The sequence below is a fragment of the Scophthalmus maximus genome, chromosome 3 (genome assembly GCF_022379125.1).
Source record: "Scophthalmus maximus strain ysfricsl-2021 chromosome 3, ASM2237912v1, whole genome shotgun sequence".
In the NCBI taxonomy this organism is placed as follows: domain Eukaryota; kingdom Metazoa; phylum Chordata; class Actinopteri; order Pleuronectiformes; family Scophthalmidae; genus Scophthalmus; species Scophthalmus maximus.
This window is the reverse complement of record NC_061517.1, coordinates 17114083-17257508: the sequence shown is the minus strand read 5'-3', so window position 1 is coordinate 17257508 and position 143426 is coordinate 17114083. Positions and strand designations below refer to the sequence as shown.

Here is a 143426-nt window from a genome sequence, read left to right as displayed (position 1 = left end):
CTGACAATAAAGGTGAAGTGGGAGGTCCATTCAGTTCCCCTCAAAGGCCTTTCACAACACACAAGGGATCAAGTTTGATGATAAATGATGTCACAAAGGTCAAAGGGTCATGTGTAGAGCCGCAGAGTCGCGTGTCAGAGCAGGGTCAAGGGCAAGATCGCGAGAGTTCAAGTTGAAGTGTGACTTTGTTTGTCGTCCAAGGGTTAGAAAATATAGATAAAAAAATGCATTTTGTGTAGCAGCAAGCCTGTGATCAAATCACACAATGACAGTTATTCATCAGATACAGACATGGACTGTGTATTTGATATGACAGTGGGAGAACATCTTGTTCTGGACTTTTGCGAATTGAGAATCAAGCCTGGGATAGTAACTGATAGCTAGATATCTAGATACATTCAGTATGAATCTCTACAATAATAACCAGATATCCCTGTGGTTTAAACATAAGCAGAATATAATGCAGTCGTTGATTGTCCGTCTCCAGGTGCTGAAATGAACCACACATGGTTCTGTATATACAACACTACACAAAAACGTACAAATTGAGACACGTAACTTTACAAACTTAGAGATTTAGATTCATCGCAGTATAAAAAGATCTCGAGTTTATCACTGATGCGCAAAAACAAAGTTTCCATTGTGACTGCTTTTTAACAGTGTAATACTTTACACCAACAGAAATCTAGCAAAGTCACAAAAACTTCTTTCTTATTTAAATGAAAATTGTAACAAGAGCCACATTGAAACTATGACATACAGTATCTTTACACTTCCTAGAGAAAGTGGGACAGAACGAGCTTGCGCTCTTTTGAAATAATTTAATAGCAGAAATAATTGATGTGTGAAAGGATGTGATGTGTGAGAACAAGGTGAAAGTGAACCCCCCCCCCCCCCCCCCCCGAATGTTAGGTCAGAGCTGGAAAGGGCAGCAGCTTGGGTACTAGTAGTCCTCTGGTCGGCTCAACCAGGCATTCTGTGTATTGTCAGTGACCTTCAAGACACCTCGGACCTACATCAGACTACCGAACAACTGGAGAACCTGCTCCGCTCGCCCTGTTGATGTCTGCGAATTCATGACCTTTCACAGCGCCTTTTCAATAGGTCTGCTCTTCCCTCGGGTCAAGAAACCTGCTTGTGTAGATGAACTGATTCCTTTTAGGGTGCACAGACGAAACATAGCGAGATCATTTTATTAAAGGCGCATTCTCCTTCTCTTTCAACGCCCCATCCACTGAGAGGTCAGGTATCGCGGGTCCTCAGCAGGCCACACTGGTGCGTGTGTGTGAGTGTGTGTGTGTGTAACGGCTTAATCACAGGTCCTTTGATTGTCAGTCTCACTGCGTCCTGCTGCTCATGAATGCTACGAGCTTTTTACGTGTCACTCAGAGCAACATAATGCTGCTTTTCACCCTGCAGCGGTGCATTTCAATAAGAAGCATCAGCACTCTGGCATTGTTATAGTGCTCCCTATGAGCTGCCATAACATCTGTGTGTGTGTGTCTGGAATCTCAACATTATGAGCAGCACAAAAATGTCAGTTCTTTCCTCGGACGGTCGAGCTCAGGGATGATTGACAGTGGCCAATTCGGCGGTGCTCACAGTGCATCCAGTGAAATGAAGGAATCATTGATCCTGATGTAATGTAGTGAAGAGTGTTATTGTTGAGTGGCATAACACACTTCTGTCTTTGGCCCCTAACGATTCTTATTACATCTTGTACCTGCAGTCAGTGATTGTTTTTCTAAAAAATATTTAACCATAGCAATAATTAATCACCAACCGTTACTAGGTTATCCACTGGGGTGTTGAATCAGGAGGAGCAAACTGGACTTGGATGTAGTTTCTCGAAGACGGGCAGTGCGCTTGTGCCCTCGCTCCACAGAGGTTAAACACCTGGGATTCACCACAACTCAGTTTGAACTGAGGGAGCCTCTAATTGGATGAGAGGTGAAACGTCGTCAAGAAACTACAACCATGTCCAGTTGCTCCCTGTTCAAAACCCCGGTGGATATCGATGACCTGTGTGAATGAGAATCTCCACAGACATCTTAACTAGGGTTATTTTCACAGTAGTTCTCTGAGGCTGACCATACTTTATCCATAATGTAGTGGCCATGCTCGGATTTCAGAAAAGGAATACAGAATGAATTCTGTCACTGCCGCTACGAGATCAATCTCCTTCACGGCCACTGTCCTTGAAGTCCTGCAAGGCTGCTATAAATGTCTCTGCTGGTAGCTGTTCTCACTGCACAACAAGAAACGAAATAGCTGGCTGGATCATGAATGGAGAGATTACCTTGTTTTCACTTCCAGTACATTGTTGTTAAAAAACAGAACAGTCATGTCGTTATTTGAAATCAGGAGAGTTCATCCTCTGTACAAAGCCCATTTTAGGGCATATCTTCAGTTTATCAGCCTTATCTCTGTGCTGTCCAACTCTGCCTGAGCTCTTATTAATTTTTTTGATATAAATGTGTTACCACCATGATAATGTTAATGCTACCATGGTAACATGCTGCTATTAATAAGCTGGAGCTGACAATAGCCAGTTACATGCCTATAATTAGCAAATTAGGAGTGAGCGTGTTTGCCATACTCCTATTCAGTCGTTACTCAGGTGTGAAAATTGTGCAGATAACAGTTTCTGATGTACAAACTGTAGTCATTTAATCCTGGGCCATCCACACTCACGGCTGCGTTTTTTTTCTCTTTTTGATGCTTGTACAGTTCAGTGGGTACAGGGGCTTTAAAGCAGGTGGGCGCGCTGGTTCAAATGGGAGGCACATCAATAAGTCACACGGCAACGGTCACATGCATCCAAACGTATCGGAGCACGCTGGGCCAGTGTGGTGTGGCGTGCCTGCGTGTCATGGTAACCGTGTGAATCACGGTTGAAACCCAAATGTGGTGGAAAGACGCTGGGAAAAGAGAGGGCGGGTTTCTTGCTTGAACTTCTGATTTTGTGCTCAGGTGAGCGTGTCTGGAGCTGGAGACGCGAGCGGGCGCGCTCGTGTCTCTCTGCGTGTACTAAACCACCACTTGCAAGAAGATTTGGATGTTTGGTGATACTGAAATTTCAGCACAGCAACACATGTTGGTTAACTTGTGCTTCTTGCTGTTACACACACACACACACACACACACACACACCTGGCCCCTGCATGTGGCAGCTTCAGTTGAGCGACAGTCTTGTCGTGTCTCCCCTTATTGCTATGAACCTGTTTGACCCAGCCACACACACGACCCTACACAAACAGAACGCACAAACAGCAACACACGCACACACACACACACACACCAGATGCAAACATGTACTTGTATCCCCAAAAGGAAGTAAAAAGGGATGAATTAACACACACTCGGTGCCTCTTTCTCATTCGGACACTGAAAACACACACCTCTCTTCTTACCTCCTGAAGTGCAGACATTCACACCCCTCGGTGACTGTGACAACAGGGCTCATCTGTCATCACACACATACATACACACACACACACACACACACACATCAACAGAGGGGGAGAAAATAATGACCAGTGTGTGCGTGCGTGTGTGTGCGAGTGTGCAAACAGCATGCACATTCCTGGAGCCGCTGACCCGGGCTCTGTGGGTAACCATGACGACCACTGCTTCACCATGGAGACGACTGTTACTCCCTCTACTCGCCCCTCCGCTCCCCCTCCCGTCTTGCTCCCCACCCTGCTCTCCTCCCTCAGCGTCTCTCCCCATCACTCTGTTGCTCTCTCGACCCCCCCGCTTTCCTAACCCGTCTCACTCTGTTCTCTCCCTCCCCTTTTTTTATCCTGCACTTTTTATTCACGCATCGCAATAATGTGCACAGACCATTGTGATAATAGTCCGATTAAAGGATACGATTGGTTTTCAGTGTAAGCAACTCCAATGAAAATATTAAAAAATGACAATGAATGTGTCCTACTAACAACTGCTGTCTGTGCGTCTAAGGCCTGATAGAACTTATTGGTTGGAGACACGGAGCTCTGTTCTCCTTAAAACTATTAAAAGCAGAGTTGTTGGGTGATAAGTTGACTGACGGACATGTTCCTTCATTACCATGAAAACTGGCACTGTACTTTAATCTGAGTAAATCGCACCTACATGTATAACCTCCTGCTGCTGCAAATATTCACTAGAGCACCAAAAATGTATTCATCCTCCTTAAAGAAAAACACTAACCAGTCTTCTCACTAACCTGAGTTTAGTCAGAGACATTTTGTTTTATTCTCACTAAGATTTTTATCAAAACAGACCCTGGGATTTAGTGAGAGGATGAAAACAGTATATAGTTAATTTTTTTCAATCAACTCGTCTCATAGCTTTCAGGGAACCTTTGCTCTGTTGTGGAATTGTGTTTTATTCCTTCAAAGGAGGCTTAGATAAAAGTGAAGGTGCCACACATCTAACAAGCTACAAAAGCATTTTGGAAGGTTAGCCCTATCAAGACAGCTTAGTGTGAGTCAGTGGCACAAAGATGTCTGCAAAGTTGAACTTATCACAGAACAAAAATGTCCAAACCAAAATTGCAAATTAGCCTAACCATGATGAGGAACTGAATACTGTGGGGGATACAAACGGCAATACAGGATCTCCCTTTTTGGTGCAGGACACAGGCTACCTGGTTTTTCTATTGGGTTTAACTAAGATACTTAATTTTTTGCAATTTTGTGTGTGCAGGAAACAACAGTGATAATATCCAAATTGCCTCTCGCTGGCCTCCGACACGTGAACAGGAGTGCGTGAGTTTTTGGTAGACGAGAATGTCTGACCTTCACTCAGCGGATTCAGATGAGATGACCCGGAGAGACGGGCCACGCCGCCGAGGGTGGCTCTTAATGAAACACTTATCTGCAGAATTCATCCTTAGCAAATGTTAAATGAAAGGGAAGTAAGAGAGGTCTTTCCTCTGCCGTCCTCCCAAATTGAATTGGTTAGAAGGAAGAGTGATGATCTGCTCCTTTGTGTCTGCAGAGGTGAACACCTCCATTCAACTGCTGTTTGCTGCACTTTCAAAAAGTCAATTTTTCTTAAATTTGGAGAGGCGGGCTCATTTTAAGATTGATGACTATGGATGTTTGAAATCTTATTAAGGATACTGAATTGATTTTGCTGGCCTCCGGGTTGGAAAACTTGCACAATGTATAATACACTGCATAAAAAAAATAATAATACTCCAGATCCTAGAAAAATGACTGCGACCCTTTTGTCACCTACTGAAGAAAGAGAGCAACTGCTCCCTATTGAACATGTTGTCCCCCTCTTAGTTGTGTCACTTTCATTAAGTTGCATTTCAGCAATTACTGTTTCCGCTATCAACATACTGCACATGCGTGTCAGTAAGTGCAAAGTGTCAAAGATGATTTGTTGTGCCAGATTTTAAAATGATAGATGTATTGGAAATCCATTTTGACAGTGTACTGTTTGTTTTTCGCCGACACAACAGGCTGTGTTGCTGTCGGCTGACATTGACACATCCTTCACACCTTTGCTGTGGTGTGATTGGAAAACAACACTGGCTGTGTCAGAAAGTGGACAAGCCTCGCGTCATGCAGGGTCAGTGGTTCAAGGCCAGTGCTCTGACACCATTCCAGTTTGTGTCACACAGCTTGTCACCTAATCTCTCTGACCAAGATTTGCTGGTTTTTTTCGCTTAAAATGGATAAAGCGGTAGACGTTGGATGGATGGAATGTGTGTCAATGGAATTTAGAAAATTGTTTTCTTTAGGAAATCAAGGGCTTGTCTCAAAATGTTTTGGGGCAGTGATGGACAGGTCTCTCAGGCTACATCCATACCACTGTGTTTTCATTTTGAAACTCAAATGATCCCCGTCCGGGCGAGCGTTTGAATTCTAATCCTCGTCCGTGCTAACGCACTACAACGCATATCATGTGTCCATTCACGTACACTAAGCATGTGCGTGCCGGTGTAAACAGAGAGCAGATTGTCTACTCTGCAGTCTGTTGCTTTAGTTGCAGAAAATACAAATAATGAGAGACAGCAATGGTAAAAAAGTGATGGGGGTTTTCTTGTCTTGGACCTAAGACATAGTTGATTACAATGTTTTGCATTCACCATTGAAAGTGTAGTCACAACCACTAAGAACCAATCAGGAAGCGAATATGAGTGACTGTGATATAGTTTACAAATGTATTCCTGCAGTTTTCAAACTACAATGGGGCGAGCAGCGTTCCCAAACTTCTCCGTTTTCGACGCTTGAAATCTCCGGAGAAGTGTGGACAGCAGGTGTAAACGTAGCGGCATTGATGCGTTTTATAATGACAACTTGTGGATGTATCACACTCTGTCTTGGGGGTTGCTGTTTGCCCGTACCACGTCCCCGCTGCTCAGGCTCCTCTCCAATAACCAAAATATGGATTTTCTGTCTCCCAACGTTCCACGTGCACCTAAACTCCATACTGCAAAAAAGACGCCGTCAGAAACGGTATGGATTTTCACACCATCCCTAAAATCTCTCCAAATCTACGGCTGCTCTTTGCTCTTCTCAAGTTTACTTGTATATTTTTCCTTTGTAATCTATTTTACAGGATTAAGTGAGTTTCAGATTTACATCATTTCCACCATCTGTTGTTGCAAGAAATGAAAAGCTTTGCTTGTCTGATCCCTCGTTGCCTTTTCTTGTCTTGTCTTCACAAAATATTCACATCTTCTTCCGAATCCAGCTCAACAGAATTAGAAATGCACTTTAGAGGCCCCTCAGTTAATAATTGTCCAACTGGTGTTGCTGTTGACGGTTTTGTAGAGTAATTACTGTAGTGTTTCAAAATGAAGGCGGTGTTTTACTGATGATGGAGTGCAGCGCATGCTCGAAATCAAAGATGGGAAGTGCATCAACTGAAATCTGTAATCATCCTTTGATGACACCAGTTTGTTTGCTTATTTTTGGTTGAATAATCTTCTTGAGCAAGTGTCACGCTCGCCCTCTTCCTGTTTCAGTCTCCTTTGTCTCCTTCGAAAGCCGAAACACAATGGATGACCACATATACAGTAACAATTTATAGTACAGGTGAAATCTCGGCTTTCAAGGCGGCCCACATCGTCTTCATTCATGTTATTGCAGAGTTGTGGCGTCACGTACCAACAGAGGTGACACCACAGGTGCTTAAATCCTCCACCGCTGTTCCTCCCCCAGTCCTCCTGATATTTCATCACCTCCACGACTCATCGGCATTCCTCTTCCCCCGTCTGTTCATCGGCACCGTTTCGCTCCTCATCACCGCCTTTTTTCATCTCTTGTCAAATGATCTCCGAGACGGGTTTGATCCCCAGACCGACCCCCCTCCTCCCCCTCCCGTCGATCTGTCAGTCCCACTCGGCCCCTGATTGTCTGCCATTCTTCTCTCTCTCTCTCTCTCTCTCTCTCTCTCTCTCTCTCTCTCTCTCTCTCTCTCTCTCATATTTATTCTCATCTGGCTGCCTTTTTTCCCCCACTCCTCTCTTTTGTTCCTGTTCCCCTGTCACCTTACATGCTCCCTTTCTCTTCTTCTTTCCTTTCTTCTCCTTTCTGTCCATCCACACAAATCCCATCTTTTCTCCCCTCCTTTTATTTCCCATTGCTTCCTGTGATATTGCCAGACTCTCTCTCTTCCCTTCTCTGACCCTTCCACTTTTCTATCTCTCATCCTCTTCATCTTCTGCTTTTTTATCCCTGTGACTGTCTCCATTCTTCCACATTGAACTTTTCCGTGTCTTTCTTTCAGCCGCTGAACATCGGTGGCAAAAAAACGACTTATCGCACGACAATCATACGTCAGAGTCTTCAGAAAGCTCCGTTTTTCCTGCTCTAACCACAAGCACACATGGAACATTTAACCACCTTTGAAGAGCATTTTTGATCACGTCATCGCTAGTTTAAATGATTTTAAAAAGTGGCTTTTTTCAACTTTATCTGTGTGTACGGTCTCCTAGTACCATCCCTTTTTTTTTCTCTGTCTCCTCTTTGACCTTCCCACCGTTTTTGTCTTGTTATTCTCTCCCTCACTCTCCCTTTCTCTTTAATGCCTGCACATTTTTCTTTACCTTTTATCTATCATTTCCCTTTGTCTCTCTCTTATTGTCTTCTGCCATTAGCTAACCAGTCTGTCTCTCCCGCTTCTCATCAGTTTTTCTTACAGGCTCTTTGACCCTCCGTCCCCCAATTTTCACTCCACTTGTTCGGCTCCCTTTCTTCTCTCTCGCTGCAGGTTCTCCCTTCGTCACTGCCTCCTTTTTTCACTCTCTATGTCTCTCTGCCACCACTCTCCCCTTGCCCCCCCCCCCCCCCCCAACTCACACAGCTACACACATGCACACACACGCACCTCCTCATTCATATTCCACCTGTCAGTCTCCTTGGAGTTGTCTGGGGGAATCAGCACCACCTTCAAATTCATCGTTTTATTCTCCTTATTCACGCTCGGAGTCAAGGTCCTTTCTCTACTCTTCTCCTCTCTGTGGTGTGTGATTGTGTGAGCAAGTGTAATTATCTGTGTGGATTAACTTCAGATTTTCAGTTGTTTACACTGAAGCAAACATTTGAAAAACTGCTCGCACACAAATGCTGTTTTTTCCACAGCACAGCCAGTATACATAAATTCATAATCTACACACTGATACAAAAACAGTATTATGCGTCAGAAGTTCTCCTGGAGAGATCTCGCTGGAAGCCGAACACATCACAGGCAAGGACAAGGTGAAATATAAGAAGAAGAAAAAAGAAGGCAGGATGAAAGAAAGAGGAAAATCCTGTCTAGTCTCTGTAGAGGACAGTCAAGGATGCTTTGAGCTTTAAAGGGTATCACCAGTGTTTTCTTTTTTTCCCAATAAGAAGCACCGGTAAATACCTCTGTCGGCAGCAAAGAGGCAAAACAAAACTGAGAGTGGAGCGGTAGGTTACTCGGGGAGCGATTTTACCTTGAACAGTTTTGTTTTCGTTTGAGATACAATTTTTATTTTGAGAAGGCTATGGAAATATGCAACAAGAATTTCCGAGGCAACTTATGAGCTTTCAAAGCTTTCAACCACAGTAGTACCCATGATGACAGTCTCTAGTACTGTATAGCCTCTGTCTCGGTTAGGTTGCTGGTGCCAAGTGTGAATGGCCTTGTCGATCTTCCTTTGGCTGATTAATGATATCACATGACCAAAGTTCATTTGCTGAATAAACACTGTGACATATCGCTGAATATGGTAATAAACTATTATATAGACCCCATGAATATTGATGATCTTCCTGAGGTAAAAAATTTTACTCAAAGGCCTTTTGCATATTCAACAAACTCTAAAATTCGCTTGATAAAAATCAACCAATATGATGACAATTGTCATGAAAATGCATTTTACTATGTCTATAATGCTCCAGGATGGAGTCTCCAACTGTGTCTGTCTGTCTGGTGATGAGCAGAGTATAACTTTTCTGTCTATGTTGAAAACAGATGCCTATGTTGCCCAAAATTACACCATGTGAGTGGAACAAAACAGTAAAGTTGTGGGCTGGGCAGTTTCAGGTGAGCGTTTCACAATGTCACATTGTTTTTCACACCATCACTTGACGAAATTCAGTGCAGACGGACGGGGCTCGCGTAGTTACCGTGGCTGACAACTATTGTCTTCTGTTGCAGAAAAGAGTTAGTGTCACATTAGTTTCGATTCACTAACCGTCGTCGCACGTCTTGCTCTTCGCGCAGCTCGTTTTGCATAAAATTGGTGAGCATCGTTGTTTGCTTTGGAGTTTTTTTCACTCTGTTTGCTTTGGTATTTTATCAGTCATAATTTGGGTGTTTGGGTATAGCCAACAAATTCTCTGTGCATGAAAAAAAAGGTCTGGCTGGGAGAGAGCCACGTAGGAATAACCAGTGAAAGTGAGTGAAGATGAACACGTAGACCTTTTCAACTGAAATCACAGTCACTGTGCGGTAAAGTTATGTTGCATACAGTGATGCTGGTTCTTTCCTTCTTCACAGAATTCATTTCTACAGCAACATTTCTCTGAAAGTTGTTCAGGATGATAATGTTTTAAAAGCAGTGATTTCAGACCAGGCTGGGCGTTGTAATTTTTTGGTTTGAATGGACACAATCAGACTGAGCAGGTTGGAGACAGAGAAATTTGCACCACCCACTCATAATTCTCTGGGGCAACTGGACTTGTTTGTAGATTCGTGAAACCTCTTCAACGCCTTTAAATAACTCTAATTTTGAACAGAAAATCCAGGAAAAGAACCACCACAACACCCTCTACACATTGTTTAACTGATGGGGGATACTGGGATGTGCAGACATGCCACTGCAACGCACATGGGAATAATACAGAGCTGAGAGAAGGTGTTGCAGCTCCGTGGACCAAACCACCCCCGATGAGATGATGCTCTGAGGCAGAACGTAAACGGAGGACGGAGCTGAACCGTGACGTGGAGGTTGAGAGTGGGCTGCTGGAGTCAAGTGATAATATTGACTACAGTCAATTTAAGAATTGTTGAGGGATAACAGGAACCTCAAACAAGTTTATGAAGAATATGGAAAGAAGGGTTGATGTGCATGAAAGAGACTGAACCCTGAACGAACCCTCGCTTCACAACAATGTCGTTTAATGAGGGACAGTTTTTTTGGTTTTTTTAGGACTCCCTGAGCAGGACAATGCAGACTGTGGTGAGACGACCGCCAGCTGAGATGGTCACAGAGTGGACAAGGTGTCGGAAGACAGGCCGAGAGCAATCTTTGAACATTTTAAACACAAAGAACCTAAAATAAAGGAGTTTTGAAGGAATTCATGTTTGGAGTGAGTTGAGGATTCCCTCCTGAAATCCTCAACTGGAGGAAAACTCTGTCCTCTAATGAAGGAGCGCAGGCTCATGGATGATCAGTGGTCAATTAAGTCGATGACAACTTGTTTATCAAGTGTATCATGACCCGGAATAACTTAATAGTAGTCAATAGTTAGAGTTAACAGTGGATCAAGCCAGAATGAAACATTGAAGAGGTGATCACAGAGAGCAGGAGACGGACGTTTATCTCGGATGTACAGTAGGAAATAGGACAAAAAAAAAGATTGATAATATTATTATCACATTGTTTAGTCGTTTTAATGTGGCGTGAAATTCACAACCTATAATCGCATTCTTTTTACAAGTGAAGGGCATTTTTATATTTAGCTGGCTGTTGTGTGGACTGTTCCATCATTCCTCCCCCTTCGCTCTGACAGGCTGGTGGGTCTCCTGGTGAGAGGTGACCTTTCTCCTCAAGGAGAGAGAGAGAGGGGGGGAGAGGGAGAGAGCAGCAGAAGGAGCAGCAAATTAAGCGAGAGAGGAAACGTAAATGATTGAATGGCAATTTAGTGAGATAGAAAGGTGATTGTTTGTGTTGTAAAACAGTTGTGCAAACATATTGACTGTGTGTGTGTGTGGGGGGGGGGGTGCATGCACGTTTTTGAACATGTGTGAAGGTGATTGTGTGCTAATGTGTTCACGCATGTGCACTGTGTCACTTGGTACATGAGTGAGAAAGAGAAAAAGGGGGTGTGATTGTACGTGTCTGTGCATACCATATGTCTGACTGTGTGTGTGTGTGTAGTGAAGTGTACTGATGGTAAATAGAGATATTTACAGCATTGTCTTCATGTGGTAACCATGACAATGTCACAGTAGGAGAGGCTGTCTGTGTCATGCATGATGACATCAATGTTTAACTCTCAAAAAACAAACACACACACACACACACACACACACACACGATATACAGCAAACACACACAGTTTTTCACACACAAAAGTTATGCTTTTTGTCTATATAAAAATACACACACAATGCCGAGCTATAGGAAGTTGAGAAGACACACACACACACACACACACTCACACTCTCTCTCTCTCTCTCTCTCTCTCCCTCCCTCTCTCAAGTGGAGCAGGAAGAACACCAGTTCGTACTCTCAGAGGGGAGCATGCTCTCTCAAGTACCCCGAGAACACACTGTGCTAATAATGTATGACTACCTGTAGTTTATTTTTTTATTTTCTTACATTTTGGCAAAACATATTACATTATCTAGAAACCACTTAGAGTGTGTCTGGTTTGTCAGCCTTTAGGTCACCAGCCACCTCTGCCCTGGCCCAGGGGGGGGATCTCATCGTTCCACTGGTTCAACTCCATCTTCTGGGGTAAAACAATGGGTTATTGAGCTTACAGTGGTTACCACGGTGACAGCAAGTGCAAGTTTAAAATAAATGGGTGTTTTATAGTTAAGTCTTGGGGTCTCAACAACCACCAAAAAACAAAAAGGAAACCCAAAAAACAACACTTCTGTTTCACAGTCGGCACTGCACTTCGCTGGGTCCTCTGCAGTACACCTTCCGATTGGAAATCAATCGGATTTGCAGTTGTGGAGAAAATCGAAGGAGAGACAGGAAAACAGACGGAGAGAGATCTCTCAGCCTTTCAGTTGGACTAGTAGATGGGTTTTTTTTTCCCGGTTCAAATGTTTTTTTCGAAGATTTCTAGATTTAATAGGAGGACAAGTTGCCCGGTGCCTTTCAGCAGCCTTGGATGTTATCCTGTTAGGCTGCCAAACACTCGAGCTCAAAAATGTGTGATTTTAACCGTGCAACAGACTGATGTATGTGGTCTTTAGACCAGGGACACAAGTAGGCATGCCTCAACATTTATCATTCAAGAGGTAGACACATACATTTTCTGCACCGACAGTCGCCTCGATGAACCAAGAAAGCTGTGCGGCAGCAGCAGGAGTTGTTTAAAGGAGTGGAGGTGCAGCTCTCACCTCTGAAATGAGCCAGCACACTCTTACTGTAGCTACGTCTGTCTGTTGGATGTAATGTCATGTAGAAAATCACTAACGGAATCAAGGGAACACAAAGCAGTCTTAGGAGAAAATTTTCATGTGAAAATATCTCCTGTGAACACCTCCGACTGACGGTATCTAACTGTAAAAGAATCTGAAGGAGGCCATTTCCTCTGATGATATTGAGGTGATGTTGTGTTTCCCAATACTATCCATCACTTTGGTGTGTTTGACAAAAGACAGCATGTGTGTGTGTGTGTGTGTGTGTGTGTGTGTGTGTGTGTGTGTGTGTGTGTGTGTGTGTGTGTGTGTGTGTGTGTGTGTGTGTGTGTGTGTGTGTGTGTGTGTGTGCGCGTGGTGTGTGCGTGGTGTGTGAGGTGGTGCGGGTGTGTGGGTGTTGGAGGGAAGAAGTGACCGATCAGAGAGAGAGAATGAGCGAGTGAACAAGAGAAAGAGAGACAGAGTGAATCATTCCCTGAACAGACCGCCTCGACAGCGTGATATCAGATGCATTATTCGATGATTGGATCGCTGGCTACAAAAGGTGATAGATCTCCGCCTGAAATTGATTTCTGTCTGGATGTGCCTCACACACACGCACACACGCACACACACAGAAAGCCAGGAGAAACTAATTACTAGCTCACTGAGTGTCTGAGAAACCTGAACCTCAATGAAAACACCTGAAGGACTGGCAGGCTGGCAACTAGAGACAAAATAAATTGGGAAATTAATGTTCTATTATTGGACAGAGTGAGTGTGTGTGTGTGTGTGTGTGTGTGTGTGTGTGTGTGTGTGTGTGATGATTTGATCACCTTTAGGGTCACTTTTTGTCCTTTTCAGGGTACAGTTTTATCGAACAATGGATAAATAATACAGTTACCATCACATGTGGCAAATCAATCAGTTCAGTTTTTTAAAATTACTGTCTGCCAAATTGTAAACAGCAACGAGCAAATTATTCTTCTGTTGCTTCAGGCTTTTCTTTTGTTTGTCTCCAGGATTTTTACACACCTTCAACTTGTCCAGGATCTTATTGATGTTAAAGAGCATTGGTCTTCTAGCCTGTTTAAATGTTCTGACCCGTTGGTAGTGTTCCATAGTGGTTGTATGTATTTGTTTGTACTTTATACTAGAAATAGCACAACAGGGTGCAGCTGAAATAATAGTGAACATTTGTGTTTTAGTTTTTTGTAGAACCATTTTTGCAACACGAGTTTGTGTGAGAATTTTGCATGATTTTTCAAATCAGTCTAAATAAGTGAATTGAAGTCGGGACTAGAGATGGGCATTGATCTTAGTTGAGACAACTTTTGCTCCCCTAGTGGTTCCAGGCGGTACTATTGTTTGGTCACCGTCGTTAAAAGACGCTGCAGTAGCGAGACGCCGGTGAGGACGCAGGTACTTTTCCTCAGAGCTCCTGTGGAAGTCGTCAACACCCCTTTGGAGGTAACGGAGGAGAAGAAAGACGTTTGTACGCTGATGCTCCTACTTTGTTTTCTGGCTCTATAGCGTCAACTAGGAGGGATGCTGATCCTGTACGAGCCAGCTCGCAGCCTTGGATCCTCAGGTGGGTCTTCACTAATTGTTCCAAAGTCTAGGCTCAAATTTAAGGGGTGACCGAGCTTTCTCCGTCAGGGCCCCTCGACTTTGGAACGGCCTGCCCGAGGAGATAAGGCTGGAAGAGTCTGTGCCTTCTTTTAAGTCACTTTTAAAAACCCATATCTAAAGACTTGCTTCTATGTAATGTCATCTTTTTACATCTGTTTTTATAGATATATGTGCCCTGAAAACCGTATTGTTGTAGGAATGCTGATTTGAATTGTCTGTGATTTGAATGCTTTTGTGAAAGCATGTTGTGAAGCTGCTTCTGAGAGGTGCTATATAAATAAAATTATGATTATTATTATTAGTGTTAGCATCATGGCTAACTCAATGCCAGAAGCCTGGCTAATGTCCAAAGGAGAAAACAACTGTAAACATTTGAACAAATAACCTTGAGTGAAACGTGCGGTAGTATTAATAAGTTGGCTGGTTGTGTTATGTACTGATCTGGTAGAAAGACCAACTGCATGTTGTTCTTGAAGCCTCTCACGTGCTGGAGCTCTCCTCATTGGAGTGAATGTCTTTTCTATCACTCTCCTTCTTCGCCTGCTTCTATTCCTCCGTCAACCGGATTCTCGTTCTCTTTTGAGGTTGAGGTTGTTTTTTGTCAGTTCGCCTGTCCCGCCTCTCTCTGGGGATAGACTCCGGGAGAACGCTATTCCCTTCCTTGTTTCGGTCACGCAATGGGTGACGCAGTCAATTTGTGCCGTGAATCAATTTGCAATTTTTCCAAGAAAACCGCCTCCCGGTGGCCAAGAGAACAACATGTTAAAATCAAGGCTCATAGGAGACCAACATAGGCGCGGATGGTGTAGTTTTTCTCTCCCCATTACACTGCGCAATCAGTTTTTACATCGCAATGATGAGTGTGAGCTGAAAAGTTGTCTATTTCCACTTCGAATGACGTCTTGGTTTCAGCCCCTGTCTACTCTGACAAATGAGTTTGATCAAGTAAAAAGTAGCGTGTGATTTCCAGCCACTTTAAGAAAGCTAGTAAACTGACTTCAAGGTTCAACCTCTGCTCCATCTCTGCCTCCACCCATGTATGGGACTAACGTTAGTGGTCACGGTGGTGTTGTTACTGGTACTGGGTGTGTGTGTGTGTGTGTGTGTGTGTGTGTGTGTGTGTGTGTGTGTTGGGGGGGGTTACCTCTCTGTCAGAACTCTTCTGTCACACTCGGTAATGATCAAAGCCCTCCCTGGGACCCCCTACCGTACACACTCACACAACCAGCCAACTGGACAGGAATTGCTCAGCCATGCAGCTCGCGCTCCACACGGTTCATACAAGATCACACACACGCACGCACACATATACATACACACATACATGCACGCCATACTGCTCCCCTCTTCCTTGTCTTTCATCCCTCCGACTCCTTACTCTTTCCCTCTCTCTGTGTATTCCCCCGCTTCAGTTTCCAGTTGAAAGTTTTCTGCTTAATGTATCACCGTTTGTGGTCTCCTTCTCTTCTCCTGAGGGCACTTTTTTTTGTTTGTTATGTTTCTACGTTTTGTTCTGCTGGTTCACAGTTTCTTTCTTTAAATTCATTCTCACTCCGTTCACTTTGTTATTAGATTCGCTGTTTGAGACTTTCAGTTCAGTCTGTTTTTCCTTTTTCTGCTTTGTTCAGTGTTATAGTCTTCTTCTTAGATTATGATAATCAATGCCTTTTCATGACTCATCCAACCTTTCATTCATTATTTTGCTTCACTATTCTTATTCTTCTGTCCTAACATATGTTGTTCATATTTCCATATTGTTTTCTTCCCTTATAATTACTTCCTACAGCATTATAGAATAATGTGTTAATTTCTACCTTTATTCACTCATGATTTAACTTTATCTTCTACGAGTGAAGAATCTAAGCGCATTACAAGCCCATGTACAATTACCCAGCTATTGACATGAACATGCAGTCTGATTATATATTAAACAAGATGTTCATAGTCTATGTAAAAGAATAGAAATAAGCCTCAGGTTCAGGTTAGGAAACTAAAACCACTTGGATAACGTTGCATCGTAAGAAATTAGCCAGTAAGTGGAACAACCAATATCCTGTTATTACATATAATGTGAACATTAAGGGTCTTCACTGGAAATTGGGTGACATTTTAATAGTGAAACACAAAGTAAGGGTGTTAGAGCAGGCTAAAGAGCAAACGATAATATATTATATTATTTTACCACGAATCTATGACTAATATTCACAGATGAACCTGCTGTGACCTTTTGGGTTGCATTTCTTCTTTCTATGTCTATTTTTCTCATGACATAATCAACAATTCTGCTTTGGGACAGTTTTGACACTGTGGCAGATTTGTATAAACCCTCGGCCTATTTTGACCCAACAGTAATGTGATGTAAAACATATTTTGTACTTTCAGTTATTTTCCTAAGTTCCTTGGCTTGACTCTACTCTAAGTCAATTATGCACGGATCAGCTAGTCACCAGTAACTGGTTTTAATATTGCACATAAAAACTCCAAAGTGCCCCGATTATTGTGGTGATTCAGCCCCCTCCCGTCATCGCGAACCACTGATTCATGTTACGTCTCTTTCATTTCAAAGTGGAGCGGGCATCCCATCTCCCTCCATATCCACATCCCCTCCGACAGCCCACTGAGCAGAGAGACAGGAAATGGAGCAGAGAGACGCGACAGCCCAGCACGAGACTGGAACCAAACCCACTGACACACACACATCTGCACGGATACACCACAACCACCAGGAAGCCCTATTTGTTTTCTAACTTGTCACCCCCAGAGATGCTTTTCTGCTTCACTCACAACTAATTTGGTCCCCACACGTCCAACATACTGGGATATAGGATTCAATAAGCTGACAATGCTTTGAATCCAATGCCAGGAAATATTTTGACCTCTAAATCTGTTTGTGTGGTGGACTCCCCCCCCTCGTAGCTGCTCAGCCTTCGCCGTTCGTAATCTCCCTTTTTTTATTCTGAGCTTTTACTTCAGTATTGTGGTGAAAGGGTTGCAGCCAGCTATAGTGACCTTAAATAGCTGTATGTTAGCAGCATTATTAGCAGGCAGCGAATAGCACCTGCCAAGTTAACCAGCTTCTACAAAAGTTAGAATTATAGCTAGACAAGGTGCTCAAACCAGAATGTGCTCAGACTTTGGGCAAATCACATTTCATCCGACAGAAGTGCCGACGGTGAAGTTACAGCGTGGGGCCGGCAGACAGACACCAGGCTCTGACAGGGAAAATTGATCCGTGGAGTGGTGCACTGATTTCCATGCCTCTGAATCTGACAGCGTTATTGGACTGCAGTACTCTTTTAAGTGATATTTTTTTTGACACTTGCTGAATCAAATGACCGTATGTCAATCATAAAATGCACAGACATGTTGACGTCTGTTGAGGAACACAATCTGAACCCAAAATGAATAAAAGGATGGTTGTTGTTCCCTGAATACCTTATTTTATGCGAACCATAGTGGTATCCTGCATTACGGATATGTCATTAATGTACACACTGATCTGCCACATCATTACCACATATATATATATACATATATGTATTGTATGCTGGGCTCTCTATGCAACTACGATTGGCGCATCACTTCACTTTGAGACACTGCCAACCCAACTGAAAGAATCTCATTACTGTTAGTTTCAGCTGAGACTTGTTTGATGTCCGACTGTTTCAGAGGCTTTTCCACGCTGACGATTTGGGAGGGAGGTAATAACAGGATGAGCTTGGATTTTTGACTCAACAACAAAAAAAAAATAGCCTGCTCTAAATGAATGTGAGCTATTTCTGCCTCACTTGTTAACCGAGATAAATTTGAAATGAAAACCATAAACTGCCTGCGTACACTATCATAAGCTGCAGCGCGTTGCCCCACGGCATGCGCAGGTGTTCCCCCCTAAAGCCGGAATCTGACCGCAGAATTGGATCACTAACCTTGGCCACTCACAGATTACTATACTATAGCTGGCCGGGGCTGACTGTGCACTGAATGCGGAACAAAGCAGCGAGACAACGAGGAAAGACAAGAGGATAAAAGAGGAAAAGAGAAAAACCACAGAGGATGATTCGAAAAAAACCCTGCTAGTCATCGGCTCTGTGGGGCTGAAATCCCCTCTCTCAGCTCTCTGGATGGTGAACAAGCAGGGAGCCACAATGGCCTGCAGATTCCCCCGGATTTAGAGCACAAAGGGTGGGCAGTTGTCCACCCAATAACCCTCAAAGCCCCCACCACCCTGACACATGCAACTCTTCTCTCTGCCCCCCACCACCACGCTCCATCTCTCCATCCACACGGCCTCCCATGCGATCTGACCGCCAGTGGCTGCTGCAGCCTATTGAATCTGTAGCCAGTCGACTGAAGCAATGACAAACAACATGTGTGGCTGCCTGTGTGTGCACACAAACACTTCCCCCAACACATTCTGGAAATTTTTGCCAGCTGTCACTGTCCTGCCAAAAAGGAATTTCATCGTCGTGGTAATTGGAGTTTTCCTCCAGGCGGGCACGCATGCACACACACACACACACACACGCGCGCCATTTAAATTACCTCACTTTGCAGAGGAATCAATGGCATAAAACTTGAGAGTTTCTGTTGAGGATGGTGATAGACACAGTCACACACTGACTCCCCATTTACTCTAAATTCTTAAAGTTTAAAACCAATGATTTGGGTTCAGCGTCATTGCTCATTAAAAGTTATGTGTGATCATCGCGCGTGGACCTGGCAGAGGAGAGCCCGTGACCCTTTTCCAGTCCACGCCCTTTGCTTAAGAAACTGTGGTTTCAAGTTTATTGCAGCCAGGTGTTTTAGTGCACTTGAATTTCGCATAATCATTAGGTTGGTCTCAGACAATTAGACAATGAGACGATTAAAGCTCAATTAATGACTAATGTCTAATGTCTCCAGCACTGTTATGTCCCTGCCTGAAGCGACGGTACAGAGACGGCAGCAGGTGGCTGAGTGTAGCACAGCGATGGAGCATCCACTTAGCAAGTTACAACCACAAACGGGGTGCGTGTGTATGTGTGTATGTGTGCGTTTGTGTGTGTATGTGTGCGTGTGTCCGAGTCTGACTCTAATCACCAGGATTGTGCCACTTGTGTCTGCCATGACAGTGATAGTAATTGCAGCAGTGTTTGGCTCCACAGCTAATAGAAGTGAGATGAGATGCCAAGCGGCTGCCGGGACCAATCGCCACTTCAGAAATGGACATCAGAGTGTCTCTAATATGGCTCGATGGTGTGTTTAAAATCAAAACAAAACATGTAATTATGCTTGTGACGGTGTATTTCTCTCATTTGCTATGACCGTTCGCAAGGGATGAAGAGGGGGAGAAGGGCAAAGGCATTGGAGAAAACACAACTTCCCTTCACACCTCGAACACCCTGACATGCCTAACTAACTAGCACTTACTGTGCACTGATGGTGCACTTGTTTACCTGATCTCATGCTCTCTGGGCCCATCTTAAAAATCTTAGGCCCGCTCTAAAGCTTTTGGCGCATGTGTGTTTAGGGTGTGTCCAAATCTACTTCTGCTTGTTTCATGGCAGGGGAAAAAAAAGGTTGCTGCACCAGGGTGCATGGTTCAAAGGGGTTGTGCCTTCCATTCCCTTTGAAAGCCAGGTTTACTCACACCTTTGGAAGATTGCGATTCGCCAGGAGAGAACGTTTCTCTGCAGAGGAAACGGATCTACCAAACCCACCAGTTGGTGGGTGAGTATGTTGTGCACCTGCCATTGAAGGCACATATTCCTCAAAATAACAATAAAATACTGCACCACTGGCCTGAACCAAGTTTTTGCAAGTCAATTACACAATCACTTTCTGCTGCCTCGAAATAGCAATGCGCCAACAATGCCCCTGAAACGCTCCTCATTTTAGGACCAACGTGCCCTTGTGCATTCAGATTATCGCAAGTGCATTTGCTATTTAAACACCCTTAGGCACTGGACGGGGAAAACGACAACTGCATTGGTCTGAAAATTCATCTTCCACTTTGTGCCCCGCAACAGATTTAGCACTTACTGTAGAACTTACCTCAATGTATCCTACTTTACTGAAGCTTTAGCGTTGTCCCGCAGTTTTAAGGCACTTTGGGAAATGTAAATGTAGAAATGTCTAATGCAAATGAGCAATTATTGAGTTCGGAGAAGTGTAAGACTTCATGAATGTGACACAGAAACACTGTTCATCCACTGCATTAGTTTTGACTCAATCCATAATGCTTGAATGAACTTCCTTCATAGGCAGTTTGGTCTTGCCCTGTGGGAGGAGATGAGGGGGCTTGGAGCACAACTGAAAAGAACCAGTTGATTTTTTGTGGACTGGGCATCTAATCAGGATTGTCCATGTGGAGGTATTCTGAGAGGAGACCTTGGGATTGACCTGGAGTGTCCTGCAGGGATCATGTATTCCATCAGGGACTGCGAATCTCTCAGGATCCTGCAGGACAAGCTGGAGGATGTAGCTGGAGAGAAGGTTGTAAGGGGTTTTCTTCTTGGCCCGCTGCCACCATGACAAAGGCTAGGTAGGATGTTTGGTGGAATATACAGGTGAATACTTTCACTTTCCATCTTTTCACCCATTAACCATTAATCCTGTAGATGTATTATGCTACAGTTCCGGAACAGGATCCGGCACATGTCACTACCACAATTTGTGAACAACTTTCAAGTAATATTCAATGTTATCTGTCCTGTCATTCTTTTATGTTCTATTGAAGTTACTCTCAAATGACTTGTTTTCCTATTTTGGAATTTATTTTAAATCCGATTAAAGAGAGAGAGAGATGTCAATCATTCAGGTCAGGCAGTGAAACTGGAAGCATGTGAAGCTGTTTATTGTGTGTAGGTGCTGCAATGTGATAGTAGGCTGCTTCAACAGATCAGAGGAGATCAATACACACAGACAGAACACATCCCTTAGATCACTTTCTTAGCGTGCTTGCTTTTCCCACCACAACCATCCTCTCTCTGTTCCTGGACTTCCTGGTTCACAAATTTAGGGCTGTGTATGAAGTTTATTACAGCTAACAATGTCCCAAACTGGTGTTAAACTACCTGGGGGGTAGCCATTTATTTCAAACTATATCAGAACATCACAAAAAAACAGCATTGACATTTAGTCAGTTTAATTTTGGTTAGATAGATTACCCTTCTGTGCTAATGCACATACATGGATTATTTAGTCCAGTTCCCTGCTGACTAGTAGGCTTTTCAGACTAAGATGCAGATAAATTCACATTTGTATTTCAATAGCCACAATACACAAGTGCCCAGTAGATGATGTAACTTACATTTTCTAATGTTTCCCTTACATTTGATCTATTTAAATATTTGAATTATTTCCCCCTTTGAATGCAGTTGTTGATCATTACTCTGTGGCAGTAAACGATCCAATTTCAGACGTCAGATCTTCCTCATATATATGCTACCAAAGAAGATTGAGGTCAATGAAGACTAGATTGTCATGCAACAATAATGTAATTTGAAATAGCAGCAGTGTAATATGTGTCCACAGCCGTGTCAGTGTGACTCTGAAGCTGTAATGGAAACGATTTCCATATTTATGACTTCACGCCATTTAGATGAGTGTACGATTGCAGCGTCTTGTGAGGGATAAAACACCACACATTGACAACTCAAGGGCCTGTCCATGAAAACGGTTTTAATTACATTGAACAACAGACCTGTTTGGCATCCAGGCGCTTCTGTGTCAGCATTCAGAAACATATGAGTTTCCCAGTCGCAATTAAAACTCTTGTTACAACACAACATAAATACAGAATTATTTGCTGAGGTGTTTTGTGCTAAATGCCAAGGTTAGTATGCAAGCATGCACAGAAAATGACAATGAGAAATAAATATCAAATATGTACAGCATTTCCCTCCAATTTTCAGGTTTTCCAAAGTTTGAGACACGAGACCGACTTCGTGTTCAGTCTGATTTGCGAAAGGTGTTTCAAGTCTCTCTGCAAGTTGCATGCTAACATAGATTCTGTGTGGTTTTTTAACCCAATGTGTCCGTGGGATTATTGTTATGCGTCTTTGTACACAGAACCTGATAAAAAAAACTTTATTTGATTTTCTTTTTTTAAGTTACCATGTGATGTATGTTGTATATATGTGGATAACCTGAGAATGAGCTCAGGTCCAGGAAAATATTCTCACAACTCTGTCTTTCCGCAGAGATTTCATATACACCAGTTTCAATCAGTCCCCAAAAAACCCTCAGGTTAACACAGGCAGAAATGTCACACTGTTTGTTATTGCTACAGTAGTATCAATCAAAAAGTTGAAGGGTACAAGCTGTTTAAAGACATTTTCTTTCACAACCAATCACAAGTTTCTGTTTTTATTTTTTTTATTTTTTTACAGCTGTTCTCTTCAAGGCTGTCTAAGCAGGGACGGGACGCCCAGAATCTCATTCTCCATTGTTGAGACGGTGGAGGGAGGATCAGCGGCTCAGCTGACCCACAAAGGTTAAAAATCCGATTTTCTGCTCCCTTGTAAATGTAACCAGTGACTGATACCAGACTGCCTTTCGAAGCTGGCTCCCGTTCCAAACTGTTTCTGGGCAAATAACCAATACTATCAAAGAAAAAAATCTTTGATTCCCATGACACATTTATTGATCATAATACTGCCTTCTGATATGTGCTGCTAGAAGGGGAGCCATACCCTGAATATCAATGAAGCTCCACTGACAGGCAGATAGAGTGGGAATATCATCAAGGGCCTATTCATATTTCATGTTTTCTATTGCCGCCTATTCTCCTCTGTTCTCTTCAATACTGTCTCGCGCTATTCATTTTTCGCAGTTTTTTTTTCTCTCTCACCAATTTCAATCTTTCTTCAATCTCACTTTCTCTTACCCCACTAATGTTTTGTGTACAATCATGTCGCATATCACAGTCAGGCGGAGGCAGCCGGAGTTGGAGGAAACATAAAGACCTATTTCAGCCTGTTCTTATTTTAGAGGATAAAACGCATTAAAAAAAAATCAGAAAACACCATCGGGTTTTTTGGTTTTTCCTTTGCATTATTATTCTGGTCTTTCACTAATGACCATTTGTAACAGTACATGTGTATATACAATATATATATATATATATATATATATATATATATATATATATGTATAATGTATTGTAACGCTTTCCCATTCAAGTGAATAAGAGAGCGTTTCCAAACTTTTGACTTGTACTGTATATATATATATATATATATTTCTCAGCTCACAATCTCTAATACGATTCCACAAATATGAACAATGATCAATGCATTCAGAAAAATAATTAAAATAAGCTTGTAAAGTAACTGTTCTTGGATGGCTTTACTTATATTCTTTTTATTTTGAAACATAGCAAAACAGTGTTTTTCAAAAATATATCTTCCTAATGAGGAGACCTGATCTTCCTCTCCTTCTGTGAGGATCACTTTGGGAGATTCGTTGAAGAGAAAAATTGATATGCACCATATATATTGTACACCTTTTTTCCCCCCAGCTCTGGTAAAATGTAGGTTCTTTTATTTGCAGATGCTGAGAAATTGTAATTCCCCTCATATCTAGATCGACCGCCACATGTTTGATTACAGCTGTAAAATCTTGGTTATGCGTCACTGCCTGATGCATCATGTCCGCATCCATATTCAACGTACAAAGACGTCCTCTGCACATTTTGGTGTCTTTACAAGAGTGGCTGACACATCTGTGCTAATAGGTCTCACTCAGAATCAAAACAAACAAAACCCTGAGGAAATTAGAAAATAAATTGTTATGCTTTTCCAGTGCACATATTTGATAAGTGGAAGTTTGCAAGATTCTTTGGTTTGCCATCCTAGAAGCAATGTCACTCAGTCAGTCTCCACCACGCTGATATTTGGTACAGCGGTGCCCCGACTTTTCCTCCAGCAACAACAGCAAGTCAAAGTTTTACACTGTGAAATATCTCAAGATCTACTGGACAAATTGCCAAAAAATTCTGTAACAGACATTGTTGGTTGCCAGACGACAAGTCCTCCGAATTAAACAACAAATACATCATTTGTCACTTGCCGTGCACAGCAACACCTCAAATTGTTTTCTACTATGACTCCCCTCTCAGCGGGACGGCATTATTTGTCGGTCGTTACCAAAAATCTGTTACAAGTCATCGTCAAAGTCTAATGGTGTGTCAACGCATAAGTTAAGGTTTGGCAAAGTCCAAACATACTGAGGTTAGCATTTGGTTCAGAGCCTCACAGATATGCGAGGATGATTGTAGACTCTTCAGTGTCTCAATCTTTGGCTTTAAGCTTTTGTTGTTGAGGTGTTTCTGCACTGCACTCTCCAAATACCCCTTGTCAACCTCTCCCTCTGTTTCTGGGCTCTCTCCTTTCTCTGTTCATGTTTGCTGTCGCTGCTCTTGCTGACTTCCCATGCTGATTCCTTAAACACACAACTCACCTCACTGGCTGTTCACTGTGCAACGTTAACCAGAGACCTGACACCCGTAGATCAAGATGTAGAGCTTAAATTGGTTTTACTATGATAAGAAGGGCAAAATGTCCACTGGTATCACAACAAACTGTCTGTTAATGTCCCAAAGAAACATGTCTCTCTTATTTGCACTTGATCTCGAGGGGGAAAACCAAGCTTTGAATGAAGCCATGCTAAGGGGCACTCCAACATGTCCATTATTCCTCTAAAGAGGCTTTTAAGATGGGACAGAAATGAGGTACGGCATGTCTGCAGCCTTTCAGTGATGTACAATTACACTCTTGTTGTCGTGCACAGAAATATTGCTGCTTGTAATAGCAACATAAAAACTGCAGTTCATCTCCAAAATTTAAATCTGTCACAGTTCACCAATTCGAAATATGTCAGAACTCACTATATGTTTAATCTGGGAATAGCGTTGGTATTTAGGGGTTAAATACAACATCAGTGATGTAGTTGCGCGGGTATACGGTTAGGGACTACACAGAAAATATTATGTCCTCAGCAGGACGTAATGACACACAAACCTGCGGGAGTGTTTGAGTTATAAATAAGATCTCGCTGGTGACATCATTTGACATTTGGACCAGAGTGGACGTCACCAACATGAGTAAATTCTCATTTCTTTCTGTCTTCACACACCTGCTTCCCCAATTTAACTCTCCTGTCTGTATCCAAAGGGTTTACTCAGCTGTATTTTTATTCTGCCCATGCCTTGTTTGTCCTTCAATACCTCACAGCTTCTCTACTTTCCCTCTTTTCCATCCCTTTTTTTTAAATTAAAAAATGACTTTTTAGTATCTTCTTGTGGTGTACATGAGGTTTTAACTACTTGTCAGCACTGATATAAAATACATTCTGACAAAATCTTAATACTTGCCATTGTTTTTCTTTGATAAACCTTGACAGTTTAAAATGTTGGCCGTCAAGACCCAGATGAGCTTATCATTAACTTTTTCTTTTGTTATATATGATATTATACATAATGATCATGATTATAATAAAGTTGAGCTTAATTTATATAGCGCCTTTAAAGACACGGTTTACAAATTCCACTTTTTCATCTCCACATCCCTCTCGCACGTTGCGCAATAAATACCGTTTGCAGAAATCGTGTTTGCAGTAACAATAATCACTGCTGTATCGGACAGATGGTTTAAGTACATTAGGACCCCCCCCCCCCCCGTCCTACCATATGCAGCCATGGATTAGTCATTAAGGTGGATGTCTGTATTTCTGTATACAGCATGACATCTGAAATGGACAGACACACACCCATGTTTACTCAGTGAAAACATCCTGTTTTATGTTTGTACATACTTGAGAGCCTAGAGTAATTACTTGTGATTCCAGCTAAATGATTTTCTCATGCCGTTCAGTTGGTATGCTTTCAGTCCATTTTTTTGGTCTCTACAGCTGCCAACGTACTGTCAATGTTGGCAATACTTCCCTTCACTTTAGGTTAGAGGTGGCCGCCCATTTTTTCACTTCCGAGTGTCTACAGCCTGTCGGTCTCACCCATGGATCCCCTCTGCATGTGATTCTACTTAGTTCTTCTTCTCTAACTGTTGACTGTCTCTGGCACATGGCGCCCCATCCCCTCCTGTTCATCCCCCTTGCAAATGTGGAAACTAATGCTGCTTATGTGTGATGGCGCACTTTTAAAGCTACTCCAATCAATATTTTTATATAAACAAGCAAATGACTGCATGTGAGTTAAAGACACCACTCACAGTGATGAGCCAAGAGAGAATTACAGGTCCTCTCAGCTCTACTGAGCATCAGCTCAGTGTTTTTGTTATGCACAATGTACTGTAGCTTTTTCTGTTTTGTTCACTCTCATTAGTGTCATTTCTAGCCAATAATGGATCAAACTGTCCAGCACCAAACAGCAGGAAGACAAAGTAGCCGACTAGCTCACGATCAGACACTTGCTTGTCAGTTGAATGTTTAAATTTGATCATTTTGGTAGATCTATTTGGCGATGCTCTTGACCTGTATCGCATTTTAAAGAGGGGTGTTTCTATTATTTAACTTACCTTTGTTAATATAAATGTGGTGGACAAAATAAAAGAACACCCGTCGGTATAACGCAAAATAAAATTTAACACCAACGAATACTACAGCTCCATTAGAGCCTTCACGTAAAGAATTGTTGCATTCGACTTAGTTTCGGCGAGGTGCGCCAGGTTAACTGAAAACTGAATGTATCAGGCAACTACCGAGCCAGGTATTTCCCTCAGGAGTTGTTGTAGACCACAAGCAGAGGGAAAAAGGGATTGAATTTTGAACATGACTGAGATGAATGACAAGGTTTCTCTGTATTTGCTGGATGCATAAATAGGCGACTATCTGCTATCACTTTTCAAGTTTGACACGTCAACTTGAGCACTGATCAAAATGTCAGTCTTGTGTTTCCAGCATCCCTAAGCGTCCACTAAAATCTAAAAGTGCAGGTTATATAAATGTTATACTTTATATAACTTTATATTGTTGGTATTCACACAGCTGGGGTTGGAAGTCATCAAAGTTTTCTAAGCTTGTGGATTCATGCGATGACAGAAAAATCTAAGCCATATTTCTGGAATTCATGAAGTGTTTTGTTCAACTGGACGGTTGATACCTGTTCCTACCTGGCATTAACATCTGTTTTGAATCTGTATCTTGGGCGATCTGGTCAGTAAGTGGACAAGTACAGGTAAGAACCGCAGACTCTATATCAAAAATGTATTATGCGGAAGTACCTAAATATGAATTCTCTCAAATGACCAGCAGAGGGCGACTCCACTGGTTGCAAAAATAAGGCAGCTTCTATAGAAGTCTATAAGAAACTGACTCTACTTCTCTACTATCTCATTTATTACGTCAGTAAACATTTTCTTGAGGAGTTAAAGTTCTCAATCGTTAGTTTCAAGTCTTTTTTTTTCCATAAATGATGGTCCCACTTAGAGTGAAGTAGACGATAAAGCACGGTATGCATTGGGGCGGGGATACCGAGTGACTGACAGCTGGTATCGTCTAATGGTTGCAAGTTGCAGGTGTAGGTGGACGTGCAGTGACGAGCTCTCAGTCAGCCGAGAGAAAGAAAAAAAAATCAGAGATGGCGCTGGTCAACATGTGAAACTCATGATCTTTCAGACTCAAATCGGAGACAGTCTGGGGCCACGTATGATCACGTTCTTTTAGCAGCGTGTACAGGACCTGAATCACATCCCCTTGTGTGAAATTAAGAACATTTGTGTTCTCAAATCACACAAGCTGCCTTTATCCACGATGGCCGACAATTTGGACGTATAGCAGACATCTTGGGCGATTTGGGTTGCCTGGAACTCGCCAAGGCAAACACCCAGTCTGCCATTCGGTATTATTTTGACTTCTTCTTCTTTTAAATATGCAGAATGAGTTACTGATAATGATATTTCTTTGCCTGTATAACAAGTGTTTTATCATCCCATCTAACCCGTTTGCTACTACAAGTATTTTTAAACAAACGACACAATTTTTGCGAATATGACTTCAGCCTTGTGCGCTGTGCCACCTCCCCTGTGTCTTCATTATTATCCTATCTTTTCCCTCTATTTGACTCCACTTTATCGGACTTTATTAAAACCAGGCAGTTCAGAACAAACCCATCCGACTTTAATGTCCTCAAGAGAAGCAAATGATCCTGAACAGTGATTTAACTTTAACTTTTATAGCAATCGGGGCTGAGGGCCGGCGGGGAGAGTTGGAGGTGTTATTATAACTTTTACACTCCCAGGACACTTCATTTCCCGTCCATTTCAAATGCATCTCCTATATCTTGTTACTCTCATACACTGGCTCTTCCTTTTTCCTCAACCCTCCATCCTTCACTTCCACCCGCCCCCTTTCTTCCTTCATACTGTATCACCTTCTCTTTCTCCACCTCCTATCCTCTCTTGTGTCGTCTGTCACCTCCTTCGCCCCCTCTCACCCCTCCCCTGGCATTCCTCCTCCCTCGACTTCGCCACTGCTCTCCACCATCCCTTCACCCTCACCCTCTATTCCTCCTTGCACTCCTTCCTCTCCTCTTCCTCCTTCACCTTCTCCCTTCTTTTCACTCTCACATCCTTCCTCGTCTCCCTCCTCTGCTTCCTCTCATCTCTCCTCACCCTCGCTGGCCCCCCTCTCCTGCTTCTTACCCATTTTCCCATTCATCCAGTCTGCCCCCTCCGGAGGCTCCCACCTTCAACCCCCCTCCCTCCTCCTCCTCTGCCCGGCATGACGTGGGACCAGATCAAGGAACAGTGTTGCCGGGAGTAGCGGGGATTGAGAGCGACGCGTTGGAATGCAACTCCAGCCGAGCCCCTGAGAACAGAAGGAGGAGGAAGAGGAGGAGGAGGAGGAGTGAGAGAAGGTCGAGAGCAAGTATTTCCACTTTATCCCTGTAGTGTTTCTCTCAAATTCTCCCTCTTATTCTCTTTCTTGTCCCCTTCTCCTTCCCTTTCTTTTCACTTTAATCTCACGTCTTCATGTGTATTATCAAGTATTGTCTGTAGACATTTGGGGCTCCTTCCTTTTTCTTTCCTTTCCTCTGTAGGTTCGTCGTTATCCCTCCGCATGCTGCTGTGGCTTTCCAAATCTCCTCTTGCTGCCTTTCACCTGTCTCTCGTTACATTATCATAGCTATCATCAATGCCTTCTCCTTTTTTAAAAAAAAAAACTCTGTTGTCTCACTTTGGGGCTTCTGTTTATCGGCCGTTGGTCAGGCTGTACACCCGGCCGTCTATTTGTCTGTCTGTTCGCAATGCAAATGCCAGTGAAAGAGACAGTGGGAGAGAGAGAAAGAGGGAGGGAGAGAGGGGGCAAACACATGGAGATGCAGATGGATACACACTCAAACACATTCACAAATTCCCTCGCCACACACACACACACACACACACACACACACACACACAAACACTCTCTCTCTCTCTACTTTATCAGCAGAATGAAAGTGCTTTCTGGCGGTATTTGAATGAGACAGAAAAGAGCCCTATTCAGCCCCACTGCCCGGCTTTTATTAATACTGCGTGTCACTGAGGCGACATAAGCCTCCCCTCCCTCACACCCTCTGTCTGTCTCCACACACACACACACACACACACACACACACACACACACACACACACACACACACACACACACACACAGAGGGAGGTCTCCTGTTCAGGTATGATGATGCCCCCACCTCTTCCTCGCTCCCCCCCCTTCTCCCTTTTTTCCTCTCATCCCTCTCTTTCGTTGGCTCCTCCTCGCTCTGGGGGCTTTTGTTACCTCACTCTCCTCCTCCTCTCCTTTCCCACCACACCACACCTCCCCACCCTCTCTCTCTCTCTCTCTCTCTCTCTCTCTGTCTCTCTGTCTCTCTCCCTCTCCCTCCCTCTCTCTCTGTCTCTCTCCCTCCCTCCCTCCCTCTCTCTCTCTCTCTCTCTCTCTCCCTCCCTCTCCCTCCCTCTCTCTCTGTCTCTCTCCCTCTCTCCCTCCCTCTCTCTCTCTCTCTCTCTCTCCCTCCCTCCCTCTCTCTCTCTCTCTCTCTCCCTCCCTCTCCCTCCCTCTCTCTCTGTCTCTCTCCCTCCCTCCCTCCCTCTCTCTCTCTCTCTCTCTCTCTCCCTCCCTCCCTCTCTCTCTCTCTCTCTCTCTCTCCCCCTCCCTCCCTCTCTCTCTCTCTCTGTCTCTCTCCCTCTCTCTCCCCCTCTGTCTGTTTGCCACTGCCGCTGAATGGAAATACGCACAGATGCGTAAAGGGGCGGTCAAACCCCACATATCCACCGGTGGCGGTGGCAGCATCACCGAGCCTCTCTTTGGAACCAGAGGACCGAGCAGGGGACGAACTACCTCATTTTTTGGGGACAACTGTCCAGGCCCCGAGCAGAGGCCACCAGAGGCACGGGACCGGAGACCACCTGTTCGAAACCGGACGCTGTTTGCCCCGGAGCCCAGCCGCAGGACGCAGGGACCGCGGGTCCAGAGGCAGGGGAGGATCCGCGATGTCCCGCCTCGGATGCTTGGATGCTCGCTTCTTCGTCTTATTCATCATCCTTTCATTTGTTCTTTTCCTTTTGTTCCTTGTCGGCGGCGATCCAGAAATAGCAGCAGCCGGTCAAGAGGCTGCGCAAGGAAGCGTCCGATTATGTGCATTTGCGGTAGTTGTTACGTTTCCAGCGACGACTTTTCCCAAATTTTCCATGCTTCTTTTGCGCCTCTCTCTCTCTCCCTCTCTCCTCCTCCTCCTCCCTCTCTCTCCCTCTCTCCCCCTCTCCCTCGTCGCCCCCTACGTCGAGGTTTCCAGCTCTGATGCCACTTAGTCTGCCGAAGTCTTTCTAATTAGCGGCCTGATTGACAGCTCGGTAATTGGATTTATTTCATATCCGCTCCTTGAAGTTGTGAAGCCTCTTAAGGCGCGACAGCAGTGGTTTTTCTCAGGCTTTATTTCTGTAGAAAACAATAATAACCAACCTCCTCGAGACTTGCAGGGATTCTGGGGGGGGGGGGGGTATTCTAATTTTAATGCAGTCACTCGCCAAATTCTCAATCCTTCTCCAAGCCGTTCCTGGGGCCTTATGGGGCTAAAGAATGCAGCACAGGGCAGGATATGTATGTAGGCATGAGTGAGGGATTATTATTTCATATTTCACTCACAAGTGCACCGTGTCTCGTTTTGGGAACAGTCCAGTGTGTCCCATATGTTGCAGCTCTCCCCACTGGTACCAGAGACGTGACTCTCGATTAACGCAGCAACAAGTTGGTTATTCTGTTAAAAAAAAAAAAAAAAAAAAGTGAAATAATAACTGGCAGAATTTCATAAACTGGTTTGAAAAAAAAAAAAAGCTTCATAAAACTTGTGGATGTGTTTGCAGAATGTGGTTCCATTATGCCAGAAGACGACAGGTTCCATCATGCCATCCACACAAAGACAGAATAGTTGTGAGCTTAGTCATTTTTACATTACCATTCTTATTCACAAGAAGACGAAGCTGTTTGAATTTAATCAATCGAAAGATACACATCACACTGGATACAATGTTTTAGGGGAAAGAGTATTTAATAGATGAATATGAAAATAAACGTGGACCAAATGGGTAGGTGATATACGTGTAAACTATTTTCAGTGTTTAAGGTATTTATTGTCAAAGGTATCTAACCAGAGACAGACACGTGAATGAGTGTCTTTCTTCAAGTGTTACACATCCGGGGTATTTGGATTAGTGAGCACATTATTTGTGCTCCTGTGTTAACAAAGTGGGTTATTTGTGCCCTTAGAAAAGCCGATGGGATGGAATAAGATGTACTGTACTTGTAGAAAAGGAGATGAGGGTATAAAGTCTAATATTTATAGATGGGTACATTGGAGAGGAAAAGGTCACATCTGTGCGATAAAAAAAAGAGTCTGACTGCACCATCCAAGATATGGCTGAAAGTTAACGGGTCAAGAATCCTCAAGTTCTAAGGACAAAATCCTGTACGTCACACAGCAGGTTAGGTCTCTCTGATCGTGATGAGCTAAGAGCTGCATGACTGGGAATCCAGCCGCCTTGGAGACAACGCTGTGGGGATAAGGAGCCCTTATCTGTGCTTGCTGGGCGGACGTCAATCCTATTGCCACACCTCATCACCGGGTGGCATCACTACTCCTTGATGGAACGCCGAGTGCTCTCCTCCTGACTCACACACTTACTGACACACACACACACAATCTGTCTTCTGGTCTGTCACTATGTCTGCTTCCTCCACCTGCTCTTATCCTGTTTTCCAGTTTTGCAGGCCCCCTAGGTTTTATCTGCATGTCTTTCATCTGACTGTGTGTGTGTGTGTCTTAAAATCCAAAATCCTCCCAATGCCCAGTGCGCTGTATGGCTTTTTATTCCTATCTGACTGTACTGATGGTTCATATAGGGATGGAAGCCATGCACTGCGCTGGGAGCCCGGCACACTGGACCACAATGAATGCTTGCACACATCCAGGAGACTGTGATGTGAAAGGCTGCCTCACAGGAATATGGATACACATGCACTGCACGCATAAACATGCATTCACTTATGCGTATGCATGTAATAAGTATGCATACGGTGCCGGTTTTCCGAATACACACACTCAGGGCAGAAGTGGTACTCTGGTCCAATCAGGCCCCTGCTGCAGCGAGTCAGTCTGAAGCTGTCTGACTGTATTAGCTATCAGACGGCTCTCTGAAGTGAAACACACACATCTGCCACAGAATCTCAACATGATCAATACGGATCGCAACAGAGCAGAATGAAAATTAGATTTAACTGAAATGAACCAAATTGATTCAGAGGGAGAGGGCAGAACTCGTTTCAGGGGAACCGCGTAGACCCATCGCAAAATAACAAGATAGAGAATTCATTCAGTCATGGTCGTTTACCTACTTAATTCTTTATTCAGGGTCCCAGTGGGTTGACGAGAGCATCCCAGCATGCACTGGGTGGAGGGCAGAGATTCCAGGACGTGGCTCACACAGAACCAAGTCAGAAGCCAAGTCCACAGTCCGTCTTCCTCCTGACATAGTTGAGAGAACAAACTTGTACAAATGGAATGATGATCGAAGATGATTTTAGTTTGTGAGGTGACTGGACATTGCATTTTTGATATTTTAGAATTAAGATGAAAAACATTTTCATAATGCCTACATAAAAGAGTAGAATTATATCAGTCTTGACATGTTTTTGCATAGAAACTATGGAAAATAACTTTGCTGATTTCCAGTACAAAAATCTGAACAATGGATAAAGCCGGGTTCAAAATTCTTGTTTCATATTGGCAACATATTAGAGGTTATGTTTATACCGAGGGAATTTTGGATCAGAAATACAGAAACAGGTATTAATGCCATGTTTTTACAGGTATTTATGCCATGTTTTTAAGAACAAAATGTCACAGAAATCAGGTTATGAACGATACATCAAAAAACCCTGTAAGAACCTTCAGAATATAGCTAGGAACACAAGTGGAAAGTATGGCATATATTAAGGCTACTTTGTGATTTCTGGCTCACTGTATGAGACTGTATTACAATTGAAATCTACAGATGCAAATAGGCAAAATGTAGTCAAATGGAACACCTAAAGGTTTATTTTGGACATTTTCTTTACATTAGTCTGAAGAAGATCTTTGGAAGCAAAAAAGCAAAATCAAAAAATTGAACGATGCAGGAAAAGACAAAGTTTTTGCATAAGGGTGTTTCTCTTCAACAGAGCTTTTCTGCTCTTGACTACTTATTTCCAGACCTTGATACTAAGAATCTGTCCCTATCATTACAATAATTTACCTGATGCTTTTGTCCGAAGCGCATAACAATAAGTGCATTCAACCATAAAGATATTACCCAAAAAGTTCAAAAACCATGCAAGCACATAAAACATTTTATCAAACCGTCAAAACGGCTTCAAGTGCTCCATTTTAGAGTTTTTAAATTTAAATGTTTACGTCAGCCAGGTGATTATGTCAGATAGTTGGATACTGGTCTCCAATGCACACTGTTCGTCATACTGAAATACATCAAATCTTCACCTGTATTAATAAATTACATTCTTTTTCTACTTTTTTTGGGGGGGGGGGTTACTGCTTATATGTATATATATATTTATATGTGTGTGTGTGTATACTGTATATATACATACATACGCGTGTATATATACTGTATGTATACATCCTGTATGTGTGTGTGTACATATATATATACACTGTATGTGTGTGTGTGTGTGTATATATATATATACACTGTATGTGTGTGTGTGTCTATGTGTATATAAAAAACAAATCAGAAGAGCACATCAATAATGGAGTCACTTTTTCTGAGTAAACTTGTCATGGGAATGTGACTGAAAAAGTTAACTTGTTTTTTTTTTGTTTGCATTACACCATACATAGCACCATTTGCCTTCAGACCACACCATACTATTCATATTGTTATGGCATGCACTTGAAATTTTTTGCAGCAATGGAAACCCCATTTGATTAGTAGTAATCGAGGATGTAGAAGCTGGAGTTTTATTTTTACTGTTGAATTTATGGTGTATGCCTCTGGCTAAAATGTACAAGTACAGAAGACATTTAGTGCAAGGTGATTGTGTCGCCGCCCAGCATGATGAAACCCCATGAATGATGTTATTGATGTGTCGATGACTTATGAGGAGTCTGAGGAGCTACAACAGAGACAACGTGACAAGCGCCTGAAACGCGTTGTAAGTTAAGCCTCAAATGTGGCACCACACCGCCCCTCGGTGTACAAACTGGGGTATTACATCACTCTGAAACAAAAGTTTATGCTCAACAAAGTTGTGCTTCAGTTAAGAAAGCAGCGGGGGAATTAAACAAACTTAAATGTTGGCTTGAAAGTGCAAGCAGGGAATTTAATTCGGGCTTAAGAAGACGTAAGTCAGAACCGTTTAATGAGTAAGTGTAAGTATAATAATAGCGGCGAAGAAGAAGAAGAAGAAGAAGAAGAAGAAGGAGCGGATGTGACGTCACAGTCCTGCCTCCATAACAACCGGAGCGCAGATTTGCTTTTGTAACGAGTGAAATGTTGGATAAGCGCCGCTTCCCCGCGCCCTCACACCCCCACGCGTGCAGCTGCGGGCCCGCCGCTCGTCTGGCTCCGCGGGGAGACGTTTAAGACAAAGTGTTTAGTTGGACGGAAAGAGAGAGAAAGAAAGAGAAGAAACATGGCAAAGCGGAGACGGGGCGCAGAGACGGCGGCCGGCACAAAGACCGCGAGGCAGGTGCGGACTGCGAAGAAGAAGAAGAGCAAGAGCGGGGAAGCGAAGAAGAAAGAGGCAGGTATGGGAAGTGAGCGCTGCACCGCCGGTCCACTGTGTCCCGTTAATAACTAATAAAGACATGTCTCGTCTTCTGCTGACGACGTGTGCATACGAGGCAAAGGAGTAGCTTGCTAACAATGGCTGTGTTGGTAAATGAGGTTGGTCCGTTTTCTTGTTGCAACGGTACAGTTGTCTGTTTGTCTGTTCATGTGAGGATTTTCATATATTTCACTAAATAGATGCTGGATATTTATAGAATGTATGTAGATGTATAGTTATATGTCATAGATCATTGTCAATGCAGACTTACTAATACAGGCTCAGTCAGACTGATGACTGTAATGTCAACTATAGTAAACGTTGTTTGTTGTTTAGAGCTGCAACAATGAATCGTTTAATTGACTGCTAAATGAACCGACATCTATTTTGATAATTGATGATAATTCCCTCCTCTGTGACAGAAAACTTTGGTTTGTGGACAAAACAAAACATCATGTTATGACATGTTAATGTCCAAAAACAACCAACCGATTAATCAAGAAGATAATCAACATATTAATCCATAATGAAAATAATCGTTAGTTGCAGCTCTAAAAATGTTATCAACTTATCTATACAACATATTCTGCGTTTGTTGTCATCCACTACATCAGATAAAACTCTTCACACACTTACAACAAACCCTCACTTACTCAAAACCATTTGCTGAAGCTTCTTTGGACAGGATTTTGTGTCATGATAAATTTACCGCCACATTATGATTCCACTGACAGTCGAAAGACAATGTTGAATAACAGCGGTGGCCTAGTGAGCATTGATGAGGTTTGTTTGGAGCAAGATGCAACAAATCTTGTCATGACCTCAGTATGTGGTGCTCGTCCGTGTAGGTGCCGTCAAAATAACAAGACTTCAAATTTTCTGTGATGTTTGATTTGTGTTCATGCACCTGGCAGTTATCATTATTGTTTTCACCGATAATAAAAACCATTCGAGCAGCCAGCGAGCAGGTGCACGGGCGGAAGAAATTCAAGGTCAGTGGAGTGGATCTGCTGACCCAGATACACATCTGTGCTCCACTTCCTCTAAACATCTAAACAGAGTGGTGCCTCTGTGAGTGTGTTTCTTCACGTCTCCAGTCATGCATCACACTCGGCCATCAGTTGTAAAACAAATTATATCCTCACCAAAAACTGTGGCCACTTTTTTCCATTATTGAATGTTACCTTGTGGCTTATGGTATAAAATGCAGTGCAGAGATCAACAAAATAGTCTTTGACAGCTACATTTTATTCGTTTGGAGGAATTATGCATATGTTTCTGCCTTGATATGGTCAAGATCCATTGATGGCACATATAGCAGCTGTAAATTACATTATTTATTTTTTATCTATACAAGGAAATAGTGTGATGTAGAGACCTAAACAACCAAACTACCCTGCCTCTCCGTCCAGGTAATGGCATCACTGAGAAAGAGGAGAAGATCGAGAGGAAGATTACACCCAAGTCACGTTTGTCCTCGAAACTTGCGGCGAAGATCAACGCTCCCTCCAAATCCACCATTACCACCACTGCCGTCAACGCCAGTAAATACTTCCAGTCGCCAGTGAAGGAGGAGGAGAGCGACAGTGACGACGACTTCGACATGGTGACCTCACCAGCGCGCATGTTCAATGCCACGAAACCAGAGAAAGAAAAAGAGGAGGAGGACAGTGAGGAAGACGAGGATGATTGGGAGGAAGTGGAAGGTAAACATGAGTTTAAAAAAGAGTTTAAAAACCGTTCGCCTGTTGTGCATATATTACATCATATAACATTACCACTGTTTTGTCCTGCATTTTTCACAAAGGCTATAGTATGTTGGCAATACATGGTGTGTGTGTGTGTGTGTGTGTGTGTGTGTGTGTGTGTGTGTGTGTGTGTGTGTGTGTGTGTGTGTGTGTGTGTGTGTGTGTGTGTGTGTGTGTGTGTGTGTGTGTGTGTGTGTGTGTGTGTGTGTGTGTGTGTGTGTGTGTGTGTGTGTGTGTGTGTGTCTCAGAGCTAGCTGGTCCACTGGGTACAGCTGAACCACCAGAACCTGCCCTTCCCTCTCAGCCTCTAGAGATAGAGATCGAGACTCCGGAAGTCAGGAAAAAGTAAGCAATCCTGTGTTTTTGCAATGCAAATTTATTAATACCAAACATTTATTTTTAATTATTTAAATTACTGTAGCACTTTCATCAATCAGTTTTATCCTAACAATCGTTATTTGTGACCCGCCAGGCAGAAGAGGCAGGCGGAGTTTGAAACGTATCTGAGGCGGATGATGAACAAATACAACAAAGACATGCTGATAGACACACACAAGGTGAAAAGACACACACAGACACGTACTTTACCTTGTCCGTCGTGCTGCTTTCCAATCTTGCGTCTGATTTGAATTCACTGCAGTAGCTTTTCCGAAACTTTGGTTGTGTCTCATCAGGTTCACCTCATGTGCCTGATAGCCAGTGGAATGTTTCATAACCGTCTGTGCAGTGAGCAAGACCTGCTCGCCATCACTCTATCCCTGCTGCCCACCCACTACGGCATGGTTGCTAAGGAACGCATCGACCAAAACTACCTCTCTGGACTTCTCAAATGGTGCGTGCTTTTATGTCACGATGTAAAAATTTGCAGAGTGAAATGAGTTCAGTGTCATTAACCATCGTCTCATTATTTACTCACTTGGTGTAATCACCACTTGCTTCTATCCAGGTTTAGAGCAACGTTCACTCTCAATCCCAGTCTTCCCTGTGAGGAGCGTCCAGACCCCCGGGCTCTCCTGGAGAGGCGGCTAGCCAGCCTCTCAGCCAAGAACCACCAGGAGATGACTCATGTGGGTAGTCTGGCACAAGACTGTTCCATTTAATAAAGACAGCTTTTGAGTGAACATACAAAAGTAGAAGAAATTGCGGAGATAATTATTTTCCCGTGTGTTTTGGTGTTTCCTGCAGCTGTTCCTGCTGGTCCTAAGGTCTCTGCAGCTCTTCTGCAGATTGGTTCTTTCTCTCCAGCCAATTCCTTTTAAACCCCCATCAGCCAAGGTACTGACTATCTGTTACAGAGCCCTTTAGAGGAGTCTGATATGATTAGAGCAGCTCCTCAGCCCTATTCCTTCACTTATCAGTGTGTTGGTGACTAGAAGTCATACGAAAACATAAGAATACGTGATTAACATACCTGCCTCGATAGTGTTACAATCTCTTGCAATGGTAACCTGTGCATATCTAGCCGATTATTTTCCCAAATGATCGATTGCGTGTTGAGTCTATGAAATGTCACAATTAGCGGAAACATGCCAGTCACAACTTTGCAGGGTCCAAGGTCATGTCTACAAATGTCTTATTTTGAGCTGTGTCCTTCCTGAAGATTACACAAAAGAATTCATTTACCTTTTTTTATTGAGCTTGTCCACAATATTTTCATGTGTCCCCTGACACGTGCAGTACATCTGGTTGGGAATAACTGTTCTTAACTGTAATGTATATTACACAGCAAAACTCGTAAGTGGAAGGAAACAAACAAGTTTTTTGTTATACTCCCAAATTCACACATACTATACAGCTGCTTTTGAATGTGTCTGCTCATCCCAGTATTGCTATTATACGTCATTTCTCCAGGGCAAAGGGGCTAGAACATCTAATTGTGCCTCAGAGAAGACCAGCACAACCCAAGAAACCTCCAAGACCACCTCTTCTGACACGAAGGTCTCTCCTGGTACCAAGAGACCAGCTGCAGGGGGGAAAGCCAAGGGATCCAGAGGAGGAAAGAAAGCAAAGAGAAAAGACATCAAGGAGGAAGAGGAGAGTTCTGTTAAGTCAGGAGGACCGAGACCAAAGAACTCAAAACGCCGCACTGTTGCCTCAAAGGTTAGCTACAAGGAGGAGAGCCACAGCGAAGGGGGAGAGGGGCTTAGCGATGAGGAAGAATTCCAGGTGACCAGTGATGAGGACAGTGAGGATTCAGAGAGTGAGGCTGAATCCACAAAGAAGGAGAAAGGGAGGGGCAAAACCAAAGTGATCAAAAACAAGAACACTGCAGTGGGTGGTGGAGGGAAAAAACGGGTAAAAGACGAGGGCGACAACGAGCGGGAAGAAGGGGAGGACGATGGTGGAGTAGAAGAAGGAACGACCAATAATTATGCAAAGCGAAGGCGTGGGAAGAAGGAGGAGGGGCCTGGAGCAGACGAGTGGTTGGAGGTTTATCTTGAAAAAACGTCTTCCTGGGTCTGCGTGCATGTTGAGCACGGTGTCGCGATGCCTCACCTCTGCTCCCGGAGTGCGACAGCTCCAGTGACATATGTGGTGTCGGTGGACGGGGACGGGTTTGTCAAGGACCTGGGGAGGAAGTATGACCCCACCTGGATGACATCGTCCAGGAAGAGGCGGGTGGATGAAGACTGGTGGGATGAGACGCTCCAGCCATTCCTGGGACCCGAGGATGAGAAGGACAAAAGGGAGGAGAAGGAGGTGAGACAGACGGATCTATTTAATGCACATGTGTGCAAACTCGGGTGCATAAGAAGCCTCCACTACCTGTCTTTTTATCATTTAAAGGCTTGAGAATTGTTCAAACCTAGTCTCTGACAAGATTCATGTACAAGTAGTTAACTATAATAAACAGTTGGTCTTTCATCAGTAACTATAGGAGGATAAAGCTGCTTTCAGACATGCATTGAAGTCCGGACATTTTCAAGAACCAAAAATGTCTGCAACATTTTCTGGAACTTTTCCTGCTAGCCCCCTAGTAAAATTTTCCAGAGAATGTCGGACTGAGCCCATGTGAGAACACAGCAGGAAAATCTCCGGAAGATTCACAGCGAGAGGGAGGGCATGTTGATGACTGTAAACAAAAACTGCTTTCCAAAGCAGAATTATCATCATATCCTGCCTCCTGCTGCTCTTCTCAGACGCCACAGAATGTTCTAGAGATTTCCCTGCTGTATTCTCACATCACACTCGGACCGTCAGCCGGTGCGTTTGTCATGTGTGAAAGGCACACTTTAGAAAATGTCCTGACGCAACTTTACAGACATTTTCCGGAGTTCATGTGTGAAAACAGCTCTAGTCTCTTACAAGATTTGTGTACAAGTAGTAACCGATAATAAACAGTGGGTCTTTTATCAGAGACTGTTGGAGAATAAGACATCTGTAGCACAGTGGATAGTCAAACCAATAGTTTACCACATGGAAATCCCTGCATCTGAACACATGTTCAGTTGATTTAAATGAGACATTAACATCAGATCACATCAGGTTTAACGCTGCGTACTCCTCTAACTGACACCACCCGTCTCTTTGTGTTTTCTCGTCCTAGCTCCAGAATAAACTTCTGAACAAGCCCCTGCCAATCTCCATAGCGGAGTACAAGAACCACCCACTGTACGCCTTGAGGAGACACCTGCTTAAGTACGAAGCCATCTACCCTCCAACGGCCTCCGTACTGGGATACTGCAGAGGAGAGCCAGTATACTCCAGGTCAGTGGCACAGCAGAGAAAAAGTCACAGCTGAAGAAAAAAAAAAGGCAAACCTGTGATTTGAAGTTAAGTTAATTGCTTTGCCCCAGTTCAGCAGCTTTCCACTTTTATAGGATAAATGAGTTAATAGGGTCTGTCTCCCATTTCAAATGGGGTCTGAAATGGGGGAGGCAACCAGTGTAGTCCCCTGGAGGCCCCAGGAGCCCTCAGTACTGACTCCTAGTTGAATCTGTCACTTGAACTGTAATGACATGTTGTGAATCCTTGGGGGTTACAGAAGGATTTATGGTGTTTGGGTTTATTTATTTAGCACTAATCTAGTAGTAGTAGTCTTCACACTCAAGTAGAAACATACGAAATGCTCTCTGAAGACATTGGGCCAGCCAATAGAAAATCCTTTGAATCATCTTTCAAATGAGAATGACATTATGATAAAACGCATGTTTAAAAAATAAAAAATTGTTATCTGGTTTGAATCTTTAGGGATTGTGTGCACACCCTCCACTCCAGAGACACGTGGCTGAAAGAGGCACGGACTGTCCGACTTGGAGAAGAGCCATACAAGGTGAGAAAGTTCTCTCAAAAATGTTCTTATTTGTTCCTTGTTTTTTCTCTTTTCTGTTACTTTTGCTTCTCTCAAATTTAATTGACTCAAACCTCTCGCCAAAACTGTTCAGCTGATGATTTGTGATTGTTGTTAACAAAAAGAGAGCAACAACTTAAGAAACCTCAAAATGGAAACTTACTGAAACTACAATCCACAGTTCATTGATGTTCATTTAAGCATGAAACACACATACACACACACACACACACACACACACACACACACACACACACACACACTTTTAGCCACCACTGTTCCATTAGAGTCCTTTGAAGACATGCACTGAAGTCCAGACATTTTCCTTTTGGGACAAATGATGCTATTACAACTCAGTTTGCCTCAATTAGATCAGTGAACTAGTTGTGTCAATGTGGCTTTCAGCAAAAATCTTGACTGGTTTTCTGCATTTTGACATTTAAGGGGGTAGTAAACGATTCTAAATTAAGTTTTGCTTTTACTTGATTCCCTAACGTCACCTGTCTGTTAAGATTAAAATGTGTTTGGTGGTTGCATAAGTAGATATGATAGAATATGAATATTCTCACCGCTGTGTCTCTCTCTCTGTCAGATGGTGAAGGGCTCCTCCAATCGTTCCCGTAAGGCCAGGATCATGGCTGAGCTGAAGGATGGAAATGACCTGCCTCTGTTTGGAGAATGGCAGACTGAAGAGTACCAACCGCCGATAGCTGTCGACGGAAAGGTAGAAAAAAAAGTGTCACTCTAGAGGCAATCATTTTTATGATACAGCAGATGAATTTCAGTCAAGCAATTAGTAATTTCTGAGGTGCTCATGAATGAAAATCAGCAAAAGAGAAAATTACTATCATCGCTTATTCTTTTCACCTAAGAGACCAAGCCTAAAGGTTTTTCAATTTACCATTTTATGAAATGCAGATATCACCTTTCTGAACGTTTACTAAAGTGTAGTGTTGTTGACTGTCTTTGGCTGTTCCCATCAGGTTCCTCGTAACGACTACGGTAACGTCTACCTCTTCAAGCCCTGCATGTTACCGGTGGGCTGCATTCACCTTAGGCTGCCCAACCTGCACCGAGTCGCCAAGAAGCTGGAGATGGACGCTGCCCCTGCGGTCACCGGCTTCGACTTCCACGGAGGATTCTCACACGCTGTGTACGTCAAACTTTCTAATTGACCTCATCCAATGGGATGATGTGGGATCAGTATGGGAGCAAGTAATTTTAGCACCATTGTCAGATGCTTCAACAAATGTACTCATTGAAGCCCCCACCTCGAAGGACTCACTAAGCCATGTGCATCATTATTGCTTCTTCTTCAACATTACAAGAAAAGACATGGATCTAGATCATTGCAAAAAATATGTTTGTTTTTTTAGTTCATATAAAAGGAAACATTGGCCTACATCAGAGACATAACACTTTTCATACATTGCTTTTTTTCCCCTACTTACTCTCACATTCATGTATCAGTAAGTCCAAATTATTTGTTGGCTTTTAAACTTTATCGGACTTACTATGGTTTTATTGCTAAAAGGGTTTTCAAAGTTGGACTGCACTTGCTCACAGAACAGTAATAGTTGCATCTACTACTAAAGGAATAAAATGAAAATAATACAAACACATGTTAAATGTTGGGGGGAGGTAGATTCATCTAAAGTTTCTTTGTGTGTGTTTCAGGACTGATGGTTACATCGTGTGTGAGGAGAACGAGGAGATTCTCCAAGCTGCCTGGTTGGAAGAACAAGAGCTACAGAAGGAGAAGGAGAAAGAGGTTTGTGTCAGAGTGGTGTTCACCTTCTGTCCGGTTCAAACCTAACGAGCTCCATGAGGTTTACGTCTGGAGACTGTGAAGCCACTGTCTGTTAGCTTTCTTATAATGTTTTTGGTCATTATCTCACTGCAGGATGAACCTCTGACCGACCCGTCTGTTTCCTACGTCGCTTGTCTCTTTCTCACCATTCTGTTATCAATACACTGTACTACTTCCTGCAGGACAGTATTGTTCTAATAATGCATAAGAGGATGTAGTTACACAGTTTGTTCTAATACTGCCATTGTATAGATAGACGGTGTTAGACAGGGATAAACAAAAGTTAGAGGACCCCCTAGGCAATGTTTATGTTAACTTTGAAAGCTTCATTAATGTCCATTGCTCCAGAAAAGCTGAATCCTTTATCTCTGAAAATTTTTTTAGTTTTTGATGACCCAAATTAAAAACAGTTTTTAGAAACCTTTTCAGCAACATCATGCATTGTCCATCTGCTTTTCTCCTCTTCCACTTTCCAGAAAAGAGAAAAGAGGGTGATCTCCAACTGGACCCTGCTGGTGAAAGGACTTCTGATCAGAGAAAGGCTCAAACAGCGCTACGGCAAGAAGAACCCTGGGTTGGGGGGCCTCGCACACGGAGACAACACCGGGGGCCTCTCATCGGATGAGGAGGAGGCGGTGGAGGGTGGAAGTCCCGGAGCTAAGACTGCATCTGAAACTCTGGCCATGTCCTGGCCTCAAAACAGACAAGCAGAGGAGGATGGAGGGAACAGCAGCGGACTGACGAAGAAGTCCACAACCAAACGAGAAAAGAGAGGACAAGAGAAACACATGTTTCCCTTTGAGAAGGTGTAATGTTGGAGATCGGAAACTTTTGATAAAACATTGACGAATCAGGCTTATTATTCCTCTCTTGATATTAACTTGTTAACATGTCTTTAAAGCAAGATACAATGTGTCTCAGGTGCTAACGTTTTTTTAAATGGTTTTAGCAAATATTGGTCAACCTTGAAACCTTTGGCAGTAAAACTATGGCGCAGCAGATGACAGAAGGAGAAGGATCTTTTTCTTCTGGGGGTAATAGTGTGCGCATTGAACCTCCTCCACTACCATCGTACATATTCCCATTAGCTCACATACTGTATTGTCAGTCTTCTGTATGAGAGATACAGTATGTTCCATTAGGCCAGTGATGACAACCTGCACGGTCAATACCAGATCCAGAAGGTTGAGACGTGCTCCCGTGCGGAACAGTGATATCGGGTTGTCACGTGAATGACGAACAGTGGAACCACATTGCAGTTTAATGTGTGTTTAACATTACGTAAAGACACACTACTGGTCATTTGAACCAGAATGCTTTGACACAAACAGCTATCTTGCAAGTATTCAGTGGGTGTGCGCCAAATCCTTCAGAGTGCTGGTCTGAGCCTGGTGGAACAAAGTTTCCATTTGATTTCAGTACATAAAACCGCATCGCAGCTCATGTAGGTTTTGGTGGAAAGTTGAGAAAAATATCTCCCCACTACCTGCCATCTCATTTTATCACATCCCATGTCAGCAGGTTTCTCCGGTCTAGCAAATACGGGACTAACGGCAGACCAGCAAGACTTCATCGAGCACAGCGGTTGTTCCGGGCCTGGCTGTCCACTGTGTTTTTAGCTCAACCGCTGTGTGTGCACTTTTGAGTTGACGTAACAAGCTTTGGGTTGGAGATGACTCCTGATTTCTGACATAGAAGTGGACCACGTGGTAAAATTTGAAAATCACGAGCGAAGAAGTCTTGACTTCTCACGAACACTACACTTCCTTTCCCCGTCCTTTGTTGCTAGGATGGCATTTCCCTGGAGGCTCATTTTTTTTCTACTGTACTCTGGTGTATCTGTTGTCAGATTCCGATTTTCCCCCACATCGTATGTCTATAATACACAGCAGCTGATGGCTTTCATTAAATCATAAGCAGTTTTGTTATGAAAAGTATTTTTGTAAGAAATGTTTAGATAGTAGTAAAAAGCAAAACTGACTTTCTTATCTGTGTTCCTTCCGTTTATTTCTGAAAGCAATGTTTATTTTACAAAATTATCAAGGTTGGCATTAAAAAACAGAAATTCTGTGGTTATACAAATTTATACAAATCTCCCATGTTTCAAAATCATCACTAGCAACATATTCTCAGTAAAAAAACAAAACAACCTTCACTAGCAATCTTACTATTTGCACCATAATGTGACCATGTGGCGATTTGATTCGATGACCCAGGAGTGCAGTGGTCTTTGAAGGATTCAGGTACACACACAGGAGTAACAGCCAAGATCAGCCAAGCCAAGATCATTAGTTGGAAAATTCACAAAAATCACAGTATAAACTTTTATTTGTGTAGCTTTTCATCCCCAGCTCCTGCCTGGGCTTTGTGAAGGATGGCTTATGTGCATAAATGGCAACATCAGCTGCATTAGAAGATGTATCTCCCTCCTCAGCAATTCGAGACCAATTACCAATGCATTAACCCCTGGGGCTTGACCCTCTGCTTCTCTCCGGTGCCGCTGAGAACCACACTAGAGAGTCCGTGCATTGCTGATGAAGCCATCGATCCTATTCCTTCAGACATGAAGCACTTTGAGAGCACCATTTAGCTTTAGAGCCACAACACCTGCAGCTACTGTCCAACCTCTGAAAACTTCAGTATAGGAAACAGCAGATATATAGCAATGATGATGTAGGTAAATTGAAGCGGTTTAAGTCTTAAACCCACGCCTTCCTTAACATGTGTTGGTAAGAATTGAATGTGTTTAGATGTCATTTGATGACAAATCTGATGACTTTCATACTCTGTTGACAGACAGTAGAATGTGCATATTGTTGATATAGACAGGAACAGGGCTGAATTCATCATTGATTTCTTGTTCAGTGTTTATATTCAAAGAGAAATCCATTATCCATCCATTATACCCTGAAGCCTGAAGTGTACAAATTAAATGTGTTTTTATGTCTGACCAATAGTCACAGACACAATGTGTGCTTGTATAACATATTTGTGAGTATAATAACATAGAAAACTGTGATAATATTAATTAAGAATTAAGATTTTTTTTGTAATTTTGCTTTAAAATGTCTTAACAATCAAGTGATTATCACTGAAGCCCATTTGATCGATCAACTATTCACTTTTACTCGAGTACCGGGTGGTTTCTCTTTGCCTGTCAGAAAATATGAATATACTGCCATTTACATTTTTCACCGGGGGGGGGGGGGAATCATCTGGCTGTATATGTATGTGGAGTAGGACACAAACAGGAGTTTGCAAACATTTTTCCTTATGCTTTTTTTGTCACTTAGGTGCATGTACAAGTCACTCAAAATAGGAATCCTGCAGCCAATCAAAATAGATCCCGATTGCTGGTAAATGAAATCCATGTCCATCATACCATGCAGATGTCCATTTGTGAAAAAAATAAATTAATAAAAGGTAAAGGAAGCCGCTGTTCCACGTTTCTTTTCTTTTCTTTCTACAGCTGCTGGAGTATTACTGCACAGCACTGATGCGTGTTGCCTACAGAAGCGAGACGAGGCTGGCGTGACACAGGCGGATGTGTCGTCATTGATAAGCTCCGCTGTAACCGCCCGTCTTCCGCCTGCCGTCCTGGCGAACACACACACACACACACACACACCGCCGAGACTCCGCGCCGTGGATCTCCCCGCACGAAGCCCCGCCGCCGCCGGCCGTGACCGCGGGCCGAGCCGACAGGTAAACACCGCCGACCTTGCCCGGCGGGAATCGCCGCGGCGGCCGTGTAAATGTGCCCGTGTGCTGCCGAGCCCCGGCGGGCCTTGTTTACATCTCAATCCCCGGACTAGAGTGGGCGAGAGGCGGTGGCACAGCGGGAGGGGACGACCGAGGGGGGCGGCTCACCCAGTTCCTTATTGTGGTCAATTATGTTTTAATAGGACAGAATGATCTTTCCCCCCCGTGAAACCTCTTTCAAGTGGACCGGGGAGGCACCGCGCGGTCGAACCTCGTCCGACTCGTCGGGTTGACATTCCGTTACTCCGCCGCCGACCGTGATGGCCAGCACGCTAGCCGCGAAGCTAATCTGGCTAACGGCGATTTAGCCCGTCGCTTTGTCCGATCCGACTCGACTTCCGGCGGCTCCGGCACCGGCGTCCGGCCGCACGCGAGCCGGCGGTGGGTTTTCTTCCGAGCGTCGCGCCGCGCTCGCGGTCCGACCGGCCCCGGGTCGCGGACACGGCAGCCTGGCGAGATGCGCGTCACCCAGTTCCGCCGCCTATTTTTAGCGTGCGCCGGGCGGAATGCGAGCGGTCGTCTGTCGCCGGGCGGGACACGCCGGGGGGCCGGCGGGGAGGCGGCCCTCCCCCGGGTTAGCCCTGTGCTCCGGCCAGGCGGATCGTTGCGAAGCCACAGATCACTTGTTCCACCCGAGGGTCACGGTTTGGCAGAAGTTCAAAGCCAAGCTGCTGCTCCTCCCCCCGCAGTGTGGACATGGAGTCGGCTGTGTGAACGCAGGGGAACTCTTCCACGGCCTGAGACAATATAGATCATCCACACACACACATACAAAGAAAAAACTCCCTGTGTAGCTGCGAGGCTGTTTCTAAAACGACAGCCTCACTTTGGAAACTGTGCCAGGGCTTTATCTTACTGGATACACTGAGACGCAACAGTGTTGAACCACTGAGACGCAACAGTGTTGAACCACTGAGACGCAACAGTGTTGAACCACTGAGACGCAACAGTGTTGAACCACTGAGACGCAACAGTGTTGAACCACTGAGACGCAACAGTGTTGAACCACTGAGACGCAACAGTGTTGAACCACTGAGACGCAACAGTGTTGAACCACTGAGACGCAACAGTGTTGAACCACTGAGACGCAACAGTGTTGAACTGTCTCAGTGGTTTCAACACTGAACCATTGAGACGCAACAGTGTTGAACCATTGAGACGCAACAGTGTTGAACCACTGAGACGCAACAGTGTTGAACCACTGAGACGCAACAGTGTTGAACCACTGAGACGCAACAGTGTTGAACCACTGAGACGCAACAGTGTTGAACCACTGAGACGCAACAGTGTTGAACCATTGAGACGCAACAGTGTTGAACCATTGAGACGCAACAGTGTTGAACCACTGAGACGCAACAGTGTTGAACCACTGAGACGCAACAGTGTTGAACCACTGAGACGCAACAGTGTTGAACCACTGAGACGCAACAGTGTTGAACCATTGAGACGCAACAGTGTTGAACCACTGAGACGCAACAGTGTTGAACCACTGAGACGCAACAGTGTTGAACCACTGAGACGCAACAGTGTTGAACTGTCTCAGTGGTTTCAACACTGAACCATTGAGACGCAACAGTGTTGAACCATTGAGACGCAACAGTGTTGAACCACTGAGACGCAACAGTGTTGAACCACTGAGACGCAACAGTGTTGAACCACTGAGACGCAACAGTGTTGAACCACTGAGACGCAACAGTGTTGAACCACTGAGACGCAACAGTGTTGAACCATTGAGACGCAACAGTGTTGAACCATTGAGACGCAACAGTGTTGAACCACTGAGACGCAACAGTGTTGAACCACTGAGACGCAACAGTGTTGAACCACTGAGACGCAACAGTGTTGAACCATTGAGACGCAACAGTGTTGAACCACTGAGACGCAACAGTGTTGAACCATTGAGACGCAACAGTGTTGAACCACTGAGACGCAACAGTGTTGAACCACTGAGACGCAACAGTGTTGAACCACTGAGACGCAACAGTGTTGAACCACTGAGACGCAACAGTGTTGAACCACTGAGACGCAACAGTGTTGTACCATTGAGACGCAACAGTGTTGTACCATCCTTCGCAATGTTTCAAAAACACCCTCCAAGTGATCACGGCTGTAGACAAACGAATGGAGGAGACGTGTCGGCCAGGCCCGTTGCTGTCATTTATACCCCGGCCCAGTCGCGCGTCACCCCAGCTCAGGCGGGTCGGTCCTGCTTCTGTGTCCAGTGTCACTGGCCGTCGACTACACTGACAGTTTGTGTGTCTCCCTCCAGCTAAGCCCCTGAACAGTGGCACTGAGCCTTGTTTCCAGGGCCTCGTGGCTCATCGATCGACGATGTTTGTTGTGTGATAGAAAAGTGCACGAAGCGTGAGTTAATGTCCTGTCATTGTGAAGTTTGATCTAAAGCCAGAGGCCGACAAGAAAGAGTCAGAAGCTGCTGTTGGCGTGTGGCTTCCTGTTGCAGTGTCGGGGCAGTATTCTGTGTTTAAGAGGAGGATAATCTAGGGTTTAGGACAAAATTTGTGAGATGTAATAATTTGTTAATGTCTATATCAAATTGAATACAGAGTCCACTGCGCTGTGAATAACCAATCAAATTAAATAACTATCATACTTGTCCAAACCGAAAAACATAATTTAAATTTTCAGTGACGGTTGGAAAAAGGCTAATGAAATTATCGATGGCTAACTGGAGTCAGGAGTTGGTAAAAAGTGAAGTTCTTATTGAAAAAAACAAACAGTCAATCATTTGATTGTACCATGCCTTGGATATGGAGATTGCAAAATACTTGTGTTCAAGAATTGTTGATTTACATAAAGCAGGAAAGGCTTACAAAGTGATTTCGGAGAGTTTAGATAGTCATCTTTCAGCAGTCAAACGAATTGTCCATGAACGGATATATAGGTTGTTTTTTGTGTGACAGAGGTGGGTGCCATACAGAGATAACACCAAATGCACAATACAGAATGATCAGTGAGGTAAAGAGCTGAAATAACCATAGGAGCTGGTTAACGCCTCTATTCTTGAGTCTACAATACAAAAATACACCGTGGTTGCATGGTGTCCATGTCAGAACATAACGATGGCAACAATCTCTTTCAAAAAACAAAACCACCTCACATGCATGTTTGAAGTTTACCAAAGAGCAACTCCACAACACTACTGGGAAAATGTTTTATAATTGAATTGTTTTGGAAGAACATGCAGAACTAGGTAATGTGTAAAAATGGCACTGCATTGTGATAACACCATCCCTGAGGAGATGTAGGATGAGGGGAGGGAGCATCATGATTTGGGGCTCCTTCGCTGCTTATGGGTCTGGGCTGCTGACATCATTGCGCTATAAAATCTTATTCATAACATATCATGGTATCTTACAGGATAATGTCATGGTGGCCTCACCATCTGCTGAAGCTCAGTAGAATTTGGGTGATGCAGCATGACAATGACCTTAAACATGGAAGTTAATCTACTACAGAATGACTTCAGACATTGAAGATCCACCTGTCGGTGTGGTCCAGTCAGAGCCCAGACCTTAATAGTGCATTCACGTGGTGTTGGAATAATTGGAAAAATTTATTTCCAATTTCGGAAAATTTCACGCAAAGGCCACGTAAGAACAACAACTCGGAAAGTGGGCAGAACTTTTTGTGCGCGAGTTGCTGACATCATCAGACACATTAAACCAATTATCATAATTTTACTATCAGCTCTAAATAGTAGTTCTTTATGTGAACTTGTGAAGTGCTATACTTTTTCCTCTTGTAAATTGCATGTCCATCTCTCACAAGCGGCCAACACCATATGGTTTAGCCAGAACAGGCATTTTTATAATTAACATGCACATGTTAACACATTCTGTTTGTCTACCCTTGTAACTCAGATGACAATCTAATCATTTTTTATCACAATCATTTTATCATTTATTAATGCAGAAAACAAGGTCTTTCCAAAGGGTTTTGCGTCCCATTTTATCCCATTATATCTGTCAAAATAATTGCAATATAATTTTTTTTCCTTTCACCCCCTATCATTAGAATTTTGTGTACATTTGCAAATTAATTTTATGCATTTCTTATCATGCAGCCCACTAGCGTTTCGGTTTGTTTATAATCTCCACCCTGACGACGAAAAAAGTGAAGCTCACTTCAGTATATTTTTGAATATTTTATTTTATGTCTGTCAGTGTACAAACAGACGTAATATGTTTCTAAAGTGAAGCTCAGTTCTAGAAACATGTCTGTAGATATTTTTTTATTCCTGATCTTTTGGATACAGCCTTGTGTGGGACGTCCTCTAGTGACATTTCAGACGACTGGGCTTACTGTCAGCCACTGATTATAACTCATCATTTTTTCCCCCTTATCTCCCTCCTCCTCTCTCGCTCCTTCCGTCCAGTCTTTTTCTCTCTCCTCAGATCACCCCATAACCAGCTTTCCAAATGAGTGACGGGGAGTGTGACTTCTTCTGCTTCTTCCGCTGCTGCTGAGCGCGCAGAAGGCAGGGTGACCCAGAGGAGTGACACAGGCAGGTGGAAAGGTGGGCAGAGAGAAGCAGGAAGGCGTGTGCTTTAAACAAGTCATTTCAGCCAATCGGACCACTGTGATCCGACAGGTAGGCAGGCAGTCTACCTGTGCGGGCGATTGATTAAGTCGACTGGATGTCTGTGGACATGAACAGCCAGGCATCGGACAGCAATGAGGAAGACTTCGGGGTGAACTCTGAAGAAGAAGAGGACGATGAGGACGATGGAGGAGAGGAGGACGACCAAGGCGACATCGCAACCTACTACGAGGGCGTGGCCAGCGATGTGGAGCAACAGGGCGCCGACTCCTTTGACCCCGAGGAGTACCTGTTCACTTGTCTGACCTACAAAGAGAGTCAACGGGTGCTGACGGAAGAGGTTAACACTGTGGCGGCTGCACTGAAGGTGAGTGAAGCTGCTCTATTGTCAAAATTCTGCCAATGAAATCAAATATTCTCGTTGTAGTAGAAGCCCGGCCGATAAATCTTGCCCTATGTGAGACTTTCACGTTTGCCTTCATGCGCCAATATGAAAATGTTTATTTTACAAAATAAACAATGGAGGAAAGATTTACATGAACATTATATGATTTAAGTTCTATTAGTTTGGTTGTATTTGAATAGTTTATAGTTAATCTAAAATATTAATCCTTTTATTTCATATCTGTATTGAAAATTTACTGCCTAATATCGATTTCAACATCGCCCCCCAAAAATTCATATATAAATAGTTTCAGTCAGACGTTTGGCTGTGTGTTATAAGATTGATGTAACTTTCACTTATGAAAAAAAAGAGTAAAAGAGGCTGGTTGCTCTTCTTGGTCTCAGCAGGTTATAATATGTTTTATATATATATATATATATATATAGTAGTGATGCTGTGTCAAGCTGAATCGTCAATTTAGTGTGAGGACTGTATTAGTATGTAGGGATTTGAATACATTTCGTTAATGCTAATAAAATGGTCACTCCCGCACTGAGACTGTTTATGAAATCACTCTTACATGCTTGCAAAGTTATTTTAATAGAGAGATCAAATGGAGGAATATTACAATATCTGCTGAAGTAGCATTAGAGGAAAGTTTTGGTGATTAGACTCGCATGATGACAAGCATCCTCAGTAAGTGTAGGGCTCAGTAAAGATGGCCGAAGGGACAGGATCCCTTGTAGTCTAGACGTCAGTGCATGCGGGAAACTTTAGGTTGTGATTCCCTGGAAGTCCTGTCGGTCAAGGTAGAGATGAGGAGGAGGAATTGTAATTCTTGTAGTGTGATGAAAGTGGAAGTGACAGACAATTAGATCAGCAGGAAATTACAGACACTCGACTGTACAAGAATAAAAATCAGCACCTGAGGCAAAAAAATCTTCCTTATTGAACTTTTGCCGAAGCACCTTCACACTCACGGTTGTACACAATCCCACCATGGAGCTGCTCAGTCGTCAGCAGCACTGAGCACTTGAGCAGCTTCCAGGCTGTAGGTGGAAAAGGGGATTCCTTCTTTAGGTTGTTGCTTTTCTAGATACTCCGTTAACTTCCTGTCTCATATCGACTGTACATTAAAAGCTTAGAGACTACATCAACTGTACAGCAGGGACAACAGTGCCTAAACTACATTTTTATAGGCTGATGATTCATGGGTGTCAGTGCAACCTTTTGTTTTTTAAACTGTCTTGTATGTAAGGAATATTTTATTTATTAATGCCACTGCCTTTTTTTGACTTGCCAGTGATGAATAAAAAAAGAAAGAAAGATTATCTGATTACTCAGGCTGCCGAGTCACTTATCTGTAACTGAAGCAACATGTCAGTGCTTTGTACTGAATGTCATTGAAGCGACTTCACAGTGGTCTCTCGGACTTTGTTCTGTCTCCGTCTCCCTCTCAGGTTTTGCCAGCAGTAGCAAAACTGATCCTGGTGCATCTTCACTGGCAGGTTTCACAAATACTGGACAGGTATGTCGCTTCAGCTCCCTCCCTATTCCTGCCCTTTTCTCTGCTTCTTTAATTCATCCTCCCTTTCCCCCACTTCTCTTGAGTCTCTTTTACATTCCTCCTGTGCTTCCTCCTGCTCCTGCTCTTTACTTAAGTGTTTCTTTGTCTCTAATGCCCCTGTGCAACTTCTGCATTTTCTTCCAGTCTAATTATATTCCTATAATCTCAGGTTCTCCTTGTTCGGTCATTGGTTTTCTCATTATCTTTCTCTCGACCCCTCATTCTTCTGTACTGCAGCGTGAACTTTTTCTGTCTCACATGTTTCCTGGTTCTGTCTTTGTTCCCCACAGATATAAGTCCAACTCGTCTCTGCTGTTGTCAGACGCTCTGGTCCAGCCCAGCAGCTCCTGCAGATCAGTCACTGTGAGTAACAGACCTTTCATATTCTTATATAATTCACGCTGCAATTTCTTCAGAAATATTTTGTGGACAAATATATGAGATGCAAATTGGTATTATGTCTTCTATACACAGCAATTAGTTGATTATTCAAAAAAGGATTAATTGTCAGAGAGAATAATCGATGGATGCAGTAATGATTTTTCTTGTGTACACCAAAATTCAGATCAGTTGTCCTTTTTTTTATTAAATACCACTGCGGCAGAAGTATTTGACCTTGTTGACTGTATTTTGCCATTTTACATATATATATGCATACATATGTAACATATATTAAGGATTAATGTATTTGTGTGTTTTAGGCCCTTCAGGCCCTCCAGTGTGGCGTGTGTCTAGAGGTCGTACGGAGAGACTCCCTGGTGGCACTTCCCTGTCAGCACTACTTCTGCAAAGAATGCTGGGAGCAGCACTGCACTGTATTGGTCAAAGACGGCATTGGAGTGGGTGAGTTGTGTGTGGGTGTGTGGTCATCACAGCTGGTATAAGAGTGGCGGAATCAAGTGTCTGCTCCTGTCTGTCTGTCTGTCCACATCCGGGTTTCATCACAGTTTCAGTCTCTCCTCCTTTGAAACTTTTATCTCGGCCTCTGCTTTCCTGTTAGACCTTCAGGGTTTTGCAGTCTGCGTTTTGATTTTCCAAGGCCGGACACAGGACACCAGTGACCAAATGTTCCTGTGTTTAATGACTGAAAACCTTTCGGATCCTCTCTGGATGTGTGTGCACATGTCCTCAGTTGTTTGTGTTTAGATTTCAAGAGAAGCTTATGACTTTGAAGATGTTGGATGATGTGTACTATGATGAGTTGACTGACGTAAGAGTTCTACCAGGCAGACCTGCTCCTATAGAAGCCTATGGATTACATGTGTGTGTGCGCGAGGGAGCACATTTGTCCACAGGAACCCAATGTGTGTCCCTGTGCTGAATTGTGACAGTCTCTGAAAAAGTCTGTCCGTGTAAGCGAGGTCTTCTGAGCCTGATAAGTTTTTCACCATCGGCTGGACGAAGGACACGTTTATGAGGACAAACCACTCCACTCTCTTGGTCACAGAAACTCGAAACCATCGCACCTGGCTCAAACGCCTACAGTGGAACTTTCGCAGTCACAGATGGAGTTTAGTTAATTTGTTGCAGCCTTAAGGCTTCATGTTCATATGCTGCTTCTCCAATGTTCAGTGATCGAGGACTCTTCAATAATAAATCTGTGTTTGTAGGTATCTCGTGTATGGCTCAGGACTGTTCCCTGCAAATGCCTGAAGACTTTGTCCTGCCACTTCTGCAAGGAGAGGAGCTGAAGGATAAATACAGACGCTACCTCTTCAGAGACTACGTCGAGGTTTGTGTGTGTGTGTGTTGAACCTGTTTGCTCAGATGCGACGTCAAGGTCTGTGTGTAAACGAAATGAGGCGTCAGAGACCAGTGGAGAAAAACTTGTCAACAAGGGAATCTTTGAATCTCCTTCAAGCGGCATTAAATCTTTCTCATGGTCTTCACTGTACATCTGTCTCACCATCTGGATTTCCATCTAAATATTGTGGGTTTGTGGTGCTCACTACCTTGGAAACATCAAATATAAAATTGTAACACCTCTTTCCTGAAGGACTACCACTGTTACTCTGAATGATCCAAAGAACAGTGTCAGATCTTTATCAGAACGATGTACCGGGTGAAATGATCTCAATGCCAAAGTTTAAAGGAACATTACCCACCTTTTTTTCAATCTTTTATAAAAAGAACAGCTTCAAAATTATTCTGATGGTCCACTGACTTGTAGAGGGAGAATGGTGTTTCTTTCATTTCCACCCCGCACTCCCAATGCCTGTTGACCCACTATGCAGCTTTGGTGAGTGCGCAGAATCAGGGTTAGCAAGTTCAAGAGTAATGCTGAAATGTATATTATTATAACAAACATAGGTGGCTTTTTTTTTTTTTTAAATAGTGTTTAGCGAAGAAACTTTTAAAATATCAAGAATTATAAACAGAGTTTGGTGTGTTTGTTAGAGCGGCAGCGCTTCAGGGTCAGGAAGCCAGGTATCTTGAGGAATAGTTGTGTTCAGTTCAGTGAGTGGGGCTACGCAGTCAGAGCTCCAGTCAAGAGATTGATAGGCTTTGTTTTTTTCTCTACACAAAAACCACAGAGCCCACCAGAATTATTCACCATGTGTGGCTAAAGAGGGCGTTGTTTCTCAATCAAACTTAGTGTTGCTGAAAAATGTATACACACTGTCATAATTCTTCATCTGAAATTTCTCTACATTTTTGACATTCTTAATGCTACCTAACATACCTCACCCTTCTTGGTCCCTCTCTTCGACCTGCAGAGTCACTTCCTGTTGCAGTTGTGTCCTGGTGCAGACTGTCCCATTGTCATCAAGGTGCAGGAGCCCCGGGCGCGCAGGGTGCAGTGTAGCCGCTGCAGTGAGGTCTTCTGGTAGGACACACAGACTCACATTCACAAATCAAGCAGATGTGCACAGTCAGTAGTCATATGAACAGGTTTCAACTTAAAACGTACACTTTACCAAAACTACAGTATTGAAAAGTTTACCTCACCACATTTGTTCAAGCCTTTAAGTTAGCTTTGCTGTTGAACGATTTCTGACCCATTAAAAGAATTTAGAAAGTAGGACTGAAATTCACAGCTGAAGGTTATTGCCCATGCTAGTATTTAAATGTCTCACATACATAGATTTTATACTATTGTATATTTGATTGATTGTTTTAACATTTTTACCTGTAGACATAACACTTTTAAATATAGTATGGCGCTGTAAATGTTTGAATATCCCTGTGAGTGTCGATGATTAAAATCTGTCTTCTGACTCTGTTCTCAGTTTCAAATGCCGTCAGATGTACCATGCACCCACAGACTGCGCAACAATCCGAAAATGGCTGATCAAATGTGCCGACGACTCAGAGACGGCCAACTACATCAGCGCACACACTAAAGATGTATGATGGATCTGCATGTGAACTCAAACACGCGCACACACACACACACACACACATACCCACGGCCACTGTACCTACTGTGACTTTAACATGCTTGCAAAAATATCCATTCACATTGTCACACAGTGTTTGAGAACTTGTAGGATTGCATGGTGTTTTTACTAAATCTGTGCTGTAACCTTTTTAATTTGCAGTACAGTTGAAATGCTGTGTGTTTCTCCTCTAGTGTCCTAAGTGCAATATCTGCATTGAGAAGAATGGAGGATGCAATCACATGGTGAGTCAGAGCTGAAAAATCACACTTTCCCAGAACACAGGAAATGCTAAAACAATATTCAGATTCTGAGAGCTGAAGTCCCCTACTTTAGTCGTTTGACACTCGTGGCTAGATACTTGTAACCTGTCCGCCAAGGTTGTTTGTTTTTATGAATGTTTTTATTTGGGGGGGGCTGCAGGATTTCACAAAAAGTACTGTATCAGTCACCAAACTTGCTGGAGGAAAGAACATGTAAAATGCCAATCTCATTAAACGGCGTGGATCCTGGGATTTTTATTTTTCAACATTTTGTCAGTTTGTCATGAAAAATGCTCTGAAAACTGATGTAAAAAAGCAAATCTGACGAGTCCTATTACATAGTATTTTTATTAGCCTCCATACGTCAAGTGTGACTTCCTATTGTGTAAGATCAAACAGTAGTTTTGTTCAACAAACCAAACCAATGAATTGCCAATTTGTTCAGCTTCAATCAAAGTGAAAGTTTGTCTTACATGTTTTATTTTTGTGGTTCACTAATTTATCTTTGTTTTTTCTCCAGCAATGCTCCAAGTGCAAACACGGTAAGTAGCTTGTCCCAAAGTGACACGTCCTGTATGAATCAGTGAAGCATGAACTTGCTATTCTTTTAGGCACTATGCATCCACCTAATGGCTTAAAACATCACACACAGAAAAGCCATCAGACAAGAGCAGCCGAACGTCCTAGAAATTGTATGTACAAGATAAAACTGATAGAGTGGAAGATCAGGAATGCAGTTCAGCTGAACCTCTGGGAAGCTCTTTGGTAAAAAAAAACTGTAAGCTCACTTACTGTGCATGTGGTGTGAGGTATGTTGGTAGTTGGGAGTCCACAAGTGTGTTTTGTGTCTGCTGACAGATTTCTGCTGGATGTGTCTTGGTGACTGGAAGACTCATGGAAGTGAATACTACGAGTGCAGCCGCTACAAAGAAAACCCCGACATAGTCAACCAGAGCCAGCAGGCTCAGGCCAGAGAGGCCCTCAAGAAATACCTCTTCTACTTTGAGAGGGTATGGTTTCATTTGTATTCTTACAAGATTCAAATAAAGTTAAGAACAAATGTGCTCAGTTAAAAAACAAAACAACTTCTTGTATAAAAATCTACAAAAAAAAAAAATCTAATTTATTCTCTTCCCTTCTCTCTCACTAGTGGGAGAATCATAACAAGTCTCTGCAGTTGGAGGCTCAGACGTACCAGAGAATCCAGGAGAAGATCCAGGAGAGAGTGATGAACAACCTGGGAACCTGGATCGACTGGCAGTACCTGCATAACGCCGCGAAGCTACTGGCTAAGGTACGTACATGCTAAACACTGGCTTGAGTGAATGACTGGGAGGGCTGAATGGTGGACAAGGTAAAATAGAAAATCTTATTACATTTTTGTATGGGATTTATTTTGGACCTTTTCATCCAGTTGAACGTCAAAGTCACTAATTTAAATAAGTAGATGGCAGCTTTGTTTAAATTCAAGGAGCCTGTCTGGTTCCAACAGTGTCAGATTATATCAGTGTAAACGCTCATAACTGTTACACCTACCTTTATCAACACTCACTCGAGGAATATTACCCCTGTCATGCCTCTTTGGTTGTGAAATATTAAGTTCATCTGATTCACTTTCTCTTTCCGGATTAGGGGATTTACAGAAGTGAAGCTCTGCCCTGTCATGTGTGTCATGACATATGATATAAAATTCTTACCTCTGATGATTAACTGAAGCTTTTTTGGCCTGTTTGAAATGCACTTCATGGTTGAATGCACATATTGTAAGTTGCTTTGGACAAAAGCTGCTAAATGACTGTAATGTCTTTATTTTGACACGGTCTGACTTTCATTGAACGTTTCCTCAAACTTTCCTCAGTCAGTTCATTACAAGTGTGTCTTTGTTTCCAGTGTCGCTACACGCTGCAGTATACGTACCCCTACGCTTATTACATGGAGTCTGGCCCACGCAAAAAACTGGTGAGAAACAAACTCCTCCCCCTGTCTGCTCTCTATCGCAGAACAAATGTTATAAGTTACGGCTGTAACTGTTTCCAGACTGATGTTGTGTCTTTAATTCTCTGTTTCTCAATGGAGGGGAAACTGATTTATTTGGCCTGATTTTTTTTTCTCTTTGTTATCTGTCCTCTACAGTTTGAGTACCAGCAGGCTCAGCTGGAAGCAGAGATAGAAAACCTGTCGTGGAAGGTGGAGCGAGCCGACACCTACGAGAGAGGAGTGGTGGGAGGCGAGGGCGAGCTCAGCGCCAGTGACAGAGGGGTATGAGACGATAAGATTTGAAGGGAGTACAATAGGAAGAGTGGTAGTTGTAATGTCTGGTTAGGGAGATAAACATTATACTAGAGGAAGACGACCACGGGCATACATATTGTGTTCGGGAATTTACTGTGTTGGTCAAATTACTTATGAAGTGATAAGAGCAAACAAAAGTCATCCATGTGTCCCTGGTGCAGTATTTGTATGTTGCAACATACAAATTATACCTTGAATGAAACCGGGAGAAAGCTGATTGGTATGAAATCTTCGGTTATGTCTCCCAGAACAACGGCATGGGTAATTGATTAAATTTTCTTAGTATAGTGCCAAATTATAACATACATTAACTCAAGGCACTTTACATAGTGAGCTCATTGACTTTCATAGGGTTTTCATGGGAAAGTTGATTATAGAGAAAAATGTAGAATATCAAGAAAAATATTATTTAACTACAAATGAATGATTACCTGTCTGTTTCTTTCAGGATCTGGAGAATCAGATGCACATTGCTGAGCAGAGGCGACGCACGCTGCTGAAGGATTTCCACGACACCTGAAGCTCCACTGCGACTGCAAAGCACCAGCGTCTCCCTCCCTCCTTCTTTCCTTGCCTCCTACCTTTGCTTCTTTCAACGACCATCGCTGGGTGCAGTCGTACTGACCCCTTCCTTTTCCTTCTTTACACTCGCTCATTTTCTGCTCACTCTTCATCTCTTCTCTCCTCTCACTCCTTTAATGCTGCAGGGTCACAGAATGGCACGATTGTATGTCCCCTTCTTGTTCTCATCCTCACCTCATTCACATGTTTTGGCTTCAGAGCGACACTGCGGTTACACTCGCTGCAGCTTTTTCAGGACTGATAATGAAGGTGTTAAGGTCTTGCCAAGTTTTTTATTAAGCATTTAGACATGGATGTCTAAATATCCAATATCCTAAAAGCAACATGATGCCTGTTTAAAGAGTATGAAAGTAGTGAGAGCTGTTGTGTTGATCTGTCTCTAACATTATTCTTGTGGTGCTGGAATAATAAATGGAGAGAAGCACTAGGAGATATTAAACTAAGAATAAGAATTGAGAAACTTTTGTTAATGAGCAGATGAAGAAGTTGTGTGAGAAGGAATTTTTTTCTTTGAAGAGACTGATTGTGGATCTGCATTTGGTGGTTTTATTTTGACAATGGTGACAGGTAGCAGGCACTCGTTGGTAGTTGTAACTGTAGCATTTAATTGATTTGTCTGAAACCATGCAAAGCTGAAATTCCACAGAATTTAATTTCACTTTTTTCTCCGGAACTGTCAAGGGTTAGTTGAAATAATCGCACACAAAACGTGTCACTGCAACAATAATTTATTTCTGCATTGTTTCATAAAAAGCACATCTCCCCTCTTGGTTTGCTTCAGAGGCAAACCTCCCATGTGTTCCAGACACTACCGAGAACAAATAGCTGCCAGTCATCATTAGCTAAGTAAAACTACTGACTTACTCCCGTTTTCGTCTCTTCACGCTCTCCCACTGGAGCTTGATCGTGATAAGCTAATGTTGGAAACAAGTGTGAGCTTCTCCGTAAACACCTCCACTGATCAGATAATAAATTGTGACGCATTAAGTGTAATCTCAGCCTTTCACTAAACTCACACTACAGCCACACACACACACACACACACACACACAGCATGCACATATCCATACACACACACACACACACGCTCAAACACTCCACTGCAGAACAAACCCATCACCTGTTAATTTGCCTCCTTCCCCCCATCTCATGCTCTCTTGTCTTTCCTTACACCCATCACTTTATTTTCTCTTTTTTCCCTGCTCATGTTGTTCACTTTTCTTCTGGAAAATGGCTGTTGATAGGTAGATCGTTAAAAAAAAACAAAGAAAAAACAAAAAATTGCTGTAATTTTCAACGGTTGTACATTAATACAGAAATAGAGTTACTGAGAGTTTTTAAAACCGGACACTGTGTCTTGTGTTTTCATTACACACACGCACACAATTTAAGTAGATAAGGACAGATATAAAAAAGATCAACTATACAGAGATTTATAGATTCAACCTTGTTGTACTTCATATAACCGATTTTAATATTTCACCCATTTTAACTGTTAGTATAATGTTTGTAGACAAATCACAGGGACCCAGGCCACAGTTTGGCTCTTTAAGTCTTGGTTTTAGTTGATCTTGTGATTATACACTGATATGACATCTTTTCCATCATACTGCCCAGCCAATATTATATATTGGGACTTCAAATTTTTATTTGAGTCTTTAACATCTTTGCTTCAAATGTGAATGAAATTAACAACTTATACTCTCGAGTGATTCCTAACCTGCATTTTCAATCAATCAGTTACTGTAGATTCCAGTGTGAAAAGGTGGGAAGGAGTCGTCCATGAATAGATAAATAACAATCATCCTGATGTTTCTCACCAGTCACTGCAGTGTTGACACATGCTGCAGAAACCCAGGCCACCTCTGACATTATCTGATTGGTTCCATGCAGGGGCTGGTGTGCCTGCCACAGCCTAATATAGTTAGGTGTGATAGTGTACCAAGTCCGTATTAACTGCCCCACTGCACTGCTTGACCGTACGTGTGTGACCCAGTTTCACCTCCACACTGTAGCTTGGGAGAAAAGTGCACCCTCAAGTGACCATTCCACAGCAGGACAGCCGTGCACTCGCCAACTTAAAACAGCTTCATGGAGCTTTAAGTGTGTGACGATTTGAAGCCACAGCAAAACAGGATCAAAACAAATAAAGTGGGACATATTTTGCATTTCTAACGTAAATTCAAAGACAATACCAGCCTGGTTTTTGGAGTCCCAATATATATATTTTTAGCTGCAAATAAAGGGCAGGTCACGTTGATATCGTAGCATCAATGACATGACTGTTCATTCCTAAACTTAACCCAAATATCTATGTTTATGTATAAAGGACATCAGCATCGAGTCAGCTCTGTAGAAAATTTTGCAGAATGTGAACAAGGAAAAATTCAGAGTCCATTTTTACCATATTTAAAAGGCACCGGACAAAGCACCTAGAAACCACTCAGCACAACAGGGAAGAAAGTAACTGGATATAAATGGTTAGTCATTTGTCTGATTTAATGGCAGTTCTGATGAATCATAAAAGTCATGTAATAAGCAAAAATGTCAAAACTTGTTTATTCCAGTTTTCTATATTAGGTGAACTCAACATCTTTGGGTTATTTAGTGTTGGTCAGACCAAATATTTAAATATATAGACTTTTTTTTTTTAATGTTATACACAGTTAAGGAAAAATAATTGAATCAGAAGTATTCATCCGGACATCGTTAATAATAAGAATAATGGTGGTGATAATACTCATTTACAAATGTGCACATTATGTATATCATTATAAATATAATGCAATATTAGACATGTATAATAGAGGTTAGGTTTCTTACCATGTGGTCCGCGGTGGCTGTTACTAATAATAAGTTGAGGGGGCGGGGCGGCCGGATGTGACGTCGCGACGGAAACGCCATCAGTCAGTCAAGCACGTGGTCGGAGGGAGATGCGGAGACAACCGGAGCACCGAGCTCGTGCAGAGGGGACCGCGAAGAACCGTCCGCTCAGCGTGTAGCCGGAAACACGCTCCCCCGGCGGGCAGCAGCAGCAGCAGCAGCTCGCGGAGCGGCACGACGACGACACGCACACGGGGCGAAGGGAGAACGTCGTGGGCGCCTGTTTCTCGCGGGCCTGCGTTTGTATCCGACCTGTGCCTCCGCAGCTGGTCGAGCTTCTTTCATAATTAGCACGAGACTGCGCGGCGAGCACCGGGCGGCGAGCAGGGCGTCATGGCGGACTACCTGATCAGCGGGCAGACCGGCTACGTGCCGGACGACGGGCTGACGGGACAGCAGCTCTTCAACGGAGGAGACGGGCTCACCTACAAGTAACGACGCCGTCCTTTCCGACAGCTCTGCGCCGAGCCAACCGGCTCCACGCGGGTCGGCTGCTGTGTTGTGTGATGTAGCTTAGCGTGCTAACGCGACACGTTCCCCCTGGTTGCACGTGACGGGGTTAATGACGCGAGGGGGGCGAGCTCGGTCGACCGGTAACGTACCCAGCTGGAGTTACCGACCAGTCGACTGTTCGTTAATAGAAACCTTTCACCACTATCCTCGCCCAGGCAAAGTCCTTTAGTATGAGCCGAGCTGCACAATCAAGAAACATAACCACGACGGTTATTCCAAACCTTTGGCGCCACGGCGCGGAATTGCTTGTTTTAAACCGGCGACCTGTCCCTTTAAATGTCCCTCTCCCCCAGAGCCCAGTGACGTTGGTCCACTGTCATGGCTGCACCACGAGGACAGACTGGCCCCCAGCTTACAGACCCACAGGACATGGTGGTTGTTGTAGGCAGCAGAACTGACAGCGAATCACACATCGTCTGTGGTGCTGCCTGACAACTAACCAGCCAACTGTCTTTGAAAGGGAAAGCTGTGTCATTTGGATTATGGTCTGTTGGAAACGAGACTGCGACACGTTCCTTCCTCACACGCTGCTCCCAAATTTAGGTCCTGCCTCACACAGGCCCGTGTTGTGGTGCCAACCCGCACGGAGCCTGACTATATATGGCGTCTGAGTGGTGGTCCTCCTATGGAACATGCAAAGCAAAAATGTCAGTGCGATGCACTTCGTGGAGGAAAGAGGGGAAACTCTTTACATCTTCCAAGCTGTAGTCAGCAAATGTTAGGTGCTGTGACACAAAGTGCCTCAATGTGATTTTAAGAATGGATCAATTTGTTTGTCCCTGATCAGGCAACAAAATGCCAAACAATTGCTGACTAACATCTCAACCATGAGAATTTGCTGCTGATTTTGAAATGAATATTTTAGTTTTCAGGAATGTTGGTTGGAGCAAACAATTGACACACTGGCTTCAAATCAAATTGTGCTTAGGGCCGGCTCTGGACATATTGGAACATTTATCAGCTCTCTTTAATTTGCGTAGTCAAACATTTATTAAATGGAGAAAATTAAGTTAATCAAGGTGCGGAAAGGTAAATCAGACACGTGAAGTGCACGTATGAAGTTATGAAACCAAATATTTCCCGTCGTCGGTGTTGCGAGGATGGACAGGTCTTGTAAGTCTAACCCCTTTTTTATCTCTCTCGTCTCTCCTACAGCGACTTTCTGATTCTGCCGGGTTACATCGACTTCACATCAGATCAAGTGGTGAGTCGGGATTTGGGGACAAATATTTATTTCCCAACACACGAAAAAATCAGATTAACGCTTCTGCACACGAGGTGAGGATTACCGGCACAAAATATTCCATGAATTAGGGTCAAAATACGTCCATTAGCCCGGGCACTAAATTCTGGCTTCACAGGATTCAAAGTTGATCCTGGTATTTGAAAATCTTTGTAAAACTATTTTAACTTTTGATGAAAGCTGCCACTGTAACATTTATGGGATAAATGCAAATCATGTAGTGACTCAGCACTGTCTGTTAGACAATATCAATTTAAAGTTTGTATCAAATCATCACCATCATAGGCAAGCTTAATAGGTGTTAATAGTCCGAACTACAGTTTCCCACTGCTTGTCTCTTGTCCAGGACCTGACCTCAGCACTCACCAAACAAATCACCATGAAGACGCCCTTCGTCTCCTCTCCCATGGACACGGTCTCAGAGGCCAATCTGGCCATTGCCATGGCAGTAAGTACGACACACCGCACACTGGCACTGCTGAGACTTCTGTCTGCTCCCCCTCCGCACGAAAATAGATGCGTCCATATCAGACGATGTAACCGTCACTACCCATATACCGTCACGAGTTGGAATGGACGTGATACATCCTCCAAGGGCCACACATGAGGCCTTACGCAGTTGTTCCTATCATTATGTTTGCACGCCACAACAAACTGATATATTATCTGCTCCCAGCTAACAGGTGGCATTGGCTTCATCCACCACAACTGCACTCCAGAATTTCAGGCCAATGAAGTTCGCAAAGTCAAGGTAACGATGATGACTTTTCTGTTCTCTCTTTGCTTCTTCTAGTCTTTATTCTCAGCCATCATCCACTTGCTATCTTTTCCGTTACTCCATGTGATGTTCTCTTCTTTATTGTTCCCTCCCCCCCCTCACTTCTCTCTGTCATGATGCTTACTTTATGTTTTATGTTTATTTTCTCTTTTGTGCTTGTTTTGTCATTTTAGTTTAGTTGCTGCGGCCAGTTTGCCTGTACATAGAGCCTATAGAACATTATTTTACCCTGCATCCTTTACTCCTCTGCTGTAGGCAGTGATTTGATTTTCTTTCTACACCACTGCTCCTTCTCCCATCCCTCTTTTTCCTCACCTCCCTCCTTCCTTCCCTCCCTCAGCGTTATGAGCAGGGCTTCATCACAGACCCTGTGGTGATGAGCCCCAGCGATCGCGTACGGGACGTCTTCCAGGCCAAGGCTCGCCACGGCTTTTGCGGCATCCCCATCACAGACAACGGCAAAATGGGCGGCAAGCTGGTGGGCATCATTTCTTCCAGAGACATCGACTTCCTGAAGGAGGAGGAACACAACCTGCCACTCAGCGAGGTGGGCGGAGTTTATACATAGAAATACTTTGAATATAGGTTTATATCAGTACTTTACCAAGAGCCTTAGGTGCCTGCTAATTTTATGATGTTTAAGGGTGAACACGTCACAAGTTTTTGTAAACCAGAAACTGACATTTGCAAACAGTTAAGAATTAAAATTAGCAGTGATTGATAATTAATTTAATGATGATTTAATGAACCAAAACCCTCAGAAATACTTTTAAGAATAGATGCTGAGTGTAATTTCTTTCTGTCACCGTCTTCGCAGGTGATGACAAAGCGAGAGGATCTAGTGGTCGCTCCTGCTGGAGTGACACTGAAAGAAGCCAATGAAATCCTCCAGAGGAGTAAGAAAGGTGAGTGTTATGTCTATTTCTCAAGAGGATTGTTTATATGTGATTGTTTTTTTCAATTGTTAATTGGAAGTATGACATAAAACTGATGTACATGTTTAACCGGTCCGATTGACCCCTGCAGGTAAACTGCCCATAGTGAATGAAGAGGGATCCCTGGTGTCCATCATCGCTCGCACAGACCTGAAGAAGAACAGAGACTTCCCTCTGGCCTCCAAAGATTCCCGTAAACAACTGTTGTGTGGCGCCGCCATCGGCACCCACAACGACGACAAGTACCGACTGGATCTGCTGGTGCAGAGCGGGGTGGATGTGGTCGTGTTGGTAAGGAGAAACATAATTCCAGTTAAGAATCTATTTACAGGAGAAAGGAGGAAAATTATTTAGAAATGTAGGGGTTTCAGCCTCATTACTGAGGAATCAGTACTGGAACTTCTGTTAGGGAGCAGACTGGAAGTGAGCTGCTTCAGTCACTGGGTTGCAAGACAGACATTTCCCCCCACTTAGTGCATTAATGAGAGATGAACTTTTTTTTTTTGATTAAGATCAATGTCGGAATAAAACTTGAGCAAATTTAACGGACACTCTTCTGATTTTATCTGGACACTGAGATGGCAATAATGCGTGATCTTTCTCTTCCTCCAGGACTCCTCTCAGGGCAACTCAATCTTCCAGATCAACATGATCAAATATATCAAAGAGAAGTTCCCCCACCTACAGGTCATTGGAGGCAACGGTAACATAACTACACAGATAAAAGTGCACAAAAAACAGATTTTAGCCCAAAGTAAAGATATTATGTACTATAGAATAGATGCTGTTTGTACATGTGGATACTGTTCAAACTTACCTTTTAATGGTTTATCAAAATAATAAAAAAGGGAAAGCACTCGTTTGATATTTGCTATCGGCTGTGACTGCACACAGTGAAGCCGTATTTACATTTCTTATCCAACAAGCTTGTTTAGTGTCTCAGTAAGAGGCTGAGCTTCTTTGATGCCAAAGTGACTTATAGAAATTACTTAAGCCGCATTCACACTACACGATTTGAGGCATGATTTTCCACTCGCCAGGACTGAGATTGATGACCGGATGACCTTTCAGACTCATTTCAACAGTCATCTAAGGGACCAATATTGTAGCAAAATTAATTAGTATCTGTGTGTAACTATCTCAGTGTGTCAGCCCTAAAACCTCCTCTCTCTCTCCCCGTCTGCTGCAGTGGTGACAGCAGCTCAGGCTAAGAACCTCATCGATGCAGGGGCAGACGCACTGAGAGTGGGGATGGGCAGCGGCTCCATCTGCATCACACAGGAAGGTAAGTAACTCACCTGCAACATCGATGAACACTTAATGCTAAATGTCCAGTTTGCTCAAAGCGTGGATGAGGCGACACTGTGAGCTGGACAGTCGGCCAACGATGGTTGTGTAGTGTCTTAGTGCAAGAGAATTGACTTTGTGTGACGAGGCTCATCATTAAAACTCAGATTGTTTGTTGTTCTCTGTGATGCTTTGGATGCAGTAGTTCTGATCTCAGGTCTCTGGCTCATCTTGCCAGATCACCATTTCAATTTGTGCAGGTTGTGAAAGAAAACATTAGCGTTCAGTCTGATATTTCTGTTGATTAAGTCGAGTCAGGAATATAAGATACTGTGATCACCTGATCTGATCTATTGACCGTCTGTAAAGATGAGCTGAGCGGTCTGGTCGCTGGTTAAATCTCGCAGTTTGCGTTGTTGTGTTCCCAAGAAAAATAGTTTTGAATCCGAACTTGTCATTAGGATAAAGTTTGTTGTGATTTGCCAGGCATAGTGAAGAAATTGTTTGTCTCTGCGTCCTTGTGTCGCTTCATCTTTCCCAAGATTTTCCTCTCAGATCTTTAGCTGTGCAAGGTTCTTCATTTTCTGGTGCTTATTGTTTTTCTTCATTTCTTTCTGTCATTTTAATTTTTTTGTTGTCCTACCTTCCTCCTCCTGAATTTCTCCCTCATGTTTGTATGGTGTGTGTCCATGTCCAGTTACCCTCAGTGTACCACCAGCATTAGAGCTCCACAGCCCCAAAACCCCAACCACTGTTACGGGATACAGCAGTAAGTTCCCCCTCCCCCTCTGGCCTGCTCTGGGCTCTCATTGGCTCCACTATCACAGTGTGACACCCCCACTTCACAGCCTGCTGCATTGATTGGTTAACAGCTTTGCTTCGGTACAAGTAGTAGAGGTGTAGTGGTTGCAGGTGTTTTTTTTGAGAGCTGGCTTTAGGGGGTTTGGGGTTTTGCTTGTTCCCACGTCCTCACTAATCTGTCAATCATCCTGAGTGGATGTTGCCCTTCCTTCATCCACTTTAATGACCCACTGGCCTCATCAGATTTATACACTATCTGCTCAGATGGTGGCTGGTATAAGGCTCCACCCATACTATGTTTTTGTTATAAATCAGCGTTCAATCTAAAACGATCTCCGAAAACGTGTACGATCTTGTGTTAGAAAGATCTGTATCTGCATGATACAACACCATACATGATGAGACTGGTCCATCTTAGATCATTGGAAATTGATCCTCAGCAGGAGGATTAGTTTTATCAGTCTGGGAAGTACCGCGCAGCCCCGAGTTCACAGGAAGTGAAACAACTCCAGCTGTAAAACAGGAAGTGGGCAAGGCGTCAGTGTCCGGTAGACGATTGGTTGAAAACATGAAATTGAAATTTGTGAACTGACGGTGTTAATCTGAATAGAGGCAAAGATTTGGAGTCTTCAGGGTTTCCACAGAAAATGATTAAGGCCTTGAAAGTTTTTGAGTTAAATAGACGTGTCAAAAAAGTGCTTGAATGTATATTGTGGTAAAATAGAAATTGAGGTTATATTGATATAGATAACTGGATCAACTTTGTGCCTTTGTGCTGTTTCATAGTTCACTCCACTTCCACCATATGTTGTTCTGCTGTTCTGTGTTAGAAAAGGCAAGAAACCACACATCTGTGCCTTTTCTCTTTGTAATTGTCAGAGAGCTACTGTACTTGGCTCTGGAACAGTATTTCATCTGAAACTCTTCCATGTGGGGTCGTTGAATTTGGGGATTTATCTGCTGATGTGACTTGTTTAACTTCCTCATTCTCACATTTCTTTGACAAACGTTACAACATGCACGTGTTCCCAGCCTGTCTGCTCGTTCACCGTTTGAATGATTGAGTTATTTATTTTAAATCAAACATAAACTGCAGGAATTCTCTTCCATGATGCATGCCGATCAAAACTCTGTTATATTCTGAGCTCTGTTGGAGTTTTAACAATCATTACAGTCTGTCAGCTGAGGAGTCCTGGCTCCACAGTATTTATGTTAAATTCTTACACTCACATAAGATGGTGTCAAAGCTACGATAACGTGTACAGAGCATGTGAAGGAAAAGTGGAAGAGCCAGTGTTTCATTCCAACATTAGTCTGTCAAGGTTTGTTCTGTTTGTAGTACAAGAAATATGCAGTTAGTGGACCTGATGCACATCATTAAATCCTCCACCTCTCTTCCTCATCAGTGCTGGCGTGCGGCAGACCTCAAGCCACAGCTGTCTACAAGGTGTCGGAGTACGCTCGCCGCTTCGGTGTGCCGGTCATCGCTGACGGTGGCATCCAGAATGTCGGCCACATCGCCAAAGCTCTGGCACTGGGAGCCTCCACTGGTATGGAGAGTTCATTATTCAAATTTCTGAATAGCTTTTTGATTGAAAATTGACTGTAACATGGATTAAAAGCAGATTTATCAGAGAGCATTTTGATGTGAGATTTGGAATATGGGGTTTGTGACTTAGTGTGAAACTGTGATTACACTGAAATTCTGTCATGCACCATTTTTCAGTTGTCATCTCTAAGATCCGAACTTCTCTCTGTACTTCCAGTGATGATGGGGTCTCTGCTGGCTGCCACCAGCGAAGCTCCTGGTGAATATTTCTTCTCTGATGGCATCAGGCTGAAGAAATACCGTGGCATGGGCTCCTTGGACGCCATGGACAAGAACCTGGGCTCACAGACCAGATACTTCAGGTGCCCAAAATCTGTACACCTGCATGTTCAATTCTTGTCTCACCATGATGTTAAGAAACCACTCTTTGGCAGTTGTTCCCAGCTGACAACACTTCCTCATTCGATATGACGAGCCTACTACTGAAAGATAGGGTGGCAGACATTTTAGACAATAATACTTTCAACAAAGTGTTTATTTGGGATGGAAGTACATGTCAAAACCATTTCAGAAGAGAAAAGATGTTCTTGAAACAGACTGCTTCATTTTCCTCACTATGAGCCACAAGGCGGCAGCACAAAGCATTTAAAGACGGGCTCCCTCTAGACCTCCACTCTCCTTACTTCTTCTTCTCTTCCTCTCCCCTCACAGTGAGAGTGACAAGATTAAAGTTGCTCAGGGTGTTTCTGGAGCGGTGCAGGACAAGGGCTCTATCCACAAGTTTGTTCCCTACCTGCTGGCTGGAATCCAGCACTCCTGTCAAGACATTGGTGCCAAGAGCCTCACACAGCTCAGGTAACGACACACAGGCTGCTTCCAGACGTGCACTCAAGTCTGGGCAGTTCTCTCAAACTTTCCGGAGGGGCTGCATGTCGCTCCATACGTTCTCCAGAACTTTTCCTGCCACAGCCCCTGAGTGAGAGAAGAGCAGGAAAATGCCTGGAACAAATTTTCCATTTTTAAAACCCCCCACGGAGTAACAGTGTATTTTATTGAGCCCTCTGAGTCACTGATCCAATTGATAATGTGGATAGAAAAGTAAAGTATGAGGGGAAATATATTGGTGAATTTGTCTTTTGAATGTGATACAATATTCAGTTGTATTGTATTCAACAAAATAATGTGACTGGATGATGATCAGTCTGTTGTGTACAGCATACAACAGGTTTGGGTCTTTTGGTGTCGCTATTTTCTTCTTTGTGCGTAACTGTAGTTCTTTTCCAAAATGTAGGTTCTTGTCTGTAATGGTGTATTTACCTCCCATAGAGCCATGATGTACTCTGGAGATCTGAAATTTGAAAAGAGAACAACGTCAGCCCAGATGGAGGGTGGAGTCCACAGCATGCACAGGTACACACAGCTTTCGTCAAACCACACCTACTAGGTAAACACTACTTGGTTCCGTTTAATATTGAATCATCTTAAAAGTTCAACCACACAAACTTCGGTCCTGAGCTGGTTTCAGACTATGCAACGTTTTCCTGCCAGCCCCCTGGTAAAATGTCTGAGTGAGTGGGCGTGTCGATGACTGTAAACTAAAATTCAACTCGCAATATAATACGTCGTGCTCCTGCTGGTGTGAACGTGTCTGATAATCTCCACAATATGTCAGGACCCAATTTTCCAGATTTCATGTCAAACCTCAGGCAGCGTCATGGATATTTGTGATTTCTTTTTCTTCTCTTTCACACAGCTACGAGAAACGTCTGTTTTGAGGCCGTTCAGTGTGAAGAGGAGGAATCGTTACAACAGGCATTATGCAAACACACTACTTGCCAGGCTCTTTACATGCACGACTAACTTTTCATACAGATCTAAAGACGAGTTCTCTCCTCCAAGGATCATCAGTCTTCCTGCCAGTGCCATCGTCTGTGTTTATAGCTGCTTGTGTAAAGGAGGGAACCAAAATATCAGTCTGTGAGTCTCCAGTCTACAAAGCTCATTTTAAGGCAAAAAAGTTGTCCAATAATAAAACTCATGTTTTTTCCACAAGCTGCTGTAGTCTTGTTTTTGTTCATAATGTGAGGGAAAGGAGTAGTTATTGAAATGGGATGTAAACTGTATATCTTGTAATTTGACAGTTACTGCTGACACACTGTAATAAGCTGATTAATGTGTCTAGATAGATTCATCAAAATAACTTAGTATTTTCATTTCAGTTTGAAGGCAAAAGATGAAAATTTACAACTACAAACTTTAAATGCAGAGAAATAATATTTAGAAATGTATTAAAATACTTTGCTATTTTCATAAATTACAACCGTTACTCGAACATTCCCTTAGTACTTCTAGTGTTACCTCGCACTATCATACGTATGCTTTGTGTTCTTCAAAGACGTTAAGTTCATTTTCAGACGTGTATATTTAAGGGCAGCAAAGAGTTGCGCAGGTCACTCTTTTCAGTTTCAAAAAGGCAACAACGCGGGCCAAACACACGGAGAACGGCCGCTACACTAGTAACGTTAATAAGAACTCAGTGGGACCCTCAGTCTGTGGAGCAACAGTCTAATGAATGTAATGGGAAACACTTACCTCACGTTGCGATTCCTCTCCGTCGTATCCACACCATCACGCCGTGATACCTATATTTATGATGGAACAGTACAAAACACGTCAGTACACAGTGCGGCGCATGAAAATAAAGTGAACACAAAATGACGCTCTGCGTCGACATTTACAGATTGAATAAATACTTCGTTGGCCGCTTATCTTAAAAAGAGGTTTAAAGTCTTTGAAAGACATTTTAATAGTCTCTACAATCTGCTTCACGTGACAATGTGCACCTGCGTTATGTGTGTGGCCGCAACATTAGTTCCGCCCAGGAAGGTACAGAACATACAATTAACTAATACATATGGGGTTACAAAATTTCAGTATTATGTTTGTTTGTACCTGTTACATGTCAGATTTTAATATGCCAATTTTAACTTTACATCAAATGAACTCTGAAGTTGCTCATCAATGTATCGAGAAATACAAATGTATATAGCAGCACTTACAGAGATGCGCCAACTGTCCACATCTATTATGAAACAACACTGATAGAATCAGCCACTGATAAAATCATGTAATACATATTAAAAAAAAAATTCCAAGGCAGGACTTGTGTATGCATAAGTTACATTACGTTCATTTAGCAGATGCTTTTGTCCAAAGTGACTTACAGTTAAAGGCAGAAACAGGTAAATCCTACAAAAACTAGTATGAGGATATACTTTCTTGCTGTGATAACATCTTTTGTGGGGTCCTATTTATTTTGTTTCTAGGGGGAAAATATATTTTTGTACAAACAATACCCTGTAACTAATTATAGGGAAAATATTTGGAGTTGTTTGATAATCTACTGCAAGAATTGACAGATCCATTGTAACCCAAGTAATGACTATAAGACACTAACAATCACTTATTTTATTAATAACTTTGTATAATTTTTCAAAATTGTGGGGGGGAGGTCATGCACACACAATACGTTAGCATCTGGGTGATTTTGGCAAACTATAGAGTTAGATTTTAAAGATAATGAGTTACCTTTAGAAAACTAAATCTGTGAACTCCAAAATAAACGTGGCATTGATCTCAACCGTCACTATGGGTAAGTATAAGCCAGTCGCGCTGCATTGCTGCGAAACTGTGAGTTAGTGGGAGTGATGTCTGGGTCCCTCTGCCTACCTGAAGGTCTCCAGGGAGGATCGGATGCTCCACCAACTCCACCGGACTTTCCAGGCTGAGACGCAGGCGGGGCGATCCCACTCCCACGGTCACACTCTGTTGGCCACACCTGTCTCACATCGTCACATGCAGACGTTTCTGATTAACACCGGAGGAAAGGGTCGAGTTACAGGCCTCAGGTGACACAACGGAAAGATCAGGGGTTTGCATGAGGGAACACAGCTCATAATCGATTCATCTGAGGCTTATTTTCTTTATCAATTGATTAGTTATTTGGTCCATAAAACCTCAAGATGATGTTTTGGTTTACAGTCACAGAGGAGCAATGAAATCAGAGATTTTTGACTTTCTTTTTCATAAAAACTACTAGAACCAATAAATCCATTATTCGATTATCTGTTGCAGCTCTAGTTATAATGCTTCCAATAGTACAAATAGTGTAACTGAACAAAAACAATACTATTACTGATACTGCTAAAAGCCCAAGTCACATCTTGACCCTGATTTAACATTAATTATGCTTTACAATTTACACAGTCGAATAAATGTAGTCACTACAGGCAGAACTAGACTAAAACTACATAAAGATTATTAGGACACATCTATGAAATTTCAAAGGGTTTCTGGAAAGAACTGCATGTAATGTGAACATTTCAAAAAAGTTAGATCATAGGGTAAAAACAAGTAAACGTAGAAACATTTGCATTGTTAGAAATGTTGCAGTGTTAGTCGGAGGTGCAGTCACCTCTGGTGTTGAGGTTCACGGGGAACTAAGACGTCACGAGGGGCTTCTGTCACAGCCACTCAAAATCTTCCACTGAAATTACAAGAAATAAATAAATATTACAAATAATCCACAGAATACAAGGTGTGCAGATTTATCAAGTGTTTCCAGTGAAAGTCGCCACTGTGACGTACACAGACAAGATGGAACTAAACCCTCTGCACCGCCAGAACCACGTCTCTTTCTTTTCTACTTCGGGTGAACTGAGCTGGTGTAAAAAATGTAAATAGATTGAAATCTTGATGTGAACTAGTGCCGAGACGTAACACTGCGAAAAGAGGCAGTAAAATGCACAGTGTGTATAAAACAAATACATTTTGAGTCATAACACTAAACCACAGAGGATCAGATGACATCATGAACTGAACTGATTTGACCTGTCTGACCCTAACTGTCATCATATCTTATAGTATTAAACGTATGTGATTAATATTATAACGATCAGTACAGGTTTTAATAAATAACATGAACACGCAGGTGAAACCAACCAAAATGAACACGTATGTTCATTCAGAGTGAATCTGACATGAAGAACAGAGAGAGAGAGAAAAGACAACATGTTATCTCTCTCTCTCTCTCTAGCAAGGAGGGAGGGAGGGAGAAGGTGAAGGAAAGAAAGGAGGAGTTTTGTCTTATCAGGAGAAGTGAAAGTGAAATGAATCTCTAGAGTATTTAAAGAGGAAGTCCGGACTCCCCGAGCTGTTGGGAGGACGGGACCGCAGAGGCGGGACACGCTGCTCGGAGATGTCGGTGAGCTGGACACACTGTTTCTACACTAAGTGTCTTTCTGGCAGCTGCTTGTGCACTTTCACTTTGCTCTCTCTCTCTTTCTTTCTTTGGGCTCGTTTGGGTTGACTGTTTGACTTCTGCACTTTGTCCCCCACATGCTCTCCTTGTCGCACAGATTTGGATTGTGTCTGTTCCTGACATTGTTAGAAAGCTGAAGAAAAAAGAAGCCGGCAGACGTTCTTATCCAGGGTTGAGGTCGAGAGGACAGACGTGAAACATGTTGCGGCTCGTGTGGTTTTGATCCAAGTCCTCTTCTTATTGTCGGTCTCATTCTCCAGGTTTATGTTTGAGCTTTCAGGGACATGATAGTTGGAGGCAGCTCCAAGTCAAGGCCTCAAACCTGTTTTCAGCTTCACAGGAAGTAATCCGACAATGTCAAGCTCTTCCTTCACTTCTTTTTGTTTTTTTCCAGCTCTCTCCTTCCCTTTATCGTTCTATCAGCTGTTCCTCCTCTGCTTTTTCACAACAGGTTTTTCGAGATGGAACACAAAAGGAGTACCTGTGATACAGAAAGTGAATTCCCTGCAGCAGACTTTAACAGGTCTCGGGGGGGATTTGACCAAGCTTTAGTTGCAGCATGTCAAATCATAATGTCGATGTTTTTCAGGGCTGGTTCTAAAAATCTAAGCTAAGTCAGTTTGTCTCCAGGAAAACTAGTGAAATGTTTTTCACTTTGTTTCTGATTCCTGCAGCAAGAGGAAGCAGCGCGGTTGTGACAGAGCTGCTCCTCCTCCTGCAGGTTTACAGCTGAATGAGGTTCAATGGTCCAGATTAAAGACTGTTGGATTCAAAGGGTTGCAATGCTGACTAAAAAAAGTATTTTCATGAATATAATCTCTCTCCTAAATATACTTTTTTTCTGATTGACAATTTAAATATTGTCAATCAAATTTGATGATGAATATCTTTTTTTCTCTTTAAGCTACTGAGTTTTCCTAAATTTCATAATTTCTGTTATTCGGTGGCTTCACTCAGGAGTGAATCACTAAGTGACAGCTGAGTGGATGATTTTGAAGTGGTCGTCTTGTCTTACGTTACACCACAGTACAATCCGATTCCCCAATTCTGTTTCTGAAAGCTGTTGTAAAACAGTGAAAAAGAAAAAAGTTAGTGCGTCATAAAACGTCTGAAGAGCGACTAATCTGTTGTCTCATTCTGAAAGAGCTAATTTAATGAAACGATACTTTTTACACCATCTACAAAGTTCCAAATACGTGTTAGTGATTTGTGTCGTGTCCAGCTCGCTCGGCGGCAACTCGGCTTTCAACTCGTACAATCTAAAATAGAAATATTTTCCACTCAAGTCAGACGTATGTGAAACCTCACAGAGCCGTGGTTTCATTAGACTGTGTGGTGGAGGAAAACTGGATCATATTGTCGCTGAACAATCTTAACGTTACTTTCTGCTGCTCGGTCTCACACTGGAAACAACAGCCAGGAGCCTTGAATTATCTCAACTGTGGTTCACGGCGAGACAAAAATAAAATGGTTTGCACTTACTGCTACGTGAAATTGGATTTACAGGGTCAGTCTTTCTCAGTTAGAGGTTGTCAAGGATTTTTACATAGTGAACTGGTCCTTTAAAACTCAATATGACCACAACATATTGACTTTGATTTCAAAATAAGTTTTTTTTTCCTACGAGGGCAGTAGACAAAGTAGGACGCTGTCGAATGTAAACCACATAATGAGATTCCATTAGACTGTGTCCAGGTTATTTCCCCTCGGATGGAGTTGTGGCAGCGGAGGTGAAGCTCAGCGTGAAAAAAATATATTTTGAGTTTGCAAAGAGCATAAGACATAAGAGCATAACCTCCTCTCAACAAACAAAATAAAACAATTCAGCAGCGGGCAAGCATGTAGAGGAAATGTAGGTGGCTAACGCTTTTGTCCTTTCATTCGTTTTCAAATTCTTTCAGAATCTGTACTCAGTCATACAATTCTGATTAATTTGTCCAATCTCTCTAAATTCAACTTTTTTTTGTTCCCTCTTTCTAGCTGTGCTGTCCAGAGCTGAGTCCGGACCCTTTGTATTGGTGGGTGGGATTGTAACGGAACCCATAATGCAGCTGTGACTCTGGACTCCAGCTGGTTATGGCGTCCGTTTCCATCCCACAACGCACAGGAGCTTCTCAGCAGACGGAGAGTGAGCAGGACCTCCTCCCTCCAACTGCTTTTACTCTGTTTATAAGTCAGCTTGAAGAACAACTTTGGATTATTTCAGCTGAAAACTTTATTGGTCCTTTAAAAGGGAAAAAAAACAAAACAATAATATATTAAAAATGGTAAAACACTGGTAACAATATAAGACAGTATAAAAGTATCTGCAATATGAGTACACATCCCAGCTGACAAACCAGTCAGTTTGTCACGCATGTAGTGCCCTCGTTCAGAGAGCTCGCCACTGGTCCATTTACAATGGGACTTCATACTTTATATTAAAAAATCAATCAAATAAAAAAGTGAAACAAACTAAATGAAGGCAGTTAGATGCTGTGCTGCCATTTTGGAAAATGACTGAATTTCGGTCCGAGGCCTGAGGCGACCGTCTGGGGCAGCAGGTGTTTTTCCTCAATGACACGTTTTCTCCCGGATTGCTGACGACAGGAAAGCGCAACCGGGAATTTCGTGTCAGCCAAGAAGGACACGTTCAACGTCCAGCGACTCAAGAGCTCACTGCTGAATTATTCCAGATTCTAAGTTTGTCAAGTGTACCACTACATTTTTACTATGCAACTGTCGGGTATTGTTGTCTAATAAATCTCTGAATTTTAAACTTCATCAGTTACTGTGTATATATATATATATATATATTATTTTCACGTGACCATACATGATTTATGACCTGTACTACTATGAATCGACCACTGAAGTGCCGCTTCTTTCCCACCACACTGCACTGCTGGCTGAGACGTGATATTTACATCAATGTTTGAACCAGCAGGGCTCTCTCTCTGAACGCCACAGTTCAACAGCGTTACCGCCCGCGTGGTGAGCAACTGTCATCGTTCACTGAAATCGCGCTGCTCTTCCTGCATATGAATGATCCCAAATGAAAGAAAATGCTTACTGAAGCATTTGCTGCAACAAAAGGCCCCAGAGGCCCGTGATTTGTTTTTGCGTTTGGTTCACTGTTCACACCGACGCGCTCGGCCGAGGTGATAGAAGAGGCACAGAACGTCGTCCGCACGTCACATACGTACGTGGGAGCACGTGTCTGTCTGCCTCACTGCAAACTGATCAAGTGTGCAGATTTTGATTTTTCCACCTGGCGTGGCGGCTCAGATGTTTAATAATCAACCCGTTTCCTCTACGTGAACAAATGGGAACGGTTGATTTACTGTTTTCAAAATAGATTGTCAATGACATGTTTCGTCGACGAATAAACAATAATGTGAATGACGGACAAACGGACAATAACTTGCATGCATCTGGGGGAACACCCACTATACATAATTCCTACTGCCGGAAATATCGTTTCATCACTTTACCTGTTGCACTAATGTTAATTAAAAAAAAACTTGCAAAGTTATGTGCGTCAGTAATGTCATCTTGACTAAACTAACAAAAATCTAAAGAATGAAATCTGACTAAAACTAATATACGTTTTCATCTAAAGACTAAATCAAAACCAGTTGCTGTAACAATATTATATATTTAGTATGACATCACCACGTCATGCACTGCCCAGCTGATTTAAATATTTATATTGAATTTTGAGTTTGAAAGATCAAAACGTGTACCAACAGGTTTCTTTGTATATTGAATAACAATATGCATTTTTTTAAAAAAAACTATAAGTGGAATGATGGTGCTTCAGTTGATTATTATGGTGCAGTGTCTCTGTCCGACATTAGTGTTTGGTTATTGTTCCTGTACATTTGCGTCTTTCCAACACGATACTTTGTGATTTGGTTTAATGAAACTGGTTCATACAGATGAAAACACGATGAGTGAGAGGAGCTCGGGGGCCTGAAGTCTAGTTTACACCTGAATCTGTTTCGGCGGCAGGTGAGAAGAGTCAAAGGTTAAAGGCAAGATGATCTCGGCGAATCTTTTTTTGAAACAGTAAAAATAAAAAGTAATGGACGCCCAGGCACAAGTCAGCTGGTGGAGGGGGAAGAGTCAGAATGATCGCTGCACCTGGAAAACCCCGTCATGTGCCACCGTCACTCATGCGGGAAGTGTCAGTCAGTGGCCCGAGGGCGCCGACGGCGACGGGAACCTCGAGAGGATCTTGTCGACAAGTTCGCGTTGTCGGTCATGGTTTTCGCGACTGGTCCGTTCGTGCATGGTCACGAGCTGACTCATTAGATTGTTCTGCATTTCCTTCTCATGGTCCATTAGCCTCTGCAGCCGGGCGTCTTCCTGCGCCTGCATGGCGGCGTCCATCTCCCTGAGCTGGGCGACCGTCGCTGACACCAAGGCAGAGACCTGGTCCATTACTGTCGTTTTCCTTTTCTTAGTGGGAACCTTGTATGCTGCGGAACCAGAGACAAAATGCAACCCGTCACTGATAGGTCTCGTATTTGTTGTTTTTTTAAAGCAAGGAGCTTCAAGTTCTGACTTTCATAACATCTTTCCTTTCTTCTTTTCAAACCCAACGTGCTGGAGTTGAGACAACTCCACCTATAACAAAGCCTTTGTTCTCATGAGATCAGAGTATGGACACAACATATTCACTTTAATGTAATAACAGGCTTAAAAGTACAGCAGATTTTTTTGAATGTTTGTATTTTCTAATGGCAACAAGAATTTATGTGTGGTAGAACTATCATTTAAACACAAACACTACTCCGTCATCAGGAAACTGCAGAGAGCACGCTCACGTTTACCCACGACTGATACAACGCTACGTTTTATTGTCGTTTGTCACGTGGATTTTTTCAGGTTAAACCTACTGGACCAAATGAAACTGTACACTGCTGCCTCTAAATATAATTAAAACGACCGTATGCCTCATCGAAGTCAGGAGAAACTCAGCTGCTCCTCGTCTTTAAAAAAAAACTTGTACTAACATAATCATGACGTTATCTTCAGAGGATTTATGCAAATCAAACATGATAAATAACTAAACATCATTTTAAAAGTTGTGAAGGGAAGAAGGAGTAACTACATGTCTTCAACAAGGCATAGTGGCAAATGCTTCCTCATTTACAAAGGCTTTAAAACGTAAAGCCGGACTTTTTGTCAGACTGCATGTGAGTTTTACTTTTTCCCTGGTGTGACTGTTCTTGCCATAGGAGCTCATAGGACTCCGTAGACGTGCTGCTGCGGCAGCTGATGTAGACACCAGGCTCAGCAGCCACCACAGTGAACTGTGTGGAAAGTTGTCCCTGGAGCTGCTCAGGCCCTCGGTCTGGTCTGGTTGTGACAGCTGGTTCAGCTTAAACGGTTTTCAGACATGAACTCCGGAAAATGTCCGATTGAGCCCATGGAAGAATACAGCAGGAAAATCACTGGAAAATTTGCAGTGAGCGAGTGGGTGTGTTGATGACTATAAACAAAACTCTGCCTCCCTCAGCAGGAATTATCGTCATGTCCTGCCTCCCGCTGCTCGACACGGACGCCACAGAATGTTCCAGAAATGTTCCTGTTGGAGTGAACGCCTCCAACAATGTCCTGCTGTGTTCGTCATGTGTGAAAGTCAAACTCCGGAAAATGTCTGGACACAATTTTCCAGAGTTCATGTCTGAAAAAAAAGGTTATACTGTTTTTAGGAGGAAAAAGATTCAGGTTTAATAATCTAACAGCTTAAAATAAATATTGAACAGATTCATGCATCTGCTATTTTATTTACAAAAAGCTTTGTAGAAAATGTTTAGCCAAATGTATGGCCCATCTTTCAAAACTAAAATAATTCTTTGATAGTGGATCTGTGTGACCTTGTGAATCTTTGTACTTCTATCCTTCCATTTTATCATTTAAATCTGATTTAATAAGAATTCTGAAAGAATTTTCACTCTTTAAGTGGATTTAATTAAATGCTGTCCAGCCCCAACCCTGGCCCTCGGTGTCTGGGACCCTGCAGGTCATCCAGGTATCTTCTCTCTTAATATAGACACAACAGATGCATCATAATGGAGTGTTAGGACCAGGCATGAGAAAAAAAAATAGGGAAGATTTTCCCCCTTTTTGCATCAAGAGAATAAAGTCAAAATGTCGAGAATGTAACCACACTTAATCAGGCATTTTTTTTGTTGCATTTCATGAATAAAGTTGAAATGCCAAGAATAAAGTTGAGATGTCTAGAATAAAGTCAACTCTTCTGGTCCATCAAGTCCAGGTAGAGTGGCTGACAGCTGTGTGAGCTGTCCTATCCTATGTGGACAACGTGGTTTTTGGCACAATTTCTTCCAATACTAATAACGACACTGAGTTTATGTGCGAAAAGAAAATGTCAAAGTTTCTTAAGCTGCTTTCAGACGTGCACTGAAGTCCAGACATTGTCCCGAACACAGGGGCTGTGAGTGAGAACGCAAATGTCGGCAGATGTTGCTCCGGACATTGTCCGGGGTTTCTCCTGCCAACGCCCCCCCCCCCCCCCAGTAAAATTTTCAGCAGAATGTCCGAGTGAGCTCATGTGAGCATACAGCAGGAGAATCTCTGGAGGATTCATAGGGAGCGGGTGTGTTGATGACTAAACAAAAACACTACTTCCCACAGGGGAATCATCGTCATGTCCTGCTGCTCTACACAGACGCCACAGAATGTTGCTGAGATTATCCTGCTGTTGTAAACGCGTCTGCCTCTGACAATCTCCTGCTACGGAATTTGCTGTATGAAGAATACAGCAAATTCCGGAGAAAGTCCAGACCCCAATTCTGCAGACGCTGTCCGGCGTTCCCGTCTGAAAACAGCTATATGTTCCAACGTTAGTACTTTTTAATATTTTTAGACTTAAACCTAAAAATGTCAAGTACATTTTTGACATTTTCTACTTTATTCACATGATTTAAACTCCACCCCCCCCTCAACTTTTTTGACTTTATTCTTGAGATACAAAATGTGAGAGAAAAAACTTCCTCTTCACATTTTTCCCCTTGTGCCTGGCCCCAGTATTCTTAAGCTGCTTTCAGACATGCACTGAAGTCCAGACATTTTCCAGGTGTGGCTGTGTGAGAGAAGGCAAATGTCCGCAATTGTTGCTCCGGACATTTCCTGCCAGCCCCCGAGACACATTTCTGGAGAATGTCTGAGTGAGGCCAAGAGAGAACACAGCAGGAAAATCTCCGGAGTATTCACAGCCAGCGTGTGGGCGTGTTGTTGACTGTAAAAAAACACTGCTTTCCTCAGCGGAATTATCGTCATGTCCTGCCTCCTGCTGCTCGACACAGACGCCACAGAATGTTCCAGAAATGTTCCTGTTGGAGTGAACGCCTCCAACAATCTCCTGCTGCATTCGTCATGTGTGAAAGTCAAACTCTGGAAAATGTCTGGACCCAATTTTCCAGAGTTCATGTCTGAAAACAGCAATAGAGTATTTTCTTTTTAAGATGAAATAGATGGAGGTTCAATAATCGAACAGCTAAAAAAGGATTAGATTAATTCATCTCCCACTGTTTTATTTATACAGTGCACTGTAGAATATGTTCAGCTAAATGCCAAATGTATGGCCCATCATTCAAAACTAAAAATGATAATTCTTTGATAGTGGATCTGTGTGCCCTTGTGAATCTTTGTACTTCTCTCCTTCCATTTTAATCTGAATTGGAGTGTCAGGACCAGGCATGAAAAACAAACAAACCACAGGAGTTTCTCTTTGTTATTAACATGTGTGGTTTCTCTTTCTGAACTGTGTTTATGTGGGAAAGAGAATTTCCTTGTTGTTAAAACTGATTCTGAATAAACAATCTCACCAATTCATCTACACAAGGCCTTTTGTGCCAAAGTAGTGTGATATATTATTCGACTTTAATCTACACATATATTCCCGACACTTATTCTTGATATGCAAATTATATTCGTTTCGACTTTAAGATATTAGTTCGACTTCATTCTGGACATTTCAACTTTTCCCCCGAAATGCAAAATGGAAGAGAGATCAACACCGTCCACTGCCGCGGAGCGTTCACACATGCGCCGGAGTGCGGACATGTTCCTGACAATGTTCCGGGTGTGGCTGTCTGCGAGGAGGCCAACGTCCGCGGACACTTCCTGCCGGCGCCGGGACACATTCCTGGGCAATGTGAGAGTGGGGCCGCGGGGGAAGGCAGCGGGAAATCTCCGGCGAATTCGCAGCCAGTGCGCGCGTGCGTGCGTGTGTGTGCGCGTGCGTGTGTGTGTGTGTGTGGGCGTGTGTGGTGGACTGTGAGAACACAAGCAGCGCCTCCCGTGTCCTGCCTGCATGTTCCACACATGTCCCTGTTATGTAAAGACGAACTCTGGAAAATGTCCGCGCGCGATCTTCCGGACATTTTCCGGAAGATCGCGGAGTGGGGACGTGTCTGCTTGGAGCCATACTCACGGGTGTTCATGGTGTGCAGCTGCTCTGCCGGACTGTACTGGTCGTCGTCGTCCTCCGGCTCCACCGGACCCAGGTGTTTGTCAACTTCGTCCCAGAGGCCGACCACGACCTCATGGTGCTCGTCGCTGAGGGCGGACGCCGGCGGCGGCGGCGGCGGAGGAGTGGGAGGTGGCGGCGGCGGCGAGGGCGACGGCGGCGGCGGCGAGGCGACCGGCGGAGGCGAAGGACTCTGCTGTTTCACCGAGTGCGCCATGGAGGCATTCCCGAACACCCGGTGGCACTGCTCGTAGAACGGCCAGTCGACGCGGTCGCTCCCGCAGCGGAGCTTCTGCTGGTGGTACTTGAGGTACTGCTTCCTCAGCGCCTTCAGCTTGCTGATCACCTGCATGTGTGACCTGAACACCCCGCGCTCCGCCAGCCGCTTGGTGATCCTGCTGTACACGACCGAGTCCTTCACCGTGCCCGTGATCTGGAAGCGGATCGCCTCCGACCCCCGGATGGTCAGAAGTTCTTTGATTTCGTTCTCCTGCCAGTTGTGCATCTTCTCTCCGGTGGAACGCGCTGCGGCTGAAGCGTCTCAACTTACTACAAAGACCTCCCTTGTATATTTGCGCCCTATACGTCACATTTCTGAGCCGGAAGAGGACGTGCTCAAAGATGGTCTATTGTGGATGACTCACTCCGTAGCCAAAAAAAAAAACCCTCTATCACCAGGGTCCTAAATAGAAAGTAATGTTTTTAAAAACGTCGATTTGCTACAGAGCATTCCAATTTTTATTTTTGTGATAAACACATTGAAACAACAGGACACTTATTTAATGAATGCACCATTTCCACTGCCCTTTGGGACGATTTGCCTCGCTGATTATTTCCTAAATAATTATTGTCTCTTTGAATTAATAAAAGAAAGTAATTTTTGATACATTTATGAAAAATGGACCACATGAGTAAGCAATTACACATTAATTATTCTAGGTTAATTCATTGAACATTAGAATAGCTTCCTGAAAACACAACCAGATTTCCACACATTTCACAAGAAGCTGTGTCAATACTTCTCATCTCTGAAACTTATGCAGAAGAAGACTGCTTTAAGAATGTGTAACTTAATTGTGGGTGTCAGATTTTCAAATAACCCCTAGGTCCATTGTTTCTTTTAATATATTTATCAATCATATTTATTTCTCCCCTTTATTATGTTATACTTGGCAATGTTATTTAATGCTTGTCTATAAAAAACACCAATAACTCAGTGTACTATGTCATATATGTTTTGATGTTCCATGGTTCATTGAATAAAAGGTTTTTCTTTAATAAGTAGGATTTATTTCTCATTGGCACTGATGCTTTTTCTTTAAAATAACACATTTTAAACAATTGCTCTATCATTAATCATTTTAAATAAGCAGTCAGTGGTATTGAAACATTGCGATACTTAAGATAAAATAATAAGGACAATAAATGACATTTGGTTTCAATATTATGTTTGAAAATTGGGTTACTTTAGAATAATTACAGTATTTGCAGCCAAGAGTGCAAATAAACAATTACTTGCATTGACTTGTAATGAAACAATTATTTTGGTGATTAATCATTTGGGCTAAATAATATCAGAAAATAATTACTAATGCTCTCCACAACTTATTTAAGCCTAAAATGACACATTCAAGTTCAGTTTACCAACGGAAACGACTAAGTGAACCAACAACTGTAGAAGAAGAATTGTAACTGAGAAGCTATTGAGCATTTTTCGGAAATGTTTACTTAAAATGTCTTAAATGATTAATTGATAAACAATATTGATAAAGATTGATCTGCTATTGATTGATTGACCAAATAACGCATTCTTTTTTCAGCACCTTAAAATGTTTAATCAAAGGTCATCAACTGTGGTCAAACTTAGGTGGTCATAATAGTAGAAGTGTAAGTGAATGATGCTAGTTATGGCATAATTAACATATTCATGCATATACACTGTCAAAAGTATGTGGACAGACAACCATTACAATACACTGCAAGAGCACAGAGTGAGCTCAAGCATGTCGGATGATAGACGTAAATCACAGTCAGCACCCCACTTCATCCAACAAGTGTTTGATGGGGCTGAGTTCATCTTCCAACTCAAGTGGAAACACCATTTGGATTTCACTTTGTGCACACATGTACTGGCACATTGAAACAGGAAAGGACCCCTCTCAAAATGTTTCCACACAGCAAGTAAGTACGTATGTTATTATGTAATAATATCACTGCGTGCTGTGGCAATGTGATTTCTCTGAATTAGAGCCAAGGGGCCAAGTCCAGACCTCAAGCACGTAGTATTTATCCACATATGTTGGCCATGTAGTTACAATTGCAGTTACTCTGCCATCCAATGGCTGGTGCTATTGTGCTACCAGAGTCATCCGACTGGGTATTAAATGCTGCAGATGAGTTCAGGGAATGTAAGGTATAATGCCATGTTTTTATTTCTAGTAGACACGGGAATTATTTGGAGCAGTAAAACATTTGTTTGTGCTGTAACCGTTCTTATCCGTTCTGCAATCCACAAGGTGGCGGTAAAGAGTCTAAAAGCTTCCTGTCAACCTCCGCCAGAAGAAGAAGAAGAAGAAGAAGGGCCATCCCACTGGTCCGACACGGAAAATGACCTCGACTAAAACACAGATTGCACTTCACTAGTTCCGCGAAAAGGAAAAACAGCCAATGCAGTCATCACTTTCAGCCAATATCGATCAGCGATCAACCGTGTGGCTGGAACATCGCTCGTAACTCGGCGAGCCTACAGCAGCACCGACCGGGGGGACCGCGTCCCAACATGATCCGCGTGTGGACGCACTGATAAGACTGGTAGCTAGCTCACCTGTTTGTGTCGGGGTTGTGATGGAGAACGTCGTGGAGCCTTCGCCCCTCCGGATCACCCCTACCGTCCGGGCGCTGAGCTCCGCACTGCGGGGGAAGCGCGAAGATGTGCCCGATTCCAGCCGGAGAAACGGCCACAGGATCTTCCCCGAGCCGGAGAAGCTCTGGTTCAAGGAGAGCAGCGCCAAGAACCTGCGGAACAGGGACTTTCTGTCGCCGACCACGATGCTGAACACGCTGTACGCGGACGGACAGGTTGGTTGGACTCGTACCCGTTGGGGTTGGCCGCATTTTCGGGGCTTTAAAACTCACTTAGCGGCGTGTTTTCAGTCGCTAACTGCACCGAGGAGAGCTGCGAGCGCGAGACAAGCCTCCCCGCCGAGCGGCCACACTAACAGGCATCGCTCGGTATCAGGTGATGGACGCAGCTGGCGTTAATTAACACGTTCAACTATCTGTGTGAAGGGAATCAACGTTGGATCCTTCCGCCACACACTGTAGTTCTATGAGCGTGTCTGGAGGACTACAGTTTTCTAAGGGGAGATTGCTTAAGCGCAATGATATTAATTAACATTTTTTCATCATTATTCTCATTTAATTCACCAATTGTACTGTCCTCCATAGCACAATTCCGTTATACTGGAAACATTGCTCATTAGACATTAATACTAATCAAGCGTGTTGCGTTGAATCAAACAAAATGATAATATTTCATATTTGAATGGGGGGGTTGAGTCGACCAATAGGAGCAGAGGGCCGGAACTATATGCTCTTTAACACTCAGCTGGTCCAACTGTCTGCCTGAAGAAACAACAACAACAACAACAACAACAACAAAGATAAGAGCAGAGTGGACCCTCACTACTCTTTGATAAAGACACCATAATATCCTAAACCACAAAACATTTTAAGGTCCTCTGACTTTGCCCTACAACGTGATCGACCAGACTCTGGCAGCCCGAGGCCGTTGTTATTCACCCATGAGTGGCAGCTTCAATATGGGTCAGACAAGCACAGCTGCAGGTCAAGAAACACGAATGCATGAGAATTTTTTTTTTTTAAAGCGTCAAAGCGCTTATTAAAGCGTGAAGTTATGCAGATGAAAAGTACTTTGTTTCATTATGACGAGTTGCGTGACGATTTGTTTTGTTTTTGTGTGTAGCACATTGCAACACGAGCATGTGTAGCGAGTGTACGCACTAGAAATGCACTGGTTTTTGAAGCAGATCCTAACAAATAATTTTCCATTGCTGCTGACAGACAGGTGACAGGGTGCAGCGCAAAACAAGTTTACCAGACATGCACATCCTCAAATAAACCCCAAAACTAACATGTTTACTATATTTCTGATGTCAAAGTGCCATAATGCTGGGAAATTATACTCAAATCAAATGAGATAATCTTACGATATCATTTGATATCAACTCCTTACCAGTAGACTGTGTCAGATGACCTTGAGTACTTGGCATATGTGCATATGAAATGACCTGAAATGCAGCTTTTCCACCACCTCGTGTCTCTGTATCCACCCAGGTCCCTCCAGCTGTGATGTCCAGGGTCCTGTCCCTTCGTGGTAGCGGGGTCCTCCCTGTGGCGGGTGGGGAGGTGACGGGTGAGGGGCTGAGGGTGAGGGTGGACAGGGCTGCTGCCTTCGGGGCCGTTCTGGCAGGCGGAGCCACCGAGTACCTGAAGCCTTCAAGTCCGAGGCAGGGCTGTGTGGTGCTAAACTGCCCCGCGCTGCACCCTAAACCCAACACACCCACTCCGGACACACTGACTCTAGGCCAGCTCAGGACAGTTCTGTTGGCCGACCACATGGGGGCGCTGCTGAGAGGACAGGGGTGAGTCTGTGAGCTAATTCCAGTATCACCCTCTTCTAAATCAACTTCCCTTGGTTTACTCCCTTTCTTAACAAATTCCTTTGTCCTTAATGTTTTATGCCTGTTTAACAATGAAAATGTTCAAAAACAACAATTGCTAGAAAATCTATTGAGCTCTGAGAAACTTTAATGAGCACTTTTCAATATTTTCTGACGTCTGAAGGACGAACTACTTAATCAATTCACTAAAAATGTAATAGAAAAGTGTCCTGCTTGTGAAGACATTTGTTTGTTGCAGCCATCAAGTGTGACATGCTGATGTTACCTTTCTCAGATTTGCAGTGTCCTATTGCCCCACACTTCCTGAAGACAGCGACATCAGCGCCTTCCTCCAAGCTCTAGGAATCGATTGGCCGACAGCCCCAGCCAGCTGCACCAATGAGGAGCGGGAGGAGAAGATCCAGGAGGCGCTGGAGAGCTGCCCGTACAGAGAGAGGGAAACAGAGAGAGGCAGGAGGACCAGCGGAGGGGGGGGGAGTAAGGCAGATGATGGGGAGAATGAGAGAGGGCTGAGGGTAAACCTGAAAAGAGTGTTCCAGGAGGAGGGGCTGCTGGGATACGACCCTAGCCTTGGTACCTGCACAGGTAAGGCCAGAGTGGGGGTGCATTTGATTTTTCTACAGTTCGTGGTTCTATTTTAAGGGTGCATTTGTGCCGTTCAGCCCATTTTTTGTTCAGCAGTCATTTATTTTGTGAAGGGATAAAAGCAGGTTGCATGACAAGCATTTTGACCCTGTTTACATTTGGCATAAACATGGGTGATATGAACACAAGTGGACAGCTGACCCACATCAGGCATCTCCAAAGCGTCCAGCTGACTGCTTGTGTTCAGATTTCGTCACTGCCTCTGTCTTACTACGGCTACCGTCCTTGTCAGGACGCCTCAGCGTTTACACCACGAAAAGATATGTGGTCACGTGTCCCATACCAAGTGGTTCATGTGATGAGATCACAAAGGTAGTTTACATATGTATTTAGTGCTCTGCAGCTGAGATCAATAATTTTTGATTATAGATTTAGGCAAGAGAAAAGACGAGTAGGGTAACAGATAGTTGGTAGTGTATAATATTTATATTTACTGATAAGAGATTGTTGGTGTATCTGTTTCAGTACACGGGGACAGTGTTTCACACCTGGCACAACTGGACCTAGCCACAGCTGACTGCACAGTGAGACACAAGCATGCACACAAATGTGCAATATACACACAATATGCACCCACTGACAACTTCCTTTTTTCCTCATCAACAATAACAGGCAAACAAAGCATTGATTTGTATATCCTTGCTGCATCTCTCACAGGTCGCCATGGCAACTGCATTACATGTGACTTCCTGTCAGGATGAGTTCCGCCAGCAGCAGATTGCAATGCTGTGGCGAGCCAGTGGAGCGTCACACACACAGGTAACCACACACACACACAAACACACACAGTCATGTCGTGCATTGTGTTCCTATTTTTACCTGCCCTGCTCTGTGTCTGCAGAGACATCTGGTGTGTGGGCCTGTGAAGACTCCTGGTTCTCAGCTCACTGCTGCACAGTACCTGCAGTAAGACACACTCCTTGTCATTAGGTTTTCTATTATTTCATCTAATCCCTCCCCTCTCTCTGCCTCCACCCCTTCCGCCCAGCTCTCCACCAGACAGATGTTTATTACCAGGATCCTGTCTGCACTGAAAAACTGCAGTAGTAATTAAGCCAACTTAAAGGAGCTCTAGTGGGCGTTGGTGGTGCTTCTCTTCCTCTGTGTGTTATTGCAGTGTATTTTTAGCCTCTGTTGTTTCTGTCTGTGCTGCAGGCTGAGAAGAGGGCAGATGAAGGAGGCCTCAGAGATGAAGTATGGAGATCAAGTAGAAGGTGTGTGTGCACATTAAACATCATGCTTTTTCTTACGTACATGGTCGGTGTTCGCGCGCTTCTTACTTATCAAACTGACCTGAGAGGATGAAGTGAACTAACTACACACCACCTTGTCCTCCTCTAGGTCAAACGTGGGATGACATCATCAGGGTCATGACCTCTGCCACGGTCAGATTTGAGCTGCTGTCTACAGTCCACACTAGTCCTGTGAGTTATCATCACATGAATGTGTCCTGCAGTGTTGTGCTGTGTGTGTGTGTGTGTGTGTGTGTATTTTTGTCCCAAACACCTATATTGATTAATAAAGAACGACAGGGTTTTATCTGACAAGCTTGTCTCCATCACAGAGAAAATTGCGACAGTTTGCCCTGTGATTTAATTAGTTGAGTCAGAATAATTGACAGCTGTCTGTTGTAGGTGACACTGGACGTCCAGAGGGAAGGGGGCGTGTCCACCAAAGGGCCGAGAGGAGGAGTGTTTGTGATGTACAACTGTGCCAGACTTCACACTCTGTTTGACAGCTACGAGAGAGGAGTGGAGAAGGGTGAGGGTTGTGCTCTGCAGCAGATTCAAGTTTCATTTCCTCCAATCAACAACATTTCAAACAACCAATAAATCCTCGAGAGCTGTGGCCCATCGGTATGACATCAAGTAACCCTTCTTCATAACCCTGCAATTAAGTAAATGATCAATATCAGTAGCAGTTCATCTCAGAAAACAACGTGGCAGCACATGCGGTTTGCTCTCTGCTATTTTTTCATTAGGTCCGCTCAGCCACGGGGTGTGGAAGAAGCTGAAATATTTTTTATCCATTACTTTATCCACTCTCACCGCTTTCGCCTCCGGGTTAACCAGTTTTCATGCTCTGATGTGCAAGGCCTGGTGTTGAAACGGACTCACGTCCTCGAGAAACTGAAAAATCTAAATCGTCATTTCTCATCATCTGAAATTAGTTGAGCAACTGCACAATCTTTTCACATTTGGAATCACTACTTAACGGAGTTCAAGCTTAATAGATTTACGGTTATTACTCCTTACAAGCTTGAATATGATTTATGGATCTTGTAGTTTGTCTGATTGTTTATCTACAGGTCTTTACCCAGAAATCCCTGAGGGCTCCAAGCTTGATTTCTCCGCTCTGAAAGAGGAGGTACCACTTTCATTTTATACTGTACTTCTATTTTCATACTTCTACCCTTTTCACAGGGAATTATAAATGGATCTTCATGAAAAAAGTTACTAATATCTATGAGTTATGCATTTCAATTTCCCTCTGATTTCCTTTGTTTAAATTTCTCTCTCCATCAAGCGATGTGTTAGACTACAAACTGTGCTCAGAGCAACATTTCTGCGTTGACAGTGACTGATCTTGTCTCCGTGCTGTGACAGGGCGAGTGGCTCCTCCTGTTCAATTACCTCATCCCATTCTCCGAGCTGATGGACCAATCAGGGCAAGCGTTAGACGGAGAAGGGGGAGGGGCCAGAGTCAACATTAAGACGGAACAGGTAGGAGGATCCAGATGAACGGACGAGAGATAAACAGGTGGCAAAGTTTGCTGTCGAGTCGTTAATGTGACTCATGAATATGTTTGTGTTCCTCAGATCTGCAAATTTCTCGTGTCTCTCAGTAAAGACTTCAGCTCGTACTACAACAGAGTCCACGTGCTGGGGGTGAGGATGTGTGTGTGTGTCTGTGTGTGTGTGTGTTTCCATAGAGGCGATAAAACAGATTAAATTAGATGTGTGCTCATAAAAAAGCAGCCGAATATTTACAGTACTTTGCATTTACATGTAGATGTATTGATTAATTCACTGAAGTGGACTCTTAAGTGCTCCTGAGTCGTTGTTTTTATAGATGAATTCCAGTAAACATATTTGTTTGGATGAGTGTGTGTTTCCTTCCTGTTGCGCACTATACAGAGATTAGTGTATTACTAACTGCTTTGTGTTTTAAGTCAGCAATATTAAATCTTTTATGAATGGTTCTCTCTAAATCTGTCTTCGGATCACCTATTCACTTTCTCTTCATCCCTTTTTTTTTTTAAACTCCTGCATATGCCTCTTACCACATACTTACTCTTTCTCTTGTCTTTCTCTTTTTATCTGTCCATCTTTCCAGGAGCCGCTGCCTCATCTCTTCAACCAGATGTTTTGTCGTCTGTATCTGTTGAGAGCCTTGAGGGAGCTGTACCACAGCGCTCTGGACACACTCAACCTTCCACCCATCAGGCAACTATAGCCTCGATATTATTCACTCCTTCAATCATTGTTTGCCCTACCTCCACACACACGCACACACACACACACACACACACACACACGTAGCTTCATCGTATAAACACTTTGCTTGGAAATGACACATTCGTAGCTTTCCCTCTTTTTGTGGCATTGTTACAGCCGGTTCTGAGATACTGCTCCACACGCTCACTATGCGAATGCTTCCTGTAGCTGGACACACGTGTAATACGCCACTACCCTTCAATCCTGTAATGTGACAACGGTAAACTCTGAACCTCTGCACACTGAGTTCAGCTTAATATGTGTGGGCGGATTTTGTTGGAGAATGTGCACAGCTGTTCATATTGTCAAAGGAATATGTTTAAACATTTTGCCCTGAGCTTAGTTAGTTAGTTAAGCTTATATTGGCACAAAGACTGAAAGCATTGAGAAACGGCCTGGATCTGTCCAAGGTTAGGAAAGGAAAAGTTAACAAAAACTTCCTATCAGCTCCTCAAAAGCTCATGTATACTTAATAATCTGTACACATTGACAACAATTTGTGTCCTTTACTATGCTGATTTTTTGGCTCCACTGGACTCCCTGGGGGGGAAAAAATCATCCCTAGCTGCAACTATGAAACTCACAAATTAGTGCAATATATCTCCTTTGTTTAATCCATACAGAAACCAAAGTGTAAAAACAACAATTTGATATTTTAGTTGGACTTTTTCTTATCGAGGACCAGTTCCCATGCAACCAGTGGAGACGCAAAATAAAACAACAAATTGTCATTTTTACACTGCAGTTCTCATAATTATTAAACCAGCTTCACAGATGCTGATTGTTGTGCTAAACTAAGCTAACCAGCTGAATATTTGGTATTGATCTCCTCCCCCAAGTCTCTGTAAGTGAGCACATTTATTTTCCAACATGTCAAACTATTCCTTCACTTTTGGATTAGCAGCTACGTTCAGGTGAAGATTTCCCTCCATCATACGTAACAAGCAGCAGAACCTTTTAACAGCCAAATGTTCTCAAATGTGTCAGCGTATCAGTCAGTGAAGGTGGGACGTTAATAATCTGGCAAACCTCCACTTTGCAATGATAAATTCTTCTCTAAGTGTGCGAACATGCAGCAGACTTTTATACCCTTAAACTTGGCAACCCACAAAAGTTTTGGTCCTGTAAACCCAAAACAAATCCAGGTGTCCCACCTGAGCTGTAGTAAGACTTTATCAACTTTCTAAATTGATTAATTATAATCCCCCCGTAATGTAGTGTCACGAACAGTATGTCCTCTTTGAAATAATGCCTGAAAAAAAAATCTTACTGTTAATGACGCTTTTGTATTGTTCCATGTGTGTTAAGCCACCTTGCATTTGTCAATCCCATACAAATATTTATTGTCAGTTCTAAAAACTGTGGACCTGCACAGAATATATATTCTGCATAATGAGTCTTAATTGCTGTGTGCGTATGATTACCCAGAGCCCCTCAGATTACTTCTAGTTATCATGCTTGACAAATCACAAATGTTCAGTATCGAACCACGTTGTTGATAAACAGGTGCAACCAAGTACATTAGCAGCATCTAGGATCTTGTGCCAAAATGTTAGGAAATGCATGAAATGGCATGAAAATAATATATATATGAAGAATTTTATGAGATAGACGGTTATTTATAAACTGTGGGAGGGGAATCATTATGACCTGAAGTATCTCTGAAACTGGGAAATTATTTTATTGCCATTGCAGTTACCTACTGTCTGTTAAAATGTGCCATAACTTGTTTTAAACTTCAGTTGTCGTTTTTTTAAAGTAATTATCTCTTGTTGAAACAAAACTGTTGTATTGTACACAAAGATCAAAAATCTTACAAATTCTCTTGTCACTGCATGAAATGTTGTTTGTTCCTGAATCGTCTGGATTTTTAAAAATGGACATTTTGTTCACTAAAGAAAAGGGAAGTGGGTGATTGCAATAAGCTGATTTATTTACAGTAAGCTTTGTGTTAACTGCCATTGGAATTACAGCGGTATTAAAAAAGCAGAGATGCAGGATGACTTTTTTGTTCATATTATGCTCGATACTGTATAGATGCATTATGTTCACTTACATCAATTGTGTGTTTCTCGTGCTGCCATGTTTTCAGTCATTAGACCTCAACGTCTCTGACCTTCTCCACCGTATCTCGTTCCTTTCTCCTCCCCCGTTGCCCTTCTTGCCCCACTCAGTCGAGTCCTCGGGGAGCTCCACCTCGCTCTGCCTTATTTTAGCGCCACCTGTTTTGGATGATAAAGTAGATTTCCAGAAATCCTGATATGAGGGTTTTTTCCAGCTTGACCCAAACTGCTACAACAAAATTCAAAAGCTTTTATTAACTGATTCGAGCCGATGGTCCGGGGGCAAAAAGAATTATTTTAAGTAAGGAATGGATTACGTATAACTCAATCACACAGCATTGTGATCAACATGATCAATTTTCTTTTATTTTCAATAGTAAAACAAAATCTTGTCTTGCAACAATGCTCAGCTTTGCAGCAGTATTTGCCTCAGTCGAGTGCCTATACGGATGAATCTCTATACGTCTCTGACCCTTCGCCCCTCTGAATCTAAATATTACTGCCAACCTTACTCCCACACACATCTGTCCACCTACAGTTTCTACAGTGTCTTTCCCATCTGCCGAATGAAAATAACTGAGACAGGCTCTCTCGCTGTGTGTTTGCCTCTGGCTGCAGCGTCAGACAGATATAAATACTGAAACTGCTATTCCTCGTGTGCCGTTGCTGCACACTGCCCTTAGGCCACATAGATTCAACAATATCCCACACACTGCACGGACATACAGAATTTGCTGTTAACGGTGATCCATCACTGTAGATACGACCCTGGTTATGTGACGTGCCATTAGTCTTTGCCCTTTTTTTCGCCCCCTTCTGCATCCTTTCCTCTCGCACGGATTCCTGACTTGATGTTTTCTTCCCTTCCTTCTGCCGAGGATCTGCTCCCTCCTTTGGAGCTTGTTTATGAAAAGAAGGGTCTGATTATTGGTTGATTACAAGCCAAAGATTTGCTTCTTGAAAACCTGAGGCCTAATTCTCTATGAAGTGTGCAGGGTAGGAAGCCTAGAAAAAAAGCTAGTAAGGTGGAAGGAAGAGAGGGGTCATCTGGTTATGACCCCTCTCACTCTTCTGTGCCATTATATGTTGGACAAATCACACGCATGCAAACACACAAGCGTTGCACCAGTGCTGATATACAGTATATACTGTATATATTCAGCATCACTTATATTCTGAAGGAAAACACGTCCTTCCCTCCACAATTTAACTCCTGCCTTTGTTGTAAAGCTACAGAAAAAGTATTTATCCCACCGTAAGCCTCCAAAACCCAGAATTGAAATTATCAGTTGCATCCGTCTAACCCTCACATGCACATGCTGTGAGTCTCACCTGTAACCCTCTTCTGTGTTAAATCAAATCTGTACTTTCTAAACTATGCTACTACTACTACAAACGTGGGATCAATAAATTATTTCTAAATCCACCACATTGTTGATTTTTTTTCCATCTGTGACACTTTGGAGTGAAAGGCAAGTTGGTAGAGTCGTTGCATGATAATATAACTGGATTGACTGGTTTTATTAAATTTTTTTAAATGAGCAGCACGGACAAATCAATTGATTGACTCATTGACTAAAATAATGCATTTAATAGTGGAGAATTCCCCCATGGTTAAGGTCACTAGCACTAATTGGCATGTAGCCTCTATAGGGGACCACACAGGCAATTACTGGATCCAGGAAATTACACGGAGAGAAGATTATAAATGGATGTTAACAAAACATAGTTAATTCCAAATCAGCTCAACTTAACAATAAAGGATTTTTTTTTTATCATCCACTAAAGGATCATTATAATCAACTGGAATAGGAGGGATAATGAGATTATGATTGTGATGTATTTTTCCTGAAACCGGTATGAATGAGATTGGTATTAAGAGTATTAACCAAAAGCCATTTGCAGTTGTTTGTGTGTTTAATGATGTTAAAAACTCTTGTCCCCACAGCTGCTTCACAGTACGTTGTTACTTTCTTCATCTGTGTTTCAGTTTATATCTCTGCGTCTGTCACTATGTTTGCAGACAGAACCGCATTCGCAAGAGGAGGGGACATAGTTGATTGATGGTGTTTCCAGGGACAACATACCTCCCAGCTTCCACCTGTCCAAGCTGTCAGCTTCTTCTTCTTCATCCAGCGTTTCTTTTTAGACAGTGCGGAGAGAGAGAGAGAGAGAGAGATGGTCCACGCCCACGCAGCCTTGATACATCTTCCTACCAACACGGCACATATCTGAGCAACTGGCAGATCCAAAGCCACAGTGTTTATCAGCGGGAGGTGCAGGACCCTTTAGACCCATGCAGAGAATAAGACCCAAGAACAACGATACATACAGGCAGAATAATAAGTTGTCTTTAAGATTTGATTTGAAATAATGGTAGTACCTCCTGACATTCACAGACACATTTGATGAGCGACAGCCGATAAATGTGGTGAGTCCGTCCACGGAGCAGTTTAATGATGTGTTTCCACCTTCGTGGAACCTGTCCTGACCTGCAGTAATGGGCAACACACACACACACACACAGGTTACAAAATGTGAAAAAGAAAACAGATATGAACGAAATAAGTACATGAAGGTTTAAGAAATGAGCATAAAAACATTTACCAAACAACAACAAGTCTATCTTTCATTTCAGAATCTTCTCAACAAGGTCAGAGGCCCACACTGACACTGACCCCTCCCATTATGCGTTACATCAACACAAACCACCAGCTGCATTTGCACATTTTTTCCTGCACATTGTTATTTTTACATATCTTATTCTATTGCATGTTTCCTTTTGGTTACAGTACTTAGCCTTGTATGTTAAAGAAAATACTTTTCCAGGTAACGATTCTGATTCCGAATCAGTTCATTAGTGAAAAGGTAATCAGTCAGACTCTTATGAGCCTAGAATAGTGATTGACAGAGCTGTAGACAACTCTGACACTTGAAAGCAACAACATTCAAAAACAACAGGTCTTGCTGTTTTTAAATGTTTTTTGTCTGATGTATTCCCTTACAACCACTAACACACACACACACACACACACACACACACACACACACACACACACGTACACACAGCAAAGGGAGTGTGATCAGGTGTGTGTGTATATATGTGTGTGTGTGTGTGTGTGTGTGTGTTATAGAGGTAACTGTTAGGTTTTCTCATTTGCGGAATCATCTGCTCTGTTGTGTGTTTAGCAACAACACAGCTGTTTCCTGGAGCTTTTCACTCACTGTTTCTGCACATTTACACGAGTTACAGTCACAGAGAGATTTCTTCAGTTGAATGAATCAATTATTGAGCATGTTTGCCCTGCAGATGCTCTCTTTACTGTTTGGTTCTTGCTTTCTTCGTTTGTGTGTGGGCACAAGACAGATGCTCTCATATTTAAACTGTATATTCTACAGTATATCTATGATGTCATCTTGCTGCAGTGCACCAGGTTCACCACACGGTGGCGATGTTCGGACAGGTTTTCTATCAGCTGATGAACGAGCAGGACGCGCTGCAAAAAAGCTCAAGCTCAAAGGTGAGGGCCAGAGGTCTTTAAACCAGCTGTGCAACGTGATGATTTCGTTTATGTCAGTCCAGTCAGATGGACGACGTTTTAAAAGTAGTTCTCAAGAGCCCTGCTTTTTTTTTTTAACAATTTCTAAATACTATAATTTTGGTGAAATCTTTTATGAGTTAATGCGTCTCCAGCAGAGTGTGATGTCAATATCAAAGCTCTTCTTTCGCGTCAACATCTTCAAACATCTTGCCAAGAAGTAGCTCGACACGAGCATCGTAGTTTTGATCCTCAGCTCACTTGGTTGTGCTCAGCTTTCCGAGCAGGAGCAGGAGTATGCTGACTGCCAGACGCCAACATCTGTCTCTTCATACCCACAAAACATTTAGTTTTAGGTTTTTTTTCTTCTGTTGTTTCTTATGTCATCAGTCCAAATCAAGTCCATCGCAGCTGTTTCGAGAGAGAGCAGATGATGCTTCATTCAAGTCATGTACAGTTTGAGTTTGAGTTAGGAATACACCACAACTTCGTTTTCACAATCAGATGTTGTGTGGTAAGAACACGTGGAAAAAGATGAACCTTGATTGACTATTTACTGACTCACAGGAGGAGGCATCGGTTGGCCTCCTCTTGTGTACATTACCTACATTGAAATTGACAAAATGAAGCCCTGGTTCACTTATGCTCTGATTTTTCAAAATAAAACCTTTTGCTGTTCAAATATTGCTTCGACCGGTCATGGACACGGGGGATTACAACACGTGGGCCAATTTCTTCTACACATTGAAAATTTGACCCATATCAGATTCAATTAAAAAAACTTGTCCCTGACAACAACATCTTTGGAAATCATTACTGGTGGTTAATAATTTAAGGGAAGCTGATCAATGCAATGAGTGTGAAATTTTTATTTAGCAATTCTTTGTACGCACAACAGATTAAACGAGACACAGAAAACCGCCATTCAGTTTGAAAGTCATTATAAGCTTGGCTCCCAGTTTACTGAGTAAGTGAGTGCCAAAATTTATTTTTCTTCCCTTCTGCTTGGCTTCCGACTTTTCCCCCACGAGATTCTGTTGGGACAACTCCTTGTCTCCTTCCACTCCAAAGTGCATCCTGAGATTTGGATGACTCAGAAAAATTAACTTGTGAAAAGCCAAGTTCCAAGGAGCCACATCGAATATGCTTGATGTGAATGCTCGTCTGACACTGTGCACAAGATAAATTACAGTTAACCTGTTTTGTTTTTTTTGCAGTGCAGTCAGGGCAGGTCCAGGAGGCTTTATCCTTTTCATCTGCCCCACCACCAATCAGAACCTCCCCCTTACAAGACCCCTGCTTGCTTGTCAATCACTCCCCCCCGGGCGATAGGTTGGAGCGAGACAAAAGAGGCAGGGGAGAGAAAGAGAGAGAGGATAAAACAGGGAGGAGGGGGGTGGACGTGAAAGCGGTCGGAAAAAACACAGGGATGTGATGTTCGCGGGAGCGGAGCATGTAGAGTAATCGCTGAGAGCGGGTCCACTGTCTTGAAGAGAGATGAATGAATGGGGTCAGGGACGCCCACGAGAATAAAGAGAGGCGGCGGAAAAGAGAGGAGGCTTGATGGAGTGAGAGAAAGAGGGATAACAGAAGGTGGGATCGAGTAAATGCCTGACGAGGAAATGGATTGAGGGCTATGGCAGCGAGGAGTTAACTAACAAAGAGAAGGAGGAGAGGAAATGTAGAAATGGGGGGGGGAGAGTAAGAGCCAGCAGGAAAGAAGGAGATAAAGAAAAGAAGAGTGAGAGAGGGTGAGATGAAGTGTAGATTGGGGGATAACCAGAAGGAGAGAGGGGCATCATTTAATGAGGAAGACGGAGGGATTGAGAAGCAGCAGAGAGTTGAGATCGAAGAGCAAGGCTGCACTGAGAAAGGACGGGAGGGAGGGAGAGAGCGAGGGAGGGAAGGCACGATTAAAGTACTACAGTGATTCGGCTTATCCAGGTTAAGGAACAATGAGAGGTGCTGTGTAATGACTAACGAGGAGCACACACTGTCTGGCACTTATTTATTTATTTTCTATCAAAGAACGTGCAGAAAAGTTTTACATCTGTAAAACATCTGCTGCTCTACATTGTCCTTGAGTCAATCACTCAAACTCCCCTCGATGTCTCGGAGACGTTAATGATCAATAGACCAATAAGAGTTATTCGCTGACAATTCATGATATAATCTGTTTTCAGACATGAACATGAAAATGTCTGCAAAAAAAGGGTCCGGATTTACAAATGAAGAACTCAGCAGGAGATAGTCCGACTCAAGGGACATCTCCGGAACATTCAGGCGAGGGCTGGCCCCTGCGGGTCGAGCATGCAGGAGGCAAGTCCACGGAGATTTTCCTGCTGTATTCTCATATGGGTTCACTCACACATTTTCCAGAAATTGGACTCAGGGTTGACATGAAACGTTCCGGAAAATGTCCGGGGCGACATTTGCGTTCTCACTAACAGCCCCTCCAGAGAAGTTCAGGGAAATATCTCACAAACATCACCTCTGTTCACTGCAGAATCAGACAAAATCTAATAATTTGAAGAACACGTAGAAAATATCAAGTTATTTCAATTTTAACAGCGTTCAACATCCCTGTTATTTTCACTACTTGATGCTGCAGGGTTCAATGCGACAGGGAGCACGGAAAGTCATGCTGCAACTTCTTGCTCGGATCTGCGTCGTTTATGGGTCAACAAACAGCACGTGACTCCAGCTCATTAAACAATAAGGCTGCAGTCCAATTGTCTTATTTGCTTAGGAAGATCCCTAACTGAGTGAAATGACCTGGAACTATCCAAAGGGCGGCCATGATAAGAGATGCTCCAGTTTCGCCTGCCGGCCGCATCTCGCCACAGCTTCCCATCCAGGCCGGGATATAATATTATTACATTCAGAAAATGTGAGGAAATAAATGTATTACATTGTTTAGGATATCCAGCATTTTTTTCTTCGCAAACATTGATTTATTGGTGAGGCCCACCACAACATTAAAATTGAGTGGCACATATACACACTGACTACAGACCCGTCTGTAAGCTCCTCTCTTCTCTGGAAACACTGAATCAGAACATGATCATGTGCGGGAGGAAGGCTTGTTGATGGCTGTGAAGACAGCTGATATAACTGCAGGTCAATAACTATAATGCAAGTGGAAAGTGTTCATGTTAATTCTGAAGTCTCTCTACAGCTGAACTTTGAATATTTTCAGATTCAAAAGGGCTCAAGACAAATGCCTCGACACTTGAGAGTGCACGCGGGAGAAAGCCGAACAGTCACGGCCCGTGGGATTAGCTGTCCAATTAATTTGTATCGAACACTTCCAGGCTTTAAATGGTGCTGCCGTGGCAGCTGAGGCAGCAGGAGATTGTCGGGAAGGGAAGGCTAATGAAGAGAGAGAGATGTAGGAGAGGCCAGGGCACAAGCAACAGGTGAGACACAGAGATAGAGCTGTATACGGCCCATTCTCCTGTTATTTAGCTGCCACCAAGTGCTCTGCAATCGAACTTTATATGCTGTATAATTCAATGATAATAATAACATTTTTCCTTGACGACATGACACTTTCTATCCAGATCAAGGAAATCATAGTGTGTGTGTGTGTGTGTGTGTGAATGTGTCGCCAGTCAGTCGTGTAGTATGAACGACTGCAAGACTCCCGATCACAATGTCTTGTGAAGACGTGTAGTCGGAACTTGGTTTAAGAGGCACAAATGTGGGAAACTGGATACTACAGCTAACCATGGTACATTTTCCTGACAGTTTTGCTGCATGTCCATGTCGTCTGCATTCTTGTTTAATATATCTTCAGCGATTTAATCATAAACAGCAATCAATCAATAATCGGTAAATCACTTACATCCCTAGTGAACACAGTAACATTTCATCGTGGACATTTGCCTTAAATGTTAATCATCAGACCTCAGGAAGCAAACTTGGAGCTGGAAGACCCATCCAATCAAGGAACTGCTGTAAAGGTCTGACGATTTCATTAAGATCTGCTTTTCCCAACGCAGAAGAGACACACAGACACAGATTCTTTGTTAATATCAGTTGTAAATGGGGTCAGTGAAGAAGAATGTCTGTGTGTCTTTGCAGCACAGCTGTGTAACTGTGTTTTCCATATATATATGTATTATGGTGTGGTTTGTGATGAACCACAGAGACGCTCACTCAAGACGGTAGCCAGCACAACACAAGATAAAAGAAATACTGACAATGCACTACAGCGGGCCGCGATGCATTAATACCCTCGGATCTCAACAAGCCGTGGGTTTATCTCCCCTCTCCATGCGTGGAGAGACGCAGCTGGGCGTGACGTCCGCTTCATCTGGGGCCCGTGACACATTCATGTCGACAGATTTAACACACTGCTCACGATTGCCTCCACGCAGCCAAGATATTAGCTGCGTGGAAGCTTTAAGACGCTTTAATTTTGAGATATTTTCTTCCTCCACAGAGCCACAGAGTTTCTCACTGACTCAGCAGGAAAGCTCAGAGAGAAAAAGAAGAGGAGGAGGAGGAGGAGGAGACTGGGAGGGTCGGAGCAGTCAGGCAGGGCCTCTCTCACTGTAAAAACTGAATAAGAATAAAACCAAGGCACCACTCAAATACAACATACTGTATAACTGACATGATGGAATAACCCTATATAATGAGTCAGTCTCAAACCACACATCCGAAATGTTATGGTGATGCAATGTTTTCATTAGTGTGAAATCTGGCATTTGTCGGAGCCACAGATTAAAACACATGTCATGCACAGAGTGAATTATTCATGGCAGCAGGACAGTGTATGTGGGACTGATTCAAGCTGTTGGTTGGTGATAAGAGGAATACAGAATCTTGCCAGTCTTGTTCTATCGTATAACAATATTCTGCTTCGAGTAATATTACCTTTTTTAAAAATTACTAAAACATCCATTAGTTCTTCCAACAACAAATGTTTCTAATTTTGACACAAGATCTCTGCTACTTCACTGAATAAGTCTGTCTTCAGTTTATTACGAGTTTCAAGTTTTCACATGATGCTTGTGTATTTCAGGGAATATTTTGGTGTATTGAGGCATTGGAGTGAGGGCAGGGCCACATGACACTCAGACCTCCTGCGTGTTCTAATAGCCATTTCCTGAAATTTCTATGAACAAGCCCACATGGATTCAGTGGAAACAGCCGTGCACTTAAATTAATTTAGTACGAGGATCAGAGTGCAGACCGAAGGCAAGCCGCAGATATCGCCGTGGCTGCTAGTGTGGAATAATCTCTCGACAGCAGTCAGCAAAATGCTGGATACAACTTGTGGAGTATTTTCTGAACCGTGCCCCTTCAATTAATTTCCAAAACAGTTGCAAATGTGCCTGTCAAGTGCAGCAGCGGTGTAAGTGACATGCAGAAGATTGGTGGGGGGTTTTGACCATGGCAAGGATGGAGGAGGGGAGGTTGGGTAATAGAGGCAGGGTCTGTGTTATTCAATAATTGAATAAATTGAGAATTGAATTAAATGAAATTGTATAAATTAGGATTCTGGGTATATCTAATTGCTGTGAACTGTGGTTGCTTGCCCAAGGCTATGGCTCATGGCTGAGATGGGGGCTGGGTGGAGGAGATGCTATGATGCTTTACCCTTGGGAAAATTATGCTGCAGTTTCTCTTCTTTTATGGACATCAAACGGGCAAAGAAGTGCCTCTGTCATTCATTCATAACAGAGTGAATGAGGGTTAGCAGAAAAATCCATCTCAAAAGATTTGCAATGTACCTCACGTGTTTGCATCAGTGCTGTTGTCTGGAAAACTCCCAACAGATGTTGTTTTAAAATAGAAAATATTACAAGCTACAGTGGAGCTTGGTAAAAGGAAACGATTTCAATGGTACATAAACCATGAGATCTTACCCTTGGAGTCAAAGAGCAGAGGTTCGTAGACAAGCCATTTTACAGTGATGTTTCACAATCATACCAGGAAAAATCCATCACAAAAGCAATTTCTGCAGCCGCTGGAACAGAAAATAGACCCGAATCCAAAGCAGCCAAAAAAGGACAAGTTGTGATTTAAATAAGAGGCAGAGCCTGACTCGTACTTTTTTTCAATCGCTCAATCACCTTGTCAATCTCAGATAACCAAGACTAAATGTACAAAAGAATAATCTAACGCTGACGTGTGGATGCTCGAACTGCAGCAGATGGCTCGGTGAACGGAAAATGGGGAGTGAAAAAAGTAATTTAGCACATGATCACAAAATATGACCTGGAACAACCTCGGTTGTGAGTGACGGTATATTTCTGAAGCGCCAAACTAAAACAGAAATTTAAAAAGGACATTTTCTAAGTCAAGTGCAGTACGTCTGACCACACATGGTATAAGAGAGATGAAAAAACACTTAAAGAATCCTGAACAGAAAAGCCTGTAGCACAACGAAGGTGGCTGTATGATATATAAATGACAAAAGCCAATCCTTTGCTTTAAAACAGCCAAAAGGAAACAAATAAAGGCGATTGTGTGGTTGCACTGACACAAGTGAAACCTTGCGCATTCAGTGCGTATTGGAAATATAACCAGTGGGAAATTTATTTTGGGGCAAAGTCACCATCAGATGTGACTAGTGATCAAATACGTGCAGTTTTTATTTCCTGGTGGCTCTCTCACCCTTCATTTAGATAGGACAAAATCCTGCATGGGGCCGTTGCCAAGATGGCTGCCAAGTGGCGAGAGCTGCCTGTAAGGACTCCAGTCTGACATTATACTGTATGTCTCTCTTACATCATCGTAATGCATCCTGTCACTTAACTATATTTTGTGAGTGCTTAGCAATATTGTAGCAAACATTTTTTTGTGGCACATAATGCAAACAACAGCAGTGACTGCAGCTGTGGTGAACCTGAGAAACAAGATTTAACATTTACCAAACTTTAAGAAGAATATGTTGGAAGCAGAATTAATCTAAAGTTTACCAACGCCTTTGGGTATTATTTTAAAATACGAATCTATACACGATGACGACAACCTTTGAACATTACACATACAATAAATGTCAGTCTTTTTTAGGTCCTGTGCAGTTTAAAGGCCAGCAGTGCTCTCAACAGCTGCCAACCTGTTTGCCTTCACTCTCATTAAGCATGCTGTTCCTGCTTCAACCACCACAAGTCGACCGAAACTTGGGCTTATACAATACACAGAGTTTGACAAGCAGCATCCAACAGTAAATGTTGAGATCATCTAATCTGAAAGATTCATTATACGCATTGGTGGAATAATCACTCCCAGAGAGACATGTCTTCCCTGCCCTGAACGGAGGTGAGACTTCCTGTCTGGGGTTGTATTACCATCATATCCAGACACTTTATCATGTTTTGGTGTTGAAGAACGGATGGTATGGGGAGATTGAGTGTCGTTGTTTTTTTGTTTCTTGACAAAATCCTGATTAGCTGCTGTTTATTAGGCACTTAACTTTTGCTTTCCAGTGTACCACCTGTGACTATTCCACACACCAGACTGAGACGTTTCTGTCTTTTCTGAAACCCTAATTTATGGTATAGGCTATTCTACATATGAAGTGTCTTCAAAGCCAAATATCTGCTGAGGCCCGCATGTGTGTGTTTGTGTGTGCCTGCATCTGTGTGTTTGTATCTTTGGGGCATCAGTTAACTGGGTCCCTCCCTCCCACAGCGGAGATGGTCAGATTTAATCTGATAAACTCTCGCTGCAACAGCTGTCCCCGGGACCCGGCCTGTCTATGACCCAATCTCCATGCCTACCCTCCATCTCTCTCTCCCTCTCCCCCCTCTTCCTCTCCATCTCAGCTAAATGCCTTTCTGTCTCCATATCTCTTGTTTGTATGTCATGTGCACATATGTACATGTGTACTTAGAAAAATCACATATGAGCGTACCCTCAATTTGTGTACACACACACACACACACGCACACACTCACTTAAGGTCAGAGGAGCTCATGTACTGTCCATTATCCATCTCAGTCTCTAATCCAACCGCTGAGGATCCGGCTCGATAAAGCTTTCTTTTTAACCAAAACAAACACACACACACACACACACACACACACACACACACACACACACACACACACACACTCACACTGACCTAAAACATACAGTTATTGTTAGATTTTTTTTTTAAGATGAGTGCGCTGCTGCCTGGGCATACAGTGTCCAGGTGAAGGGCACTTTTGCAGCTGACGAAAAGCAACATTCGGTGCTGTAGAGATCGAACCATTGACCTTTTCATTATGGCAGAGTGTCAGTGGGTCAAGCTGCTTCTCTTCTCGCAGCAAGCTTTACTTATCCATGCTATGGCTGATGGGTGAGGTTTTGTTGTGCAACACCCAGATTTCTGCAGAGCTGTTGAAGGCCAAATGATTTTGTCTTCAACAGCTCTGAATAACAGAAGACTACAGAGTTGTTTTTCCCATTCAATGCTTTTGCATTGATAGAACTTTTAAATAGTGCTCAGCCTGGAATTGCATGTCATTAAGATATGAAACTGCATTTAACCTAATTTTGCTCAAGTTCACTGGGATGTTACACAATCTGCCAGTGTCCCAACTCATCTTTAAGTTGTCCATTTATGCTGTCTCTATGAAAATGCACGTCTAAGCCTTGTGCAAGCACACACAAACACACACACACACACACACACACACACACACACACACACACACACAAACACACACACACACACACACACACACACAGCTTTAAACTTGCAAACTGGCACACACAGAAATGCTAATATACGCTCATTTCTTTTTCTATCACATACACATGCACACACACACACACACACACACACACACTCCTATCAAAGTGCATTTCCGGCATTAGTGATTGGGATGGAGCAGCAGGGAGTCGAGGGTGTGTGTGAGTGTGGAATGAACCCCCATTGAGCTGAAAGCACTCAACAGTGTATGTGTGTGCGTGTGTGTGTTGTGTGTGTGTGGGGGGAGAAGGTAACTGTTACTGGCCTGAAACAGTGGAATACAGTACAGTTCTCACCAAGCTTACGCACATTCTTGCAGACACACACACATACACACACACACACACACACACACGCACATACACACACACACATACACACAAACACACAGTTTAACGGCCACTCTGTTTTGTCTGAACCCACATCTCATTTACCAAAGTAAAACATACACGTGGAAGACGTGTGGACACGGGGCTGCACATTATAGAGGTTAATAAAAAAAATTAACTCATCATTCTGGATGGTTACCCACTGTGAAATTGCATGACGTTGTCTGTAATAGACGTTACCTTCAAAGAGGCTTTAATGGGGATTCTTCAATTGTCATATTGGTTTCGAAATAAGCCTATATGTTGGTGTAAACATGTGTAACACAGGAATAAAATTAAGCAGAAACATTTTCAGTGTCCTCAGATAAATTTACACGGAGCTTATAAAACAAGGACAAGCAGCTCGTCCTGTGGAAAAATAATCAGGGATCACTTTGACATACACGGACGTCGCTCCAGACAGGATTTAAATTAGAAGACGACAGGCGAATTTGGCGAAAAACAGTAGCTGGGGCTTAATTATTGCTGAGGTAGGTGTGAAAATGTTAACATCAGTCCACCTCCTATGGAGAAAAAAATCCATTCTGAATGGAGCAAGAGAAAAAGAGAGCGTGAGAAAGCAAAATTGAAATGCATCTTAACTTGGTCCTTATCTCATTGTCGTTGCTTTGTGATTTAAAAAAAAGTTTTCCTGACATAACTCAGCATAGACTGACACAAACTGTGAGACCTTTCGCAAATGTCAAGTGGGTTTGATCAGGATGGGATTTCGGGACTCAGTTACATTAGTCTGGACTCTACACACAATGCTAATCTTCATTCAGCAGAGACTACACCCTGCGAAATGTCAGACTTTCCAGTTACAATTATATCTGGCTTGAATAATTTGTGTCTGTTAATGGACGTCTGCACTGAAAAAAGGAGTAAATCCTCAGTTGAGAGGAATAATTGAAATAGAAAATGAATCAATGAAAAATTGTAATGTTCACTAAAACTTGATAATTTTGTTTCTTAAATACTTATAATAAAATAGTCTATGTGGACTGCCACTTTAATCTAAATACCCACTAGATGGATACATCTCAAGCTGTTTTCAGACATGAACTTCAGAAATGTCCGCACCAAATTGTGGCAAACGGACATTTTCCGCTTGCCGTTCACATATGAGGAACCAAGCAGGTGATTGTCCTGCAGTATTCCAACACGAGCTCACGCTGACATTTTTCAGAAATTTGATTGCAGGGAAAGTTTCGTAAAATGAGCAACATTGGTGGATATTTGTGTTTTCACATTCAGCCCCTGGGGAAATTTTAAGGAAGACTTCAGTGCTCATCTGAGAGCAGCTAGAGAAAGCTGTATATTGATTTCTCTACCCACAATTTCACATGGCTAAAGCCAATTTCTAAGAACTTGGCATAACAAAGGCCAAATGATCAAATGCTTACCCTGCCTCAAATCACATTTCTTTAACAAGCTGCAGAACCTACAGCCCAACACACACATGTTCTGTGCCAGTGTGAAAGGCAAATAATTACAAATCCAAACATAAAAACCAAACATGATGGAAAGAGAAAGAACAAAGCCAACTAGCCAGACACTCGTGAATCGTGTTATATGCTTGGACAGCAAAGAAAGAATGTGTGATGAAAAGTTGCAGATTGCAAGGGAATGCTTTGTTTGTATTGTCGGCACAGAATCAAAAGGGAAAAAACTAACAAAAACAGAATGAATGGGTGACATCAATGACTCTGTCTCACCGACTGCTGACTCACCAGGCTCAACCTGCTGAATGGCTTCCAAAGAGCAGCAGATAAGTGCCAATAGAGCTGGACGCCTCCAAAACTGTCTCTCAACAATGGCCCAGTGATGGTGGACAACAGACGGGTAAATAAGAGACAGGGAAGACCGAACACAACTGATCAAAGTGAGTTAGCAACAAGCCATTTCAGTTATCAAACTGAGTTGAACAAACAAAGAATATAAATTGCACGCACCAAGAGATTGTCTGAGTCAGACGCTTTCACGCGTCTGACTCAGGAACATTTTTCTGGAACATTCTGTGGCATCTGGGTAGAGAATGCAGGACGCAGGACAGGAGAAACATCACTGGGAATTCTGTGTAGATTTTCCTGTCGAATTCTCACATGGGCTTACTTTTACGAGGGGGCTGGCAGGAAAAGTTCAGGAGCAACATTTGTGCTGTCTGACATACGACCCCTCCAGAATTTTTCATGAAAATGTGTGGACTTCAGAACATGTCTGAAGGCAGCTTTATTCTCACATTCATACTTTAAGGGGAAACTCATTCCCTCATCCGAGCCCCTGACATCTGTCTGAGAGGGAATGACAACCAGATGATGGTCTTTTGATGCTCATCCAACTCCTGCCGAATGCACTTATGATAAGTGGCCAGGATCCATTGTGAGGCTAAATTGCAAATGTGGAAATGTAAATGCACTGGGATGACTTGCAGTCTAGAGACACTTATAAAGAATACAAGATGAGATGTTCCCTCTGTCCTGCTGAGTACTGCCTTATGTTCTGCTCTAATGCACGTCTCAAGGCCTTGCCATGTTCTTTGATTCTGTGATTATGTTAAAAAATATGAGGCTTTTCCCTCTATATCCCTATAGGTTTGTTTTTCCATCATAGAAAGTGCACTGGTATTGGCTTCAATTATATTGTAAAATGAATGACATGAAATAAGTGTGTAAATTGTCTACTATAATAGACACAGCTTGCCTGGTGCCTCCGTTTGGGTTTTCACTATAGCAGGAGTACAGGTTTGTGAAATGGAGGGTTGTTATTGCTGGAGCTCTTTGCTGAATGGCAGTTTGCAGAGAGCTAAGAGACCACTGAGCTTCTCTGACCTCAACAAGGCTGTGAGCCCAATTGGGTCTATGAGACAAAGACCTAAACCTCAGATCTTTTTTTATTTTATGTTTGTGTCAGAGCAGCTAAAAAGCTGGCCCCCTATTTGTGGACACAAGGGATTGAAATAAAGGTGAGAACTTCTTAACATCACATATAATACAGTATTTGAATTGACACAATAACCAGTGCAGCCAGGCTTCGGCTTCTATAGATGTCTGCTCCAATAAAGTATAAACGTTTTACTGCACACAAGCAGGAGTATCGGTAAATACTGCTTCATATTGCAACGGCAACTCAGAGAAGAGCTGGTAAGCCACTTCTCTCCATCTTCAATTATTCAATAACCTATACTATGATGAATAAGGTTGGGGGAAATAATTCCAATGAGTTGTGAATTTTATTTGAATAATACAATATCCATTCTTAAAATTTTGTGATAGAATTGAAATTGATTTTTTTCTCAGTAAACACGTACATCCGCGCCAAATGTATGCACAGTGGATACGTGTTGTGAGTGGTTGAGTGAGGGCTATCTAATGTGTCAAATGACTACTGAGTTCTTAAAATGTGCAAACACAAGTTTTTATATCTTAAGTTAATAGCAGCGTAGTTGACAATAAAATAAGGCGGACCTCATGACCTGCGGACCTGCAACAGTTTACAAAGCAAGTGATCGTGGATGGTCACCTTCCTCAGCTACATGACTCGTCATGACTCTTCTCACTAGTTAAGCTAACACAGTTACCCTGCTGTCTGCAGATATCAAGCTAATATCTTGTCAGCACAAAAAGTGCAGATGATTTATTGAATTCACAGTTTTAGCCTAGAGACTGTGCTCAAAGTGAAAATTAAAGTGGATGTCTGAATAAGTTAAAACAACTGCTACTAACAGTCCATTTATTTACTTATTTTTCTAAATATGCATAGTGATGACAAATAATAAATAAATACCGTTTTTTGTTGTTTGGTAATTTCCATAGGCTATTATAATTTAGCCTATAATGTGCATTTTATATAACATTGATATTCATTTAATGCAACGTAATCATAACGTATCAAATTTAATCACACAGAACTGACTGAAAATTAATCCACTTTGATTTATGTGAGTCGAATCAGTAGATTTTCTTTAAGTGCAGTGGAAACCACAGAATTTACATAATTTTAATGGATCTGCGACGATCAATGAATTCTTCAGAGAAGACCATGTGACTCAGTGCTGAGATTGTACAATGCAATGCGAGTTTGTGCGATGGGGCATTTGCAAATTATTTTTTTTTCTCTGAGTCACTGTTTATTGTGATCTGGCACTAAATAAAGCCAAGGCCAAGTGCAGTGTGAGATGTCCCGCAGTAAAATGGTCATAGACATTTCCCACACTAGTGATAGGGTTAGGGTAATTTTTAGGGTAACTCACAATTTTTTCCCCCAGTAATCCTGTTATTCAATTACACAAAATTAGTAGATTCCTAATTCTTTACAATTAAAAGATTCAGGCATTCAGTTGGATTAAAAACTGATCCAGTGAAGTCCACGTATTTTTTGTGAAAAAAACTTTTGTTTAAGTGTAGTTTCCTTTTTTCTCTGTGCATTAATGTGATCCTATTGCAGGTAATCAGGAGCCTAACGTTCCAATACTGTGCTGTAATAAGACACAGCTCTCCCTCCTGGATTCAATATTGATCCAATTTGGTCCGATTTCCATCTCCAGCTCTGGCTGCCGACCGACTCGCCTGGTGCCAAACTGAGTGGGTGATCGAGGAACTGGAGCCAAATATGCACAATCTGAATATGAATACAGCTTGACTGGAGTCCAGGCAGAAGCAGAAGCTGAACGGGATCCAACGACGAGTGGTGCTTATAGAGTCAGATTACAGATTTGGTTTAGAGGTTGACTACCAGTTTGGCTGTCTGATCTGCTGAGTGTCTCTCTTTGTTATTAACGTGTCTGCAGCAGAAGCAGGGATGTGAAGCAATGTTCAATTAAGACACCGGGAGCTGATGCATGGATCCAAAGGAGATGTGAGTGAGACAGGGAACAAGATTTAAAAAAAAAAATTGTTTGCTTTTTGCACAATTCTCCTAATTTTGTTTACAGAAGCTGATCATCGTGGACTATGGTCTGAAGATTAAATTAATTGAAAAGCGGGAACATCTCATGTCTGTGCATTTCTTTGATGTAAAGGCAGGGGAGCAGCTTTATGATTCAAAGTGCTTTACAGGTACAGTGACTGAAATCATTTGCCAAAAAGTCACCGCAATTTTTCGTTCAGTTGTCACTTTTTTCCATCCATATTTTCACCCATAAAATCTGATTGATCCCAGCTGCTATTTTTGAATCTTGTGCTATTCTTTACCTACATATTTATTATGTATATATATTCTAATAGACTGTATGTTTTTCTATATGGTAAGAATTTGTACATGCATTGTTATGTAGATATGCTGCTGTGTAGGGGCCATTGTGCCTCTGAGGATGTTCTTTGTATATTCAGAGTTGTGCAGAATATCAAACTGCATCACTGTCATCAGCATAATTGCAGTAAAGAATTGTTGGTGATGTGCTGTTTCTCTGTCCAACACGGAGGTCTGTCGCCGTAACCATGCATAACTAATTTTCAACCAATCTGGGTTGCTGAACGTCCTGCTGGCTGCCACAAATTCACAGTGCTGCAGATTGGAACGGCTTTCATGGAAAATTTAATTTGCCTTCCAAACCCCCTAATTTTTGTTGTATGGTAGGACTTTTAATGTGGGAGTTGCCAACACATCAGACAGAATACTGCACTGACACCAAATGTTAGCCCTGGATATAAATTTGGCTGAATAATTGGCAACTGCCCCCCCCCCCACCAAGTTATCCAAATCAACGTTTTTACGAATATTAAGCAACTGCTGTCTTAATGGGGACATGCCACCCAGCTGAAAGTTTAAAGAAACTACTGCTGGTTTCAATGCTGGAATTTTTCAGTAGACTGCATCAACTCACATGGTTGTGAGTGGCAGGTGATTTTTGGTCTCATGCAGATGGTTTACCACATTGTTTACATACTGTCTGGCATTGCATTGTTTATCTTTTATTACAAGTTCACTCAACTTGTAATTATCTCATACGGGGCCTCTCTGGAATATAACTGAAGGAAGTCTGTCATCACAACCTTCATCCCTGTTTCAATGGTTTTAAAGAGGCTCTATTACAACAATTTGACTTTTTCAGCATTTATGTAATGACATTAATAAAGCCACATAATATATATATCTATATATATATATATATATATATATATATATATATATATATATAGAGAGAGAGAGAGAGAGAGAGATATAGATATATATCTATATCTATATATATATATCTATATCTATATATATATAGATATAGATATATATATATAAGTGGTTTGAGTGGTAAAAAAAAATCATTGGCCTCAACTGGTTCCTTTCACCAATGATTGAATCTATCAATAATTGTTGCACCATCTGAGAAGTTGTCCTGGACAGCTTTCACATTAGCTGAGCAGTGTGTTGATCAATCCTATGACCTTGACTTCTTTAAATTAACACATTTCTGCTCAGGAAACAGCTATCTGTTCTTTGACCACATTGCTCCATAATTAATAATCAAATCATAATAATGTGAGACCTTAAGTTTTAGACCTTTCACAAGTTGTTCCAACAGTTTTTCAATACTGATGTCGTAAAGAATTATTATTATACATTATTATAATTATCAGGGTTTTTACTCTGGTCTTTGGTCTTGTGCTCCATGTATCATGCACCATGCCCCCAAACATTAAGATTGTGTCTGACTGCTCAGCTGGAAATATGGCAAAGCCCAGCACAAATGGGTATGATTGTGGTTGTTACCTGTGAGCTCTGAATCTCCATAAAAGTATGGTAATGCTTTGCATAATGTGAATGTCATATTTTTGAATTTAGTTTGCAACAGGTGAATGTGAATAGTTCGGGGAAAGTGACATGATATTTTCTTAAAAGAAAAAACCTTTAGAAAAGAAGAGGACGAAGACCTTAAGAAGAAAGCCAACATTTAGAATATGAATCTTTTACAACGTTATCCACCTAGGCAAAGGTTTTCTCTTTTTTAAGCAGCACCGAACATTTCTATACAGTTTAACAAATTCATATCTGGTAGAGGAAAACACAGACACTATCAGGGACCATGGAAAGTACAAATAACAATCACGTTTCTCAATTATAACCATGAAAACTTGTCATTGCATTGTAACCAGGATACATTATAGCTTGGTTTCACAGAGAGCAAACTAAAAACTATTCACAGTAAATTTTCACGTCTCAGGGGAGAGTCCACAAAGATTCAAACCTCTCCTCTCCTACCATGACATGAAACTGTAATTTCCATTTTTGTTACAAGAGAAAGCATATTGCTAATGTCATGATTTGCCCATGGCAGTAACGGTCCGGAAATACCATCACAAAACATTTCCACAAATTTCAAAGGTTCTAGACCCATCTAAGGTGTTTGACAGCAGTCGATGATTCAAAGCTCTCCTCTCCTACCATGACATGAAACTGTAATTTCCATTTTTGTTACAAGAGAAAGCATATTGCTAATGTCATGATTTGCCCATGGCAGTAACGGTCCGGAATTACAGTCACAGACCCAGAGGTCGATAGATCGAAACTATCCTCTGCTATCGATTTTCCCCCAAATTGGTACATTTAGCACTTCCACGAAGTTCACGGGTTCTAGACCCATCGAAGCTGTCTGACAGCAGCTTGATGATTCAAATCTCTCCTCTCCTACCATGACATGAAACTGTAATTTCCATTTTTGTTACAAGAGAAAGCATATTGCTAATGTCATGATTTGCCCATGGCACTACCGGTCCGGAATTACAGTCACAGAATGAGCCCCAGTGGCCTAAAGGATAAGGCACTGGCCTCCTAAGCCAGGGATTGTGGGTTCAAGTCCCATCTGGGGTGTTTAAGAGCAGAGTGGCGCAGCGGAAGCGTGCTGGGCCCATAACCCAGAGGTCGATAGATCGAAACTATCCACTGCTATCGATTTTCCCCCAAATTGGTACATTTAGCACTTCCACGAAGTTCACGGGTTCTAGACCCATCGAAGCTGCCTGACAGCAGCTTGATGATTCAAATCTCTCCTCTCCTACCATGACATGAAACTGTAATTTCCATTTTTGTTACAAGAGAAAGCATATTGCTAATGTCATGATCTGCCCATGGCAGTAACGGTCCGGAATTACAGTCAAAGAATGAGCCCCAGTGGCCTAAAGGATAAGGCACTGGCCTCCTAAGCCAGAGATTGTGGGTTCAAGTCCCATCTGGGGTGTTTAAGAGCAGAGTGGCGCAGCGGAAGCGTGCTGGGCCCATAACCCAGAGGTCGATAGATCGAAACTATCCTCTGCTATCGATATTCCCCCAAATTGGTACATTTAGCACTTCCACAAAGTTCACCGGTTCTAGACCCATCTAAGCTGTCTGACAGCAGCTTGATGATTCAAATCTCTCCTCTCTTACCATGACATGAAACTGTAATTTCCATTTTTGTTACAAGAGAAAGCATATTGCTAATGTCATGGTTTGCCCATGGCAGTAACGGTCCGGAAATACCATCACAAAACATTTCCACAAATTTCAAAGGTTCTAGACCCATCTAAGGTGTTTGACAGCAGTCGATGATTCAAAGCTCTCCTCTCCTACCATGACATGAAACTGTAATTTACATTTTTCACACATAATGTCAATGTCAAATTGGTACATATAGCACTTCCACCTAGTTCAAGGGTTCTAGACCCATGTAAGCTGTCTGACAGCAGCTTGATGATTCAAATCTCTCCTCTCCTACCATGACATGAAAGTGTCATTTCCATTTTTGTTACAAGAGAAAGCATATTGCTAACATCATGATTTGCCCATTGCACCAATGGGACCCAACACAATTTTTTGCAGTTTCATTAGTTAAAAGACGACTTTCTTCTTTTATTCCCAACATAGTGATGAATTCTTTGTGTGGTATTTTGTGCCATGGAAGCAACTTCACAGCTTGGCATGCTTTGGATATTTTCTCCAACTATGTATGTTGTGGTGTGATACTGTGTTTTGGACAGAGTCACGGTGAGAGAAAGCTGTGGCTGCAGGGAGTGGTTGTGTGTTCGTGTAGTAAGTCACCGCGGCAGTGGGGAAGGTTTTTTTGCTCTGGAAATGTAAATCAGTCAAACAACGAATAACAAGCCCAGATATTTATATCAGTGCTGCATAATTTCAGCTTCATAAATGTCATCGTTCTCACTTTTCACCCTTTCTTTGCTCACATCCCAACTCCTTCTTACTCCCTTTACTGTCAACATCCTTTCTTCTCACATATTCTCTTTACTCCTCAACCTTTGTCTCTTCTGTCTTTTTTCCTTCTGTCTCTTTCACTTGTTCCTTCTTCTTCCTTTCACATCCCTGAATCAAACCCCCCCCCCCCCCCCCCCCCCCCCAAACACACACACCCTCCCCACCCCACCTACATACACCCACTCTTGCCTTTCTCTTCTCATTCTCCCTCACTCTTTTTTCATTCTGTGATTTAGGTCACTGACTGACTAAAAGACTAAACACAGCTGGCCTATAAACCGCTCTGCCCTCCTCTCCAGTCCCCTCCCCTCGCACGCACGCACGCACGCGCGCACACACACACACACACGCACAGTGTGATGAATCACAATATCTGTCTCTGTCACTATCTGACAATGTCCTGCAACACTGTTTATTTGTTCCATCATGTGCGTCTGACTGTGCTGGACTTCACATCCTCCTCTCTTCATTAACTTCTTCACCTCTATTTGTTTTTGTATCTCATTGTCTATATTTCCTTTTTTAATAATTTTAAAAATACCTTTTCTACGACTATCTTCTGTACTCTCCTTTTATTTCCATAGCTGCTGGTCGTCCCCTCATCGTTCTCACTCAAGAGCGTGCCATAGAAATACTCTGAGTGTGTGTGTTTGTGCGTGTGATTCAACAACATCCTGCTCTGTTCTAATCTCGAAAAAATCTTGTTTTTGACATCAGCAACTTCTATTTCACATCTCTTTTGGTTAGTTTCCTTATTGTCTTTTCGCAGCTGGAGAGATATGGCGTCAGATATTATTTGTTTGTTTGGTTGTTTGTTGTTCTGTGTTTGTTTGCGTTGTATCAGCCAAAGAGTAGCGGGTCAAAAATAATTTAACATATTGCCCATGTATGCAGGCTCTCCACTCCTATCTAAATCTAATAATGTGGCCACCAGATACAGCACACAGTCAAGCACACATGCATACACACACACAGAAGCTTAACCACATAATCTCTAGCCAAATAATTAATGACATCATTTTGGGTACCACGATGTTGGCCAGTTGGACGCCAGAGGTAATAGTGTAAAAGTGTGTGTGTGTGTGTGTGAGAGAGAGAGAAAGAGGAAAGAGAAAAGACAAAAAAGGAACAAAGACAAGATGCATGGAATAGAGTGAGAGGCCAAAGAAAAGATATGAGAGACCACAGAGAAAAGGTAAAAGAAGGAAAAGAAAGGGTTGAAAGGGAGAGACAATACAGAAACGGGGAGGTTTTGGATGAGATTATAAGCCTGTTGGATTTTGTTATTTTATGATTTGGTCATACTGTTAATATTCAAAATACATATATGACATACATGATATGTCTAAAGCCGTTATAGAGTGCAACAGGAGACAGAGAAAAGATATGAAATAGAAAATGAAAAGCTGCAGCACAAATACAACCTGTATTACTTCACATTTGGTGGTCAGCATTACTTACACATGCAGCATCAACAAGGCAGCATTTGGATCCCATTGGAGTCCTCAGCCTCCCCACCTGTTAGAGCACAAGTCAAATATCCACCTGGTTTTTTCTCCTGTTTGGTCTGCCAGCTCTCATGAAAATATCTGTCAACCGTCTTTACTCGTGTTCTTTGGCAGTCCAGTATTTTTGCACTGAGCAGGTAACATACACACAACCTGTGTTAGCTTGTGGGCCGGAGCAGCTGGTTTGGGGTTTGTTGGATTCAACCACCTTTGTGCTGTCTGCCAAAGTAAACTGTAGATGGCAATAAAACTTTGTCTCCACACACGTCCGCCACGTCCATCATCTGATCGATGGACATTCCTAAAATTAATTAAAAACGCAGCATCTCATAATCCAATCCATGATTTTATTTGAATCATATTTGCATTTTTTCTATATATAATAACACCACACAGCGCAGACTCAGCCCACGGTAAAAGACATTTTGATCACAGTAAATGCTCTGTACTAAGAGCTGCGGCTCTGATACTGATCTGTCAAAACTCAATCCTGATCAGTGTCAACAGATGCAAATAACATTCTTCCAGTTTTGAGTTTCATGTGTCTAACTTCAGAATATAAGAAAAAAATGACAGTGATTATATGACGTATTTTTTTCCTTTTTTGTATCATTGCATTCAGTCGGATTTTTCAGCCTTCGTTTGTTGTATTGCTTGCAAGCTTGTAAAAAAACAAAAACATTAACAGGTTTAAATTAAGTTATGAGCATTTAGCCAGAATATATTAGCATATTAATGAGAGAAAAGCCCAGTGAAACTGTACAACATAAATCCAGAGACCGTTCAGTGTTGCGTCACCAGCCGTCGTGCTGCGCGTGCGCGACAACAAGTAGCGCGCGCCCATCGCAGAATATCGCAGCTACACATGCGCGTGTTTACATTTAGCATTAGCTAGCAGTTAGCTAGCGACTGGCGCTGATGCTAATTCGAAAACAGAGTTGACTTCGTGCGAACACGTGTGACTCGGTGCTCGGCTCATTTCCACAGGTTACGGGAGCAACCAGCAACTTTGCACTTGGCTCCATATTCAAGGTGTTTTACTTAACGTTGCTTCATACTCACAGGTATGTGTTGTCCTGGGGTTTGGAAAGGGAACAGACGAAAGTTGGGGACGTTAAGAAAAAGGCTAACATGTAAACATAGCAGTGCTACTGACTTGTGGTGCGTTCAAGTGTGGTCGTGTTTGCCACCATTGTCAATGACCCAGGTGTATGACCCGCTGAAGTCAAAGAGATGTGATTCATGCTGATGCTGAAATGTGGACGTTATCTCTTTATTCCGTCTTTTTTTTTATTTTTACAAAGGACCTTTGTTTTTTTTTATCAGTAACAAACAGCTGTTCTCACCATTTAATAGGGGCACATGCTGGGTACCAGATCTCAGGCTGGGGTTTGTAGACACAACAAGGAGCGGGCTGAACAATAGTTTGGCAGAGCCAATATCACTCCCCCCAAAAAAATAATCTAGTTGAACTTGAGTCAAGATAATTTTAATGCTCGAGTATTGGGCTTTTGTTGGGGGGAGTAACTTTCCACAAACACAATCTGAAAATGATAAACAGCAGTTGTCGGTGTACGTCTGTGTCAGATTGGTCACATAACCTTTGTTCGTACAAGTAACCAGCAACAAGGGTCAAGAGCCCTTTCCTTTTTTGTAAGGGAACAAAATGGACCTAAAGCGTAGAAATTGAAATTGAATGCGAACAAGAGTTTAATGATGAAATGAGTAGCCAGCTGTTAAATCAACCGTTATGGATCACAGGAGGAGAAGCGGCTCTACAGGAGGTTTTTACCATCCCATAATTCTTTCATCTTTTCATCAAGTGACGCGCGTCCCCGAGGAGAGGCGAGGCTCATTATTCACGCGCGCACCACGCTGCTCCTCATTCTCACAACCACGACACGTGCCGGGCAGCTGCCGCCATATGCCATTCTCTCTCTGTGTGTGTGTGTGCGCGCAAGAGGGGGGCTTTTCCAGCAAGTGGTTCTTCTATCACTAATTGTGAGATGCCTCTCTCTCTCTCTCTCTCTCTCTCTCTCTCTCCCTCTCCCTCACACACACACAAACACACACACACACAAAAATTCACACCCCGTCCCAACTCTGTCACCCCTGCCCCGTGTTTAATATGCATCACTGCTACATCACTTCCAAACTGGACAGATGAGCAGCAGGCCAGAGGCCACCTGCTGGCCTGCCGCTCAGGATCTCCCCAGGGTTTTTTTTTTCTTTCTTGGGAGGTGGGGTTCTTACGAAGGGGAAGCCGGGTTATAGACAGCCTTTGGCCTCCCCCACCACATCCACAACCCCCCTCCATAACCCCCTCATGGGATGGCTCAAGTGAGAGGCAGCAGGCACTTAGGAGGGAGTGTTATATGACAGAGGGACGGCCTTATCTGTAAAGATTGTCTCTCTTTGTGTTCCTGACTATTTCTTTATATGTTTTTATCTTTCTGCTTCTTTGTGTAGGACAGGGTGTGTGTGTGTGTGTGTGTGCTCACCTTTTTCTCTCCTTTTCTTCTCCTATTTACACATACACACGTAAACACGTACGCACACACATATCAGCAGCAGCAGCAGTAATCTGCCAGCCTCAGTGTACCCCCTCAGTACGCGCACACACACACACATACACACACACACACACACACACACACACACACACACACACACACACACACACACACTTTCACTGACTGTTCCCATGGAAACACACACAGACAGAAAGCATGCGGGCCCCTGCATGGAGGCTCGAGGCAGCGAGGAGACTTCCCGCGAGGAGTCAGCCGGTTATTGATCCTTCAGCACAGAGAGGCTGGTGGACTGGCCAAGCACGCACACATGTTTGCACACACGCACGCAGACACACACACACACATACACACACACATACACACACACACACACATACACTTGGCACAAAAACTGATCCTCTAGTTGCCAGTTTTGGTTTTACCAAGGTGACTGATGATACAACGCAACAGTAAACAGATACACCGCTGCCTTTAATAATTATCACAGCAACAATTAACACGTCATCCCTGGTAAACGGGATCATCCCACCAGCAACAGATGTATCACTTCATCTTTAGCTGTCATGGTTGTTCAACCTCTGCATGTGAGGGTTGGGTTGTTTTTTTTGCAGCTGACACATGATTAAGAAAAAATTGGGCTGTTTTTTAGAGATGTAAGAACACACCGGTGAGATCGTTCCCAGAAAATCCAACATGCAAACAAACGTTTTAATGCTCCTCACATGAAATGCCCGAGAATATCACAGCTGAGCAATTAAATGAATAATTCTCCAAAGGCTTGTGAAAATCCAATTCACAGCATATCAGATATTGTGCCTGACATACAGGAAATTGTGTAAATGTTGTAGTGCTCCCCCAAGCTGAGCAGCAATTTTAAATATGCAGATGAAATCCTGTTCGTCGCCACCTCTGATTTAATGTGAATGCAGGGTTGCAGTATGCCACACACTGGCATACATATTTATTTTGAACTCCTTGTTAATGGTCTGTTCAACAATACTGAGTTTTTTTTCCATCAGCTTAAGCACCGAGAAACTATTTCTAGTGTTATTCAAAAAAACTGTTGATTTGCTTAATATACCATGTAATGGTTTCCATCAGAAGCTTTTATTACAGATGCAGTCAGCGGGGCCACACAAGTTGGCAAACCATCTGGTCATTTTTCAAGCCTGTCAAAAACAGTCACACGAAGCTGCATTCTTTTCCTGTTTAGACAATAATATCAGATATTCTGCTCATAAAGGAGGTTATTAATGGATTGCAGAGCAGACGGCAGCCGAGTGGATCAGCAGCAGGATGCAACTGTTCCTGACCCACATTACCTCAGATAAACTGGCAACAAGATTTTCTCATTTAGATCCGGTCATTTCTGACTCCACAGTGAGTGGTCGTATTAAAGGCTGCACAATGAATCATGAAATGAACTGTGGTCTGAGGTCACAGAGGTTTTTTTGTTTGTTTCATCAGTGTCACGCAAACATCCTGCCTTGTTTTTCAAATTTCTGAAATTGATTGTATACGCTGCTGCCATTTACAATCAAGTTCAGAAACCATATTCACCTTATTCAACTTTTCTCAACAGGTAGCTGTCCATGGTTCTGATCAGGAAAAATACAGCCCAACTCTTAACCCCATTTAAGAGGCAACAGACAACTTTCCTGCCCCTAGTGGTTCCAGGTGGTATTAGTCGTAAAGACGCTGCAGCAGCAAGACACAGGTAAGGACACAGGTACATTTCCTCAGAGCTCCTGAGGAAATGTAAAAATCAAGAAATTAACAAATAACCTCAGGTTAAACATCCAGTATTGTGTTACTTACTGATCCTGTGGAAAGAAAACAAACTGCATGTTGTTTTTTTCTCTCAAGATCCAGAGTTCTCTCCACGGAGTGAATGTCCGTCCAAGGTTCACTCTTGTTTTCTCTTTCTCCTTTTCTATCACTCTCTATCGTCATTACAATTTGCAATCAGTTTTAACATAATAGTGTACAGAGCATGCACTCTGCGTCCGTTGACTGCATGGTCAACTGGGACGTCACAAATTGCTTTAAGCCATCCTTCGTTAAATGGACTGAGTTGAACATCACAGACTGTGATGTGAGTGTATTTTGCAGCGGACTGACTGACTGACACTGCCTCAGTCTCCATCTCTCTCTGGTCTGTAGACACCTGTCAAAATTGTAATCTGTTAATGGATGTTGGATAGTGTGAAATTAGGTGATTCAATAACCCAAATGTAATTACGTGGGCCTGAATCAGGTGGCTTGTGGATTATTGACTTTTAGTGGCACTATGACAGTGTTGGTTATTAAAGCATTACTTTCAGACACTTACACTTAGCCGCCACCTCTTTGTGTCCTTTTCTAATCCTTTTCCTTTTTTGCTCCTCTCTTCACCTCCATCTCTCTCTCGTTTGTCTTTTTAGACCTTTGCTCAGAGTAAAAATCGGGGTGGACATGAAACAGTTACCTCCAGAATGTAAAATCCTAATAGCCTCTTGGTGATTGATTAAGAAAAAAACAAACATATTTACTAATACTTATTTATGTGTCTGTATAATAATGCATGCCGAATCATTTTGCATACTTAATTGGAGCAACAGAGACACACAGGGATCAGCGCCAGATGATTTGATGTCAGATTTGTATTTGATTTGACAGGCACAGCTATTTATAATTCAGGAGTTTTCAAGGGTACATTGGGGATTCTCCAAGGTCTCTGGGACTGTGATGTAATCTGCCGCTTGTCTTTCACGATGTCAATCATAATAAATATATGTAGGCCTTGAGACACTTACAGTTGTCACTGTAAATTCACATCCCGAGCTTGTAGGTGTAAGTGTGCCCAATGTTTTGTTGTTGATGTGATTGTTTCATCTTTACAGACGTTAAAGGTGCTTTTGCCAGAATGATTACTCTTTATTCCCTTCTGTACGAGCAGTAAATCGCTGATTAGCTCACATTGATCTTCGAACACAACCAGGTTTTTGTTTTATTCTTCAAATTTGCAAATGAAAACTCCCTTTACTTAGTAATGGAAACACTATTTTATTTGCATGGGGACTGTCCAAATCCAAAAGGAAAAAAGGGAGGCTCGTCACATTTTCACATTCTCATGTTATTAGAGTTTCCATTCGATGTAATTAACCGTCCATCTTCCGGAATGGGAGTCAAAATTACTCCATGCCAGAAATGTTCCCCCGGTGCATTCATTCCTGTCTCGTCCTGATAGACCGGAGGCTATTAATACCTCAAAGACTTTCAAGGGCATACAAGGATTAAAGTTTCTGATTTTTCGTGATCACGTGGAGTGGGAATATTTTTTTATGTGAAATATGCTGTGTAATCCCCTCCGTGTGTGTGTGTGTGTGAGTGTGTGTGTGTGTGTGTGTCCGCCTTGTTCGTGTTGAACAAAGATATATGTATACTGTATGAGAAGCCTATTATGTATATTAGTCCATCAAAGTGGGAATTTGCTCTGTAATGTTTCACGCTCTGAATTTGCAGAAATACGTCCTGTTTTGCATTTAAAAAAATGAATTCCTCAGATTTCCCAGCCCTAAAAACAAAAACAAAACATTGATCACCAATGCTCTTGTAGGTCTTAGCACATTACAATTGAAGATTTAAGACCGCAGTTCCCAAACTGAGAGGAAATTGTCTCCATTCTCAGCTGGAGACTTGGGAGGAATACTGTAGCTTTTGCATAACTGAAGGGTAGAGGATATTAACAATGATATTTAATTACTGCGATAATCACTGAAACAGAAACTCTAATAGCCTTAGTGTGTTAATTTCCCAGTGAGGAGCATTGTAACAATATACTATTTCAATTTTATTTCAGTGGGGGTAGAGCAGCAAGAAGAAAGACCGGCGATTCATCTGGAGGCCAAAGCTCCCGTGTCAGCCACCAGCCGACCACCGGCCCCCGGGAAGTGCTCTGCCTCAGGGGTCGCTTTTACCTCTCACGTCTGGGTGGCAAAGGAAAAGGGACACTTATCCTGCTAAGCTGAAAAGAGCATCGTCACATCTAAATCATCATTGTCGAACGCGAAAACAGAATAATACCTGTCAAACCATCTCACACGCTGCCTAGTCACCACTTGTCTAGACATCCTCGTGCTTCCCCTTCCACTCCCATCCCAAATCCTGTTAGCGCCAGCAGCCTGCATCACAACAACCTACATCCCACAGTAATCACACCGACCGACTCAGGCGCGAGGGTGTCGGAGCCCCGACAGAGAAACGGCAGTAAATCCTGGTGAGGGGCACGAGGCGGGAGGGAGACTGCTGAGACCCAGGAAGTGGAGGGAGAGCGATTTTCTTTTGTGCATTCAAATCTTATTTGGAAAAGGAGGATAAGCGTTCTGGAGAAGCATATTGCTGTGGCCCCGCTCCAAGTGTCTACCAGCTCTGAGAGAAAAAAAGCGAGGCATTGATCCAAACACATTTTTATACCACGGATTTTTAAAAACTGTTGGTCACGACATTTATTCTTCATTTATGTCGACTGGAGAGCGAGACAGTTTTGGTTTCACATGTCAACTAACAGGACAGGCAAGGACAGCACAACATAGTGTGTGACGTGTTTTCAATGTGGTCTTTGATTTTTGTGCAGCAAGATAGAACAAAGGACATTTGAGTGCAGCAACTAACAGAAAAGTACAATGTTAAATAGCTGCAGCAATAATTTTACAACAATGTGTATTTTATGGTCTAGGAAACTATTTTAATTAGTTGGGTGGTTAAAACCTGGATTTCTGTTCATCTTTTTATGATGTTTGTTGAAATGCCTTGCGACTGTGCCGCAAACTAATTTCCCCAATGCATGGGGACATGCGCAGTATCTATCTATCAATACAAAATAATACTTTTCAATACTTTAATCAAAGGAAAATAAACATTTATCTTAAAACATGCGACCAAAGTAAATGACTGTCTTAATTTGGCAAAAGTATTGGTAAAATTAGAGATTGTGCTGTCCGAGAGTGAAGAACAAAATCTGAGTGAACATTCTGATACCTGCTTCATTTACTTGACAGATTTTCTACTTGACTTGAGTTTTGAGATTCAAGCAATCCCCCGCTCACCTCCCCCATGAGCTATGGGCTTCATTCCAGTTCAAGGTCGATCCATATCCTAAGCTTTAGTTAGAAAAAAACCTGAACCAGCCCTTCAAAGAAAGCAATAACTGAAATGAAGTCGTGCGTTTGGAGGATTCCCCCGCACCGTGAGGACATTAGATTCCCTGACACCAGAGACGCACACAGAAAAACGCGCGCGCACAGCAGAGACAGAGGGAGAGCCAAAAAGCCCGTGAGAGATGTGTACGCGCACGTGAATGCGCACGCTCGGTCACGCAGCGGTTCTCGGTCTCGACCCGGCTGCTCCTCGGCTCTCCAGGCGCTGGTGCGGCGGCGTCCTCCCCGCCCCTGCCACGCCTTGTGTATCTCCACCCATCAGCCGCAGGAAGGAATCACATCCAATTCCAGGCGTGTCATTAGAAAAGAAGAAGAAAAACACCACCACCCAGACGGCATTATAAATTGGTGTTGAATGAGGGAGATCGCGAGTGAATGTTGGAGGAAATTTGGAGCCTACTTTGCATAATGTGATTTTTTTTTTCTTCCCCCAACCAGTATCAGGAAATGGATCAGCCCATTTAGCCATGCGCAAATTACTGTTAAATTGGCTGGATTGTGGGATTGCGCGCATGTGCCCAACACTGAAATGAATCACAGTAATCCAATAATAGATGTTAGTCGGTTACTATATGGTTACTACAGGAAATATATGGACCCCTGTGGGACTATTAAGCCTGTAGGCTAGTTTATTCTGCCATAGAAAAACAGTATTTACAATTAAGTCACTGTGTGTGTGTGTGTGTGTGTGTGTGTGTGTGTGAGAGAGAGAGAGAGAGAGTGAGAGTGTGTGTGTGTGAGAGAGACTTACTCATCGGTGATAATACGGGAGATGACGTCACTTTTACGAGAGCTAACCTGACATTGACTGGAACATGCTGTTTTCAGCTCCACATCGCGGGTGACATCATCAAATGAATACATCTAGTCCCCAGTGAGCAAATGACGCCGAGACACTGGAGCTTTTTCATATTAAGAGAAATAGACGAACACTCTTGTCATAATGGATTGTAACGCTTGTTTAAAAAATACTGCAATTCTTCCGCCCTGAGAAAAGTTTTTTGTAAGTTTTAATTCTCCCTATGGCACTGTGGGATACACATATATTTTTTTCGATTTTTAAATGTTAGAAAACTGCTGTGGCTCATGTTTGAGTCTCATTTCTAGCAATCAGCAGCGTTGCTGAGTTTGTCTGCACAAACCTGCGTTTGTCACAATGGCAATAATATTCGGATGATGCAGATGACGGTGTGATTTTGTAAGATTTTGTAAGATCTCCCTAGTTCCAGTTGTGGACATGGCTGCCGCCGCGGGTGCTGTGTAACAGCCTTGCGCACCGGAGCCGACCATTATCAAAGAGAGAGAGAGAGAGAGAGAGAGAGAGAGGGAGAGGGAGGGAGGGAGGGAGAGAGAGAGAGAGAGAGAGAGAGAGAGAGGGAGAGGGAGGGAGAGAGAGAGAGAGAGAGAGAGAGGGAGGGAGAGAGAGAGAGGGAGGGAGGGAGAGAGATGCAAGCCATAGGGGGAGGGGTGGAAAAGGAGAGAGGAGGAGAGTGTGAGTGTGTGTTTGTGTGTGTGTGGATGGATGGATGGATCGTAGCCTACACCACGGGGCTGTAAGCGCGCACACACACTGAAGGAGAGTGTGTAGGCCAGCCAGCCAGTCAGCGTGAGTGTGTGAGCCATGTTGGATGTGAATGAACGGGAGGAGAGATGCTGCTGCCGCGCCGCTCCTAGAGCTCACACCTCCAGCCCCACGGACCACAGCGGGTAGATGCCAACTCTCCGGGGCGACGGAGAGACGGGGGAGCCTGGGGGAAGGTGTCGGGCGGTGCCGGCGGTCCTGGAACTGGTCACCTAGCCGGAACGAGAGAGAGAGAGAGAGAGAAAGAGAAGAAGAAGAAGTAACGGGGGAGAAGAGAAGGCGCACCCGGGAGGGAGAGAGAGAGAATAGTCAGAGGTGGAAGAGGGAGAAAGGAGGGGAGAGACAGAGAAAGGAAGAGACTAAATGGCTGCACCGCTATCGGGCTTCACCCCGCTCCTGCTCTCGTCTCTGGCACTCCACCTGCTTCTCCTCGGCCCTTTGTTTGCCCTCACTCCGGGGACGGGTTTTTCCGAGGGGGCTTCCCACCGGTGGACCCGGGCCCTCTGCTATCGAGACGCCGGCAAAGTCATCCAGGAGCAGCAGCAGCGGCGCCAGGAGGCAGGCGCGACGCGGAGTGGCAGCTGGCATCTACGCCCAGGCAGGTGGACCGTAGCGCGGATTAAGGGATGCTCGGGAGTGCAGCGCGCAGGAGAGACGCCGGCAGGATATCGGGATGGGGCAAAGGAGAAGAGACTCAAACGAGTCGGGACGGTTTGGAAGAGAGGAGCCGGTCCACCTCCTCCTCCTCCTCCTCCTCCTCCTCGCCACCCAGGTATTCGTCGCAGGTCGAGCTCAGATGGCGTCGGCTCGCGGGAGGGAGCGGGGAGAGGGAGGATGTGGAGGAAGGGCGTTGTTTCCCCTCCCGTGTCACCTGCTTTCACCTCATCGCCGGTTCAAGGCGGCAAGACACGGACAGTACAAAGGACTAGAGCGTGCGCGCAACGGTTGCCGGCGTCGAGGCCACACCTCGCCGAACGCGGCGCCGCCGGAGCCTTTGTGCGCGCCCCTGGCCTGTGCAGGGCACCCGGAAGTGGAGGGAGGAGAGGAGGAGAGCAGGCGGAGAGGGCCGGCGAGGTGAAGGGGCCCTCTGCGCCACGCTGCTCCCTGACACCTCAGCATCGCTGCTGGTGTTTACTGGCCCTCGCTGCTGCCAGCAGCCCCTCGCCTGGCCCGCCGCCAACCGGTTGCTCTTGTTGCATTCACCCCCTTTCTGGATACAGTTCGCCCCATGACGAGGCTTCAAACTACACTTCTACACTGTTCCCTCATCTCAGAAATAATTCGGAGCGTAGCCAGACGCCGAATTTGGACCACGTGAGAAATGTTCCTTGTAATTCATACCAGCCACATCCAGGTCCCAAGAACAGCAGCAGCAGCAGCAGCAGCAGCAACAACAACAAGGCTCGCGATGCTGATGGGGGCTCAGTCTGCGCGGACAGGCGGGCCGGTAATTGTTCTCATTTGGGCAGGCACAGTGTTATCGATCCCAGCAGCGACGGAGAGGGGGGTGGTGATAGCTGTTTGACTGGGTGCGTGGGGGAGAGGGGGGTGGGGAGTGGGGCAGATGGGGAGGAGAGGAAGGAAGCACACAGGTGTAGCGCAGTGATTAACCCCGGCACCAGGGGGCAACTAGATGGTTGTGGGTCCCCTTGCCATGACGTAAAGGCCAGGTATAAATATGCCAGAATTAGGGGTGAGGGGAGGGGAGATAAGGATGAGGAAAAGGATGGAGGGGGGATGAACCACGGCAACAAACAACTTAATTTATCTCATTATCCGGATAATGATTTGGCTTTTCCGATTCTGACGCTCTCATGTCGGGCTGATGATGAGCCTCGGCAGGGGAAATCAGCTGCAGGAACCAGAGGGCAGGGCAGACGCACCCGGGGAGGGAGCACAGAGTTTCCCGGTGGTTGTTTGGACAGAATCGAAATGGGGGATGGATATTTAGCCGACTTTATGGTCCCCGGGGGGGGCATAGCTCAGAGGAATCTCCCCATCCAATTTACCCCCAGCAGCAGAACGGAGACGCACGGCCGACGCGTTCCATCCAGCAACGCCGCCATTCCCGGGATGCCATCAACACATCCTGTCCCGGTGCCATGTACGGCCGCTCATTCACAAACAGGCGATCGTGCAGAAAGTGGAAAACTATCCAAACCGCTCCATCTGTCTGCTGCAACAGAAAAAGCAACTTCTGACACCGAGCCTGTCGGTGACTCAGGCTTTTCCTCGCCTGCCGAGTTTCCCGTCGGACCTTCCAGCGCGGCGTCGGCCACGTCTCGCTCTGCAACCGCAACCAAGCCACGTCTCCTCAGCACGGCGAATCTGACCACATGGCACAGTGCGTCTCCGCGTCCGCTTCGCGCGCAGTCTGGGGAGGACGTGATTCCAGCACGTTGGACAGCTCCCTCAGACGCTGCGCGCGTGTCTTTGTGGAGCAAACTCAACACCAACAATAATAACAACAACAACAACAACGGAGAGGAGGGGAGCAAGGGGATGGAAGGAAATAATGAATCTGAAATGGAAAAATCGCAGTGGCGTGGTCAGGCTCAGCGGCGAGACCTGTGGGAGAGCCCACTGCCGGAGACGGTGCAAGCAGGGTGCGCAAACAGCATTTCCACCGACTGTTCAGCCACCAAGCACGGGGACCATTCACATATGCAATTAAAATCTGGTAAGCAAGTGCCATTAGAGCTCGGAGGTGTCAGACTGTCACATAGGCAGCAGATGGGGGCCGAGGGGGAAAGGGAGAGGGATGGAGAGTGGGAGGGAGGGGGCTTGGAGGGGTCCGCTGCTGCTGTTGCTGCTGCTGCTGCTGCTGGGGGAGGGAAATTACAGGTGGGGGAGGGCGAAAGAGAGGTGCGGCTAATGGGAGGGAGAGAACCAGGGGGAGAAGAGGGAGAGGAGAAGGGTTGGGAGAGGGAAAGGGGAATAACAAAGACAAGCCAGGCAGAGGAGAGAGAGGCAGTGGGAGGGAAGGGTCAGGATGGGGGCAGTAGCACCACCGGCATCACACAGCCAGATAGCGAAAGAGGGAAGAAAGAGAGCCGGGCGGATGAAAGCCACGCTGGGCGAGAGGTGCAGGCGGAAGAAGAGGATGAGGCGAGGCACAGCTCAAGGGGAGAGAGGAGTCTGGAACGACTGATAATAGTAGCAGATGATGAAAGCTCACAGGGAGAAAGGGAGAGGAGGACGCTGATGCCGTGGTCTCGTTCTCGACGTGCAGCCAACAGACATCCCCATTTCCCCCAGTATAACTACCAGGTGCAAGTGGCTGAGAACCAGCCACCCAGCACCGCAGTCATTGTCATGTCTGCCTCAGACCCAGATGCAGGAGATGCAGGCAGAGTGAGCTACTCAATGGCCCCGCTTATGAACAGTCGCTCATCTGACTATTTCCACATCCACCCAGACACAGGTCTCATCACCTCCACTCAGATTCTCGACAGAGAGCACATGGATCTGCATTATTTCCGGGTCACAGCGAACGATCATGGCTCCCCTCGCCTCTCTGGGACCACAATGGTCGCCATTACTGTCGCAGACCGGAATGATCATTCTCCTATATTTGAACAGACAGAGTACAGGGAAACAATCAGGGAGAATGTAGAGGAAGGCTATCCCATCTTACAGCTGAGAGCAACAGATTCAGACTCCCCATCCAATGCAAATATTCGTTACCGGTTTATCGGTGACACGGTAGCAATTGCCCGATCGGCCTTTGAGATTGACCCACGCTCTGGCCTCATTACAACCCGCGGGGCAGTGGACCGGGAAACAAACGAGCACTACACTCTCCAGGTGGAGGCCAGTGACCAGGGGAAGGACCCGGGGCCACGCTCCGCCACCGTCAAAGTTTTCATCACCGTGCTGGATGAAAATGACAACGTGCCACAGTTCAGTGAAAAGCGTTATGTGGTGGCAGTGAAGGAGGACGTGCGGCCTCACTCTGAGATCCTCCGTGTGAGTGCAACAGACCGGGACAAGGACAGTAATGCTGCTGTTCACTACAATATCATCAGTGGTAACAGCCGTGGACAGTTCTCCATTGACAGTGTCACCGGTGAGATCCAGGTGGTTGCACCTCTAGACTATGAGTCTGAGCGGGAGTATACGCTACGTGTTCGTGCACAGGACAATGGCCGGCCACCTCTCTCCAACAACACCGGGATTGTGAGTGTACAGGTGACAGACGTCAATGACAACCCCCCAATCTTTGTCTCCACGCCATTCCAGGCGTCCGTGCTCGAGAGCGCTCCGGTTGGTAGCTCTATCCTCCACATCCAGGCCATTGATACAGATTCTGTTGATAACGCCCGTCTGGAGTACAGGTTAACTGGCACAAGTTCTGACACACCATTCGTTATCAATTCTGCAACGGGCTGGGTCACTGTCAGCACCATCCTCGACCGAGAATCTGTGGAGCACTATTTCTTTGGCGTGGAGGCCAGGGATTATGGCATGCCGCCGCTTTCTGCTACAGCAAGTGTTACTATTACAGTGATGGATGTTAATGACAACCGCCCCGAGTTCCTCCAAAAGGAGTACTATTCTCGCCTGAATGAGGATGCTGTGGTTGGTACCAGTGTAATGACTGTCACAGCAGTGGACCGTGATGTCAACAGTGCGGTGACCTATCAGATAACTGGAGGGAACACCAGAAACCGCTTTGCCATCAGCACAGCAGGAGGGGCCGGGCTTCTCTCCTTAGCCCTCCCACTGGACTACAAACAGGAGCGGCGTTATGTTCTGACAGTCACCGCCTCCGACCGCACACTTCACGACACCTGTCAAGTGCACATCAACATCACTGATGCTAATACACATCGGCCTGTATTCCAGAGCGCCCACTACTCTGTAAGTGTGAATGAGGACCGGCCACCTGGCAGCACTGTGGTTGTGATCAGTGCCACAGATGATGATGTTGGTGAAAATGCTCGAATCACATACTTCCTTGAGGATAATATCCCACAATTCCGCATCGACCCAGGCACAGGGGCTATAACACTCCAGGCAGAGTTAGATTATGAGGACCAGATGACCTACACTTTGGCTATAACCGCTAAAGACAATGGCATACCCCAGAAATCAGACACTACATATGTTGAGGTGAATGTCAATGATGTGAACGACAATGCACCTCAGTTCCTCAGCCCCAGGTATCAGGGAACAGTGAGTGAAGACGCCCCTCCCTTCACCAGTGTCCTCCAAATCTCAGCCACTGACCGTGATGCGCACGCCAATGGTCGTGTTCAGTACACCTTCCAAAACGGAGAGGATGGGGATGGAGATTTCACCATTGAACCAACATCTGGCATTGTGCGAACTGTTAGGCGTTTGGACCGCGAGAGTGTGCCATTCTATGAGCTCACTGCCTATGCTGTAGACCGTGGTGTGCCACCTCAGCGAACCCCTGTCCACATCCAGGTGACAGTTCTTGATGTGAATGACAATGCCCCTGTTTTCCCTGCTGATGACTTTGAAGTTCTAGTGAAGGAAAACAGTGTAGTTGGCTCTGTGGTGGCCCAGATCACAGCCACTGACCCGGATGAGGGTGCAAATGCTCAGATCATGTACCAGATTGTGGAAGGTAACATCCCTGAAATCTTCCAGATGGACATCTTCTCTGGGGAGCTCACCTCACTCATCGATCTTGACTACGAGGCTCGCAACGAGTATGTCATCGTGGTCCAGGCCACCTCCGCACCTCTAGTCAGCCGGGCCACTGTACGAATCCGATTGGTGGACGAGAACGACAACCGGCCCACTCTGAAGGGCTTCCAAATCATTTTCAACAACTTTGTGTCCAATCGGTCCAACAGTTTCCCCAGCGGGGTAATTGGGAGGGTACCCGCCCATGATCCTGATGTGTCAGACAGACTGTACTACACCATCGACAGCGGGAACGAGCTTCACCTGCTGCTCCTGAATCACACCAGTGGAGAGATCCGACTGAGCCGAAAACTGGATAACAACAGGCCTCTGGTGGCTCCCATGCAGATCACCGTCACGGGTAAGAGACCATGGAGGGAAAAATGGGAGGAGAGGATGGGCGGGTGTGTGTGTGTGTAGTCAGTTTAGATGCCCCTGTAGCTTTATTCACTGTAACAAATACTGTGAAGATAAGGACTCAGACTGTACAGGTTTGTGTGGGTGTGAGAAAGGAGAGTGATAAGGCTGAATGATATTTGGTGGAGTTGTGAGCATTGCTTCTACATTTTCCTTTTGTCTATTTCCCTTGACTTGTGTGCATTATTATTTTTTACAAATGCACTGGACTATTTGAAACACAATCAGCTGATTGTGTGTGTGAAAGAAAGATGATTGAATGAGGGGGAGGGAAAGAGAAAGCTAGAAAATTTGATTTGTTACGTTTGTCTAAGACATCTGCTACGTGTACCTCAAGTCCCTCAAGGAGAAGGCTCACGGGAGACATTGTGTGAGCCTGTGACTGTGAGAGTGACAGACCTGTTACTCAAGTTAGATTTACCTGGAGGCATGTGATATAAACAATTGGGAGATTGATGCAAGTTGTCCCAGCAGCTTAAATTGTAAAAGTGTATGAAAGAAGGATGAGCAATAAAAGACGTGCAGGTGTGCGAGAAACGTGACACAGAAGCGAGAAAACGTGTGCGAGGAGAAACAGAGTTAATAAATATTTGAAGGCACTGTGAGATATAGGTGAGGGTAATTATTAGTAGGTCTTCCATATCAGATTATAAAATCAGTCAGCGTGATGCCAGTTTATTAGATATGCTGGTGCAAACAGATAATGACACAGTTCTTGTTGTAAGGACAGCTGCAAGAGCGAAGATATATATATTGCAGTACCACTCACACTGTTTGATTGACAGGGGATCTGGGTTTGTTCAGTCCAAGTTGCCATAGTAATTATGGAAAATTACAGAAAATAGGTTCAGTAGAGAAAAAAGGGAGCAAGTAATTCCGACTGACAGTGCTAATGGCCATAACTGGCTGCTAAATAGGTCATTAAATCACATATCAATACTTCTTGTATGATGTTTTTTCTTTTTATTTTGGTAGATTACAGGTCATATTCAATATTAATTCTATAAAACAGCTCTATCAAGGGAGATAAGATTAATTTCCTATTGAATTTGGACAGTAATGTTTGAGTTGTAAGTGTAAACACATGGGGCATTAGTATGGAGAGACACTATTTAATGGAAATTGTCATTTTCCAAAAAAAGTCATGCACCCATTTCACAGGATCCGCCATTGTCATCTTATCTTAACTGTCAAGCATCAGTAACAAAATAACAAGCCGTTTTGCTGATCAGGTCATACACTGAGGAATAAAAAAAAGTATTTCTTGACTTTGTATTAAATTCATACTACAAGTTGTTTTGGAGCTTTGCTGACCGTACAATGAAAATAATAATACATATATATTTTTTCATCCAGTGAATATGTTTACTTACGAAACAGTATCTTGGATTTGTGGATTAAAGTCAATTTTATTTTAATTTGCTTTAAAACGCATTTTGATGTTTGTTTGTATTTCCAGGCTTCGGCTTTAATATAAAGGCTTTCTAAAAGCTCCACAGACCTCTTTGCTGTCAATGATCAAAGCCTTAGCAGCCAAATGAATAAAATACGAACATGAAAAAAACCCCCCAAAAAAACGAGAGCAGCATTGTTGCTCTGAAGGCCTGGTTAGTGCTGATTGTATTCTGTCAGGAAGATGTAATGGAGGAGGGCTGGCTTGGGACTGTGTGTGACCTGCTGCCCTATTTACGCTGCTTTTATACCAGCCTCGCCCCAGTGAGTGAGTGAGTGAGTGGGCGAGCTAGAGCGAGCGAACAAGTGAAAAAAAGGGGAAAAATGAGAAAGTGAATCTAACCATTACAGAGTGAATTATGACGTACTACATTAGTGCTCACAAAACTGACAGAGTGAACAAGTGGCAGATTGAGAAGGTGAAGGAATGAGTACGAGAGGGAATGCATAAGTGACAGAGTGTGAAAGTGAATGAGTGAGTGTGTAAAAGAGTGAATTAGAGGAGACAGAAGACGACACTGACGAATTAGTGAGCTAGTGTGAAAAACGGGAGTAAGTGAGCAAGTGAAAGACAGAGTGAGTGTGTGAGTGAGTAAGTGAACAAGTGAAAGAGTTGAGAGAAAGACAATGATCGACAAGTGAATGAGTGACTGAGTGAACGGAGTGTGTCTGTATTTTAAGGGAGCTGGTTGATGAAAACGCAATGAATGAGTGAGTGAGTGAGTGAAGAGGTTATTAGATGACTTAATAAAAAGGAAGACAGTTGTATGAGTGAGTGAGGGAGTGAGTGAGTGAAGAGGTTATTAAATGACTTAATAAAAAGGAAGACAGTTGTATGAGTGAGTGAGTGAGTGAGTGAAGAGGTTATTAGATGACAAATGGGTGAGTGAATGAATGAGTTTCAGCATTAAAGAATGAACAATGAGGTGAGAGAGCACATACTGACAGAGTAAACAAGTGAATGAGTGAGTGGCTAAACAATTGTTCAAGGGCATGTGAATGAGTGAACAAAAGAGATAGAGCTTAGCCAGTGGATCAGTGAGTAAGTGAATTAATTCAAATGAGAGAGTGAGTGATTGCATGATGAAGTGAGAGGGTACATATGAACAAGTGAGTGAGTGGGGAAGTCAATGAGTGACATAGTGAGTTTGTATATGAGTGAACAAACATATATATTAAGGGGAGCAGTGAGAGTGAGAATACAGCTGTATTACTAAGGCAGAATGAGTGAATGAGTGAAGCAAACCTAACAGACATGTGAATGTGTATGTGATAAACTCTATGTATGGATCTTTGTGTGTGCCAACCTTTGTCACCTCTCTCTCTCTTAGTCTCACAGCCCGTCGCTCTCTCTCCTCTCTCTCCTCTCTCTCGCTGGCTCGTTCCTCCTCTCTCTCTCTCTCTCTCTCCCTCTCTCTCTCCCTCCCTCGCCTTTGCTCCAGGATTTGACAGTTATGAGATCATAATGGAACAACAGTCAGAAACAGAGTCAGGCTCGGAGCAGTGCTGTCACTTTCATTGTGCGCTGTGTATTATCTGGGATGGCCCGTCCCTCCTCTAACCATCACTTTCTTCCTCTTCTTTATTCTACACGTCCGCGGATGCTTGGATGGATGGATGGCTGAATTTGTTTTTTTTCTCTCTTTTATTCCCTGGATTTCTCTCTCTTCTTTTTCTGCACCCTGCTTTCCATTTCTCACAATTACATACTGTCCCCCCCCCCCTTTTCTTCTTTCCTCTTCACTCTTACCCTCATGCCCTTGCATATCATGTAGTTATCCTTAGTCCACGTTCAGTAATCCATCCTTCTCTGCTCCAACTCTTCCCCTTCCCTCAACTCCCTTTAATCCTCTCACAACTCTCATGGGCTGTTTCGCTACCATGGCATGTTCTTCTCAACCCTGCTCCCCCTTCCTCCTTTTCCCTCTCCTGGTTTCTTCTCTGCTTATTCCCTCTCCTCGTGTGTGTCTGAGTGAGTGTGTTGTATATTTGTGTGTGTTTCCGCAGGCGTGCACATGTCTGACTTACGTATGTTTATGTGTGTTTAAACAATGTTTTCTCGTTGCAGAAAGATGCTTCTGTGTATTCGTGCTTGTGCAGGATTTGTGTTTGTATATAGTAGTTCTGTGAGCAAGTGTGTGTGTGTGTGTGTGTGTGTGTGTGTGTTTGCACTCTCAGGTGGTTCAAAGCATTGCACTTGAGAGTGTATTCATGTCTGTGCAATGAATAATATCTATGCATGCCAGAGAGGGCTGGGACTCGGCTCCTCTTTTTTGCCTGCCTACCGTTGCTTTCTTACTTCCTTCCTCTTTCAAATTTTCTTCTTCCCTCGCCTTTTCTCTTTGTCTCCCATCTCCCTTCCTCTCTCCTACTCTCCATCTCTTTTTTCTCCCTATTCTCTCTTAAGCAGTTTTAGTACCAGGCTATTGACTCTCAAGATAATTCCCATATTTATGGAGCATAGAGTGATCGGTGACACGCACACACACACGCACGCACGCACACACACGCACGCACGCACACACACACACACACACACACACACACACACACACACACACACACACACACACACACACACACACACGCGCGCACACAGACACACAGACACACGGTCAGCTGGTTGAGACAAGTAATGAAAAAAAAAAGACTCATTATAGTTTGGCATCCCGAGCAGCATCAGCTCAAGGTGCCCTTGAGCAAAGCAACCCCCAACTGCTTGAGTGTCCAGCAGCAAAGACCGTGGCTGTACTGGCAAAATCGCAGATGTGAATATGTGAATCCGTTTGAATGGAAAAGAAAATCCAATTGAATTCAATTTTATTTGTAGAGCGCCAAATCAGAACATACATTATCTCAAGGCACTTTGCGTAGTGAGGTCGAGACCTCACAATACTACAGAGAAGCCCGACAGTTCCCACAACTATACTTCCCTTGGTAAATGAAGGCTGAAACAACAACTCAGCGGTGTCAATAAGACATTCGGAAAGGGTAGGGGGTCATGAATGTAACGAATAATGGCTGAGTAATCACTGTTGTCATTGGTAACACTCACTTTTTTCGAGACAAGTCGAAATGACTGCTGGGATAAAAGGCCTGTTACTATATTACCATATCTTACGATGCTCTCTAATACACGCGTGGTAAAATAGATAGAACATAAAGCTCTGCTCAACAACAACAACAGCTAAAATACATCCACTGCTCAAGTCTAAAGATGGGACCCTCCAGCTGCGTGTGTTTTATGAGTCAAGAGTTTCATATGAGGGCAGATTTGAGTGATGGAGACATTGTGGACAACCACCAGCCTCAGGTCACTCACTGCCTATGGGCCAAACACCATCTCCTCACTCCTCCACACATTTAGCACAAGATGGTTAGTGTCATCCCATCACACACATCTCACAGTGGTGAGCTGATGGACTGCTGTCTCTGTGCATTAAGGATGGATGGCGATATCGTCTGAGAATTTAATAATGTAGAAAATGTATTAATTTAGCTCTCTGGGTGGATTCTTGATGTTCGACTTTTTTCTCAGCAGCCAACTCATTTTCCCTCTCTGCTGTTTGGTTTGTGGTCACGACGGAGTATTAGGGCCACTTGTGATTTCAAGAAAAGTCACAATGTATGAGAATAAAGTCGTAATTTCATGCTTCATGTCATTTTAGAGTTGGAATATCAGTACATGAGCGTGTTGCCTGCATTAAAATAAGGAATGTGGAGAATCTCGTTAAGTTATACTTGAAGTTTATTTGGGCACTTCAGCGCCACATTATCATAAGTATCAGGACATGGAAAAGATTGTGCAAGAAACTGTGTCTACTCCAAAGAACGAACCACAGGGACTTGGAGGAAATTGCCTTTTTTTGTGGCGAAAGAAATGGCTGGTAAAAAAAATTCTAATTAAATTACAACAGAATTCTTGTGATATTATGACTTTCTTCTCAATTACAACTTTATTTCCATCATATTGCATTTATTATTATCGTGACAAGTCTTTGTCAAGTCTATGACAAGGTTAATCAGAGCCTTTTTTTTGCATCAAATATCATGCAAGACCAAAATATTGCGCTAAAAGTGGCTAAAGAGCTCTGAACAGCTGTAGATATGGTGATAATTCTGTTTTTTCCTTCATGAGCAACATCTTATATTCTTATTTTACTGATCTCATTTGATCTTTGGCACCTAAAAAGATTTTTAATAACCAGTCTTTAAAAAGGCAAAGTGCATGTAGTACCATGGTGTATTGATATTATAGCATTTTGTGAGACTATAGCGGCTTATTAGTGAGCTGTAGGTCTTACAGTCTGTGGGCACAGTAAATGGGGGTACTTATTACTAATCATGACTGTGACCTCTTCAATTCATTTAAGCTATGTTAAATGAACAGAACACAAAAGACAGTGAACAAAAATGGCAGATCCAAAGGTGTTAAAGACAAGAAATAAAGCGCACACACTTGGACCAACAGAAATTTACACCTCACTGCTAATTGTAAAGGGGTCAGTGCACAGTGAATTCACTCACAGTACTGTACATACAGATCATAGCCCCGATGTTAACTAGAACCCTACCAGTGAATATATATATATGGCTGAGTGCACTGAGGCTTCCCTCATGTGTAAGGCAGCTAAAGCATTTACATGTGGGGTCAGCTGAGAAAGGCCAATACCCAAGAGATAATAAAGTATGCACATAGAAAAAGTATGGTATGGACATCAAATGAGGCAAGAGTCTATGTTACTCACATGTTTTATTCCTGTTTTGACATTATACTGCAAACCATAATTTAAATGTCGTAATGTCCCTCTCTCTCTGTCTATATATATATACACACATATACACAATATATATATATATATATATATATATATATATATATATATATATATATATATATATATATATATATATTTTACATTTACATTATACTTTCTACAGCTCACCTAGCAGCCACGATGACCTACATACTGTACACTTTACTACTTTACATGCAGACCTACCACAATACAGGAGCCTCACTATAAAGACACTTTCACCAGTCCATTAGAATCCATTAGACGTTCCGTCCACATCTTTATGGTGACAGACGCACAGTGCATCAACCACCAGAGAGATGAGGAGCTGGGAACATTCTTCTCCGACCACAGGGGGTCCAGACTGCAGCAGGTTTCGGTCTCTTGTAACTGCAACTTCAACAAGGGGAACAAAACAGTTTGTGCTGTCCTCTCGGAAAAACGTGCATATTTTTTAAAACTTTACTTAAAGAGGCAGGCAAAGCGCAACCTTCACGCCCCTAGAGGTTGCAGGTGGTATTATTGGTCAGTGTCGTAAAGACGCTGCCGTAGCAAGAGGCCGATAAGGACACAGGTTCTTTTCCTCACTCTTGTCTTATCTCTTTTTCTTTTTCCATCACTCTGATTCTTCACCTGCTTTTCTTCCTTTGTCAACGGGATTCTTTTTCTCTTGCGAGATTGAGTAGTGTTTCCTCAATTCTGCTGTTCCACCGTCTGCCATTTCCATCACTGGGGATAGATACTGGGAGAACGCCATACTCTTCTTTGCTTTTATTGCGCAATGGGTGACACAGTTTCGTCATTTTTCTGCAAAAGCTGCGCCCAAGAGAATAACATGATGTGAGCGAGGCTAATAGGGGACCAATATGAGCGCGGATGGTGTCGTTTTTCAATCTTCATTACAATGTGCAATTACTTTTAGCATCATAATGACAATTGTTTAAGCCAAAAAGTTGTCTATTTCCACTTTAAGATGGATGGTTGTGGTGTGTCAGTTAGTTGTTATAACAGCAGAATGGGCCTTCGCTGCTGTCTATGAGATTGCAATGAGTGTCGCCAGTGCTTCTGTCAAAGACCCAGCGTCTGTTAAAAGTCATTATTATAAAAATGAATGTGATATTATGCGGTGGTTTTTAGGTTTGAGAAGCCACGTCTGCCTTACACTATATAGTTGAGTGCTCCGCACAAGACGTGGCTTGTGTTAAAAGGAAAGTGAGCCACAAAGCCTAGGTGAATGGCTTCTGTTATTTCATGCAAATGGACATAAGAAAGCATGGGAACAAGGGAGTTTTCTATGAGACTTACATAAAGAAATCAGAGTGACAGTTAAACTCACTGATACGGATTTGTTAGATTTGCTCTCAAGTGTCATTCACTGTAAATGCCAAGTGACTTTGCAGTCATACGTCGTACTCGTCCTCGTCCGGGAGCAGTGGTTTGAGTGAGAGGACGACTGCTGGCACCTGGTGATAAATAAGGCAGCATTATGCACGAGGGAAATTCTCTGGCAGTGAAAATCCAGCCGTGGCGGGTGAATATTTTTCACATAACTTTTCGGGGAGTTGAGAGCGTAGCAAATTTGTGTTCCCTGCTGGGAGAATTGCAGCAAAAATGTTCATGTTCCCTCCCGAGAGAAGCCCCTGGTCCTTCTGCGTCTCACATCTTCTTCTTAATTTTCGTTCACCTACACTCGTTTCTCAGCAAGCTAACATGGAAAATGTGTACGTCCACAACCTTCAAATGTCCTGCCACATTAGACTGGAGACGAATAATGACTCTTACCAAATATCGGACCACCCGAAAGCCAGGTTGAGTTACAGTCATTTATGAGAGAGTGAACTGCAGATTGATCTCCTGTGATGGTGAATTGACACTCCTAACTGAAAATACTTGAGACGTGCTCCACTAACTTTTATATTCCAGACTTTGTGCTCACGCACGTCTCCGATTTTTACAGTCAAGCTTTTTTTTTTAATTAATAGGAAAAAAACTATTTTCTGTCTCACTTCTAACTTCTGTCTGCCAAACTCGCCAGTGAGCACTAGAATACAAAATTCTCCACACTGTTCTTCTGTGCCCCGACAGAGAAAGGCATACCAGTTGCCGTGCATATTTCATAGTTGTATTATCATATTAGCCTATTCAGCTTGTATAATGTATTACAGGAAAAAAAAACTCAAACTCTTTGCTGCAGAAAGTTTCAGAGTTTCATTACAATCTACCTTGAAAATTTGCTGGAATAATATAATTAATATTTGCAGTGAATGTCACATATTGGAGAAATTCTGCATCTTTCTTTCCTCTTTGTCTGCTGCTCTTGCTTCGCTCCAGCACCTTGCAGGATGCTTGGTGCTTCGTCTGTTTCTTTAAATAAGAAGGCTTAAGTTTACCGATTCTATTTAAAAGGCTGGATGAAGGAATACCAAAAAGAGGGGAAAAGTTATACAAAGTCAATTGCACCAAATGAGGAGGAAAAGCTGCCTCAGCAACGCATTGTATGTAATAAGTTATCTAATTAATGACTGGGAGAAACCAGGCCGCCATTCAAAGTCCAAAAGCCCTTTATTCAATCTTTAATGATTAGTCAAAAGTTCCTCAGTTTATTTTTAGTTTGCCAGTAACAAAAGCTTTACAGTCATTGAAAGAAAAAGAAAACCATTTAGAGACACTTAGAAACTCATCACAAACTTCAAGATATATGACCAAGGCCAGGTCTCCCAGCCTCTCAGACAGCAGAGAGCCAAGCGGTGAACGGCAGATGGAAATATAAGTGTTCATGAAAAACATTTTAATGATTTGTTTGCGCTGGCCCGAGGCTAAATGAGAATGGGTTTGGTCAACATCCGTCACCAGGCGGACGAGGAAGACACACAAGTCAGAGGGAATCTGGAAAGATCATTTACTGAGTGGAACTTCCACGCTATGTTTAGCATTGTATCATCAATAAATCATTACCACATTAGCGTCACCACATTAACATGATTACTGTAAACAAACAAAATCAGGGCAGTAATTCATCCTCTGTAAGACGGCGGGTTGGAGTTGTCTAGTCTGTTGAAGTTAGTCAGGTTGGGCTTTATGGCGGTAACATTTTGTTACACTGAAAATGTGTGTGGATCCTCCAAATTCACCATTTCTGAATACGCCCTAACAAGTGGAAACAAGCTTGTCCCATTTGAATGTGGCCGCCGCCTCGACTGACACAACTGGTGTACCGTCTGCAGCCCTCAGTATACTGTGTCCTGGTCCCTTGTGGAATATCATGTGACTGCGTTGGTTCTACTGGGTTTGCAAGTTCACAGCCGCCATTTTGATCCATTAGAAATTAGAGTATGACATTTACCAAAACATTTGTTTTAATTAGGAACTGGTGTTGATGACTGAAGGCCGATCGTACTTACAGTGATTCCACTTTTGTCTTGTTGGTCTCAGTCTTCTATCTTT

General features: G+C 43.3%; 6 protein-coding genes, 3 long non-coding RNA genes and 2 other non-coding genes across 21 annotated transcripts in view; 9 read left to right on the top strand and 2 right to left on the bottom strand.

Moving 5' to 3' along the window:
• The first annotated feature begins 35377 nt into the window (after positions 1-35377).
• xpc (xeroderma pigmentosum, complementation group C) lies at positions 35378-45538 on the top strand. Of its 3 annotated transcripts, none has more exons than XM_035645580.2 (14): positions 35378-35689; positions 37122-37415; positions 37706-37802; positions 37930-38014; positions 38132-38289; positions 38404-38524; positions 38643-38732; positions 39309-40157; positions 41005-41165; positions 41649-41730; positions 42341-42472; positions 42732-42901; positions 43426-43519; positions 44035-45538. In XM_035645580.2, the coding sequence occupies exons 1-14, from the start codon at positions 35575-35577 to the stop codon at positions 44368-44370; spliced, it is 2784 nt and encodes a 927-aa protein (XP_035501473.1). In that variant the 5' UTR covers positions 35378-35574; the 3' UTR covers positions 44371-45538. The 3 variants fall into 3 exon arrangements, with proteins under 3 accessions (XP_035501473.1, XP_035501475.1, XP_035501474.1); XM_035645582.2 differs by having other exon boundaries at positions 35532-35685; XM_035645581.2 differs by lacking the exon at positions 35378-35689 and adding an exon at positions 35698-35828.
• A 1574-nt stretch (positions 45539-47112) lies between these two features.
• arih2 (ariadne homolog 2 (Drosophila)) lies at positions 47113-61698 on the top strand. Of its 2 annotated transcripts, XM_035645586.2 has the most exons (16): positions 47113-47263; positions 51717-51857; positions 51933-52248; positions 53727-53794; positions 54124-54196; positions 54535-54676; positions 55444-55565; positions 56551-56660; positions 57064-57181; positions 57408-57458; positions 57997-58018; positions 58335-58486; positions 58627-58770; positions 59367-59435; positions 59610-59735; positions 60217-61698. In XM_035645586.2, exons 3-16 carry the CDS (start codon positions 51979-51981, stop codon positions 60286-60288), a joined length of 1539 nt encoding a protein of 512 aa, XP_035501479.1. In that variant the 5' UTR covers positions 47113-47263; positions 51717-51857; positions 51933-51978; the 3' UTR covers positions 60289-61698. The 2 variants fall into 2 exon arrangements, with proteins under 2 accessions (XP_035501479.1, XP_035501478.1); XM_035645585.2 differs by having other exon boundaries at positions 51717-52248.
• Positions 61699-63245: 1547 nt separating this feature from the next.
• On the top strand, positions 63246-72391 carry impdh2 (IMP (inosine 5'-monophosphate) dehydrogenase 2). 2 transcript variants are annotated; one of them, XM_047331023.1, is made up of 15 exons: positions 63246-63664; positions 64902-64950; positions 65336-65437; positions 65666-65740; positions 66108-66314; positions 66585-66672; positions 66794-66993; positions 67315-67405; positions 67892-67987; positions 68687-68758; positions 70197-70340; positions 70557-70701; positions 71051-71194; positions 71666-71749; positions 72093-72391. In XM_047331023.1, the coding sequence occupies exons 1-15, from the start codon at positions 63567-63569 to the stop codon at positions 72112-72114; spliced, it is 1617 nt and encodes a 538-aa protein (XP_047186979.1). In that variant the 5' UTR covers positions 63246-63566; the 3' UTR covers positions 72115-72391. The 2 variants fall into 2 exon arrangements, with proteins under 2 accessions (XP_047186979.1, XP_035501477.1); XM_035645584.2 differs by lacking the exon at positions 68687-68758 and having other exon boundaries at positions 63247-63664.
• LOC118317124 (protein ALTERED PHOSPHATE STARVATION RESPONSE 1-like) lies at positions 72385-84799 on the bottom strand. Of its 5 annotated transcripts, none has more exons than XR_004795342.2 (4): positions 84109-84799; positions 74814-74885; positions 74069-74206; positions 72385-72981 (listed from the first exon to the last, which is right to left on the bottom strand). XR_004795342.2 is itself a non-coding variant. In XM_035645587.2 (2 exons), the coding sequence occupies exons 1-2, from the start codon at positions 84647-84649 to the stop codon at positions 79833-79835; spliced, it is 831 nt and encodes a 276-aa protein (XP_035501480.1). In that variant the 5' UTR covers positions 84650-84799; the 3' UTR covers positions 79431-79832. The 5 variants fall into 5 exon arrangements, 2 of the variants coding, with proteins under 2 accessions (XP_035501480.1, XP_035501481.1); XR_004795344.2 differs by having other exon boundaries at positions 74069-74181; XR_004795343.2 differs by having other exon boundaries at positions 74069-74177.
• On the top strand, positions 75295-78417 carry LOC118317128. The gene is made up of 2 exons (XR_004795350.2): positions 75295-75602; positions 77640-78417. It is a non-coding gene; the product is annotated as an uncharacterized LOC118317128 (long non-coding RNA).
• Positions 84800-86706: 1907 nt separating the features above from the next.
• dalrd3 (DALR anticodon binding domain containing 3) lies at positions 86707-107625 on the top strand. 2 transcript variants are annotated; one of them, XR_004795341.2, is made up of 14 exons: positions 86707-87222; positions 88501-88808; positions 89122-89432; positions 89958-90016; positions 90150-90251; positions 90334-90398; positions 90648-90706; positions 90834-90916; positions 91127-91253; positions 91801-91859; positions 92099-92215; positions 92312-92380; positions 92829-93030; positions 107609-107625. XR_004795341.2 is itself a non-coding variant. In XM_035645583.2 (13 exons), the coding sequence occupies exons 1-13, from the start codon at positions 86989-86991 to the stop codon at positions 92946-92948; spliced, it is 1713 nt and encodes a 570-aa protein (XP_035501476.2). In that variant the 5' UTR covers positions 86707-86988; the 3' UTR covers positions 92949-96478. The 2 variants fall into 2 exon arrangements, 1 of the variants encoding a protein (XP_035501476.2); XM_035645583.2 differs by lacking the exon at positions 107609-107625 and having other exon boundaries at positions 92829-96478.
• LOC118317127 lies at positions 95079-119583 on the bottom strand. Of its 2 annotated transcripts, XR_004795348.2 has the most exons (6): positions 119408-119583; positions 118499-118646; positions 118299-118355; positions 98853-99002; positions 97140-97544; positions 95079-95211 (listed from the first exon to the last, which is right to left on the bottom strand). It is a non-coding gene; the product is annotated as an uncharacterized LOC118317127 (long non-coding RNA). The 2 variants fall into 2 exon arrangements; XR_004795347.2 differs by lacking the exon at positions 98853-99002.
• trnar-ccu lies at positions 115388-115460 on the top strand. Its single transcript has one exon. It is a non-coding gene; the product is annotated as a tRNA-Arg (tRNA).
• Positions 115755-115827, top strand: trnar-ccu. Its single transcript has one exon. It is a non-coding gene; the product is annotated as a tRNA-Arg (tRNA).
• On the top strand, positions 118976-125948 carry LOC118317126. Its single transcript, XR_004795345.2, has 3 exons — positions 118976-119409; positions 122462-122596; positions 124721-125948. It is a non-coding gene; the product is annotated as an uncharacterized LOC118317126 (long non-coding RNA).
• A 1593-nt stretch (positions 125949-127541) lies between these two features.
• celsr3 (cadherin, EGF LAG seven-pass G-type receptor 3) overlaps positions 127542-143426 on the top strand; it is a 92126-nt gene continuing 76241 nt past the window's right edge. The window contains exon 1 of the mRNA XM_047331355.1: positions 127542-133678. Within this exon, the coding sequence (XP_047187311.1) occupies positions 128023-133678 (5656 nt within the window). The 5' untranslated portion in view covers positions 127542-128022. The remainder of the gene's footprint in view (positions 133679-143426) is intronic.

What these genes read in the sequence shown, in the direction of transcription:
- impdh2 (XM_047331023.1), top strand. Translation starts at nt 63,567, where the DNA reads ATGGCGGACTACCTGATCAGCGGGCAGACCGGCTACGTGCCGGACGAC. An exon ending in ATCTGGCCATTGCCATGGCA is followed by an intron (nt 65,438 to 65,665) that starts GTAAGTACGACA and finishes ATCTGCTCCCAG; the next exon opens with CTAACAGGTGGCATTGGCTT. An exon ending in CCTCCAGAGGAGTAAGAAAG is followed by an intron (nt 66,673 to 66,793) that starts GTGAGTGTTATG and finishes TGACCCCTGCAG; the next exon opens with GTAAACTGCCCATAGTGAAT.
- dalrd3 (XM_035645583.2), top strand. Translation starts at nt 86,989, where the DNA reads ATGGAGAACGTCGTGGAGCCTTCGCCCCTCCGGATCACCCCTACCGTC. An exon ending in TAGCCTTGGTACCTGCACAG is followed by an intron (nt 89,433 to 89,957) that starts GTAAGGCCAGAG and finishes TATCTGTTTCAG; the next exon opens with TACACGGGGACAGTGTTTCA. An exon ending in ACTGCTGCACAGTACCTGCA is followed by an intron (nt 90,399 to 90,647) that starts GTAAGACACACT and finishes TCTGTGCTGCAG; the next exon opens with GCTGAGAAGAGGGCAGATGA.
- xpc (XM_035645580.2), top strand. Translation starts at nt 35,575, where the DNA reads ATGGCAAAGCGGAGACGGGGCGCAGAGACGGCGGCCGGCACAAAGACC. An exon ending in TGATTGGGAGGAAGTGGAAG is followed by an intron (nt 37,416 to 37,705) that starts GTAAACATGAGT and finishes TGTGTGTCTCAG; the next exon opens with AGCTAGCTGGTCCACTGGGT. An exon ending in AGAAGGAGAAGGAGAAAGAG is followed by an intron (nt 43,520 to 44,034) that starts GTTTGTGTCAGA and finishes TCCACTTTCCAG; the next exon opens with AAAAGAGAAAAGAGGGTGAT.
- arih2 (XM_035645586.2), top strand. Translation starts at nt 51,979, where the DNA reads ATGTCTGTGGACATGAACAGCCAGGCATCGGACAGCAATGAGGAAGAC. An exon ending in GTTTCACAAATACTGGACAG is followed by an intron (nt 53,795 to 54,123) that starts GTATGTCGCTTC and finishes TGTTCCCCACAG; the next exon opens with ATATAAGTCCAACTCGTCTC. An exon ending in CTGGCCCACGCAAAAAACTG is followed by an intron (nt 59,436 to 59,609) that starts GTGAGAAACAAA and finishes TGTCCTCTACAG; the next exon opens with TTTGAGTACCAGCAGGCTCA.
- LOC118317124 (XM_035645587.2), bottom strand. Translation starts at nt 84,649, where the DNA reads ATGCACAACTGGCAGGAGAACGAAATCAAAGAACTTCTGACCATCCGG. An exon ending in GCTGCACACCATGAACACCC is followed by an intron (nt 80,123 to 84,108) that starts GTGAGTATGGCT and finishes CTGGTTCCGCAG; the next exon opens with CATACAAGGTTCCCACTAAG.